The sequence below is a fragment of the Cottoperca gobio genome, chromosome 23 (genome assembly GCF_900634415.1).
Source record: "Cottoperca gobio chromosome 23, fCotGob3.1, whole genome shotgun sequence".
NCBI classification, from domain to species: domain Eukaryota; kingdom Metazoa; phylum Chordata; class Actinopteri; order Perciformes; family Bovichtidae; genus Cottoperca; species Cottoperca gobio.
This window is the reverse complement of record NC_041377.1, coordinates 7937501-8057500: the sequence shown is the minus strand read 5'-3', so window position 1 is coordinate 8057500 and position 120000 is coordinate 7937501. Positions and strand designations below refer to the sequence as shown.

The 120000-nt window shown below is 41.1% G+C and overlaps 8 protein-coding genes across 8 annotated transcripts in view; 3 read left to right on the top strand and 5 right to left on the bottom strand.

The window, feature by feature from the left end:
- Positions 1–923: 923 nt before the first annotated feature.
- On the bottom strand, positions 924–4584 carry ucmaa (upper zone of growth plate and cartilage matrix associated a). Its single transcript, XM_029462190.1, has 5 exons — positions 4483–4584; positions 3989–4033; positions 3823–3915; positions 2342–2440; positions 924–1772 (listed from the first exon to the last, which is right to left on the bottom strand). The coding sequence occupies exons 1-5, from the start codon at positions 4538–4540 to the stop codon at positions 1684–1686; spliced, it is 384 nt and encodes a 127-aa protein (XP_029318050.1). The 5' UTR covers positions 4541–4584; the 3' UTR covers positions 924–1683.
- A 2856-nt stretch (positions 4585–7440) lies between these two features.
- phyh (phytanoyl-CoA 2-hydroxylase) lies at positions 7441–12788 on the bottom strand. The gene is made up of 9 exons (XM_029461518.1): positions 12628–12788; positions 12229–12284; positions 9802–9912; positions 9391–9559; positions 9040–9121; positions 8772–8953; positions 8535–8684; positions 8188–8322; positions 7441–8035 (listed from the first exon to the last, which is right to left on the bottom strand). The coding sequence occupies exons 1-9, from the start codon at positions 12691–12693 to the stop codon at positions 7982–7984; spliced, it is 1005 nt and encodes a 334-aa protein (XP_029317378.1). The 5' UTR covers positions 12694–12788; the 3' UTR covers positions 7441–7981.
- A 3431-nt stretch (positions 12789–16219) lies between these two features.
- On the top strand, positions 16220–47138 carry cdk17 (cyclin dependent kinase 17). Its single transcript, XM_029461884.1, has 18 exons — positions 16220–16528; positions 28904–29041; positions 32253–32417; positions 33309–33442; positions 36266–36391; positions 38396–38452; positions 38534–38648; positions 38861–38955; positions 39370–39432; positions 39803–39926; positions 40137–40257; positions 40394–40491; positions 40593–40698; positions 40929–40971; positions 41436–41526; positions 41630–41707; positions 44329–44705; positions 45211–47138. Exons 2-17 carry the CDS (start codon positions 28915–28917, stop codon positions 44367–44369), a joined length of 1584 nt encoding a protein of 527 aa, XP_029317744.1. The 5' UTR covers positions 16220–16528; positions 28904–28914; the 3' UTR covers positions 44370–44705; positions 45211–47138.
- Positions 47139–56260: 9122 nt separating this feature from the next.
- Positions 56261–71089, bottom strand: LOC115028215 (RecQ helicase-like). The gene is given in 17 exon segments (XM_029461779.1): positions 56261–57641; positions 60749–60878; positions 63298–63338; positions 63340–63515; positions 63635–63726; positions 63809–63947; positions 64047–64164; positions 64593–64741; positions 64919–65000; positions 65195–65361; positions 65662–65860; positions 67288–67394; positions 67823–68002; positions 68081–68308; positions 69778–69849; positions 70296–70475; positions 70920–71089. Coding segments are annotated over 15 exon segments (2523 nt in total). The 5' UTR covers positions 69803–69849; positions 70296–70475; positions 70920–71089; the 3' UTR covers positions 56261–56951.
- A 66-nt stretch (positions 71090–71155) lies between these two features.
- On the top strand, positions 71156–78854 carry golt1ba (golgi transport 1Ba). Its single transcript, XM_029461780.1, is given in 6 exon segments — positions 71156–71309; positions 72044–72135; positions 72700–72878; positions 73732–73753; positions 73755–73814; positions 76776–78854. Coding segments are annotated over 6 exon segments (417 nt in total). The 5' UTR covers positions 71156–71284; the 3' UTR covers positions 76815–78854.
- A 5396-nt stretch (positions 78855–84250) lies between these two features.
- Positions 84251–86383, top strand: spx (spexin hormone). Its single transcript, XM_029462310.1, has 6 exons — positions 84251–84360; positions 84604–84693; positions 84873–84930; positions 85456–85518; positions 85696–85782; positions 86290–86383. The coding sequence occupies exons 1-6, from the start codon at positions 84355–84357 to the stop codon at positions 86352–86354; spliced, it is 369 nt and encodes a 122-aa protein (XP_029318170.1). The 5' UTR covers positions 84251–84354; the 3' UTR covers positions 86355–86383.
- Positions 86384–87462: 1079 nt separating this feature from the next.
- Positions 87463–113082, bottom strand: gys2 (glycogen synthase 2). Its single transcript, XM_029462520.1, has 16 exons — positions 112959–113082; positions 110690–110871; positions 109256–109447; positions 108897–109082; positions 102752–102896; positions 100564–100681; positions 100225–100345; positions 100000–100106; positions 98088–98147; positions 97886–97964; positions 92560–92673; positions 91866–91992; positions 91357–91452; positions 89778–89941; positions 89060–89140; positions 87463–87648 (listed from the first exon to the last, which is right to left on the bottom strand). Exons 1-16 carry the CDS (start codon positions 113080–113082, stop codon positions 87463–87465), a joined length of 2082 nt encoding a protein of 693 aa, XP_029318380.1.
- A 6773-nt stretch (positions 113083–119855) lies between these two features.
- ldhba (lactate dehydrogenase Ba) overlaps positions 119856–120000 on the bottom strand; it is a 7447-nt gene continuing 7302 nt past the window's right edge. The window contains exon 8 of the mRNA XM_029462225.1: positions 119856–120000. This exon is cut by the window's right edge and continues 761 nt beyond it. The gene's annotated coding sequence lies outside the window, so the exon portion shown is untranslated.

The following is a 120000-nucleotide window of genomic DNA, read 5'->3' as shown; positions in this document are numbered from 1 at the left end:
TGTGGGAGGTGCTGCGGGACTAATATCTAATAGTATGATGGCAAACACATTTTCCAACGGAGTCCAGCAACATTGAACCAATGGGGGTGGATGGATATGGACTGACACGCTCTACGGCTAAAAGAAAATAGTTCCACTTATATACTGAAAACTTGATCAAAAGAGAATCGAGAGGGGTCAAAGATGTGATCCGAGTATGAACGGCATTTCTGTCAAGGTACGTAACCGTCTGTAATACTGAAAACTTGTTTACCTTTATGCTATCTTTATTTAGCAAACTGTCTGCTGACAGAAAACCGGTCTATGCAGCTGGTGTCTGAGGGCAGAAACTCCTCCAGAAACTCCTTTTCTTTAAGAATCTCAGGACTACTTTGTGTAGTCAAACTTTTGCATCAAAATGAAGAAGTCATACAATGTATCCATGACATTATAATGTATACACCCACATAATGCAAAGCACTTTGGAGAGTGGTGGAGTTTAGGGAAAGGCATGTGGCTGTAATCACAGACGTCTGCAAACCTCTCACCTGAAAGCAGCCTTTTCAAGCCTCTCCTGCTTCGGGTGTGGAAAGGTACTCTGGGAAATGTAGGAACAATTATGACGTATTAAAAGGTTGCTTTATAACTGAAGTACTTTATCAACAGGGAGTTATTCCATTACTGTCCTGTATCAGGCCTCAACGTGCTGCATGTGTTGGAGAGATGAAGTCTGAGCCAACACATGGTGGAACCGCAGCGTAGCGATGTGAAGCTTTGGGATTAGTAAGTATGAAGGGCCGTGCCACATTATCCCGTCGCTCCTGTTTTTCCTCTTCCTCTGCCCGGTTACATATTTCTACTGTGAAATGTGGAATGTATTTCAGCCTGATGACTTCTGCAGCTCGCCTCTTCTCTTTTATTCCACACGCCTCCCTCTTTACATACTCCACATACCAGACAGTGCTCTGCTCAGCTAAACACATCAGTGCTCTCAGAATCAGGAAACTGCTTTGTCATTTTGACTCTTTGCAAAATATAGCTACAATCAAAGTCCGCTGTTAAAATACTAGTAATTTATTGCTGCTAATGCCACAGACTGAAATAAAGACGGGGTATTGTATAGTTTACATGTAAAAACAAGCATGCACAACATATAACCTCATTTAATATGATTTAACTTTGGCTTACAATACAAAAACTGCACTTGTTATACATGTTGCAGTTTGACAGGGAGATATGCAGATTGCACAATTTAGGTTTCATTCGAATAAAAAGCAAAGAAAACCTTTTATTTTGTTAATTAATGTAGGAAAAAACTGGACACAACTTTCTCAGTATGTTCTGGTCCAGGTGATGCAGTATGTTCTGGTCCAGGTGATGTAGTATGTTCTGGTACCGGTGATACAGTATGTTCTGGTACTGGTGATGCAGTATGTTCTGTTACAGGTGATGCAGTATGTTCTGGTCCAGGTGATGCAGTATGTTCTGGTACAGTTGATGCAGTATGTTCTGGTACAGTTGATGCAGTATGTTCTGGTACAGTTGATGCAGTATGTTCTGTTACAGGTGATGCAGTGTGTTCTGGTCCAGGTGATGCAGTGTGTTCTGGTCCAGGTGATGCAGTATGTTCTGGTCCAGGTGATGCAGTATGTTCTGGTACAGGTGATGCAGTATTAGGCCCTCCATGCAACAGACATGGTGCTTTCAGTGGAACCAGTAGTAGCGAGGGGAAAGGCCGTCGTAGTGATACTCTCGCATCTGCTCATTCGTCTCCCTCGTTCTCTCATTTTGCTCTGTGGATACAAAAGTTAAAACGTTAGTCAGTCTTTGAATCTTGAATCCATCGCTGGTGTCGGGTTTCACGTGGTATTGACCCGCTACAAATATGTACTGTGGCAGGTGCTCTTCCCCGTGAGACATGCCGCATAAAATACGTGTGAAAAAATAGTTTTGTGTCCTGGTGGAGATCTTTTTGTTTTCCTATAACATCTCATCGACCCAAACCACCCGAAACACTGCAACTTAAAACCCACTCTCATCTCTGTGGTTAGCAGGTCTGGGCTTCGGGCTGCACCACTAATGGACACTTTGATTTGGTGTCGCTCAGGATCCAAACTCTTTTTCCCTCAGTGTGTTTGTCAGTACATCTTGTGTTTTTCACAAGGACGTGTTTACTGATGTCTGGATGCTTCGGCTTTCCCTTTCATGCAGTGATGGGACTTTTTCAGTCCTCTGTGGAAGGGGTTATTTCTCCACTATTTCACAGAAGTTGGAATTAGTTTCTGCTTTTGTTTGGCATCATTTTGTCACTACGATGCCTGTACCCTGCCAGGAAAGCACTGAAAGCAGCTGCAGGTCTCACCATCACGCTCCTCCTCCAAATAGTTCTCGTACTCGTCCTTTTGCTCCTCATTGTACTCCCGCCTCCATTCGCTCGCAGAAATCTTCACCTTCTGCTCGGCTGTGGGGAGAAGAAGAGAGCTGAGCCAGAAGTGTTATCTGCTGGCTGTACAATTAGTTTTTGGCAGCCACTGCTCCCTCCTGAAACGACCGACGTACTCTGCTGCGAACTTTAGTTGTTCACGGCTCAAGCCAGGGATCGTCTTTTGTTCGGACTTTGGTCCAGACTGAAATATCTCAACAGCTATTTGGTGTATTGACGTGACATTTTGTAGAGAGGACGAGTCCTCATGACTTTGGTAATTCATTCAATGTACAGGAAGGAAAGATCAGGATCTTTCCTTCCTGGGGGGGGGTCAAACTCATTTAGTTCATGGGCCACATACAGCCCAGTCTGATCTTGGCTGGACCAGTAAAATCATTAACCTGTAAATAACAACTCCTTCAAATGTTCCCAAGAAGTAATTGTTCATAATAACGGAACAGCCTGAGATTACATCTGCTGTTTCCTCAAACCTCATTTATTTTCTCAGTTCTTGTATTCTTCTCCATGATGAATCTGATAGTGGTGCAGAATATTATATTCCTTGAGCAATGATCGCACACTGGCTTCACATTTACCTCCTGAGGAAAAAGTATCATCAGCAGCATTAACATGCTAAAGTGATGAGACTCTAATTAGAAGAACTGAATGTCCTTTTGTCTTTCCTAACCTGACCTCAGAACAAGGATCACAAGCTAATAATAATAATAATAATAATAATAATAATAATAATAATAATAATAATAATAATAATAATAATAATAATAATAATAATAATAATAATAATAAAGGGGAAGCCTGAAAAACACAACCCTGGCTTTAAGAGAAAGCGCACTGATGTCACATTTGGTTATGCAATCAAATAAAAAATATTTCATGAACTGATTTGTGTGTGAAATAATGGAGCGGTGCAGGAGGAAAAGTGCTGCATTAACAAGCACACACTGAACACAGTTCTCTGCTGTATCTCGGAGCCAAAGGAAGTCGCGAATTAGATTTCTTTAAACGTTATTTTGGTCAAAGAGTACGACAGTAAATTAATTTCATCAATCTGTTGTGAGAGGGAGAGCTGCTCCATCCTAACCCGGGACTCCTTCGTGTGTGTGTGTGTGTGTGTGTGTGTGTGTGTGTGTGTGTGTGTGTGTGTGTGTGTGTGTGTGTGTGTGTGTGTGTGTGTGTGTGTGTGTGTGTGTGTGTGTGTGTGTGTGTGTGTGTGTGTGTGTGACCTGCTTGAGTTTCCATTACTCTCTTTTTATTTCTCTCTTGAACATTCACAGCTGCAGTCAAAACCTCGAACCCATATCATCCACAGAGTCCAACTACCAACCAATAAAAAAAACAATATAAATAATTCAGACCAACCTTGATGTCAGAGAACACACAGTAGACAGATAACTTACCTTGGAGCTCATAGTATCGCGTTGAGCGGCGACTGCGACGTTTGAAGAAGTTGGACGCGTCAGACTCTGGCATGAACACCTGCCGCGCTGCACCTAGAGGTCAAAGGTCAGAGGTCAAACCGAGAGGAAGCGTGTGAAACAGCTAAAAGACTTGAACCTGTATCACCTTTAGGATCGTCCCGCACTGCTGCACTTTCCACGACACTGGAAACTGAGGAGAAGGAGAAATGTCTTTACACTGAAGGTTTAAACTACCTCAACGCGTTCGTCCGTACTCAGATTTAAAAATGTGTAAACTTTCAAATCTTTGTATGTGTATAGCATTTGTACATGTGTATAAGATTCTTTTTATTAATGAGTATTTGAGAATATTTATTTTCCCACCGACAACTTTCACAAAAGTTTTACAAATGAATCCCTTTTGGCCCTAAATTACAAACGCTGGCTATTATTAAGCTGACATTTGAAAATAAATTTGGATTTTACAAATGAACTTTGACAGATTCAAACTAAAGGTTTGAGGTCATGTTGGAGGCAACAAAAAACTACCAGATTTAAATTTCTTCATAGTAAAATGCACATGTCCTCAAAACTTTTCTGCTTATCTCCCTGAAGATGTTTAATCCACAAAACAAACTCTATCCCAGCCCAGGTACTTACAGGTGAGGAGGACGAGGATGGAGAGCAGAGAGAGCACCAAGACCCGATACCACGACATCTTGAGAGGGAAAAACAAGAACTGCACTGAAGTGAGAGGAGACAGTGAGGTGAGAGGGAGGAGGAGACAGTGAGGAGGGAGGGAGAGAGGGAGGGAGGAGACAGTGAGGAGAGAGGGAGGAGGAGACAGTGAGGTGAGAGGGAGGAGGAGACAGTGAGGAGGGAGGGAGAGAGGGAGGGAGGAGACAGTGAGGAGAGAGGGAGGAGGAGACAGTGAGGTGAGAGGAGGAGGGAGACAGTGAGAGGGAGGGGAGGAGGGAGAGGAGGAGGAGACATGAGGGAGAGGGAGGAGGAGACAGGAGGGAGGAGAGAGGGAGGGAGGAGACCAGTGAGGAGAGGGAGGAGACAGTGAGTGAAGGGAGGAGGAGACAGTGAGGAAGGAGGGAGAGAGGGAGGGAGGAGACAGTGAGGAGAGAGGGAGGAGGAGACAGTGAGGTGAGAGGGAGGAGGAGACAGTGAGGGGGAAGTGAGGGAGAGGGAGGAGAGGAGTGAGGAGAGGGGAGGGGAACGTGAGAAGGAGGAGGAGACGTGAGGAGAGAGAGGAGGAGACAGTGAGGATATGAGGGAGGAGGTGAGGAGAGAGGGAGGGAGACAGTGAGGAGGAGAGAGGAGGGAGACAGTGAGGAGGAGAGAGGGAGGGAGACAGTGAGGAGAGAAGGAGGAGGAGACAGTGAGAAGGAGAGAGGGAGGGAGACAGTGAGGAGGAGAGAGGGAGGGAGACAGTGAGGAGGAGAGAGGGAGGGAGACAGTGAGGAGAGAGGGAGGAGGAGACAGTGAGAAGGAGAGAGGGAGGGAGACAGTGAGGAGGAGAGGGAGGGAGACAGTGAGGAGGAGAGAGGGAGGAGACAGTGAGGAGACAGTGAGGAGAGAGGTAGGGAGACAGTGAGAAGGAGAGAGGGAGGGAGACAGTGAGGAGGAGAGAGGGAGGGAGAGAGGGAGGGAGACAGTGAGAAGGAGAGAGGGAGGGAGACAGTGAGGAGGAGAGAGGGAGGGAGACAGTGAGGAGGATAGAGGGAGGAGACAGTGAAGAGGAAGGGAGACAGTGAGGAGAGAGGAGGGAGGGAGACAGTGAGGAGGAGACAGTGAGAAGGAGAGAGGGAGGGAGACAGTGAGGAGGAGAGAGGGAGGGAGACAGTGAGGAGGAGAGAGGGAGGAGACAGTGAGGAGAGAGGGAGGGAGACAGTGAGAAGGAGAGAGGGGGGAGACAGTGAGGAGGAGAGAGGGAGGGAGACAGTGAGGAGGAGAGAGGGAGGGAGACAGTGAGGAGGAGAGAGGGAGGAGACAGTGAGGAGGAGAGAGGGAGGAAAGAGGAAGGAGACAGTGAGGAGGAGATAGGAGGGAGACAGTGAGGAGACAGTGAGGAGAGAGGGAGGGAGACAGTGAGGAGGAGAGAGGGAGGGAGACAGTGAGGAGGAGAGAGGGAGGAGACAGTGAGGAGGAGAGAGGGGAGGAAAGAGGAAGGAGACAGTGAGGAGGAGAGAGGGAGGGAGACAGTGAGGAGGAGGGAGGGAGGGTTAGGGTGCTATTCAACCCAGCTATTGACCATATTAGTAGACATATTGTGAGATGGTAACCTATATGATGGTTCTGGGTTCAGAAGATGTTTGTGTGCATGGGACTGTTTACAGTTCTAACACATGGTGTTTGGTAACCTGGTGAAACTACCTGATCTTCTATTTGCTCAATACAAGAGAAGATCAGCTGCTGCTTCTCTTGTGGCTGAGCTCTTTTCAGCTCGATCAGCTGTTTGCAGGACGGAGGAGAGCGGGCTCATGTCTGTGATCCTGCAGAATGCCGTTAGCTCCTTGCTAACTACTGGATGCTCATTGTGAAGGCTAGCTGGCTGTGGAGAGCCGCTGCATGGACTAAACTTGTTTACTTTGGAAGGGCGCTTACGCCCTCTGCCAATAAAGGACACAGTCCAGTGATCAGAGCCTCCCGATTCTGCGGGCTGCGGTGGTGCTTTCCACTGGGAACCGCGGAGGCACCTGGACGGTCCGTCGAGGGGAGAGGAAGAACATATGGCTGTGTTTTGGTTTTATCAGTTTTCACACATGCGTGCGAAAAGGGTAATGTCATGTTGCAGGAAGTAAAGGAGGGTCTAGACACAAAGGATCATGGGAAATCGAGTCCAATAGCTCAATCTTCATACTGTGAGGATCCCAACAGTTTTGATGCAACATGGATGATAGCAGTCAGTTATCCGATTCATCCTGGATGTCAATGGCCCTTTAGTGCCTGTATGATGTTATTTGCAAGAAAATAAGATATATATTATACTGCATAGGTATAATATTATAGGTATAAATAATGACACTATTTAATTACAGAGACCTGCTGTCTTTATGATATATTGTTACCTTTGTAACCTTTGGGGTGAACTACTATGGATTGCCAGATGCGTACGTCCTAGGGCCGTCAAACAATTAAAAAAAAATCTAATTAATTACATGCTTTGTGATTCATTAATCGCATATGGTGCGGGTGGGGGGGGTTGTGTTGTCGTGTTTTTTCTGTGATTAATTAATCGAAATTAACGCACTAATTCGACAGCCCTAGTACGTACACAAGCTGCTGCAGACTGTTCCTCGGTCTGCGTGTGATGCAGTGAAATGTGATTTGTGTTTCCTCCAAAGGAAACTGGGCAGAGACGACAGATGTGCAGTCTGGGAAACATTGAGCAGTAAATGAGTCTGAGCCACTTCACAGCAGTGTTTCCAGTCTGACCCGCGGCCCTTTGCTGCATGCCCTCCCCTCACTCCCCCCTCCTGTCTATCTTCTGTACTACCAATAAAGGCAAAAATAATAATATTTAAAAAATAAATGAATACAATAACTGACAGTTAAATGACATCACAGCATGTGTTTCTGTCAAAAGCTTTAAAAGGAAATCAGACAAGGTGTCATTAATAAAGCATTTTTATTATTGTTATTAAAACATTTGTCACAAACATGCATTCACTCATCATCAACTGACACCAGAACATTTATAAGGCCTCGGTTTGTGCACTGATTATTCACACATTTCTGCTTTAATAAAATATATATCAATATTCTCTCTCAACCCGCTCTACCTCTGTCACTCCTAAAGATTACTTTTCTTATTCATCATTCATCTTAACATCCCTTTTTATTCAGGTTCTGTGCTGAGCTGACATGCTGTCTCTCTCGCACACATTTCATTGTACTGTTGACCCTGTGTTAACTTGCATATGTCAAATAAAACTTGAAAAAACTACAATGAGCACAAGCCCCAAATAACAGTGAATTAAATCAAAATTATTATTACCGGTACATGATAACAAAGATTAGATAACGATGATATTTAGTATAGTATATATATGATATAACAAGATGATGCCTTTTAATTAAAGGAAGCCACAAACACTTCCTGCTTCTGATCTGCTCCCATATGATCTGTGCTGTAGCTCGCTGTGGGCCTTCACAGAGATGTCCTCTCTCCCTGCACCAGGCGGCCTCGGAAAGCCCAGGTGTCCTGGAGGACAGTTAAAGGGTCAGTGTCCACACGTCTACACAGTATATGTTGTCCCCCCCCCCACCCCCCCGTCGCTCTGTGTGTAAACATCCAGAAGTAATCTAACACGTGTCTGGAGACGTTTTAAACGTGTATGAATGTAAACATCTGACCTGGAAGCTGATTCTGTTGTCAAAAGCGTACTTCTTGGTGACGATTTCCTCCACCTCTTTCTCAATGTTTTCCTGAGTGGTTCCCTCCACATCGATGTAATAACAGCCAGCGCTGGCGTAGTGGCAGGAGATGGCCTGCAAACACACACACACAATTTCCTTCTTCACAAACTAACCAAGGATATCTCTGATATCTGGCTTCACTAACATATCTATATATAGAGCCGGTCTCTGAACACTTGCCCCCCCTGAAGCTGCCTTCAGGTGATCAGCAGTAAATCCGCTCTGCGCTCAAAGTTATTTCACCTTTGACCTCTTTTCATGCTGACCGATGAGATAAATTGTACCTTGCGGAAGCCCTGAGTCTGGTTCATGCCTGAGCCGTGGATCAGCAGCGGATGGAAGAAGACGGTGTCGCCCATCTCCATCTCCAGGTGCACCCTGGGGTGCTGCGGGTCATAGTCACGCACGCCATGGTACATCTTGTTCACGCCACCCTGAGGACACACAGGACAGTGAGACGGTGCTCCTGCAGCGTGCTTGTGTGTGTGTGTGTGTGTGTGTGTGTGTGTGTGTGTGTATACCTCCCACTGTGGGTAGTCGTGCTCCTGCAGCGTGCTGGTGTGTGTTCCTGGCAGAACGACCAGGCAGCCGTTTTGTCTGTCCACCTTCTCCATGGCCGTCCAGGAGCAGACGATCCTGTCTGCAGGACGGAACGGGAAGTAATGCAGATCCTGATGCATCGGGTGACGAGACGTCTTGTTACCTGGAACAACAGTTGATATTTGACGCTTTAATGCTGCAGTTCCCAAACAGATCTGTTAATTGTCAATGTTTTGAGTTGCTCCACACCTGCATCAGGAGGTTTGTTGATCAGCATCGTGTGCATTGCCATGATGTCGGGTCCAGTGAAACACTCCACATACTTCAGAATCTGACATGGAAAATCACAACGTTTGTGCCAAAAGTTTAAATAAATTAAGTTTAAAGCTCTCTTTCAAAAATATATTTTTTTATTGAAGTTTATTCTGTTGGCACAAGTTTTAGTTTGTGGAAGAACTTTCTGCCTCACCTGGTTCACATCTGTGATTTTAGATACTACCACTGGGGGGCGCCAAAGTCTACATAAAGTGTGTGTATCATAATCATACTATAACGACATCAGTCTGTGTGTCTGTGCGTATGTGTGTGTGTGGGTTATACCTGTGGTAAGGTGCAGTACCGGAACAGTTCAGCATCTTCCTGGAAATCCTGGAGTTTGGAGACTGCTTTCTGATCTGCAACAAACTCTGACTTAACGATGGCCACGTCCCTCATCACCACCAGACCGGGAACTTTCACTTCCTGACGACAGATCCGTTCAAACGCCTTCCTGAAGAATGCACAGCACGAGAACCTCAGTACACCTGCAGGTCTACAAACACTCTGAGTCCAAGAGGTTGAATCAAGAGGTAGTACAGAAGACAGACGGGACGGGGGAGAGGGGACGACCGGGGTCCGACTCAAACCCGGGCCGCAGGGTGCACCCTCTACCAGGTGAGCTGTGTGTGTGTGTGTGTGTGTGTGTGTGTGTGTGTGTGTGTGTGTGTGTGTGTGTGTGTGTGTACCTCCCACCTGAACTTGTCGATGTCCCCTTCAGCCACCAGATTCTTGATGAGGATGAATCCATTTTCCTCATAGAAGATTCTCTGTTCTGGGGTCAGCAGGTCAGTATCACAGCTGTATCTATCAAACAACGTGAGAACACAACATGTGATGAAAGGTGACTGTAACTGGGTGGGCTTGATAGACAGTTTTTCTGTGTGTGTTGCATTCAAGTCCTTGGATTTATTCTCTAGATCAGTGGTCTTCACAATTTTTTACGTGAGAGCCACATTGATAGGACAAAGTCAATAGGAGAGCCACTTTTACCGCAAAGTATGAAAAGCTACATCCCAGTCATAAAAAGCATGTCTGTTTATTAATCTGTCATCTCACCCAGAACATACAATATGCAATGCAGCCAACCAATACATTCAATTAAAAGCAGGATTATCTTAATACTGGGATGATGTTGTCAAACTCTGCAAACAATATTTATGCTGAAGCCAAAAAGCAGTGTTTCACAATGTTTGAGTCGGAGAAGGTTTTTTTGCCCGAGCCAAAATCCATGCGATCTCAAAAGATGCCTCAGTGAATCGTTCAGCTGTGTTAGTTGTCCTGTGTACGAGCCTTTGGTGTCCAGAAACAGAAGAAAGGTGCTCTATTTGTTTTACTAATGTCTCTTCCAGGTGCGTAAGTTTCGTTGAATTTTGCGGCATATTAAGCACGAAGGGTTCGACTCGTGGAGGACAAATACAAACTCCTCTGTCCACTTGTCTTGAATTTTCCTTTACTCGTCTTGTATGGCTCGTACCTTTCTTTTTTAACGGGAGCAGCTGTTGTCTGTCCACAAACCACATCTCCAGCATCTTCCTCTCGATTTGCGGTGGTTTGATGCTCCAAAGACAATCTTATGTTCCTCGTTTGTCACCTGGTGTGCAACCCTTTAATAAGAAACCGATCCATTTTACATCTGTAGAAACACGCGCTAACTAGCATGTAATGGTGAACCGAGTCGACCGGAGCCAAGCTAACGCAGGTATGAAGTGCCAGGTTGGTCGTAGTATCCTGCAATTTAAATGTTCAAATTTAGGGATATAAATTATTTTTTAGCAAATGTCCATATTCATAAGCATGCTTATGTTAACATATTTTTAATGAGCTTAAGTTTATTTATTTATTTATATACTAGCCCACCATGTATCTACCCGTCCAAGAGCACATTCACCATTGTAGCGCTGATAGACCGCCAAAACTGGCAACTCCGCAGTGAGTCAGTGTTCCGCTGAGCAAGTTTAAATATCGTAGTTTCTAGTCTATAATTGCATCTTTTATCAATTATGATCAATTATGTATTGATTATATGTATTATGTGTAGGCTAATATAGCAGATACTGTGTTTTAATGGGTTATATGTAATAGCCCTGCTTGTTTTTATGAAATATCTGTATTGACTCCATAATCAAATCTATCACCCCTTGATTTAGCCCACTGCCACGCGAGCCACCAATTAAAGCTTGGCGAGCCGCGCAATGAGTAACACTGACTAGCTCAGGGGTCGGGAACCTTTTTGGCTGGGAGAGCCATAAAAGCCAAATATTTTTAAATGTATTTCCTTGAGAGCCATATATTTAATACAATTGAGTTTTAAGTATATCAAGTCTCCGAGTACTAAAAGCACTATCAGTGTTTCCCCTACCATTGTCAGTCAGAGACAGAGTGGAGGAATAGAGAGGGGAGAACTAAAACAAAATCCGCTGCTAAATGTTTTACTTTAAAATTACACAGTATAATTATTTATTACTTGTTAATCATGTTAAAAAATGTCAGCTCAAAATTGTCTGCGAGCCATATTGCGTCATCGAAAGAGCCATAGGTTCCCGACCCCTGGACTAGCTGGTGATAACAAGCGGGACCTTTGGCCTGTTTCCTGACGACAGTCTTCTTTGATCACGCCACTGCTTTGTACTTTGCACCCGACTACAATAACGTCATACAGTCACATGTTGGTCGTAAGATATTATTATTACCAAGAGTAAATTACTTAAATCCAGTGTTGTGGAGTCACTAGTTACATGTGACAGTTATCTTATTAAATTATAAAATAAATGAGAAATAGTTTTTACAAAAGGGGTTACATCCCAGTATACATTTTCATTAAAAGCTTACATTCATTCTGTTGTTTCAATCCAAATTCAAGAACTTTTAATAACCGTAATCAAAACACTGAAAAGTAATCAAATATAATAAGTTGCACTATTTTGATGAAGTTATTCAAATAGTTACATTCCTTTTTACATTTCAACAAGGTAATCTGTTATCTTTCCAACACTGGTTAAATGAGCATTAACAATATGCTGTCTAATATATATATATATATATATATATATATATATATATATATATATATACATACATACATACATACATACACACACAGTATATACAGTCTGGTCCTACCTCAGTCTGTGTGGGGGGGTGCAGGTGAGGCTTTCAGCACTTGTTGGTGCAAATCTCTGAAGAAAACCAGTCAAGGACACGAGACGGCATTTTTAATTTAACTTAATAATTAAATATAGAATAAGCTAATACTCTTCCACTGGCCTAGGGTTGTTAGATAAACACATAATAAACCTGCTGTTACCGTTACCGTGCCTCTGTAATGACCCTTATACAGCATTCATAAACAATAACAGTAAGCGGGGGAGAGGCCTGCGATCCCCGGCGAAGCCCACCGACCCAGTCCGCCGCTCAAGTGAGGTTGCCGGCTAACTGAGCCTCTCGGCCCGCTGCTCTCATGTGAGGCAGCCGGCTGACGGAGCCACTGCTCGATGCTACAACACAGAGAATAAAGGATACGATGGCGGCGGGATGTCGGTGAAGATGGTTCATCAGCAGCGCGAGTCTCTCCGCAGCCCGAGACATCTTCCAGGCAGGTTGTAGCCGGTAAACAGCGATCTGCCTGGGCAAAGGGCAGAGTAACCACACACACACACACACACACACACACAACTTTATACCATAGACCAGAGGGGGTCCGCGACCCCTAGGGGTTCCGTGGAGGTACTGCAGGGGGGGGGGGGGGGGGGGGGGGGGGGGTCGCGAAATTTGGTTGATCAGACAATTCTTTAAAATCTTTTTATTTTTTCAACCAATTGTTTTTCCACAAATTTAAATGTCTTTAAACATTCACATTAAAATGAATCCAACATATTGTAGCGAGCGGATAAATGGATCAGGGTCAGACATCTCACTAATGTGGGAGTAGGTATGCCATCCACAGATGGCTTGAGGATTCACTGTCCCTTCTACATGTATGTAAAAAAAACATGAATCTGTGAATTATTTTAATAGCTCAGTGTTGTATGCAAGATGTATGTTTCAAAATGACAGTGGCACGGCCACCCTGTACCTTGCACATGTTTAAAATAAAACATGAATATATGAACCTGTGTATTAATTGAATAGTTTAGTATTGCATGCACAATAGCAGGGTAGCCATGTCTATACATGGCACCAGGCCCAGTTTAATATAAAACACATCTCTCTCTCTCTCCATCAGTTTGGGGGTCCTTGGCCTGAAAAACATTGAAGACCCCTGCCATAGACTAGATTCAAGGCCCGTGGACCATTTCTGACCAACGGTAGACATATATTCGGCCTGCGATAATATGAATATTATCCAATATGTCTATCCTGTTCAATAAACGTTGACCCTGTTTGGCCCTAGATGTAGTCCCGGTCCCGGTAGGCCCTCTCTGTGAGTTTAACACTGTCACTGCCATCACTTGTATATATAAGCTTTATTCAGAGTAAATACTTCACACACTGTGGGAGTCTACTGTTATTATATCGTATATATATGCCTATATTTTATATATATATTGTGTAATATATACAGTATATCTCAAAAGTGAGTACACCCTTTAGATTTTTGCAAATATTCTGTTATATCCTTTCAGGGGATAACATTATCCTACTGAAACTTTGATATAACTTAAAGTAGTCAGTGTGCTGCTTGAATAACAGTATAGATTTATTGTCCTTTGAAAATTACTCAGTACACAGCTGTTAATGTCTAAACAGCTGGCAACAAAAGTGAGTACACCCCATAGTGAACATGTCCTAATTGTGCCCAATGATGTTGTTTTCCCGCCCTGGTGTCATGTGACTCGTTAGTGTTACAAGGATTCAGGTGTAAATGATAAGCAGGGCTGTTAAATTTGGTGTTTTGGGCACAATTCTCTCTGAATGCTGGACAACATGGCACCTCATGGCAAGGAACTCTCTGAGCGGCTGAAAAAAAGGATTATTGCGCTTCACAAAGATGGCCTTGGCTATAAGAAGATTGCCAACACCATGAAAATGAGTTGCAGCACAGTGGCTAAGATCATACAGCGGTTTTCCAGGACAGGTTCCACTCGGAACAGGCCTCGCCAGGGTCGACCAAAGAAGTTGAGTCCACGTGCTCAGCGTCATATCCAGAGGTTGGTTTCCAAAAATAGACGTGCGAGTGCTTCCAGCATTGCTGCAGAGGTTGCAGAAGTGGGATGTCAGCCTGTCAGTGCCCAGACCATACGCCGCACACTGCATCAAATCGGTTTTTATGGCCGTCGCCCCAGACAGAAGCCCCTTCTGAAACCGATGCATAAGAAAGCCCGCAAACAGTTTGCTGAAGACAATGAATCCAAGAACATGAGTTACTGGAACCATGTCCTGTGGTCTGATGAGACCAAAATAAACCTGTTTGGGTCAGAATGGTGTCCGGCGTGTGTGGCGGCACCCTGGTGAGGAGTACCAAGACAAATGTGTTTTGCCTACAGTCAAGCATGGTGGTGGCAGCATCATGGTCTGGGGCTGCATGAGTGCTGCCGGCACTGGGGAGCTGCATTTCATTGAGGGACACATGAATTCCAATATATACTGTGACATCCTGCAGCAGAGCATGATCCCCTCTCTTCGGAAACTGGGCCGTAGGGCAGTTTTCCAACATGATAATGACCCTAAACACACCTCCAAGATGACAACGGCCTTGCTGAAGAAGCTGAAGGTTAAGGTGATGGACTGGCCAAGTATGTCTCCAGACCTAAACCCAATTGAGCACATGTGGGGCATCCTCAAGAGGAAGGTGGAGGAGTGCAAGGTGTCCAACATCCGTGCGCTCCGTGATGTCGTCGTGGAGGAGTGGAAGAAGATTCCAGAAGCAACCTGTGCAGCTCTGGTGAATTCCATGCCCAGGAGGGTTAAAGCAGTGCTAGATAACAATGGTGGTCACACAAAATATTGACACTTTGGGCACAATTTAGACATGTTCACTATGGGGTGTACTCACTTTTGTTGCCAGCTGTTTAGACATTAACAGCTGTGTACTGAGTAATTTTCAAAGGACAATAAATCTATACTGTTATTCAAGCAGCACACTGACTACTTTAAGTTATATCAAAGTTTCAGTAGGATAATGTTATCCCCTGAAAGGATATAACAGAATATTTGCAAAAATCTAAAGGGTGTACTCACTTTTGAGATATACTGTATGATATTTCCCGGTGCTTTGAGCAGCAAATGATACTCCATTGGCAGCCATTATAATTGTTTGACAGATTTAGATGGATACTAGATACTAGTATCTCAGATACTAGGAGGAGCAAATGTCAAATATGTTTTCATTGATTTCGGTGAACTGAACTTTTTAACATCAAGATTATTGTGAAATATTTGCTTGTATTTATCCAGCAGGTGGCGCCACACATTTAACTCGTTATGTTATTATTATTATTATTATTATTATTATTATTATTATTATTATTATTATTATTATTATTATTATTATCTTTTCAACTTGAAATTGATTTCCTGACAATGAACGTCATTGTTGTTTTTACAGTCTGCTTAATGTTAAACAGCAAGCAAACCACCATCTCATAATCCAAAGGATGATTTCAAAATTAATCCTTTGAACATATATTTTGGTGCAACAGAACTATGAGATGTATTACCTTTAATTTTCTGTACTACCTTGAATGTTTTTTTTTCATTCTGAAAGTTTTAATGGTTTTATTTTCTTAATTAAATATATGTGTAAAACGACATGCATGTCCAATATTTAATTGAAGGCTGACTGGGAAAGGTTTTGCAATGTTATGTGAGTTACAGCTGACAGTATAAAGGAAAGCTATTATATAAATAATAAAAAATAAAGAGCATTGTTAGTTAATGTGCGTTTCCTACAAACTACAGCTCATCAGAGTGGGTTTTCGTTATAAATTAGATATGTCATACGATTAAATATGTACAAACACAACCTTGAGAATCTATGTATGTATAACTATCTTCACATAATAGAATTAAATTCATTTTTAATGAACTTTCATTTTGAACAGCTGGTCGTTGGTGCTTTTATGTTGAAAGTTGTGATACAGTAATGGTCTTATTTTGAAAGGGTACAGGAAGTGTTGGTCCAGCCCTCCCGTCTCCGGTAGACCGCAGACCCTCCTGCAGCTTCTCGAAGCTGTTCTCTCCGACACCACATTTGGGGGTCCGGGCTCCTCGCACCACACCCTCTTGTTTCCGGGGATATTTGTTTTCTGCTGTCGACCTCCGACGGAACCGTGTGTCGCTGCTTCAGTGGGCGGATAAAGCGGAGGAGGCGTCCGGGCCTGGCTGCCGCTGCTGCTGCCGCTACCGCTGCCGCTCGCTGCTGCTGCCGCTGCCGCCGCCGCCGCCTGCTCAGAGTCCAGACGACGGAATTTCGCATTTTCAGGTAAATTCGCTCAAATGTCTTTTCTGTCCGATAATGGACTCTGTGGCGTTACATTTACATTTCGTTCGGCCGCTGAGAGGTGTGTAGAAACACGGAGGAAACGGAGCTGCAGAATAATCCAGAGAGACTGCATCTGAATATCACATTTTACATATAAATATCAGACATTTTACATATATATATATATATATATATATATATATATATATGTGTGTGTGTGTGTGTATATATATATATATATATATATATATATATATATATATATTAGTATTTTGGTTTGTTAACGTAACGTATTGGCAGCACCCCCCCCCCCCCCCCCCCCCTCCCCCCCTCACACACACACACACACACTCATATTTTAGAGGTATATATCAGAAAGTTGAGACAGACTGCTCAAATATAATTTGAGTGCCAATTCAAAATCTAATTCTAAGAGCCAGAAAATCCTTCCTGCATTATTGGTATGATTTCAGTTAACACCAATAGGCCTAATCCAGGCATGTCATTGTATCTATCACTGCAGACATGATAATATTAATATTCTTCATCATTAATCTCTATTAAACGACCAGACTACTTATTCATATGTGTATGGTAAATCCGACACAACTGGAATGCACCATCCTGGAAACAGCGAGATATTCAGTGAAACTGTTGTTTGATAAACTGTTGTCTGAACTCCTAAAAAGTTATAAAAGATTTAAGATTAATAATAAAATACAGACTTTAAATTCAGTGTGTACAGGACAGTTGTCGATCATGTTAGCCTCATTAGTAACATCTTAGCCTCATATTATCCTCATATTGGGCTCTTATTAGTTTCCTATTGGCCTCATATTAGTAACATCTTAGCCTCATATCCTCATATTAACCTCTTATTAGCTTCATATTAGCCTCATATTATCCTCATATTATTCTCATATTAGCTTCATATTGGCCTCATAAAGCCTCTTAGTAGCCTCATATTAGCCTCATATTAGTAACATATTAGCCTCATATTAGTAACATATTAGCCTCATATTGGCCTCATATAGCCTCTTATAAGCTTTACATTGGCCTCATATAGCCTCTTATTAGCCTCATATTGGCCTCTTATTAGGCTCATCTTAGCCTCATTTTATCCTCATATTGGCCTCATATAGCCTCTTATTAGCTTCATATTAGCCTCATATTAGTAACATATTAGCCTCATATTGGCCTCTTATAGCCTCTCATTAGCTTCATATTAGCCTCATATTAGTAACATATTATCCTCATATTGGCCTCATATAGCCTCTTATTAGCTTCATATTAGCCTCATATTAGCCTCATATTGGCCTCATATAGCCTCTTATTAGCTTCATATTAGCCTCATATTAGTAACATATTAGCCTCATATTGGCCTCTTATTAGCTTTATATTGGCCTCATATAGCCTCTTATTAGCTTCATATTGGCCTCATATAGCCTCTTATTAGCCTCATAGTAGCCTCATATTAGTAACATATTAGCCTCATATTAGCTTCATATCGTGTCTGTATGAATTAACTGCAGGTTATATCGACCACCTATCAGCCGTTTCTCTAGCCAGCCGCTTTTCCACTTCCTGTTTGACCTGGATTTACTTCCACTGTCCTTCCTCTGGAACAACTCGTCGTGCCTCACACTGACAGCACTGTAACATCAGCAAACGCATTTCACTTACTTCCATTCCTGTCTCTTTGTCACTATAATAATTTAGCACTGGACTTCCATGAAGTTTAAGAAATAAATAAAGGCTTTCTGCTCGAAATGTTGCCCCAACAACAAGTTTCAAACCAATCACTGACATGTCGTGTGTGTGTGTGTGTGTGTGTGTGTGTGTGTGTGTGTGTGTGTGTGTGTGTGTGTGTGTGTGTGTGTGTGTGTGTGTGTGTGTGTTGACCCACATTCAGATCTAGGCTGTTGGCTGTGAGATTTCACCCACAGAGGACAAAGTAGGCCATATAGCAGCGCTCATGTTGACCGGTCTCTGCATTATGTGGCACACAGCAGCAGTGTTCTGTGAATATGTGCTCACACACACCCACACGCTCACTCACGCACACATACTCTCACACACGTGTGTGACATGTCAGTGATTGGTTTGAAACTTGTTGTTGGGGCAACATTTCGAGCAGAAAGCCTTTATTTATTTCTTAAACTTCATGGAAGTCCAGTGCTAAATTATTATAGTGACAAAGAGACAGGAATGGAAATAAGTGAAATGCGTTTGCTGATGTTACAGTGCTGTCAGTGTGAGGCACACCGGGGAAATGCCCTGTACCGCACTGTCCTGTACTGTCTCGTACTGTACTGTCCTCTACTGTCTTGTCCCGTACTGTCCTGTACTGTCCTGTACTGTCCCGTCCCGCACTGTCTCGTGCTGTCCTGTACTGTCTCGTCCCTTACTGTCCTGTACTGTCCCGTCCCGTACTGTCTCGTGCTGTCCTGTACTATCCCGTACTGTCCTGTAATGTCCTATACTGTCCCGTACTGTCCTGTAATGTCCCGTAATGTCCTGTAATGTCCTGTACCGTACTGTGTCGTTTATATAACTGTTATTGATCAGAGAGGTGTGTGTGTGTGTGTGTGCGTGTGTGCGTGTGCGTGTGCGTGTGCGTGCACGCTATATCAGTGTGTTTTATATCATTTTGTTTGTGTACTTTGTGTATGCCTGTATGAAAGTGTGTGTGTTGGAATGTGTTTCAGTGAATGGATGGTGTGTATGAAAGCATGGCCTATGTACACACTCTCATACACTCACACTCGAATGTTTCACTTTGATGTTTTCTTTTGTTTTTAAAATGGGCTCAATAACACCATGAGAAACGACATGCTAGTGGCATTACGTGATTTCTTTCTGGTTCAGTCCTGGTCTGGTTCCATTATTCAACACTTTACCTTCACTTTTAACCTTAACTGGCTTCTTAAAGAAGTACAGCACAGAACAAAATGGCCTGATGTTGTTCAAATATTTTCACTTTAAGATGGGACTGAACAATTTAAGGAAAACATATAATTACAATTTGTCTGATTTGGATTGCATTTGCAAACAAACTCCAGGCCTGTGTTAGTGGTCTGCATAATATCTATAAAAAAGAATTCTCAATACAAGCCTGTAAAGTAGATTGAATGTGCAAACTATCCCATAAACACACAGCAAAGTGTCCCCGTGTTCTGCTTCTCCGTACATCCCGTCCTACACAACTCTCACCATCAGCCCGCTTCTCGAATAACAATGAAATTATTATGTGCAGTAGAATTTGGTTGATTTTACAGGCAAATGTAGTTTTTTCAAGGATGTTTATTTGGCTCTTATTGGGTTTGAACTTGAGCTGTGGGATTTCAAGATGGACTGTGTCGCTGTGTTCCCACTTCCTCCTCTTAGTCTCAGTATAAAAGTGAGTTTACTTTTTAATCTCTATTTTTCACTCTTTCTTCCCGCGGGTTAATAATTGCCTCACAGACAGGCGTATCTGCAATCAGTACCACCAAACACAATCGAAAGTTCAATCACTAACAAAGAGAGAAACGTCTGTCTTTGTTGCTTCTTAACTTGGCCATTTGAAATTAATTCTAACTGAAATGTTGCTGTAATGGCCGGAGGTTTCCCATATTCCTCTGAGGTTTTATATTTCTCAAGCTCTTCACCGTAGTAAGCATCTTATTCATCGTTATGTGAGAAGTCAGATCAATTCAAGGTGAGTGTCGCTTGGTAAATTTGCACACCCTAATAACTGTTTCATCAGATTAACACTCCCACATGTGCAGCGATGGCTCAATAGACTGAGGGCCAATCACACCTTCCTCGTTAGGTCCGTACCTTCGGGCTTTTCAGTTTGAGCTGAACAGGTGTGAAATCTCCCCCGACCTTGGTCCGACGCGGTGCGTATCAATCTGAACCATAGTTTGGTTTGTTTCTGGTATGGCATTTTGTTTTGGATGGATCTGACTTTCGAACCAATTACAGGAAGTTGTGGTACACTATCGTCATGTCCAAAGTGAAGCTTAGCTGGTTTGGGGAACAGCTCTGTTCATAATGCGTGTGTGGTGGATAAAGACAAGAGGGGGGGGACGGACAGTGGCTGTTACGTTGTCAGGTGGTAGATAATGGACAGTGTAGGTTTCAGCTTGTCTCTGAGTAAACACTGTATCTCCTCAAGACCCAAGTAAAGTTACGACGTCTACGTGACTATATATATATATATATATATATATATATATATATATATATACTACAAACTGGGTGATGATGACAGATATATATATATATATATATATATATATATATATATATATATGTATATGTATATGTATATGTATATGTGTGTATATATATATTAATATAAATAACTCATTGAGTGCACTCGTATAATCGCAATGTGAAACCAAAAATTAATAATCAAATGTATACAACATAACAAAAACCTCAGTGAAGTGGGTCCACAATAAAATAATACTATTTCCTTTAAGACGTATTTTTGATGAGAGGTTAAAAGCGAAATTGTGTTACATTAAGGTTAAAAGCGTGTTGCTAATACAGAAGAAGTTTTATGATAAAAAAGACCCAGTGCGAGTCAACGTGGGTGGGTGGCAGAAGCCTTAATAAATGCTTCTACTGGATAAAGTAGCTTCCATATAGATGATCCATAACTAATTGACAACAAACCAAAAGGGAAGCAATACATTGTAAACTGTTGTTACGTGTTTATTACTTTGTCTTTCTACAACAGTAATACATTAACAATTCTTTTTTAAACTGACCTGTTTGTTAATGAGTCTTTATGAAGAATCCATGATGACTACATCTTCGGCGACCAAACTCCTTTTCTTTTGATTCCACTTCTGCCTCTCTTGTAGTAACGGCAGCTATTCCCGAACCCATCGCTTCCAAAACAGATCCGAGATGTATTGAACTTGCCTCCAGCAACGTTTTGCATGTCAGATGGCTCAAACAATCCAGGTGGCGGAGATGGTTTTCCTTTCAATAGAAGATGATTTGGTGTAATGGGTTCCAAATCATTTAGATCGTCAGACAGCTTGGTGATCGGTTTGTGTTCTGTTGGGTTTTCTTCTGTGTCCAGCGTGCTGGCTTCAACGGGGAAGTCAGGATTCTCTGTGGAGGTTTGGAGGATGGTAACTCCAGCGAGATACCCGTTTCTCATTTTTGTTTCTTCATCGGGAGAACCACTTCGCCGACATCCGATTTGGCCGTCTGTGACTCGATTTCTGTCGCAGCGCATATTCCTGTCTGATCCATTATCAGAGCTTGTTCCACAGATGTTATGCCTGCGCATCAAGTTGCTTACAGAGATCCTATTTACCACCACAGAAGACAACTCCATGTCAACATTACTGCCATTTCCATTTAAGGGACCATTGATGACCCATCCCAACACTGTTCTTATAGCGTATGGGCCATCTCCACAGCTGTTGACAATTTCCCAAGGTTCCAATATCTTGGGAGCATTGTCATGTCAACGTTTGCCTTTATGCTGGGGATATGAAGTTCAAATGATTCCACCTTTTCACATCTATAGCAGTAGCAATGTTGTCTGTAGTGACTGGCATTTGCTTCTGAGTGAGGACCTCTGGGAGAGGATAAAAGTTATTTTCTTCAAGACCAGATACCTCCATCCCAAATAAGGAGTAAGCTGGAACAACTTTTTTCTGTCCCATAGTTTTCAGAAGAAAATTAGTTATTTTTCTTGTGATATTCAACTTCTGCATGAGATCTTCTGAGCAGAATGTAGCCGAACTTCCAGGATCCAAAAATGCATAGGTCAGAATAACCTCACTTCCCTTAGTGGATTTGACCTGCACTGCAATAATTGCTAGGATACAGCGACCCTTTCCGGCCCCTGTACGCCCACATGGCTGAGCGGACGTTTGTGATTGAGTTCCTTGTGGCTCGATTGTTGGTTCTGACTCCACATAAGGTTTCTTTATATGGAGCACAGTGGAATGATGTTGTTGACAAACTTCACATTTCAAGCGTTCATTACAGTCCCGACTTATGTGTCCAATACACAAGCATCCAAAACAGATTCCTTTCTCCTTTTTAGGAAGTGAATCTTGTCTCTGTGCTTATTTTCTTTGAATTGTTGGCATTTGTCCAAAAGGTGAGTGCGGGAACAGCAATGACATAATGAGCATTCCTGTGGCTTTGAACCATTTGTTGTTTTCCTTCCAACATAATTCATTGGTGTTACTGTCGTTGCAAAACTACTTCCCTTCACTCTGTTATTTGACTTTGGCTGGAACTTGTTGGAAGGCTTTGCACAAACTCTATTTTGTGATACATCTTCAATGTTTCCAAAGATCGGGTCAGAAAGGACTCGTATATGCTTCTCAAGGAATTCAACCACATCAATGAAATGAGCCATGTTATTGGAGGCTTCCATAATGTTATGAGCTATGGTTCTCCGTCGTTCCCTGAGTTTGTATGGTAATTTGGAAACTACCATTCTCATATTGGACGGTATATCCAATTCCTGCATGTAATGAAGCTCTTCCATTACATTTCCACATCCGCGCAGGAATAAAGCATAGGTTTGTAGGGCTTTAACATCTTCAGCCTTTGTTATTATTGGCCACGCTAAGCCTTCCCTATATATGCAGTGGCGATCTTATACTCATTTCCAAAATGTTCTTGTAAAATACTTTTTGCCACGTTCCGGCGCCATGTGCTGGCAGTTACGAACCAATTCCTGTGGCTGTCCTCTTGTGAATTGTTCCAAGTAGTACAAGCAGTCGGCTTTGCTTGTTTTGCTCTCCACTCCTTGTTCAAATGCTTTTATGAAAGCTTTATATTGAAATGGATCTCCATCAAATATAGGAATGTCTCTGGCTGGCAGAGACTGTAAGCATTGCTGGTGAACAAGTTCAGCTGTTATCTCATTCTGCTTGTGCATGATAGTGACAAGATCTCCAGATGGAGTTTGATCAGGTTGATGACTATTTTCATGTTTCATCATGTGTGATGTTCTCCAATGCTGTTGATCATGTGTATCAGCATCTTGCTAAAATGCACTTGAAACTTGCCTTCCAGCTTGCTTTGGTCCCACGTCCATTTCTGTCAGTTTTCTCTGTGGAGATGACCAATCCTTTTCCTGTGTTTTCACTACTTCATGATTATACTCCTTTGCCAGGGGGTTAAGAGTGTTGAATGATGGCAGTTTCCCCCTTTCCCTTTCAAAATAAGAGGTCATGCCATTTGTTGGTGCATGAGAAGAACGTTGTCCATCTGAACCCTGCAAAATTGCCAATTTAGCAGTGGATGCAGCTAGCTCAGTTTCCAACTCAAGTCGTTCTTTTTTCCTTTTTATTTGCTGCTCCTGTTCCTCCAGTGAATGCTACTCATTTAAAGCTGCCATACGAGCAACAAGTGCAGCCTTTTCTGCTGCTGCTTTAATTTGTGCAGAGGAAGTTGTACTTGATTTATTGCTGATGTAACTTCTGTTTACAGTCATCTGGATTGATATCATCAGGATTATACACAGTGCCTTCATTTTGAGACATCCACACTTTAGTATTGGCAATAAATTCATCATTGAACATCATTTTAGCCTTGAACCATGTTTCATGTCTTTCTTTTTCCTCCTGTGGCAATGAATCCATTATAGTGTCATGCATATACCTTATTTCATCACACAATTCAATGTAACAATCAAGAGCATTTTGTACATCAGAATGTTTACCATTTTGCATTAAACCTTGTATACATTTTCTTGAATTGCTAGCATTGTTTATCTTAGCTTTTCCTTAGCAGAAAGTTTGACCATGTTGCTGTGCTCCTCTCGGCGTCCTGTAGACTTTACGCCAGATGCGCTCCACAGATGCAGCTTGTGAAACGGTCCCAACCTAGCGCCCGTCTGGTCCGTAATTCTTGCGTTAATCCTTCAAACGTGAAGAACTCACTTCCAGTCTCCAAAACAAGGCAAAGTGTTTAACTTAATTGTCACTTTCACAACGAGGCAGAGTTTGTGACTTAATTGTAGAGGCTAAGCCAATGCTTTAAGCCACTGGGTTTCCGCTTTGTTGCTCTAGTTGACGCACTTGTTGTCATGCCTGCTGAATAAAGATTCCGATTCCAAACGTTTGCAATTGAACATTCAGTCCGTTTATTTCTTTTTCTATCAGCAAACATACCATGACATTTAGACACACCATAGGTTAGCCTGGGGGAGCAAACGCTACCTCCGCCAACTGGTGTATGTCTCCGTGTATGTCTGTGTGTGTGTGTGTGTGTGTGTGTGTGCGTGTGCGTGTGCGTGTGTGGTTAAAAACTGTTAACCTTCCGGCGGAACACACTGTCAACAAACATTGGTTTCTACTTATAGTAGGAGCGCTAATTGGCTCCTACACATACTGTGGACGGTTGGTGAGGTAGAATCCAGCTGATGAGCTGATGAGGTGATGATCCCGAGCACTCCAGCTTGTTCCCCAGCAGCCTGGGTTGAGTGGTGTTGGAGGCACTGGAGAAATCAAAGAACATGATTCTCACAGTGCCCCCAGCCTTCTCCAGGTGAGAGAGGGATCTCTTCATCAGGTAGATGACAGCGTCATCCACCCCGATGCCAGGTTAGTAGGCGAACTGAAGTGGGTCTATTGATGGTCTCACAAGGGGTCGAAGATAGCCAAGGACCACACAAGATGTTTTCCACAGTTGTGGTACCCTCCCTTGCTTCAGGCTCAGCCGTGTCTACTATAGTAGGCTAGAGCTGAGCCCGGTTACATGTATCTGTCAACATCACTGGGTCCTTGGTTTGGACTACACATATTTGACTTTACCAAGAGAAAGCCCAAACATGAAGAGAATACAAGTCTACATCTCCATATCTCTGGGAAGCACAAAATGCCATGAGCACATGTAGACACATGCAGTAAACAGCCATCCCTCATGAATGTTGCAGTGAGGCGAGAAATAGAAAACAGGCTCCATATGTTTCTTGGTTGTCCGCTGCAAGTAAAAAGAAACCATTGGCTGGTCCTTGGTGCGCGATATGGTCTGTAGTCAGGATGTGCATTGTGATTCTCAAAATAGCCAAACAGATTTGAGACACTATGTTTTGGAAATAAGTTAATGAGCAGGGTCCACAATAACCTCACACGCAGTGAGATACTGAAATTCAGATATGAATTCAATGAACTTTTGCTCCCGGCTGGTAACGGCCTAAAAGATTTCAAGAGACAATTTTATTAATATTTACTGTCCGTCGAAACAGTAAATATGAAGCTACCACCAGAAGATGAATGTCTTACAATAACACAAAGCCTGGAAACGAGCGCGTTATGTGCCACACTACTTCTTGGCCAGGCACAGTAACTTCCTGTCTTGTCGTCACCATGATGTTATTATTGTGTGTGATGGACAAACATAGAGACCATGCAATTACAATTTATTCTTTCAGTTTTCATGAGCTCCACCAAAGCTTTGTGCATCCCAGCACCTGAAGTAGGCACAAATGTTTTATTTTTGCAGTGTTGCAGCCCAGGCCACTGTTGGGTGGAGTTAACAAGCGCACCTCAGGGAGTGAACACCTGTTTCCAAAGGCCCCGGGGTCCCTGTGTTCAGGGGAGTGGCGGGGCGTGAGAAAGAGCAATAAAACAGACGGAGGAGGAGGAGAGGTCCTGTTGGCCCCTTGTGTTGATTGTGGGCGTCTGAGGACATTTTAAAGCTGCGGTTGGCAACTGTGGATGAACCCAAAGGCAGCAAGAGGTCATTGTTTGTTTTTTTCCCATGCTGCTTTTCAAATTAAAAGCATTGAAAGTTGCCAGTATTTGGCTGAATATCCTCCATTCATAGGCTTTTTTTTAGAGGGACAAAGAGACATTTCTGCACTGAACACTTTGACAATTCAATTAATAAAACCACAAGATGTCCAAGATCGTTTTACATGTGGCATTATTTATACAAAAATATATTTAATTGTCTTTGCATAAGCATAGTGTGTGTGTGTGTCGGCTGAGTTCCCTGTATGTTTTGTGGTCTCACTCTGTCATGTGGCATGACAGCAACAGAATAATAGTGCGCCATGTGCTCTATTTACATTTGTTTATTTGTGTGTGTGTGAGTGCGTCTATTCATCTGGAAGACACTGCAGCCTTTATAACTAAAAATATAGTTTTCCCCCAGCTCGCCCTTCCTCTCCTTAATCTTTATCTTCATTCTTTCCATCTCACCCATTAAACCCTGAGATCTGTGTTCTTCTCCTTGTTGTTGTTTATATCTGTCCTTGGACGATGATCGGTACTGTTTTGAAACGTTTGGTGATTTACCAGCTCACCAAACTGAGATATTATTTACCAGAGATATTGATTCCATGAAACTGATATATACAGATTCAACAAGTTTGTATAGGAAACTTAAAATATATTATTTTGTTTCTATATCATCTGTTTTCTGCTGTTTATATGAATTTTGGTGTGGCCTGTGGTGGCAGCTGGCCAAGCAAGGTAACCCGTTGACCTTTGCCCCAGCCTTCCATGGGGCAAATTCAATTTCAAATTCCCAAACCATCTCAACTGGAGTCTTTCAATGCGAAGAAGCAGCAGTTGTCCTCCATCACCCTCTGGATGTCCGGCTCTTCCTCCTTTCTCTCGCTTTTATCTGTGTTCTCATTTGTTTCAGGTGATGGTTGAAACAAGTGGTAAATAGAGAGCTGACGTCACACCTATCTGCCTCTCCTTCGCATACTCTCTTACTGCTTCAACCATAAGACCCTGATATACCTAAACCTTTCACTCCCAACTCAATTCATAATTTTCTGGAAACTACCATGGCCTCAGACTTGTACTTTTGTGAAAGAACCGTGAAGATAAAGCAAATAATAAAACAATTGAAGAACAACAGCATTTGAAATGCAGTTTTTACACATTGGAAAACAAGGTTGTGGTTACTGTTGCATGACTGATGTTTATTGATGTAGAGTAAACAGTTTGCAGACCGTTTAGATTTGCAGCTGCTACAGTAGACAGGATTGTTCTTCATTTCCAATGATTGTACAATCCCTCATCATGCTGAAGCATCAAAGTCAGCAACACAATCAGACATGTGGATGATTCGGGTGTCTATTGTTGACCAATAAGACTCAAACTTCCCTCACTTTAGTCTCACTTCTGTGTTTCAAATGGAAACTCATCAAACACTTTTCACTTGTTCCTCTCTCTTTATCTCTTTATCACCCAAAGGATTTTCTTTTGTAATTTCCTATTAATATTAACAGTGTAGAGTTTTGTGCTCTTACAGACACACAGGCTTATTTCAGCTCACCCCCACTGGCTCAGTCATGCTGAAGCTTTTTTAGTTTCTCTCAAGCCAAACAAAGGGTCTTTCAGTGCAACGGGCAGCAGCACTGACGCTCTCTGTGTGTGTGCTCATCGCTGCACAGACACATGCTTGTGACTGGACCCGGCAGGGTTCAACTGAAATGGGTGCTTGAAGACTGATCTTCAAGCACCCAAAGTGCTAATAGTTTGGATATGAGTCTGAAGATATTTTGTGTTGATGTTGTATTATTTGGGGTGAAAAAGCCTCTGAAAAACACTCACAGGACATGGGAAATTCAGGAAATATTTATTCACCTATTGGATTGAGGAATGTCTGTTTTGTTACATACAGTGGATATAAAAAGTCTACACACCCTTATGAAATTGCAGGTTTTTGAAACATGAAGACAGAAATAACAACAGCGTAAATTTCAGACTTGTTCCATCTTTAATGTGATCTTCCAACAAACAAAAATCTGTGTTGGGTAAAGACCTTGAGAGAGACTGATGCAGAAAGAAGGAGAGATGCTGCTGCCTAAATGCATTTCCTCCACTCACCCGGAGTGCTCATTCATCACACACACACACACACACACACACACACACACACACACACACACACACGTATGGGGCGTTAACTCAGCGACACAATGAGCAGGGACTGGCTTGAGGCAGACTGAGCAAGGTGTTTCCTGTGAGCTAAACAACTGCTGCGTCAACACAAACTACACGTGTGTGTGTGCCAACTGATTAGCCTCTCCTTCAATTGGTACATTTTTCCTTGTATAAATGTGTGAATGTGTGTGTAAGTGAAAACAGCTGTATTCAAGTCTGTGATATATTCCTGTGCAGTGAATCGATACTGGATTACAGCAGTTTAACGTTAGTCATGAGTTTAGATATGTTGGATTGTACAGAGGCTTCCTGAATCCCCCATTTCTGCAGCCTAATTGTGTGTGTGTGTGTGTGTGTGTGTGTGTGTGTGTGTGTGTGTGTGTGTGTGTGTGTGTGTGTGTGTGTGTGTGTGTGTGTGTGTGTGTGTGTGTGTGTGTGTGTGTGTGTGTGTGTGTGTGTGTGTGTGTGTGTGTGTGTGTGTGTGTCACAGGCCGTCCTGCGATGGAGAAGATGAAGAGAATTAAGAAGCGTCTTTCGTTGACGCTGCGCTCCAGTCAGACCATCGATGAGTCTATGTCTGAACTGGCAGAGCAGATGACCATCGAGGACGGCGGCACCAAGGACAATGGTACAAATTCATCATATTGAGTTTTTGTACAAGTCTGTATGGGATTTAAAAATAAATCAATAACTCATTAATTCTGGTGAAAGGGACTCTGGTGTAAAACCTGAAGCTCATTTTTATTTTTACTCTCCAAGACCTTCTGAACTGTGCTGTGCTTTGTCCAGAAGAAAACACATCAAGTTTTAAAGGTTTGGGGACGTAAAATGTGGTTAAAATTGGTTTATACTGATCTGCTCCTTTTTTTTTTAAATACCTCATAGTTAAGCTACATCCTTCATCCTTTAAAATACATAAAAAGGGGTATAAAGCATCAGTGACACACACACACACACACACACACACACACACACACACACACACATAGAATAAATGCAGCAGTAGAAGAAGCTTCAGTTCCTGGCTCCAGCAGTAATAGAGGTCAAAGGTCAGAAATAATCATGTGGCTACATAATAATCACAAGCAGAGCAGAGGATGTTGTTTCCTACAGCAGCTGCAGAAGTTCAACCTGCCAAAGTCAATGACGGTGAACTTCTACACTGGAGTCCAACCTTACCTCCTCCACCATCTGGTACTGCTACAGCCAAGGACAAGGGCAGGCGGCGCGCTTTGTTCGCTCTGCTGATAAGGTGATCCAGAGGCGGGCAGGACCCAGAGGCGGTGACCCCTCCCACCCTGGACACACTGTTTGAACGGCTCCCCTCTGGCAGCAGGCTGTGCTCCATCAGGATCAAAACCTCACACCACAAAAACAGTTTCTTCCCGTTATTTTAAATTTGTATTTCTCTTATTTCTCTGTATCAGCTCTCCATTCTGTTAATACTACTGAGTTGTAGAGTTATGAGAAGATTGATACAGCTTTCATTTGTGTTTATGAGATATGAAGCAGCGGCTGGTTAGCGTAGCTTAGCTTAGCACACAGTCCCTAAAGCTGTTGTTACCTCTGGACAGAGCCTGGCTAGCTGTTTCCTCCTGCTTCCAGCCTTTGTGCTAAGCTAGCCTCCTGCTAATGTCGAAAGACATTTCAAGAACAGACACATAGCATTTGCCGAAAAGTACCAAGCTGGAGATGGGCGAAGAGAAGCGATTTCTGAACTTCTGCTGAAAGCGGAGCAGAGCAAATATTCTTTCAAGAAATGGATGAAATCTTCAAACTCATCTACTGCTGCTAGTTTTATGGCCGCTCAGGAGATAGTACAGCGTGGAAAGCCATTCACAGATGGAGAATACATGAAAGAAGCATTCTTAAAAATATCAGAGCATCTATTTTCGGACTTCAAAAATAAAGATGAAATTGTTCAGAAAATTAGAGATATGTCTCTCTCTGCAAAGACCGTCAAGGACAGGGCCATTAAAATGGCAACACACATCACCAAACAGCAAATTGAGGACATCAATTCATCTGAAGCATATTCAATCGCTTGTGATGAGTCAAGTGATGTAAATGATGTTGAACAGACAGCGCTGTTATGCAGGTATGTGAACTCTGATGTGGTGCAGGAAGAAATCATTGAGTTGATACCACTAAAAGAGTTTGGTGTTGTCCTAATAACAATATAATCTCAACAGTTTCCTTTGTATTTCATAAATGCAACAAATATAGTCTAACTATATATAGTATATACAACTTAAACTGTGTTATGAAATATGTGTTGCGGATTTGATTTTATTTGGTGGACGAGGTGGCAAAATGGCTCTTTTGATAGTAAAGGTTGCCGACCCCTGGACTAGCTGAACACATTTGTACCCTGTTTTGTTGAAGTACAGGTTTCATATATGAACAAATAACTCTTAAATTGAAATATGAGAAACGTATCATATTTACTGTAAGTTGCTGAAAAGGTTTTGAATCAAATCAAATGTATTTATATAGCCCAATATCACAAATGACACATTTGTCTCAGTGTGCTTTACAGACTGTACAGGATATGACACCCTCTGTCCTTAGACCCTCTGTCCTTAGACCCTCGCATCGCACAAGAAAAAACGTCCTAAAAAAAACCAACAATTAAAGGGGGAAAAATGGAAGAAACCTCAGGGAGAGCAACTGAGGAGGGATCCCTCTCCCAGGACGGACAGACGTGCAATAGATGTTGTGTGTACAAGATAAAAAACATAGTAAAAATACAACATTTGACAGAAATGATGTTGTGATCAAAAAAGAGAAAGTATGGAAGAATCCAGGATAATGTCAAAAAGGCTTCCTGGTGTCCAGCAGGACCAGGGCAGCAGGCGCAGCCACGATTCATGATCCTGACGTAAACTTGATCAGTGGGATGATGCCCCGGATGCTGAGTTAGTGACATACATTTACATAAATGCATACAGATAGAGAGGGAGAAGAAGAGAGAGAGGGAGGGAGGAGAGAGGAAGAGAAGGAGGAGATCAGGGAGGTGTCTCCCGGCAGTCTAAACCTATAGCAGCATAACTAGGGGCTGATCCAAGGCAAGCCTGAGCCAGCCCGAACTATAAGCTTTATCAAAAAGGAAAGTCTTCAGCCTGATCTTAAATGTGGAGAGGGTGTCTGCCTCTCGAACACAAACTGGAAGCTGGTTCCACTGGAGAGGAGCTTGATAGCTCAGTTGGTTTACAAGATACTATGAGATCTTTAAGATATGCTGGAGCCTGACCATTAATTGCTTTGTAAGTCAGGAGAAGGATTTTGTATTTTACCAGGAGCCAGTGCAGAGCAGCTAATACAGGAGTAATATGATCCCGTTTCCTAGTTCTTGTCAATACACGTGCCGCTGCATTTTGGATCAACTGAAGAGTCTTAAGCAACTTTTTGGGACAACCTGATAACAATGAGTTGTAGTAATCCAGCCTTGAAGTAACAAATGCATGGACTAGTTTTTCTGAATCATTTTGAGACAGGATGTGTCTTATTTTTGCAATGTTACGTAGATGAAAGAAGGCAGTCCTTGAGATTTGTATTATGTGGGAGTTAAAAGACAGATCCTGATCAAAGATAACGCCAAGATTCCTTACGGTGGTGCTGGAGGCCAAATTAATGCCATCCAGAGCTTCTATGTCATTAGAAAATGTCAAATAAAGTTATATAGGTTTTAACAAAGCTTGGCCACACAGCATGTGTTTGAAATGGAGAACACACTGCAATGGGTCGAAGAAGATGTAAGAGGAGATTTGGTTGATCTCTGATGTTGGTTATTGGTTCAGCAGACCAGAAATGATGAGAGATGTTTTGTTGTGTTTCAGAGCCCTTCATGAGGAACGGCCGCCCCCTCACCTCCCACAGCATGCACTCCTTCCTGCACCAGTACACTGGCCCCTTCAAGAAGCCACCACTCCGCCGGCCACACAGCGTCATTGGTGGCACCCTGGGCTCCTTCATGTCAATGCCACGCAACGGCAGTCGTCTGGGTGAGACACACACACACACACACACACACACACACACACACACACACACACACACAAAGGAAGTGAGGAGTGGAAGCGCAGATGGCATTCAGGAACAAACAGGAAACGTGTGACACACTTGTGACGTGAAGGGGGTTAGCCCTGAAGTGAGTCTCGATCACTCTTTACATTAAATGATTTCTAAATGATCAAAATTTTATTTCTTTATTCACAAATAGATTTTAAATATAGATATAATATTAGATATAATTTCCGAGTGGCAGACAAAAAAAAGTAATGTAATGTAAGACCCTGATTCAAGGCTGTCAAACGGTCTGGATGAAGACATCTGGAAGACAGCGAGCTAAAAATCAGAGCGGTGGGATTTCCTTTGTCTTGGAATAAGATGCATTTAATATTTTTTGTTATTACAAAAGTTTTTTAAGTTATAAGGTATTATGTAAATATTGTTTTTTTCATATTATGTATTTATTAGGCTGTGTGCAAGCTGCCCACAGGCCCTATAAGTGTCCAATGAAGGAGAGGGAAATGGAAAGAAAGCCAGAAAGGGGAAGTTGGTAATGTTTCTGAAGTTGGGCAAAGAGCATGAAAGTGAAAGACAAGTGACGGGAACACTCTCATTTTGTTTTCAAAGTGGAGCGAGAATGAGTTTTTTGCTGTTTTTTAGAGAGAAAGTAACGAGAAGATATCATAGTAAAGTTTTAATATCCTGGGTCCTCATTTATCAAAGCATGCGTAATACACATTATAAGTTTGTGGCTTGGTACAAACAAAACATTTTAATCTATCAAACATTCACTCATCTCTAAGCAGCAAATAATCTTCTACATCCATCTGGAAAATCACGTGTTTATCATGCTTCCTCATAAATAACGAAGCTTTGTGTCTTAGATATTGTGCATGAGAACCTGAAGATGGGCTCCGATGGGGAGAGCGACCAGGCGTCAGGAACGTCTTCAGACGAGGTGCAGTCTCCAACCGGCGTCTGTCTGAGGAACCGCATCCACCGGCGGATCTCCATGGAGGTGAGACACACTCACGCTACACGCTAACTGCAAAACGGTCGCCGGCGTTCCACCCTCGGCCTCATGGGAGATCTGACTCCCGTATTAAACTAGAAATTATGTTTTATCTTTCCAGTGCACTTTCTGCCCTCTTTAATAATAATAATAATAATAATAATAATAATAATAATAATAATAATAATACATTAGACTTGTATAGCGCTTTTCTAATAACTCAAAGACGCTTGACACAAAAATAAATATACAAACAAACAAGGAGGCTAAGCAGAAGAGACGGTCAGTGTCTGAAGGCCGTGTTGAACAGGTGAGTCTTAAGTGATAATTTGAATCTGGAGAGTGAGGAGGAGTCTCTGAGGGTTTGAGGCAGAGAGTTCCAGAGGGTGGAGCAGCGATGGAGAAGGTCCTGTACCCCCAGGACCTGAGCTTGGTCCAGATGGGGGGGACAGGAGGTTAGCAGCAGCAGAGCGGAGGTTAGCAGCAGCAGCAGAGCGGAGGTTAGCAGCAGCAGAGAGGAGGTTAGCAGCAGCAAGAGCGGAGGTTAGCAGCAGCAAGAGCGGAGGTTAGCAGCAGCAGAGCGGAGGCTGCGGGTGGGAGTGTGTCTGTGGAGGAGGTCAGTCAGGTAGGAGGGGGCCAGGTTATGGAGGCTTTGTAGGTCATGAGGAGGATCTTGTACTGGATTCTCTGGAGGATGGGGAGCCAGTGGAGCTTGTAGAGGACGGGGGTGATGTGGTCACGGGTCCGGGAGGGGGTGAGAAGACGGGCAGCGGTACATGTGTAGTATATTTAGTGGAGTGCTACTAAACAGTTGTTACTGAAGACTCTGTCCTCTCCTCTTTGTATTTTCATGATGTTCATGTCTTCCGGCTGCAGACATTTTTTATAACCAAACCTGTGTTGTTTATTTATGTTCAACCAGAACATAAAAAGCTTTTTAAATACTCACAGGCTCAGAGATGATAAATAGGCTTCGGTGGCCCACAGGATACACGAGACACAAAAACAGTGTACATGATACATACATACTAAACAGGATAAATGAAAAGAGCTCCTTATGATTATATGGGGACTTTAATACCTGCTGCTTTTCTGATTTCAGTGTGTTTGTACGACTGTTCGGAGACATTCTTGCTGTGAGCCGACATTAATTTCTCTGGCATCTGTTGCATTATTTCACACAAGCAAGAAAATGGAAATGGTGGAAAACTTGTTAAATTAAAATTTTCACATTACAACCTGGGGGATACTTTATTCTGAAAAGACCTCAGCCTGGAGGCCTCAAGCCCCCTGCTGGCAGATACACACACACACACACATACATACATACATACATACATACATACATACATACATACATACATATACATACATATACATATATATATATATATATATATATAGACACACACACACACACATATATATATATAGACACACACACACATTTTTGAGCACAAATCAGCGAGAAATCTAAGCAAGAATAAAAACAAATCCCAGATATATGTTTATTAATATTTCTATCTGATATTCTCAGTCGGTGTTCACTATTGATGTCTCATATCTTGGGCTGACCGCTCATATCTATTCTCGGAGCAACAGAAGAGCGATGGACTGACTGATCAGGGGAGTAAAAATAGAGCTTGTCTGTTTGAGTGCGCGCTTTTACGTTTGGCCTCTCCACAAATACCATCAAGTCCTGCGCTCCCCAGCAGCGCTTTGTCCTTTGTGACAATGCTGCACAGAGAAGATGTATCATGACAACTGACAGTTTAAATAAAAGCTCCAATTATGTAGAGCATATCGGAGATATTACACAGTGGCACTCTGTGCATCACAGAAAACTCTGATGTAAACTTTTGTCACCCGGGTTTAAAAATAATTGCATAAAGTGCTAAAAGAAAGGATGAGCTTTTTTAGGCTTTAAATATATATTTTTTTTACATAGGTGCAAATCTGTTTGTCCAAAGAAACAGACATCTGACAACAATTTCCATGCGCCTGTCATTGTTTTTCAATCCGATTAGCAACTTGAGACGCGAGAGGGGAGTTGAGAGATGATTAGGGCGTTTAATTAATCTCAAAACCTGCAGGCATGTAAACCAGGTACATGCACGTGATACAAGCGCACAGAACAGTATACGCAAGCGGGTGACCTTCCTCACAAGGACAGTATCTGCTGCGCATGTAACTTCTCATCACTCGCTTGCTGTCGAGTTGAGTTTGTAAACTTTGGATGCGGAGAAATGATGTTTCTGCTCTTGTGATTGGTCACTTTCAACACCAACGGTCTCCAGCCGGTTCTCTGATACACACACAACCATTCAAAAGTTTTAAATCAGAAATATGAAATGTTTAAATGTTTTTTTTTTTTGAGGTGCCTAGTTTTTGAGAACTATTTATATAGGCCTATTTATTTGAAATGTATATCTGTGTATATATAGAATGCACTTGTGTGAATATATATGTTCATACACCTGAATAAAGATGATTATGCAGGTGTGTGAATCAGCTTCGCTTCATATTCAGTTTCAGAAGTGAGCTTAACAGCGAGCGAGTGTTGACGAGTGGCGAGCGATACTGAGGGGCTCACGCTCGTCTCAGCCCCGTGCTGGCGGGACAACATTTGTGGTGCGGAGCAGAAATTCCCCCTCGCTGGATGGTTTTTATGTGCTTCTGAATACCAAAATCTTGTTCTGTTGCCTACAGATTCTGCATTCATATGTGGATATGATCTGTTTATAGATAGTACCACGACAGGAATGTCAAATCAAAAGCTACTTGCAACTCAAAACATTGAAAACGTTTTTTTTATGTGTTTGTTTTTAGGACCTCAACAAGCGCCTGTCGCTGCCCGCGGACATCCGAATTCCTGACGGTTACCTGGAGAAACTGCAGCTCAGCAGCCCGCCCTTCGACCAGCCGCTCAGTCGACGCTCCCGCAGAGCTTCGCTGGTCAGTGTCCGTGTGTGTGCAGAGGGGAAGGGGGTGTGACACCACCATGGATTAATCTGCAGTCACAAGTGCTCCACTCAGTGCTTGAGCCCATCAAACTAGATCACAATACTCCGCTGTGGTGTGATTAGGCAGCCATAGTGCAGACTGTGAAGTGTATATATATATCAGACGTTTGCAACAGTGACACATAAACTTTAAATGTTATTCTTAGTGCAAAATGGACACTTTTTTTGATTCTCTCTAAAGATCAGGATACAAAATGCTGCATTTCTTCCCCTTAAGTGCTGTAATGTATTGTTGTTCTCCATGTGGATAATTCTGTCCTGCCAGTCCTTAAAGAAGCTTACAATAGAAGAAGATAGTAGAACATGTTTCATTGATCAACAAAATAGGTTTTCATGAAATCAAAGACATTCTTGAAAAGTGCACAAACTAATACTAAAAATATGTATATCATGCATGTCACTGATTCTTAAGAATTTGGATAAAACAGGTTTAAAAAAAAAAAAAAAAAAAAAAAGATTTATTGTTAAGAAATCCAAACATATGTGTTTATAGAACAACAGTCTCAGCAATCGAGCAATATTTCTGGGCAACTTCCTGATTTTGTCATTTTTCATAAATGATGTGTTTTTCCTGTCATTGCTATCATGCAACTTTCATCATTAGCATTACATATACAAAATAATAATTGTGGACATAAAAAAATCACATTTTTGATTTCAAATAGACATTTACTTCAATACTTCAACTGCATTGGAGGAACATATTGTAGTCATATTCATTTAAAACAAAGAAAGTTCCATCTGACGGTGGTGACACAGACGTGACGGTGGTGACACAGACGTGACGGTGGTGACACAGACCTGACGGTGGTGACTGAGACCTGACGGTGGTGACACAGACCTGACGGTGGTGACTGAGACCTGACGGTGGTGACACAGACCTGACGGTGGTGACTGAGACCTGACGGTGGTGACTGAGACCTGACGGTGGTGACACAGACCTGACGGTGGTGACTGAGACCTGACGGTGGTGACTGAGACCTTACGGTGGTGACTGAGACCTGACGGTGGTGACACAGACCTGACGGTGGTGACTGAGACCTGACGGTGGTGACAGTGGCCTAATTACAACAAACTATTTGTTATGTACATGTTATCCTTCTGTAAACATTAACAATGGCGAACGGCAAGATAAAAACTAAAGTACAACTGCAATGTTTTAAGTATAAATAAGACAGAAAACCAGACTGTGGTGACAAAAACACACTTTTTGACATGTCATGCATGAGTTGTTTACAGGAGCCATCTTGTTTTCTCTTTGTTATTAGCTGCCTCTAACCTTTACTTTAATTATTTCTATACAAAGGAGACAGTGTTGACACATCATGGTTGTGACAGTAGCATCATCAATAAATATGTAACATTTCTTGAAAAAATACACTTACAGGAGGCTGAATGCTCTTGTAGCATTGAGCAGATGTGGAGGGTGGACAGCGAGTCCTCAGGAGAACAGTTGATCATGTGGTTGCTTGATTTTATTGCTTTTTTATAAATATCTGACGGTGTTGACAAAAACCTTAGACATATTTTGAGCAACCATAAAATAAAGTGAATATATTTGAACATTCCTTAGTGGGACATGTTTTATCCAAATTCTCAAGAATCAGTGATGTGTGTTCAGATTTCTGAGTTATGACTCAGAGAAGGATTGAGATTACTTTCTTCACTGTTTGAAAACATCTAATCTCATCGACTGTATTCAGCAGGTTTGGTGTCAGAAAGCACTCATACACAGAGAAGTCCTTCATGGAAGAGGCACCTGCATTATGTGTTGAGTTTAAATGAACGGGAATCTCATTCTGTTTGAATGAGCTTTATTCTAGTGTTGTCAAACAGTTAAACCACAGATTGAGCAGATAACAGAATACAAAGTGGGACTTGTCTTTTTAGTTTCCCTTAAACTTAATTCTAAATGTGTTCTCTGTCTTTTCCTCAGTCAGAGATTGGTTTTGGCAAATTGGAGACGTACATTAAGCTGGACAAACTTGGAGAGGTGAGGAATTCCTAAAATCCTATTAATGAAGAAAATCTGTTTCACAGCTTGTGATAATTCAGTAATATGTGTTGCATTCAGGGAACGTACGCCACAGTATTTAAAGGACGCAGTAAGCTGACGGACAACCTAGTGGCACTGAAGGAGATCCGGCTGGAGCACGAGGAGGGTGCGCCATGCACAGCCATCAGAGAGGGTAATCATCAGTTCAGTACCACATGAAGCATTGTTATGGAAGTAAAAACGTTGTCATATTTTTCCTTATAATGATCACAAACTGGAGGTCATATTTTCACTCATCCCACACAATTAATTTAAGCAAATCATGCATTCCCAAAAAACATTTGTCATTAAAAAGTGTTGCGTGTCTCTCTTTGTGTAAACATCTGTCTGTCTTTTTCTCTGTAGTGTCGTTACTGAAGGACCTCAAACACGCCAACATCGTGACGCTTCACGACATCATACACACTGACAAGAGCCTCACGCTCGTCTTCGAATACCTGGTAACACTCACTGATTCTCCATGCATGACTTCTCAGGTTAATTTATTCCTATTGAGTTCATAATAAAAAATGAAATATAAAGTCGTCCTGTTGTGCTAAATTGCCTGAGAACAATATCAGGTTTTCTTCATTATTTTACATATTTAGGATCCACAAGTGGGCAAATATCTCTATACTATAAATATAAATACACTGGGGAATGTTCTACAGTGATGTCAAACAGGAAGGGAATGTATGAAATGAGCATCAACATCAACATACATCACTGCTTAATGAGGAGACATTTTCTGCATTAGCAGGGCGTGTGAAATAGCAGAAGGACGAGGTGAAATGTATGTAGAAAGGAGAAGAAAAAGAGCTCTCTAGCTGTCATTGTACCTACTTCCTGTTTGATGGTGTCATCTCTTTTTGTAGGATAAGGACCTGAAGCAGTACATGGATGACTGTGGAAACATAATGAGCATGCACAATGTGAAGGTGAGGACATATCTTAAGATTGGTGATCGTTTTATTCTGTTCTCTTTACTTATATTATATTATTTTACCCTTGCCCTCTTAGCCCTGTGGGCTTTTAGTTCCTATTTTCTATGTCTGTTTAATTGAGATGAGACTGTGTTGTGTTGTGTGGAAGACCAGATATTTAATGCATCTATCTGTATGCAGATGACACAAATGCATACAGATAGAGGACATCAATGCATTAAAATAGAGAGGTGTAAGTCCCCCGACAGTCTAAGCCTATAGCAGCATAACTAGGGGCTGGTCCAAGGTAAGCCAGAACCAGCCCTAACTATAAGCTTCATTAAAGAGGAATAAATCACATCAAGTTTTACACATATCTTTCCAGATCTTCCTGTTCCAGATTTTGCGAGGGCTGTCGTATTGTCATAAGAGGAAAGTTCTCCACAGGGACTTGAAGCCCCAGAACCTCCTTATCAATGAGAAAGGAGAACTCAAACTGGCTGATTTCGGTAAGCTGAACCAGAGCAGCAGCGGATATTTGCTTTAGGGCAGGTGAGAAAGGAGGAGCAGGAGTATTCCTGCCCTGCTGTAAATTTGGGAAGAAAAGATTCAAGTTGTATGAAAATGCATTTGACTATTTCCAGCTCTGCTCTTTGCAGATGCAATGTTACTCTCCTTTCTAAGCAATCCTAATATCTGGTCATGTCTTTGACTGGCAGGTCTGGCGAGGGCCAAGTCTGTGCCGACTAAAACCTACTCCAACGAGGTGGTGACCCTCTGGTACCGGCCTCCTGATGTTCTCCTGGGATCCTCTGAGTATTCAACACAGATCGACATGTGGTACGAGCCTCACGATATTTATGCTTAGTAAAGGCATAGCTAGCCCTTTAATCACTGTGTTGATCAACGAAAACATTATCATTAGTTGCAGCCCTAGAATGAAACTACTACTCTGTGGTTGTGTGTGTCTGTGCAGGGGTGTTGGTTGTATATTCTATGAGATGGCTGCAGGTCGGCCGCTGTTCCCCGGCTCCACTGTGGAGGACGAGCTCCACCTCATCTTCAGGTTACTGGGTGAGTGAATCCTGCCAGGCCAGATACATAGTAACCCAAATGTCTCAAAACACAAGTAATTACCCATTTAACCGAATGTGGCTGTGATTCTGTGACTCCAGGTAAACCCACAGAGGAGAACTGGCTGGGAATCTCCTCCATCGAAGAGTTTAAATCCTACAACTTCCCCAAATACAAACTACAGCCGTTAATCAACCACGCTCCCAGGTACTGCTGTCTGTGTGTGGGCATGCTCCTTCTTGTGTGTGCATTTCTATTTGTTTTTTATCTACCCATGGTTGTTTTTTCCCGGCCCCATCGCATATATATAATAATGTCGTGTATTGGTGCCACGGACAGGAAATCATCCTTTCCCAGACAGACATCTACTTCCTCCCTACCATGAGCCCCCACATTTCTGTCAGACAGTAAACCGCTCTTCCTTTTGTCTCCTCTAGGCTGGACGGCGAAGGCATCGAGCTGCTACTGGCTTTTCTCAGAGTGAGTTTTTAATTCCTACATAATACCCAGAATGCAGTTTATCTAGCTCATTTCACACCTGATGTTTTTTCCCTCGTATTGATTTTAATGAATATATTTGTAAATGTATTTCATTATTATAAGAATTATTAGTTGTAATATTCGTTAACATGCTGCACTACACTTTTGCTTTGCTTGATGGATTCTTATAGTGCATGGATGTTCATTGTTGACCTTTGGGAGCAAGAAAGGGAGCCAAAGGAAGAATAATCACAAGATAACAAATACTTTAAACAGTACAACTCATTAACATTATAATCCACTCTCTCTATCCCATCATCAGATTTTATTTTGAATGAATTCCTTCAGAACCCGTTTTCAGTGAACATACACTGGGATCCTGTTTCTACAGTAGTTTATCTGACTTTATTACTGATACTACAGCATAATCTGCTAAAATCACAGGATGGTTTCTGTCTCTACAGTACGAATCTAAGAAGAGGATTTCAGCTGAAGAGGCGATGAAACATTCCCACTTCAGACAGCTCGGGATGAGAGTACACAAACTGCCTGAGAGTGAGCACACAGTCGATCACAATCTGTCCGTCTGTCTTTCTTACTGCATTTTTTCTTCTTTCCTGCTATTTACAGTAGACTGAAGCTCTCCTCTGTGTTGTAGGTGTATCAATATTCACGTTAAAAGAAGTGCAGCTGCAGAGAGACCCTGGCTACAGGAACTCCTCGTACCCAGAGTCAGGTGGGTGGGTCCACATCCACATGCTTCAGCCTTGAACCTTGTTACATCATTAGACAAAGAAATAAGCGTTTGTTATTTAATATGATCATGTGGCAATCCGCAGAAAGGGTTAAAATGAGACTGATAAAGGCTGACGGGCTTCTCCGAGATGGTCTTATTTAATTATGTCAGTTAAAGGATATAATCTTCAAAACATACATTTCCAATAATTCAACTGGAATAGTGTCTTTCACCCTACCTGCTTCCTAAATGGCCACTTCTTGCAAACCACTCATCTCTAGTTTGTAACAGACTTTCTGAAAAAACATCATCATTTTAAATCAAAATCTGGAAATCTCCCTCCAGATGTACAGAAGACATTATACAACATACATTTGTTTGCTCTTGTCATTGTGGACATATTTGAAATTGGGTTTCATTAGCCCCGCCTACCTGGAAGTCGGCAATTTTGAGTAATGAGCATTTTTCCTGTATTTCTTGCGAACTTTTACGAACTCCTCCTAGAGAGTTAATGGGAACATTTTTGTTGGGGTAACCCTATGACCAATGTGACGCTAAATACTTAATACCTGTTATTCATTTGTTTATTCTGTTTATTTTTAGAGAGAATACAGAGGTTTATTAATGTTTGTTAATTAACATTTACCTGATTTGTTGATTATTAAAGAAAGTCAGGACCAAAAGGTCGGAATATTAAGTTCATTAGCTTTTAGTATTATTTTGGACCGTGTCAGAATGCTAAACGGTCACGAATTGCGGTGTTTTGACTTGCGCTATTCGTTAGTATTTATGCGCATTTCCGGTTCATCCGTTCAAAAGGTGGATAAGTTCGGCCACGTACTTCATTTGTTCCGTAGACTCATCGCGTGGGATCAATGTAGAGAAGGCCGCAGAGACGCCGTTGGCATGTTAAAGCTGGTTAAATGTATTTGTTTGTTTGGCGGGTACGTTTGATAACTACGGCGGAGCGCATTGACGTGTAATAATTTCATGTGACGGCGCTGCGCCTTTGTTTGTGTCCACGACGTTTAAAGACGCGGTGTTCTAATGTTTATAATGTTTATCCATTTATTATAAGGATTTGTGGTGTGATAAGGATTACTGACATTAATGATTAGTAGAGTAAAGATAAAATGTAACAGATAGAAACAATAATTATAAAAATGCTGAAGGAAATATTTCCAGCACAAACATTTGTTCAGTTAGGCAGTGTTTATCATATGTCTAATGTATCCTTTGTTTTCTGTTTGAAGGTTTTCAACCTATTGGAACTTAAATGAATCGATTGAATAAATTCAAAATATGAGTCGAGTTGTTAAGGCGTCCTCTGTATTCTTCTAATAATGATAATAATAATAATAATAATAATAATACATTTTATTTGGAGGCGCCTTTCAAGACACCCAAGGACACCTTACAAAATACAGGAGATAAAAACAGCAAAAACAATGAGAGGGAGAGCAGACAAACAAAACCAGACATATAGTGTCGACACAAAACAAAGAGCAATCCATATGAACAGTTTGATGATCCCCATGGTGGTGTTGAGGGTCAGAAGCAGTATGATCCAGCCGTTTCATAGTCCAGGTGATGTCGAGGCTACGAAACCAGCCGGGCAGAGGGGTCGAGTGTGTGAGCTGTAGCCACAGACTGCAGGCTACACCCAGGCCCAGCAGCAGGTCAGCCGGTTAGACGGTGGGCAGGGACACAGTGACGGGGCAGCCTCCGTGTTAGCGATACACCACAGGAACAACCTTGAGCCACAGAGAACAGGCAGGATAGTCAGCAAGACAGTCTCGGTCAGGCGTGTGTAGCAAGGCACGCCAGATCGGAGTAACCAGCCGCAGAGAGCACAGAGGACACCTGTCAGTCCCGCACAGGTGAGCCCCTTACCGGCGAGGTTAGCTCCAGGCTACCAGGTGTCTGCATCGAAATGACGACGACTGCCGTAATTCACTCTGATGTTTTTACAAAACAAACGAGCAGCATGTAGAGATGCTTCAGCAGCAGACAACACAAGTTACAACAAAGAAAAAACAAACAGAACACGATGGAGGCGCTAACACTAACACATGCAGTCATTTCCGTGAGACTTCTGAGCCTTTTCAAGTTTGGACAGACATTAAATAAAAATCCACAGTAACTTGACAATACCTCAAACAATGAGGTCATAGGTCAAAGGACAACACACCATTTTAGAGGATTTACATGTCAAACTTTTCGAAACTCCTCCCACAGATTTCCACGGATTTGCGAGACGTGCGATAAAAAAAATGCGAAGATTTTGAGTTCTTGTGAAACGCTTTCACAATGGCGTGGTGTTCCTCGCCATGAAACCGGAAGTGGCTGTATCTTCACTCAACATTGTCAACTCTGCACGAAACTTGGCATGCTTGATAAGAATCCAGGCCTGATGACATCAGCACACAAATATTGAGCCAAAGTCATAACGCCACTTACTGGAAGCAGGAAATATAGTGAGTAAATAATAGCGTACTCCTTCACGCAGTGTCCAGTTGTCATAACAAGGCTGGCACACACGCCGACGAGCACGTGTGGCGAGGGCCCGTTTATTTTATTTAATGGGTATTGTATTTTTAGAGTTTTTTCTTTTCTTCCAGGTAATGGCAAGATCAACAGGAGGCAGAGCATGCTCTTCTAACGTCTGATGAAGAGGAAGGTTGACTCCCCAACTTCATCATCACTTTCCACCAACCTCTTGCATGAGCCAACCTCCCCTCGGAGTGACCCCCCCCTTACCTGCACACACACGCACGCACACACATAAACATGCACACACACCCCTCTGAGCGAGCGACTCTTGGTTGAATCTATTTGGAGACTGTTTATTTATTGGGGGGTTAGGTTGAATCTTTTGCTGCTAAACTACTACTGTCTGTAATTAACACACTGTGTGTGTGTGGTGTGTGTGTGTGTGTGTGTGTGTGTGTACATGATGATAACTCGAGATGCCATGCACAGTTGAGCAGTCAGAAAGGTTACTATTGTTTTTCTTCAGACTAATATTCTCTGGCTTTGTTTGAGTTAAAATTCCACTGATGTCGATGACGACGCTGTGATCCAAGTTGTTCTTCCTGTTTTCGAGCTTGGAGACCGAAATATTTTATTATTTATAAATATGTATATTTATATATGTATATATACATATACATATATATATATATATATATATATATTATATATATATATATATATATATATATATATATATATATATATATATATATATATATATATATATATATATATATATATATATATATATATATATATATATATATATATATATATATATATATATATATATATGTATATATACATATATATATATATATATATATATATATATATATATATATATATATATATATATATATATATATATATATATATATATATATATATATATATATATATATATATATTTGAGTTTGTTTTGTTTTTCTTCAATCTTTCGTGACTGAACTCTACAACATTTCCAGGTTTAGAAAGACTGGGATGCTAGATGGACTTGTCGGGAGAAAAAAACGATCCTCTGTATTCCTCCTCGTCGTTTTTCAAAAACATTTCAGTCGACTCTTCTCGAATCCTTGCTGCCCTTCTGGGGGGTCACACTGAGGGTCAAAAAATGTGAGCGGATTGCGGTAACAGTTTTAAGCTGAGGGTTAAAGAAGCACACATAGAGTCAAACACATCAAACTGGATGAACATGAAACCAACTTTTGGTTCTTTTGTTATTTTTGACTATTCTGGCACAGAAATGGTACCTACACTGAGGAGTAGAAGGACTCTGGATGAAAGAAGAGGAATACTTGAACAGGATGTGACGTCCCACAGTAAAACCCCTCACAGAACAGCCAGGACTTTAGTGTTTAAAAAAAAAAAATGCAAGCTACACTTTGCCGCTCTGTGTGCATTTGGAGATCTCACTGCAGTAAGTCTTTGTTTTTAACTTGCACTTCAGTGTTTTTTTGGAATCAGGGACCCATGCCGGGACACGGCCGAGTTTACCCAACAGTATTAAGATGTATTCTCTGTGTCTGTAATCTTTTGACCTCTGCTTGTGAACAACAGTGTCATTGTGGCATGTTTTTTGGAGGGGGGGGGTTGGGATTGGGTGTTCGAAAGCAAAATGGTTGTTTTCCACTTGCCGTCGGACCACTGCTCTCTCCAGCATTTGTACACATTTCAAATCTACATATTAGATTTAACTGACAGTGATGCTTCCAATGAAGCCGGTTGAGAAGTCTCACTTTTAATTGCATGTTTACTGAAGCAAATGGAAGATCTCCCAAAAGTCACAAATCATTTTAAAGTGTCTTTTGATGTTCTTTGCATTCCTGGTTTATTTTAGTTGCCATTAGTATTTATCTTATTCCTGTGGACCAACGTAGGTGTTGTCACTTCTTGTCCGTATATTTCCAGCAGCTATGTGATAGCAGCAGGAATTGTGACATTTTGGGCAACACGCTTATTTGCTTTTTTGCGTGGGTTAGATCAGAAGATTGATGCCCCTCTTGTGTCTGTACAGTAAATGTGAAGCTAGCAACAGCAGCCTGTTAGCTTAGCACAAAGACCAAAATCGAGAGTAATGTAAAAACAACACGTTGTGTTTTTACAGGAGGTGACGTGCTGGACTGTTTCTTAGCATAGTGACTTATTGGATTGTTGTAGGGACCTTGAGGTTGCTACACCAGCCATGAAATAGTCCCGAGCTTAAACCCCACCTGTTGTTTTTTACTAAGCTTCAGCGGTGCTGGTCTACAGATTAGTTACTTTAAGACAGGCTAGCTCTTTCAGCCTGTCTCTAGTTTTCATGCTAAGCTAAGCTAACCAGCTGCTGGCCCCAGCTTCATATATGTACAAACAGGAGGGGTATTGATCTTCTCGTCTAACTTTCGCCAAGAAAGAAAACAGGCCTATTTTCCCAAATGTCAATCTATTCCTTTAAAATATTTGTCAGCAATTAAGAATCAAAGAGCAAGATCTCCAGAGCCGCCATTTAGCTTAAGCTTTTTTCAACAGCCACAGAGAGAGATTCACAGTAGCAACAAATAGAGTGCAGTGCACGAAATAACACCAGGAATGCATTGAACAACACAGGTTGAATATGTACAAGTGTGAGAAGGCATTTGAGGGATATTTTCCTGTCACTGCTGCTCTTTTGCCCACATGACACATTTATTGTGTGTTGAGGTTTAAAGGATTTGAGCTACACTACAGTTACTAATTGGGTAGAACGTTCTAGAAAAGTGGTGGAAGCATTACTAATGACCTAATTAATAGCCGAGAGCATTAATGTAATGAACAAAGTTTGCAGTTAATAGTGTAATAATCTTGTAAACATACTCCACTTTGCAGAATATTTCTTAGCTTTTCATCATGTATTAAATGATAAATTATAATTTGATCAATTGAAACTCAACTGTCAAAACAGAACAAATGCAGATGGAAGATACTGTTAACCATTCACATTAGGAGAATGTAACAATTATTGTGTTTACAGGAAACGAGTCATTATATTAATGTTAGACGTCCTGTATTACATTGACCATTTGCATGACTTCTTCCTAGGTAGCTTTAAAATGAGGAAATCTTTTTTTTCCATTTCACAAAAGCTGTATCAGCGTGTTTGAATGCTTCACTGACACTTTATAACACTTAATAAGTTATGTCCTTTATTTTCTACACATGTCCCTCCCTAGAAAAGGGTTCAGGATTATTTACGGTTAACTGCAAACTGTTGCTAAACGCAGTTTGTACATGATCCACAGTGACATGCATGAAAGGAGATTTCTACAACGGCTAAATATTTATCAATGTAAAACTTTTTCAAACGTATGAATGACCTGAATTTTTGTGAACATGTGTGTGATGCATGGAATACCTGCTACGTTGTGAATTCGACCTCTGAAACACTGAGCCGTCGGTGAACAATTTGTGTGTGACCCTTTTTACTGGAATTATTTATTTCTCATAACCATCAAACCAGTAAATTTAATCTGTTTCATAAACTGTGTGTAGCAGTCGTTCTTTGTGTGGTGAAAGGTTGTGTATTCCCAACTAAAATGTATATAGTAATTCTAAGAATTAATTCATTTTATTCCAAAAATAGTGTCTCTGAACAAAGCTCCATGACTTTTTTTTTACAGAGCCTCCTTTGCAACGTGTTGCCTCTGATCACGCAGCAGCCGGCCATCTCTTAACCCAATGTATTGCAATATTAGCGCAGTTTTAGTTTTCTTTGAGCCTTACTCTGCCTTGTCTCGTCACCTCTCAAACACCTTAACTTTCCAGTAAACCGATCTCCCCTCCTGAAAGAACATGCTAACACTCTGTCCTATCTGTCTATGTTCCCTTTATACATATATATATATAGTAGAGTATATATATATATAGTGGAGTATTATTCTTCACTGTTTTGCAAGAACAATAAGAGAGTTATCTTTTGAATGAGACCAAAACCATGCATATGGTGCAAATGGTTGAAGAGCAGCTTATAATTTACTTTGGGTATGTCGTTTGTAGGTATTTTCCCCCACACTGTACGAGGTTAAACAATTACAAAAAAAAACCTATGTACATATATGAACAAAAAAAGGGGGGTTGTGCAGTACAATAAATAATAATATTTACTTAGTGCAGACAGCAAGTGAGTGAGTGGGTCTGGAGGTTGAGAAGCCTGATGGCTTGGTGGTAGAAACTGTGCTTGAGTCTGGTGGTACGTGCAGCCAGGCTCCTGAATCGTCTGCCTGACAGGGAGGTGACAGGGAGAACAGTCTGCGTGCTGGGTGGCTGTGGTCCTTTATGATGCTTTGTGCCTTCCGGAGGCACCACTGTTGGAAAATGTCCTGAATGGCCGGGAAACTGTTGCCAATGGTGTGCTGTGCCGCCTCCACCAATCTCTGAAGCGGTTTTCAGAACAATTCCAGACTGTGATTCAGCCCGTCAGCAAGCTATTGATAGTTCCTCTGTAGAAGTTTGTGAGGATACTGATGTTCATGCCAAACATCCTCAGTCTTCGCAGGAAATAGAGCCGCTGACGAGCTTTCTTGGTCACTGTGTGAAGCTGTCCAGGAGAGGTCCTCAGTGATGTGCACACCGAGGAACTTAAAGCTGCTGACCCTTTCATCTCAGCATCACCGACATAGATGGAGAGGTGTCCACCCCCTTCTGTCTCCTGTAGTCCACGATGATCTCTTTAGTCTTGCTGACGTTAAGAGAGAGGTTATGTTCCTGACACCAGCTGTGCAGTATCTTCACCTCCTCTCTGTAGGCCGTCTCATCATTGTTCGTGATGAGGCCCATGATGGTCGTATCGTCAGCAAACTTGAAGATGATGTTTGAACTGTGCTTGGCAGTACAGTCGTAGGTGAACAGGGAGTACAGGAGGGGGCTGAGCACACAGCCTTGTGGTGCACCCGTGTTCAGTGTCAGCGAGGTAGGTGTGGCTGCCGACTCTCACCACCTGGGGCCTGCCCGTCAGGAAGTTGAATATCCAGCTGCAGATGGAGGCCTCCAGTCCAAGATCAGCGAGCTTAGTGATGAGTTTAGAGCAGACCTGGGCATTGTATGGCCACATCCGGCCCTCTGGCCGGCCCTGTCCGGCCCGTGTGAGGACAATAGTAAATTATAACATATATGAAAAAGTATATATATTTTTTTTAACAGCACCCTTTTCAAAATAAAAGCAACACCATTGTATTGCGTGCATGGTGTAAATAACTTTCTAACTGTGTTGCTATTATTTTGAAAAGGGTGCTGTTAGTCTTTATTTACGTACGCGCGCCGCGCGCGTGAACAGCTACAAGTGATGCTGGCCGGCTAGCCCTCAAAATGTCCGCTCACGCCAAAATAGATTGATACAGAATGCCGCGTTTTCAAGAAGACTGCTAAGTATTTATTTACAGAAGTCAAAGGTAAAGCCGTGTGCTTAGTTTGTGGTGCGCAGATGTTCAAGGATTACAATTTGAGTCGCCGTTCAAGAACTTGTCTGAAGAAGAGCGGGAAAAGGAGTCGCGTGCTTTGCTAGCTAAACTGCAAAACCAACAAGGACTTTTTACAAAACATTGCACAGAAATCGCTAGAAAAAGTAAACCGTTTATCAAGGAGTTGGTTGTCTTGGTTGACAACGGATGGTTGTCCAAATCTGACGGGGGAAAATGTCGGACTTCTGAAGAGAATGCAGTATAAAGTGACAGAAATGAACCCTGAACGAAAGAAATGGGTATTTTTGCATTGTATTATACATCAGGAAGTGTTGTGCAAGTCAGTTCTAAAAATTAACCATGTTGTTGATGTTGTAACTAAAATAGTTAACTTCATCAGGGCAAGAGCATTGAATCACAGACTGAACATCGTGATATAGGCTACCTCACAGCTGTCAGGTGGCTCAGCCTGGACAAAGAGTGTGACCTGAGAGAAGAGAGTCAAGACTTCTGTGTGAAGAAAGGAAAAGACGTCCCACAGCTTTCAGATGCAGACTGGATGGCAGACCTTGGTTTTGCTGTAGATGTGACCGCACTAATGAATTAACTAAATGTCAAACTGCAATGCAAGGGCCTTTTTGTGCATGAAATGTACAGCGCAGTGAAGGCTTTCATGAGAAAGTTGCAGCTTCTCTCAAGCCAAATGGAGGACAACATTCTCACCCACTTGCCAACACTGAAGGAAGACACACCATCAGCTGATCACCTCCACAGGAACTCATCCATGTTAGAAGCACTGCATGGTGAGTTTTGGAGGCGATTTCAAGACTTTAAAACAGTCCACTCCACAATTTCATATATTTATTGGAAGAGAAGATCCTTATTCTTTTGATTACCAGTAGCAGCTAATCAAAATATATAATGTACTGCTTTTTACAATGGGAGAACATTAATATTGAGCAGAATTAAGTTCAATTTATTGTTGATTCGCCCCTCCAACACAGCTCGGGTTTCTCATGTGGCCCCTTGTAAAAATGAATTGCCCACCCCTGCTCTAGAGGGAATAATAGTGTTAAATGCGGAGCTGTAGTCTATGAAGATATGTATTCCCTCTGTCCAGGTGGGTGAGTGCAGTGTATGTATATCGCCAAGGAGATGGCATCATCTGTGGCCCTGTTTCGTCTGTAGGCAAACTGAAGGGGGTCCAAGTTGTCAGGAAGAGAGGAGCAGATGTGGGTTTTGACTAGTCGCTCGAAGCACTTCATGATGACAGTGATGTCAGGCGATAGCAGGAGGCTGCTGATTTCTTTGGTACAGGAACAATGGTGGATGACTTGAAGGGGGTGGGAACTACGGACTGACTCAGGGAGAGGTTCTGTGGCCTCACGGCAGGTGCTGTGTTATCCGCATCAAACTGAGCGTAGAAGATGTTAAGCTTGTCCGGGAGCGATGCGGTGAGCTGAACAGTGTCCTTGTTTTTGTCTTTCTGTAGTCCTTCTTTGCTTTATTTATGGACTTCTGGAGGTCATATCTGGATACTTTGTAGGCCTCGGGGTCCCCCAAGTTGAAAGCAGTGGTCCGTTTGGTTATATGCACAGTAACACAATTGAACAGTATAATAGGTTCAGTCTGTGCAGATATCAACAGTGTAAATAACATGTGCATAGTGTACAAAAGAGATGGAGGTAAACAATCAGGCATCAGGGCACCAGTGACTGGCATCCTACTCGTCCAACCACTCCAGATCAAAGCTCTCACCCTGGAAAGAACCCTTTCTCACCCCGTGGTCCCACTTCAGTTCTTCATTGCACTTGACATTTCTGGATGCCAGGAACAGAACCGTGTCCCTGGGTCCATCTGGAAATGTCAAACAGGTATCTCATAGATTTGATGTTGAAATTGTTTCCAGAGTGGTTCATACTTCTCCCAAAAGTGTCCTTGTCTTTGTGACAGTGACAGGGGAATGTCTGTGCATCAATGCACCACTTGACCCCTGCTTTGACCTTGAAAAAAGACGAATATCCCATGCCTCCCTGCAGCGCTGCCATAATTTCCCTTCCCTCAGCCTCAGGGATGAGCTTGCCGTGGTAGTCACAAATGACATCTCCCTTGGTGAAGGGAATGGTTGCAATAACACCTTCATTGAAAATAATAGAATGATTAATGTCCTGTTCTTACCAACCGGAGCAGCATATTACAACACAAAGAGGTTTTGTGCAGTCTACATTTGGATTTGTGCATATTTCAGTATCTGGTCCCCTATTTTAAAGAAAGTAGCACACACGCACACAGTGCAGGGACCTTTTTCCCCCTCTAGGGGGCACCAGTAGACCATGGCAGGAATAAATGAGAATACAGTATTAGGTCAGTTATAACTGCCGAATGCTGAGCGGTACAGGCATGAAGGTTGCATGTCTATTATAGTCTACTTATGTGTAGCAAGTTTGGCATGTCTAGCTTTTTCTCTTGGTCTAGCTGTCATTGACCCGCGTTGTTGCCATTGCAACTGCCTCCACTTGAAATAAAAATGGCGTTCATCCCCAAATCCAGCACTGTGGATGTCTTCTCTGGAAGGAATTCTGCCTTGTGCAGTGACAGAGAACTCTTCCAGGAAGCTCTCCCAACTGGAGCTAGCCGTTTCCGTGATGCAGAAGCACTGAAAGAAAAGAGATGCGTGTTGAGGTCTTGCTTGATCCTGATGGGAGCTTAAAAAAGGCCGGCTTTCCTACAGAGCCCACTTACACCCGCGGTGTACAATTTTTCAATAAATTAAAAATAATAAGAGGAAATATGTAAGAACTTACTAAATATATAATTTAATTTAAAACCCCATAAAGAAACTATTACCATGAAATCCATCACGGTCTTTTTGCTTCTCTGGTGTGACACCATTAGAATGGCCACACAGAAATGCCTGTCATTTGTCAGGGGTTTGCCCTCAAGCTGACCTCCAGTTTGGAGCCATAAGCAGGTTTTCTGGATCCATGCTTTGGCCATTTGGAGCAACTCCAGGTTCTTAACATCAAACACAATCTCTTATAATAAATCTAATCATAAGAGAGTCCAGTTAGAGAAACCAACCTGGCTTCTGCTCCCTCCGGTTGTTCAGCTGGCTCATTGACGACGAAGACTCCTTTGCTTTTAAAGTGGGTAGCCAGAGCATTGCAGGACTCTTCATCTTCTCTTTCGTAATTAACTTCCATTTTCCAACTTCCTTTTTTGAGGATGTCCGATGGCACTGTGACGTTCTGCGAAGTTGAGATCTCACTGCAGTAACCTCCGCAGCTTTCCTTCCTGGACGAACGGTACGTGAGTTCAATAAACGGTGATATGTCATCAAATATTCTACTGTAGAAGAACTGTAAGCGAGTGTACGGTTAGTGAATAACGCAGCGATTATTGCTCCCCGTCTTCTCTGCTACTTGCTTGGCTCAGGTGTCAGAGGTTGTATCTTGCCCTTTGTTGTGTCCACCATGCTGGACTGTACACCCAACGAAGAGGTCCAGTTTCTGCTTTTATGGAGGATCAGTGTCTCCCGCAGGAGTGGGTGATATATTTACCCGTTTACAGTGTGCCAGGTGTCTTCAGGATGCTCTTTATTTGACTCGGACTGCTGTGGGTGTTGTCAATAGGACTTGAAACGGTCCATCCCACCTTGGAGAGTGCCAGTGTTTCCTTTTGATGACTTTTAGGAATACCCAATCTCCTGGCTTCACTGGACTCTACCTGTCCGAGTTTTCTGCATGTGACACAACAAACAAATGTCGTAATATCTTTTCTTCTTAACAGTTATGACATTTCTTCTTCTATGTCTAATTCTAGATGCGATTGTTTGTCCATAAGTTCTCTCATAGCTGGAATATAATACAACTCAAATGGCGATAAGCCTCTTGCAAAATGTGCATTTTTAATATTACTGGTGCTAAACACTTCATCCAGCTTATGCTGTTTTATACCATTTTTATTCTGCTATTTCATACTATTATTAATGCTCTTTCACATTCATTTACATCAACACTGATTATTGTACCGTAAATGCTCTTATTCTGTCTAATTTATACGTTTTTTTCAGTGAAGCTCTTTGGGCTGCAATTCTTAAATAAAGTTTATTATTATTATTCTTTACTAACATTACCTTATTTTACAGTTCATTAAGCTGTAAACACTTTAGCTACTGTCATAGTGTCTACTGTATGTGGTGAAACTACTTCAACCCAATTTATATATGTCTATTATCGTTAAACAATATTGTTTCCTTAATATTTATTTATTTAGTTCTATAAAATCCATGCATATGTGCTGAAATGGATATTCTTGAGTCGGCATTCGGCCTCTTTGGGGACGAAAGTTTCCCTTTTGTACATATAGTACATGCTAAACAAAAACAGTTTCATGTAGTTTGTAAAGCCAAATGCTATGAATGTACTTTGTATCAATGTAACCTTCCCTCCTGTTGAGACATGATCTATATCATGGCTCATAAATACATACACATTGATATAAACGTCTTGCTAGTACTAATTACTTCTCCAAATGTTGTCTTTGTCCTGTATGCAATTATTCTTAGTCCAAACTGCTTTTCTTTACTTTGTATCTGCATTCTGCATATCTTTATCTCTCTGTCTACATGTTCTGTTGTGTCTGTCTTCTCATTTACATATTCTACTTAACTTCACTTCTGTGTTTGTGCTGCCTTCTTGGCTTTCTCGTCTGCTTTTTTGTTACCTACTGAAACTGGATCAGTTCCTGTCATATGTGCCGTGCATTTACATACAGAAATAGAAAATGCTGTTACTGTCTGTATAAACTTTGCTTGGTCAAGTCTGGTCTTTGTAAAGTCTCCTGGTCCGTCTCACACACAGTCATGTGGTTCTCCGTCTTCAGCTGTTGGTCTAACTTTGTGTCCTTGCTGACATAAAAATGTTAACAAAGCATATCTTCCTTACAATCCTGTTCTGTTTTTGAACAAATCAAAATGTCATCTACATACAATAATATCTGACTATTTTTTTAGAGGGTCAAATTTAGCTATATTAACTGCTATCTGTCTGTGAAAATATAGTAGGTGCTCTCACAATATCCTTATGGGATTCTTGTGTAACTACTCCTTTCCCTCACATTGGAACGCAAACTAAAACTGACTTTTATTTTCCACTGGAATGGAAAAGAATGTGTTTGCTAAGTCAGTTAATTTCACTAAAAAGAATTTGCTCTCTGGAGCCATGTCTTTTTAAAAACGTGAATGTGTCTGGGACTGTGGATGCTCTTGGTACTACAGCCTGTAAATCTTGTAGCATTCTTCATCCTATAGATGGCGCTGTTTTCCGTAATGGAAATAATATTGCAAGGTAAGTCAGGACATTCAATTATTACTCCTGACTCAATTACAGCCTATTGGTCTAATTTCCTCAGACACTTCTTATTTAAATCGGATACTGTCTCTATGGTCTGACGCAAATGTCTTACAATTTTCTCTAAACTTATTCTATTGTTTTATTTTACGCTCCTTATTCTGATTATTCTATGGTATGTATCTGCTCTACTTACTGTTCTACAGGCTCCGGAATCACACAAAATGTCTACATATCTGTCACCCACACGCACAGTGAACCATGGTTTCTCCTCAAGTAGGAGACAGTTCTACAATTTTCAGTTATAATAGTTCTGTCTCCTCTTCTATGGGTTCTGTAAGTGTGTGTGTGTGGGTGAAATTATACGACCTGAATCTGGAGGAGTTGGGTCATCATGCTGGGAATCTAATGTTTTCGTAGTTCCTCCCTCGACTACAGTCTTCCTGTCCGTCGTTTCTCTGACGTCTGGATCTGCACTCTCTTGCCCAGTGTCCTGGTTTGCCACAACTGTAACACACTCCCTCTCTGCCTGATGTGCCCCTTCTACCTGTGCCCCTAAAACCTCCCCCTCTACTCTTATCTTGACTTCTTCTGGGGTTCTGGTAAGTTGTAATGCACATGTTTAAATGATAAACTGAGTCACTGAAACGATGGGAAGAATTTGAAGTTGTCGTTATTTAAAGGTTATTATGCTGTGATTTTACTGGTCCGGCCCACTTGAGAGCAAATTGTGCTGTATGTGGCCCCTGAACTAAAATGAGTTTGACACCCCTGCTTTATGAACCTTGCTTTGTGCACTGGAAAATTAAGGTTTTATTGAGTTGAAGTCATTTTGACAAAATGAAGTTTTTTGAGAGTTGAGGCTTTTTTTACAGAAATTAAGTTTCTTTTGAAAATCGAGTGTTGAGACCTGACCATAGAGCCCAGGGTATTGAAAGTAGACAGTCATATCTCCACATTGCCTTTGGCTATAAGGCCAAAGCTTTGAAGGTTTTTTCATGTAAATTAAGGTTTTGCTTAAAATTGAGGTTATTTTTGACAAAATGAAGGTTTTTTTGAGAGTTGAGGCTTTTGTTGTTTCTGATCCAACCGGACGACATCGATCTGCTGAGTCAGGCTTTCGTCAGGCCGATAGCGTAGCCGGAACCCCACATAAGTCAGTGTCAAGGTCAGTCAATAATAGAAGGTTGTTGTTACTGCTTTTGGCCACCTAATTTAAAGTGAAATGTTTAGAGCAGGAGATGCCATAAATAAATAAATAAGTTACATTTATTCCTTTTGGGTTGTGATTTTCCTCAAGATGGAATTTACAGATCTGTATGTGGTAGCAAAAGGGAAAAAAACATTTACTTTCAGAAATGTGTTGATTTCTCAATGATTACACTGGACATGACTGCATGTATGTGAATTCATACAAATTCCTTTAGATGCCCCAAATTGATCTCAATCCGCAAGCAAAATCATTTCACTTTTTGGCATTCAGTTAATTAATAGTTAGATTTTCCTATAACAAAGATGATACAAAGAGAAGTACGGCTTTAATTCAAGGTCCAGACCTTCATATTTTCTTCATGAAGATATTCATCAATTGGCAACACAGCAGCTGAGGTATGAAATATGGAGAATGTCTATAAGCCTATGAAGGGCACTTAAAAGTGTCGTCCGCTGATCTTTCAAATTATTTTATAGCATATGTTTTTGTTTGCAGAAAAATAAAACGATCCTTTTTTTTGTTGCTTTCAGTCTATTCATCTTAATGTACCATGCACCTTTGGTAACATTTTAGATTCTACACCCAGGTGGCTCCAAAGTGCCATTTTGATATCATTCACATTGGCTTTTTAACTGACAGCAAATAAAAGCTTTGTGAATACAGTAATGTTTCTTGATAATACACATGTATATTACATTTAACTGCAGCTGACTGAACTTCAAACTGTGATGTCACTGGTGAACCAGTTTCCTCCTGCCACGGACTCGTGTCCACAGGTTGCGGGCCGTTTCTGCGATGGTCCCCCTGCAGGGCAGACGGAGGCTCCTCAGAGGTTCTCTGATACACGCCAGTACTCCTGGCTCTGAGGGTTGCCCAAGGTAGTCATGTGAAATGTCGTTTATTTTCCTAAGCTGTTTGCTGTAGTAATTCCTCAGGTCACAAAGCTCTTCAGCTGCAGTCCCAGAGATGAAGGAGACATGGGATGGAGAGCTGGGCACAGTGTTAGTGGCTGTGTCACCAACTGGGGATTGAGAGGGAACATCTGCTGCTGCTATGTTAGCGCAGGGTTTCCTCCTCAGTCTCTGAGGGGTGGTGGATTTGCGTTTGGAACAAGGTTTAACTGAGTGTGATGGTGTTTTCTGATCATCACCGTTATCTATAATGTTTATTTCAACATCAACCTCAAGTTTATGTTGAGGCATGATGGACTTCATTTTACTCTCCTCTCCAGGTCCTTCTGTCAGCTGTTTGTTTGCTCTTTGTGTCCACTTGTCAATCTGGCTGATTGGCTTCAGGTCTTTTTTCCTGGACAGGTTCCCCTGTTCTTTTAATAGTTTCAGTTTGGGTTTTGTGGGAAAGCTGTTGTCCATTACAATGGGGTCGAAGTTCATATCAATATCCTCCTCATTGGCTGAACTGTCCTGTAAACAATGTGACAACATAGTGTCAGTGAAAAGTGAAGCCAGTTCAGTCACCGTAATATTCATTACCAAATGTCCTTTTAGAGTAAAATGCAATTAAAACACGTTCCATAACAGATAAGCAAAATTAATCTATGATGCATTTAGCCAACATCTATATATAGTCAGTGAGAATACATTGTTTGTTAGTAGAACTAGTGTAATAAAATATTAATGACATTTAGTGGGAGCATGCATATGTCTGGACATTAACACCCGAGATCATGAGTAAGAGGGTTGGGCTTTTCAAAATGTAAATACTGTTTGCATGTCAAAATAAATTACATATTTGATCTGTAATTATCTGTTAGAATTTTAAATCAGTGTATTACTGCACGGTGTGCCTTGTATTTCTAAAATGTAGTTTTTCCTGTGCGAAAAACACAATTGGTGTGCCATACTAAACTAAACTAAACAGACAATCATGACACCAAGCAAGCACTAGAAATAATGTCAAAAGTATTTTTGCATTTGTGGAAAAAGTCAAATGCAATTGCCTTACAAGAACATACAAGAGCCCACGAATAAAGGATACAACATTAATTCTATGTAGGTTAGTTCTTTAACGTATAGTCACAGTTTATACATAGTAACAGAATAATCTGAGATTTGGTAGCATAGCTTTCTTTATCTAGCCTTGGTTTAAAGTTTAGCAATGTATATACAGTTCTAATGTGCAGTGATTTTATATCTTCTTGCAATTAGTGTCACCAGGGGAATTGATCCAATCAAATGAACCCATAATAAACAGCAATAAGAGATTGTGGTGCCAATAATGTCATTTTATCGCCCAAGCCTGCTGGTTAGGTTTATTAATCATCAAGCACTCAAACTAGTCCGACACAAATGTGAAGCATGCAAGCAAGTAAGGCTGGACAGTGCCATGCCAACAGAAGCAGTCATGAACAGAATAAAGTGATGGACTGTACTTTGTCAGCTTGTCTTCCGGACAGGGTGGGGGGGTTAGGGGAGGTCTGTCTTGACTTTCTTGGACACAGGGGCCTCTCCACCACTTTGAACTGATCTCTTTCCCCCTTTGGCTTTGCCCTGGCCACTCACAGCTTTTACCTGCAGGTCATTAACAACAGTCTTTACCGGACAAGCTTGAAACACCTACATGGAGTGGACGAAGGAACACTAGAGGGGAGGACTCGCTTTAAAACTTGTATCGTCTAAACTTGATCATTTTTAATATGATTAAATTATGAATTAATGTCAAAATACTTAATTACTTAGTCATTTAAGCATCACTGTTTGTGTATCATGATATAAATAACAGTAAGTAAGGAGATTAAGTAATAAGGTTTTTTTTATAAAGGTTGTTTTACCTTGTGTGTGTGTGACAGCATTTTAAAATGACATGGAGGAAAGACAAGTCGGAAGAAAAGAAAACTGGTTAGAGACTTCCCAAAGAGAACAGAGGGTTGGAAGCAAAATCTCATTAATACACAAACACAGGAGATACAGAAATAAAGTGTTCAGTGTACGACTAAAGACAGGAGCCCGACATATGCCTTTTACAGATACCGTCATTTCCGGACTATAAGCCGCGACTTTTTCCCCATTTTGCGACCCTGCGGCTTATATAACAGTGCGGCTTATCTATGGATTTTTACAGCTAACGGCCACTAGGGGAATTCCTAAATCTATGGATTTTACAGGTTACAGTCCACCGGATGCAGGGAAAGAGCGCGCAAAAGTAGCGAGTGGTACGAGAGACAGACGGACATTACGAGAGCGAGGCAGTGTGTGAGACACCCTCATTATGGAAATATATATATTTATTTCGAGGAGTCTTATTTTGTTAAATATGCTTTTATGTTGATACTCCTGAAACCGGATACTCCTGAAACCGGCACTTTCTGGGGGTTCGCGCCACTTTTTCGGGAGACGGAAAGAAGGATACGCTGAAGAGAGGGGTGCATGTCCAAAAACCCCGACTGTGGAGTTACCGTATGATGATGACTTCCATGTGTTTCTTCTGTTTCAACGGTAATTTATGGACAAATTAAGGAAAAACACCAACGGTCAGAGACAATAAATGCTGATTGAACAGGCAGAAGTTCTCCATCGTTATTTCCTGGTTCTACACAACAACGCAGAGTCGATCGTGGTGTCAGCTACAGACCGGCTACATACACATCAGTCAATTTAGCGTCTGCGGCTTATAGCCCAGTGCGGCTTATATATGTACAAATTAGTCAATTTAGCGTCTGCGGCTTATAGTCAGGTGCGGTTTATAGTCCGAAAATTACGGTACATTGTTTTTACAGTATATGGTGGCCAATATAGCTAGCTGAATTGTTTACAGCCTGTCAGCTGGTATAGAAGAGCAATAACTTTATTTGTGTATTTTACGTGTGTGTGGGGGGGGTTCGGAAGCGGACACATCAAAGGCTCTCTGCTCGTGTGAAGGAGAATAGCTTCTTACAAGGACTAAATAAATGTTCACAGGGTGATACGATGTGTTATAGAGGGGATTTTGCCTGGATATGAACACAGGTGTGCCTTGAGATTTTGGCTTGGTCTTTGTTGTGCCTTGAACACAGAGAGTTTGGGAACCACTGTACTAGAGAATGTAAATAAAAAATAAATCATCATTTTCTAAAATATTTTCAAATTATTATGACATAAAAACTTTGTTTTAAATATCAAATCTGCTTGTTGAATCCAAATCCCTTATCAAATCTAATTAGATTACATTTTCCACATTTGCGAGACACTAAACTACATTTTTAAATAACTATCTCTGCTAAATGTATCTCAAAGTTTTCTACTTTTGTCTTTGCTAATAAGGTGGAGGGGGAATTAAAAGGATCAATAAGAGAGTTGGAGAGTTAAGAACACAAGCACACAAACGGGAGTACTGTAGTTTTACACAAATTAACATGGCTGGCAATCTGGAGTGATATAGCCTTTGGACTTTCATTTTGACCAAAAGTGAACTTGAGTAAAAACCACAATCCTTAATTACAGCAGATACTGGTGTATGATGCACTACAATACTATGCACAGTAGAAAGTCTGTTTGACCGTTTTGCAAAAGATCAATGGGCAGCATTTACTCACCACAGCAGATCCAGTCCCCGTTGTCCTCATGTTCATTCGGAGTGTGCACATCTTGTTTTTCAGAAGAGGAGCTTTGCGGCCCAGCTTCACGTAGACGTAGGTGGTGTACGGCGTGAAGCTAAATTCCTCTCTGAAGTCAAGAGACAGAATTACAAAGTCAGACTAAACGGTCCCAAAATGTGTTCTTATCAACATATTATTGTCTTTACTTGCAATATATCCACAAGGAGTAGCCCAAGTACCAGTTAACCAATATGTATCATATATGAGGGTCCTAGTAGGGTCCTAAATATGCAGAGTTCATCATTTGTTACACAAACTGGAGGAAAAAGAGGAATGCTGTGTTGTCAAGCACCATGCCAACCTCAAATTACCAACCTCCATGTGCTTCAAAGACTACAGAGCCAGACTGCCAACAAGGAATACATTTCCTTTTAAGTTTAAAGCTTATGGTTGTGTTTACTTCTCAACATATTTAAAGTAGCTTTGATGAAAACATCCATTTGCAATTCTTCGGCAGGGATTTTTGTATGCATGTATAACAAGCACCGACTAGTACAGATTTTGTCTTCTCATGCGGTCATTACTGTCACTGGAGGAGAGCTAGTTATCCGTTAGTAGCCGGTGGCTATAGAGATTTTCAAAATGTATTTTTAAGATGTCTTTTAAACTAACTACAAGGTACCAGCCCACACTCCGCACTTGGTCCGGAGTTATATCCCGACGAACTGAGCTGCTGCAGCCATCATAGAGTCCAAGTGAACATTTGAAGAAATGCATTCCTGAGATATCGTGTTCACGAGAATAGTACGGATGTAATGTTCGGGGTGGTGATGGTCTAGTGGTACGGCTTCCAAACAAAACACTAGATGGTTGTGAGTTCAATACCAAGGCTGCCACCATTGTACCCCTGAGCAAGGTACTTAACCCCGAGTTGCTCCAGGGAGACTGTCCCTGTACTTAGTTCACTGTAAGTCGCTCTGGATAAGAGCGTCTGCTAAATGACCTGTAATGTAATGCAGGTCACAGTAACCCTCAACGACCATAATCGAATCAGTCCGTCCTCGAGACAACGTGGACATTTGAAGAAATGTATGGTATACCTGACTTCACTAAATAATATTGGCGTTTTGGTGATATAGCATAGCTACTAATAATTCTCAATGCTGAGGTGTGCAGGTGTGGATAAACTTTCAGTAACCAAGCTATTAAAAAGGTCATTATTTCTTGGATACTGTGAAGACTAAGTAGCCATTTACTGGCCAGGGGAAGGCGTGCCTCCTGAATTCTGCCTAGCAACACAGAAGAACAAGACCAGCTCGCCAACAGCATGGAGGCTTTTGGCATTTACTAGTTTCAGCGTTCATTGAAATCCGCAAGTTGTCTTGTAGTTTGTCACCGCATTTACCAAGTAGTATAATTACATACTAAGTAGATAGAATGTAAGTGTATTCACTTTTTCTGCCGTCTCAAATAAGGCTTCTCACTTCTAACAGGAACAAGCGATTATGTACATACAGTATATATTATAGTTACACAGTTTACAGTATAAATAATACAACTGCCTGGCCAGCTCAACAGTCGAGGCTGCTGGTGTTGTCAGCCCTACGTACTTCTGTTTGGTTCTTGTATATATTGTGTATTGCTTAGTCGTAACCCTAGAGGGTGATAGTTTGTTCGTCAGCTTGCTGAACAAGCTGTTTAGGCCTTTATCAAGCACACTAGGTGCTCCTGTGCTGTGAACGCATCAAGTTTTCACCCCGAGTGTTTTGGAATTGTTGAGGTTGGGGTTTATTTTTGTTAGTTTGGCTTTGATGCCTTGTCGCTCTCATGTTAAGAGCCCTCCATTTGTTTTCTCGAACGCAATTAAAATTGCCAATTGTCCCAATTATATTAATAAATATATTTTATTTACCATAACCAACTGGTTTTATGTTACTCCTTTTCCCCTACCCAAGGAGCACTTGAATGCAAGGAGCACTTGAATGCATCATTAGCCTTGCGGGAGTGCAATTCTAGTTTCAAATGTATTGTCTATTTGCGTGGATCCAACGGTATGAGGAGGAATCACTTAAATAGAGTACCAAATTAACATTAGCCACAGTGAAGCTTGTAGCAGCTGCTGCTATTGAGGAGAGAGAGGACTGGAGAGGCAACAGTGACTAAACACCGCAGAGGAACAGGAACAGTGACCAAACACCGCCTAGCAATGTTCAGGAACTATATTTTAAAATTTTTGATTGTCAACTACTAGCTGGGAAAATGGCAAAATCAACACTGGCAGACTAAACTTTCCACCTCCTACAGCTACACATACAAGGATTAATAAATCTACATTGCAGCATGCAAGCCACTCTGCCGTTGGTGGCCAATTAGCTTACATAATAATTTAATAATCAAGTTGGTGGTTAATGCAAAACATAGATCTATATTTTTGTCAATGTCAACCCAAGGAATGATATCCAACCAAAACCTTTAAAACTGAAATTTGAAACCATCAATAATGTAAAATTCATTCAAAATACAAACAGCAGAACATAACGAGTCACCTGAGGTATCCCTGCAGCAGCAGCCGCACAATAACAGCTTCCTGCCTGCAGTCGAGACAGTGTGGTGGTCTGGATCATCTTTCTGCGCTTGGCTGGGCCTTTCCCTATCCACGCCTCCACCAACTTCAGAGGAGTCAGCTTCTCCTCCATTGATGCTGCCAGCTCCACGATTTGCACCAACTGTTTGGCATGCTGGGTAATGTCCACTGTGGTATAATCTGTAGGGATTGAGGTCAGATGATTACTACCTCAAAGAGAGAAGATGGCTTTTCACATCTCTAAAGAACACATACAACCATGAATTTTATTAAAACATAGCACATACGCGGACAAACACCTTTTGAATGACGGCAAGTATCACACATCCGGTCGCATCCATCATCGTCCCACACTTCATCAAAATGAACAGCCATGAGAGAGCGCCGACACCTTCACACAGCAAACATGAGACTCAGACATTCAAGTCATGGTGCGTAAACTATTACACTGTGTGTATGTTTGGGCGCGCTACCTGTCAACATTCTGGCAGTAGTCGACTATCTGCAGCAGCTTCTGCTGACCAACATTCTCCATCACCACCATGGTGCTGATCCTGAAGATATCAGAGAAGCCAAAGTAGATGATGCAGTCTGCCTGACTGTCATCTCGACCTGGAGATACAGAAAGAGGGATTTTAATGGGAGGTATATCTGCAAAAATACCAGAGCAGTAGAAGTATTCTGTCCAGACAGAAGTAAAACGGTGTGTACCTGCGCGTCCACTTTCTTGGTAGTAGTTCTCGATGGACTTACTGATGGTGTGGTGGATGACAAACCTGACGTCAGGCTTGTCAATGCCCATGCCAAACGCCACTGTTGCTACCACCACCTAGAGGTTAATACAACCACATAATATGTTCAAATATGACACCAGTAAGTGTGTATTTATTTCGTACAAAGGCGGCCCCACGTAAAGCCTTAATCATCCTTTGGTTTTCAAGTTCCATTTTGAAGTTATAGAATGCCTTTCAAATTAACATTTCCATGTAGAACAGAAACAATTATGCAGTTCCTCGATTAGTTGGACAGAAAAATTAATCGGTTCTTTCATTTCATAAAGCATAAATGCCTGGTTCCACCTTCTCCAATGTGAGGATTTGCATCTTTTTAAACAGAATCAATTTGGGTTATGGTCTATTGGTCAGACAAAACACAACTTGTTTTGGGCACTTTTCACTATTGTGTGGATCATAAACCAAAGAACAAAGCAAACTCTTTGCCCAATGATTCTAGAACCACCTGTCATACAAAAACTACCTGGATTTTGTTGGAGGTCCATTTGCGGTGAACGCGGGATTTATCTTCAGGGTCCATGTGACCGTGGTAGGGATAGGCAAGGATGTCGCTCTTCTGGAGTTCAGATGACACTGACTCTGCATCCTTCTGAGAGAACACATACACGATTCCTGTGGCACACACATCAAGAAATATGGAGTACGATTGCTCTGTATGTGAATGTAAATCTACATCCATTAATAATATATTCAGTCACATCTAAAAATCACTTTGTAGAGCATATTTGCCTCAATATGATGCACTATAGTCGCTTTTTTTTGTCTTATTAGTCTTGTTTGCTGCAGTACCTGACTGATCCTTGTATTTGTTCTTGATCAGAGAGGCAATGTCACTTATAGATGCACCATAGTTCGAGTCTTTAATACGAACCTGAGAAACAAGCAGAGTGTTTGTGTCACTAGCATTTTCTATTGAGTTGGACAGTTGTGAGTTAGTATCTAGACTAGAGAATTAAACATGCAAAAACAGCAGTACGGTCCTTTATGTTTTGTAAGCAGATGCAAGGCAGTACAGATGATTTTAAAGAGTCCGTCAGGTGTGTTAGCCGGTGCCAGGGTTACCACCTCATAAAAGAGATTGGTTCGGTTGAAGGATGCAGAGAGTGTGATTGGCTGTGGCACACACAGGATCTTCTCGCAGTCCTTGAGGACGCTGCTGGTTGCTGTGGCTGTGAGTCCGAGCAGAGGGACTTTGGGGAACTGCCTCTTCAGGATGCCCAGTAGTTTATAATCTGCACAGGGACACACAAACACACACACACGTTTATCAACTTTGAATAAAGGGGTATAAAAAAAACGAAAAGAAGTAACTGCTTTCGACTGTTCTACTGCTTTGATGATCTGCTTTCCAGCTCATCGTGACTTTGAACGTGGCCCACCAGAAAAATAACAGAAGTCTATTGCCTATATTTTCAGGTTTTCCTATGTTTAAAAACAGCTGCTTACACGGCTAATTTTGGTAGAAAAAGGGTATTGTTAGGTTGCCTTGGAAGAACTACACTACCTCCATCAGAGTGAAGGAGACCACTCACCTGGTCTAAAGTCATGTCCCCACTGGCTGCAACAGTGCACCTCATCCACAGCAATACGACTCAGCAGGTTTGCATTATAGGCTTTCTCCAAACGAGACATGAGCAGCTTGCTCTTGGCAATCTTCTCTGGAGTCACGTACACCAGCTTGAAAGGGGCATTCAGATCTGTCATTCCAGCCATGACAGACTTGGCGTGTGCCTAAAAAAAAATGTGTATTTAGAATTTTGCTTTTCCATTTTTACACATTATGAGCTAACATTTCACTCCAAAACATTATTAATACAAATGAAAAACACATTAGAAAATTGTTTTGACAAACTAAAACAAGACTGTTTAGTCCCAGAGGGGAAAAAACACGGTCCACATTTATTGGATAGGACAGGATAGACATATTGGAGAAAGTGCAAATAGATATGGAACATGCACATGTGTCAGAGCCAGAGGTTTGGAATCTTTTCTTAGCTGCCAGTTTAATATTTGGGGTTCTGTGGAAACCCTCAGTGAGTGAAGGTGTGCATAAGTGAGACGACTCCTGTCTGGGTTTTTGTTCTTCTTCATCACAGAGAAAAGCTGCTCACACAGGTATGTGCTTCCAAACATGCAAAGCATCTGAGCATCATGAAGGAGTGTTGAGGCATTGTTTCAGGATGAAGCTTGGAAACTGTGCAGCGCCCACAGAGTCATACTTTGCCTTGAGTGTCATTACACTGGAGGTCAATCAGCTCCATTTGGACGTTCACAGGTGCCGTTTCCACGTCAACTGCAAACGGATTGCTGAGCAGTTCAATTTTAATATCTGAGCTGCAAATTCGGCAAATGCACTCAGTTGATCAGCAGAATGCGCGGTCGGGAACACAGCGGTGGAGATGGTTTGTCAGTGTTTGGAAACACGTAGTGACCAAAGTTTCCTTCTGCATCAGAGTCTCCCACAGGCAGCTTGGCTTGGAACGCTCTCACTGCATCATACATGTCCGTGATCACACGGCCCTGAAGCTAGAGGTTTAACAGTGAGATGCTTTCTTATGTCGCACAGAAAGTCTAGCTCACACGCCCAGAGATCTGTGGTGTGTTTCCCTTTGCTTGCCAAAAGATGGCAATTTCCTCACGCAACTCGAAAAATCTATTCAGCACTTTCCCTCGACTCAGCCATCGCACCGCCATGTTCAAAATGTATCTCCTCAAGTTTCCTGTCTGTGTTACGGTGCTTATTACATGTTCCATTTCCAGAGCTTTACAACACAGCACTTCCTGGTGTATGATGCAGTGATACACCGTCAGCTGCATCTTCTCCCGCATCCAACTAATCCACTCTTTCACCGTGCATCTAAGGCACTCCATCTGTCGTCAAGGAAATACATTTAAAAATATTTGGCTTTTATGGCTCTCCCAGCCTAAAAGGTTCCTGACCGCTGGCCTAGGGGGTCTTTAGAGTTACTGCAGGGGGATCACAAAATTATTGTTTGATAATGTTTCAAAGGTTTTTTTTTTCTCCAAAAATTAAATGACTGAAAATATGTGAAAAAATCACATGCAGTTTTGACGAACACTAGCATAAGAAGAGATCAACAGACTGAAGGGTGAGATGAAGTGAAATAAATAAGAAGAATATAGCTGCCACTTGTTACCTTGCTACTGGACGCATTCAGCATGACTGCTGACACATCGATGGACTTCAGGTACATGATCTGGTCCTCCATCAGGGACAGCAGGGGAGTGACAACCAATGTAAAACCTGACACACAGATACATGTGATGTGATAACAGTAGGACAGACTGGAAATGGAAATGGGAGGATTTTGAATCCTCTTTTTATCGTCACACATGTACACAGCACTGCAAACACAGGGAAATTTAGACTCTGCATTTAACCCATCCTAGTATTAGGAGTAGTGGGCAGCTACTACACAGCGCCTTGCTCAAGGGGACCTCGGCAGTGCCCAGTAAGCAAACTGGCACCTCTCCAGGTACCAGTCATACTTTGACTTGAACTGGCTACCCTCTGGGGACTGAGCTACTGCTGCCCTAAGCATGTGGCAATAAGCATGTATTGACTCACAGGACAAACAAAATGATCTTATAAACTGCAAAATGTGGTGTGTGAGCATGAGCAGTGTAAGGTCATTAGTTTAGATCCAACACTGTGTATATGCGCTTCTGTACCCTTGGAGCAGACTGCTGGCAGCTGGTAGCAGAGGCTTTTACCCCTTCCTGTGGGCATCACCAGGAACAGATCTCTGCCTGACAGAGTCAGGTTGATGGCTCTCAGTTGCAGTGGTCTGAACGTGGAGAGATGAAAAGAGTCCTTCAGGTGCTGCTCCACTTCTTTGGACCATGGAAAATCTACCGAACATAAAAAGATAAGCAAGTCAACACTTAAAATGATTTGACTCCAACTGTATTGCCATGTGTGTAGAGTACCTGTGCCATCATAGAGCTGCATCTCTTGCTTGCTCATTACTGTATCAGCTTCAGATGACTTTGAGGAACATGAAGATGATGGCTGTGCGGCATCACAGGCTTCCTCCAGCCGCTCCAGCAGTGCATTTTTACGTGTAGTCAGCTCAGCCTGCTTCTGCAGGAGATCTGTAATCTGCAGTTCCACCAACTCCAGCTCTGCCTCCACTGAGTCCAGCTCTGCCTGCACATCTGAACAGGAACAAACACACCTAGAAACTGCTATATTGTATTTACCAATTGTTGAGTCACACACACACATAACGCTGCTTACACCAATTTAGTTTGAAAACTTCTATATCCCACCCGCTCCTCTCCTACGCAACACCTCGTCACAGGAGGCCTGTAGAACTGCCGGTCGGCAACTCACAAGACTGAGTTCATCTCTGGCTACACCTCCCAGTGATCCCTTGCCCTCACTGAGACTTGTACCTTCTCCCACTCACCCAGAGCCACTGGCCGAGGAGGTGGCACTGGTCTGCTGATCTCTCCCAAATTGAGTTTTTCCTCTTTATCCATTGCCACCCTTCACCCACTCATCTTTAGAATTTCATGCCGTCACTATAACAAAGCCGGTTACATTAAACATTGTTGTTCTCTACCGTCCTCCAGGTCCTTTGGGGGAGTTTTTGGAGGAATTAGAAGCCTGACTGGTCTTCAATCTACCTTAGTTCTCCCACACTACACTGCTTCTCCGCTCCCTTCACTGGCTACCAGTTATGGCCTGAATCTGCTTCAAGACTCTGGTGCTAGCCTACCGTGCTGTGAATGGATCAGCCCCTTCCTACATCCAGGCCATGGTCGAACCATACACCCAGCATGTTCACTTCGCTCTGCGTCGGCCAATCGGCTCGCCACTCCCTCACTACGAGTGGGACCCAGATTCCCCTCAAACAAAACCCGCCTTTTTGCTATCCTGGCTCCAAAATGGTGGAACGACCTCCCCATTGATGTCAGGTCAGCAGACAGTCTTCACACCTTCCGTCGCAGACTGAAAACTCACCTGTTTCGACTGCACCTCGGCGAATGAAACAGAACTAAAAAAAAACTGTTCTTTGCATGTTGCGCTTGCTTATATTGGTTTGCTTATTTCTGTATGTTGCACTTTCGTTTGGCTTATTTGAAGCTAATGTACTTGCAAGATTCTTGCTGTTCGCAGTTGTATCCTCATGATTGTTTGCACTATTTGTAAGTCGCTTTGGACAAAAGCGTCAGCTAAATGATAATGTAAAAACTCAAAGGGTTGTGTTTTAGTCTGGATGGGCAAACAAAGATCTTTCATTACAATTGACCTCCGCTTCTTCATTGGACCCTACAGGCGCAGGTGTCCGCCTGCCCCCCCCAAGCTAAAATGTTTGTGTGTGTGGAGATCGTTTTTTGTTTTAAAATAACAACATGTAGTGTGGATGTAGCCTCAGAGTTAACCTGATAGTGTGAACAGCGAGGAGACCCTCCACAACCAATGATCTCATTTATTCTCCTTTGTACCTGCCCCAGTGACCCTAGAGCTGAGGGGAGGGTGTTATCTTTTCCCATGAAATCAACCTCATGTCGTACAAAAACAACTGCAGGGTTATCAATGGGACAGTGTGACAAAAACAAATAAAACTGATGCAAAGTAATTCACTGCATAACACCTCAACTGTTTGTTTCTGACCTACCATTAGTTCCGTCACCAACATCCATATTTAGGAGCCAAACTTCAGACTGTCACAGTTGTTAATATTCATTCCCTGTAAGACAGAAAGACATGTTCAACGAAATTTAGTTTTGAAGTACTCTTTCCTTTCAACCTTTAATTCCCTTATCATAAAGAATACTTTATTTCATATAAAATATAAACTAAATGACAAATGATTACGTGTTTATTAAGTGTAAAAGTAACGTTAAATGCCACATTTTGTACCATAAACATTAACCTACATAGCTGACCACAAGTTAGTATTTTAGCACCTGTTTCATCAAACAGGGAGCAGCAAGTTATCGTTAGTAGCTTGTTAATAATGGATATGATAACCTTAATATTGGAGCATCATGTTTAACCGACCTCCAACTCACGCGTCACTGCCATTTTCTGCAGGTAACGTTAACTAGATTAAGTTTCGCTACTTGGAAATGTAACCCTTTGTGTTATTGGCTTAATTAGCCTACGTATGGAAAAAAAGAACAAATGACTAACCATTCAGCGACTTCGTCCAGGCGTAGAGGCCATGTGTGTTTAAAGAGCGGTCCAGGCCTATGTCTTGTTTGTGATTCCACTTCACGGTTGCTACAGCAGAGTGACCGCGCCAGGGATAGGAAGAGATATCCTTTCGCCCTGGGTTTGGCCTGCCAGGCTGCCAATTACATGATCTGTCTCCTGATTGCAGATTGACATATTGGCTAGTTTAAAAACATATATATATATATATATATTTCATAAATAAAGCTTTATGTAGTCTATGTTTAATACATAATTTGGGAGGCCTTAAAGTAAAACATGTTATCTCAAGTACACATCAGCGCTGCCTGACAGAAAAAACACAGTAAAGTTTTAACCCCTTTAACTGAGTGTGGTGCATTCAAGATACATGTTCAGTGGCAGATTAGTTTAATTGTTTCTCCTTTTTAGTTAATATTCGTGTCATATGCAATCCAGTATATGTGTGTTATACCAGTAGAGTAGATATAATATACATGCACACTACTACAGATGCTAAAATTAGACTTGCAAAGTCGTTGTTTATGGGAGCGTTTTTCCCGATTATCCAATATCCGTTCTTTAAACGATATCCTCAGCGTTACATAAAAACACGGGACCTACCGGATTTGGTTTATATTATGGTTACAGTTTCTGAAAAATCATGTTTTGTCCAAAACACTACAATACAAATAAGATCATAGATGGTCAAGACCATGATCGAGACACACTATGGTAACATCTAATGATACTTTTACTTTCGGAGCTTAGCTTCGCAACTCTATGAACAACGGTGGTGTCACGTTGCGTTGAATGCGACACGGCGCTATTCCGGAAGATGTCATCGCGAGAAGGTGTGTTTCCGGAAGACGTGGCTGTTGCTGCAGTGGCAGCTGTCATCCAAATTATTTTAGAAGAAGAGTACTTAAATGCTACTTTAATATATTCGCTATCTCTATTTTATATTCTCCCGTTTATTCGGCGTCAAGATGATTTCGCTAACAGACTCCCAAAGTAAGACTCTTTGTATTTGAGCGTCTATGTAGGTTTATCTGCAGCAGTTGGTTAACTAGCAATTAACAATCAGTGCTAGGAAAGTAAGCTTTACTGTTTCTCTCATAGCGTGCCAAAACCCATAGCCCGTATAGCCAACAGCTAACTCCTATTACTTAAAGCTAACATACGTTCATGTTGCAATTTCGTATCTCAAAAGCTTTGACTAGCTGTAAGAGAGTGAACAACGGAGATCCAGGGAAGCTCCAGTGAAATGACTGTTTTCAGTTTCATTGTGGCTTTTAATATAAATATTGACAATTATTTGTTTACCTAATTGTTTTAATGTGCATTAACAGGGTACTTATAAAAGGTACCGCACATTTTAAATCCCTAACCCAACCAGTTAACTTTGAATATATTCACAAGAAGTATGATATGCACGACTAAATGTCCTGTATTTATCAGATAGTTATCTAGATGGTAAAATTGATTGTGGCCTTGTCCACTCTATCGCGCCTTTCTGTGACGAGGAGTATTGCTTGAATTGGCCTCACACAAAGATGCAACTCTCACTTCCTTGTTGATTTCCAATGTGTGCTTCAGAGTTAAACAGTCAATGACATGCAAAAAAATGTAGGGTGGAGTTAAATGGTGGCCAATCATACTTCAGCTCAGGGTGTCCAGCTTTACACTTTAGTAACAATCTCGAATGGAATAATTTAACTTTCCTGTGGTATGTATTTGTCCTGCAGAGATTGGAATGGGATTAACAGGCTTCGGCGTGTTTTTCCTCTTCTTCGGGATGATCCTGTTTTTTGACAAAGCACTCCTGGCTATTGGAAATGTGAGTGTTTATGCTTCATTGAACTGACATTATATGTAATGTTGAGAAACATACAAGTTGTAAAAACAGGTTTCACTATGTTTGTTGTGCAATTAACCCACCAGCTGAGCCCTCCAGTAGTATCAAAATTGGCTAACTGGCATGTTCTTAAAGTTTGCCACACTGATTTCAAATCAAGCTATTTGCTGTACATCAGTTGCCTCTCACTTTTGGAAATTGGGGTCTTGCGAGACAGATTAAAAAAAAGAATGGTCAAAATTGAAGCTCCAGATATCCTAATTTTCTGAACCAAAATCACTGGATCCTACTTGTCCTATATTGCAACCCTTAGCATATCTTTGTTAGATCCTCTATTCCATCCTAAACTATTCCATCCTTTAATTTATCTGTTTCTGAGTCTTTCACTAACTAAATTTGATGGAGGTAAATAGAAAGAACTGATAAAGTTTACAGAAACAATGTTGATTAGTTTGGTTAATGTGCAGACTTTGAGCAGTTTTAAATGTGTGTATTAGAAAATAAATCTTTTTGAGTGATATGGGTGGTGGAACTTTTCTCTCATAGATCCTGTTTGTTGCTGGACTTGCTTTTGTCATCGGGTTGGAGAGGACCTTCCGCTTCTTCTTCCAGAAACACAAGATGAAGGCCACCAGTTTCTTCCTGGGAGGTGTGCTTGTGGTGCTGATTGGCTGGCCCATCATCGGAGTTGTGCTGGAGATTTATGGCTTTTTCCTCTTGTTTAGGTAAGAGGAAACAAAGGGGGCACAAACTGAGAAACGGACACAGCAGACTGACAATTCTTTGTGGGGTGTGGAACTTGGGGTAGTGAATGAAACTCCTACTGAAGCTCATCACTGGGAGGCAAAAAGAACTGTCATGGACAGTGCATGTGGTTGTATTTACTCTCCACAGGCCAACAGTGTGTTTAGGAGGGACTAGCTCTAGAAGTTAAACCAAATTGGCCACAGTGCAGTCAACTTGGTAGCCTTAATGAATTATAATTAAACATAAGCTATTTGCAGCATATTCAATAATTTTAAACCCTTATGTTATACTTAAATGACAATGGTCTCAAAGCCGACCAGTGTGCACCTACTATGGTTCAGTATCACTCACTCACACCCCTACAGTACACAAAAGAAATGGTTAAAGAAGCGCTTTTCTTATTATGAAAGCAACACCAGCGATTGTTCTACCAATTTTCATTGGTCGGACAAGAGCATATTGACCGACCAGAATGTGTCTGCCCTACAAATTTGGGTAAGGATTTAGCCAATCTTTGACACGCAAGTCATGAACATTACAGCAACTAAGGACTTCTAGCATGGCTTAAGGCTTAAGACTTGTTTGACAAACAGTTTTTCACGTACATATGTCTCATTTCATTAACTATCAATAGTAGAACAGAACACAAGATACACAGAAAGTATTTTCATGTTCTAAGCAAATCATTTATGTTTCTACATGTTTACATGTTATTTGTCCAATTTCTCAGTTTCACGCAGTTATCGGTATTAGGACTCTGACTAACTTCTCTTTCTCTGTCTTTTGTCTCTTCCCCTCCCTCTCTCTCTCTTTCACTCTCATCACATCCAGGGGTTTCTTCCCAGTTGTAGTAGGGCTTTATCAGAAGAATACCTATCCTGGGCTCCATCCTAAACCTGCCCTTCATCAGTGCAGTACGTATTACCTAGCAGTGCAGCAGTCCTGCAGCTCTGCTTTGTTTACACGCAGCATGGCTTTTTCTTGTTTATTATTTACCCTGTTTAAACACCGCAACCACATCAAATTATCCCAATCCAATGCACTCAGCTCCTGCACATTACAGCTGGCTTAATAAAACAATGCTGTGAGTTGGTCTGGATTAGTAATCCACTTGGAGACTGTCTCTAAATGTATGTTAGAGATTAACTCAAAGAATATCGTGGTATTTACAACAACACCAAGGTAGTTTTGGAAATAATATCGGGGTCATCTGGGCTTTAACTCCAGTCTTTAAGATGTATGAGGTCCCCAATGGGGACTGCCACTGTTGAATCTAAAACTCCCAAGTTATAGCACAAGTATTGCTGCTAATGGACATGCTCCTACCATGCTATTGTGTGGGAATCTTTGTCTTGAGGTAAATGTCTCTCTGTCTTTGTTTTTTATTAAAGCCTTCGTAAGGCTCTGAGGACAATCGGCAGACGTGGTCAGTCACTGCCGATTTACCCTTGCATGTTCACATATTATTTAACCGTTACAATATTCACAACAAGGTATGTCATGACAGAAGGGAAAGCTTATACTTTTGTTTAGGGAGCTGAAAATTCTAATTAATGTTTTTTAATCTTAATTTGTTCATACAACTTGAAAGACACACTCGGCAGGTAAAATGAGATTCAAATGCAGCTTTGAAGTTATTCTTTTAATGGTACTTTTAACATCTTTGTAGACTTTTCAGAACTTATTTTTGAGAATTTGTGTGGGAAGTGAATGTTGTCCAGATAAATTCATCTCTGTATGGCAAAATATGTTGTGTTGGAAGGTTGATGCCATAGTGACTGCTAACAGGGCTAGTTGTTGATCTACTAAAGCTGGCAAAAGGATTGTAATGGTATACCGGTATCATGGTTCACTATGGTATTAAAGTGGAAGGTTATTATACCATGACATTTTCTTATCTACGGTATTAAAAACAAATTGAACGTGAGCTACAGGTGCAGACAGGATCAGTATGACTGCGCTGTTGGACACCTACAGTATATGCTATCTTTTAATAATCATAAGACATTATTTTAAAAGCTCACAGCTGATGTTATTTGTCATTTAGTAGTTAATTTAATATGCCATAGTGCTGCTAACATGTAAACTAACATGCTTTAGTTATATAACGTATAGTTACATGCATGTTTATAATTCTGTTCTCAATCCTTTTTATGAATCATTGTAACTGATCATTTTAATATTCATTTCAATATTCTAATAATGGTGTAATACCCTGAAACAGTGATCTTTTCTGAGACGGTTACCGTACCATGAAAATCTCACAACGTCACAAACACTAGCTGGCAAGCTAAGTGATAACATGCTAGCTCGTTAGTAACATACTGGTGAAAACTACAAGCGCTAACTGGCAGTTAGTGAGCTAGCTAGGTACAGTAGCTAACAAGGAAAACATTTTTAAATTAGTTTATTTAATTGACAGCAAATCATGTCTCTTTGTGGAGCAGTTTATAGAGCAGAGTTTCTATTTATTAAAGTGGATAATGCAACAAAGCTAATATTTTACCGTTGGCTTGGCCAGGTCTCTCTTCCAAAAAGGGTTTTGACTTAAATTTCACTTACCTGGTTAAATAAAACAGCTGATGGTGTTAGCAGCATACCTTCCAATGCTAGCTCGTCTACTTACCGACGTACTGTAAGACGATAATTGAGAAAACTTGAAGCTCAACTGTGCTGAAAAACGAGTACTACGTGCTACAGCCAACTGTAAAAACCAGTGAAGATAAAAATCAAACTGCTTCGTTGATTATTTCACCTTTTATGCATGTATTACAGATGTTTTCTTACATATGTTTCTTAACTATGTGGGTCTGTCACACAAACAAAAGACTTAATTTCCACTAACTCTGTTCGGGATGTCTGGCTGATGAAATATCAGATAGTTAAGAGGGCACAGCTCAGTGACTGACAACAAATGTCAATTAAAAAAATATGGCAAATGTCATGATCAACAATCAATTCCTACAAAAAAATAAAGTGTATCCTTTGTAACATTTTTCTAAATAAAACCCATAGTTTTTGTGTTAAGATAAAATTGTAATAATGCTTGCACAGTCAGCAGTCGGCTCACAATTAACTTTCTAAACAGATTAGCTTGCTAGTGGTAATACTAGCTCGGCTATCCCTGCCATTCCCATGACCCTCGCCTTGTAGGTTATAACGGTCCCTGGGTGCACCGTTCCTCAAAGGTGACTGTGAAGACAGTTTTTAGTTAGTGCAAATTCAAAGTTTAAAAAGTGAAATTCTCTAATAAGGTGCATCTTTAATTTACATCTGTCAGCAAATCCATTGAACACTGCATCTTTCCATTAAAAAAACAAATTGGCTTCTCTCTTTTATAAATGCTGATGTTACAGCTTCATTATATACTATATATGTGGCTTTGTTTGTTGTTTTTTATTAGATATTAAAATGTAAACTTCTTTATCAAAAACTACTGACACAAAGTCTTGTGTTCTTTAAATGATGAACTCTTAAGTTATTCTTCAGAATTAAAACAAAAATCTGCACTAAGAAGAAATGAATGACCAAAACACATTTTTCAAATTTGCACATTTTCAATTAAATATTGTATGAATCATTTCTAAATGGTAATAACAATAGAACCAAAATTAGCAGGGATTCTTTTTTCTGTTTGTCCTGTTCACCTGTGGTGTGTCCTTTTTTTTTTTTTTTTTATAAGTCATGCATGTTTTCCATCATAAAATGTTGTAGGATTGTGGGTAAACGATACACCACCCAGGCATCAGTTGTATTCACACTAACATTTTGCAATTCATTGAAAACTCACAGGTCTGTGTCAGTTGATGCTTTCTACACGAGAGAAGCTGAAAAGCAACAAGATGACACTTAACAGTTTCTTTCTTTTCTTTCAGTATGTGGACAAAGTGGGTGAGAGCAACACCATGGTATAACAGTGACTTGTTGTACCCAGAGACGGCTATTTGAGTACTGCAGTTTTTATAAACCAATACATCGGGCAGATTTAAAGCAACTATGGTTTTACGTTGAAATTCATCCCCCTCCAGCAGGCAAAGACTTTCTGTCTGCAATTTTACTTGGCAGTGCAACCAATCAAAGGTTCATCAGAGCGTTGCACCACCAGTCTGTTACTAAAGGGTGGAGTTACTAAGGTCACTACAATAAATATTTCAAAAGCTATTGATCCCTTCACTGTTGAGTGCATCTCGCATGAAAATGGAAGATGGAAGACTTCCTCAAAACACCATTAACTCTGTCTCTGGAATAACAGTCAAAAAAACTGACCCTCCACAAGGATGAGAAGTGGACCGACAGCTTGCCATGTTGTCACATTTCTGTGCCTGTGCTTTGACTTTATTTGGACAAAAGCTTTTACATCCAGCATTTTGTCTCTTTGCAGATATTCTGTGAGTGTGGCTATTGTAATATTTTCCCTTTCTTACATGTAAGTTCTTTTTACAGTTGGCTAATGAGTTTTGAAATTATTTTTTAAATGATCAGTGCTTTACTTCCTGTATAGTGAGGTGCTATGGCATCATACTAGTATATTTTGCAATTGTATTGTTATAACTACTACTATTAAATTCTGGTCACACCAGAAAGTGACCATTCATAATTGTAACACGTGAATGGTGAAGTTCATTCAGGTGGTGCTAGAAGCTTGGTAATGTAGTGACTACTTATGAGGCTAGCTAGCAAACTACCATAGCTGGTGAGCTAACATGCTAGCCAGTCGGGAACATGTTAGCGCTAGTGTGTCACAAAAGCTCTCCAAGCTAGCTGGGTAAGGTAGCAAGGTAGCTCAGTCCTTAACAGGAAAATACTAAAGAAACACTCATTCAAGAAACACAATTGTACCAACCTCTCCTGTCTCATAACTGTCTACACACCATGGCTCTTTTGTAGAGCAGTTTACACCACAGCAGAGCAGGGTTGTATGAAACTAAGTTTATTTTATTTATTTTTGAATAAATTAAATGCTGGTGTTACTAGGCTTTTTTTAAATGGCTTTTTTTTTTAATAGCTGTTTTCCAAAGCATATAATTGGTATCCTCCAATAATCAGCCATTGGTTTCACTTAATTGTATTACACTACTAACAGAGACTTGAAATGTGAGTTGGATTATTTCATGGAAAGTACCAACCTTTCTAGTGCAAGAATACAGTTGCCACCTAAAGCGTTTGAACATAACATCAAGGAAACATTCTCAAAACGTAATGTCCTTGTGATGGGTTATATGAGCAGCATGGTTGAATTCTCTGCAAGTTGATTTTCATAGCATACTGAAATGAACTGAAACCAGTGGACTGGAAGGTAGGAAACTAATCTAAAATGGTATACTTTGGAAAATAGTCAGCTATATATAAAGTGTACACTATTTTCTTTTTGAAGTATATCTCTGGTTTATTTCAACTTGGGTCTTATTAAAGCCAAAACTACAAAAATAAGTGCCAAATTGTAATAATTGTTACTTCTCCTATAATGGACTTAAACATGTGAAATACCACTATGGTTCTGGTATCTCACTCGAAGAATTCAGGTATATTATTTCAGTAGTCTAAAGCAGTCAAAGTTTCTGTGTAAACAAATGAACTCTTTTCAAACCTGAGAACATATGCTCTGAAGCAGCTGCAGCTTGACATATTTGTGGATCTACTTTTATATCTAAATGAGCATTATCAGATCATACCACTTAGAATCCCTTTGGGGCTAGTGTCCTATCCACATCTCTGTTGAGCTTTAAATTTAAAATTATGTGAAGATTATCGATTTTCTTTCTTTTATTTTTTGAGAAGAAATGTTCTTCAGCATCACAGACATCAGCCACCTCAACACAGGAGCTGAATAAATGAACTCTTCAACTACTTTCTGTTGGGAGTATCCAGAAAATGTATGTTATTTGTGAAATGACAATGTTTTGCTGTATGGCACTTTTGTAAATATACTATGGAAGTAAGCTTTGTATCTGCCATCCACCTTGTTTCTGGTAATTTATTCCTGTCTTGTCATTGACTATTTACATACACTGTAATTCAGATTTTTCAACATCCACATACCCACTGTAAATTTTCATAATTCAAACAATGGCATTTTTAAGTAGCTATTCAAACTAAATGAATAAAAGTAAAGAATATATATAAGTGACGTCAGCCCACGATATAGATGACAAAATAAAACCTGAATAAGTAAGTGTAAAAACATACTGAATACAGTGCACAAAGGGCTAAAATTGTGGGGAAATGAACAAAACAGAAATACATTACATACACCTCCAAAGGATGGTCCAGTGTATTCTATGCTGAATGAGATAAGAAACGAAGCATTGAAGCACCTTTCCTTAGCATTTAGAAGAATTCAACCAGCTCTTATTTTTCTGCCATACATACATACAGTACTTCACTCATCTGTATCTTCCAGTGCAATTTGGTATTAATCTGGAGGTACAGCGTTGTGAAAAAGTATTTGCCCCCTTCCCTATTTCTTTTATTTTTGCTTATTTGTCACATTTAAATGTTTAAGATGATCCAACTAATTAATATAAGACAAAGACAACATAAGTAAACACAGAATGCAGCTTTTAAATGATCATTTAATTTATTGAAGGTAAAGGGTTATTCAAATCAAATTTATTTATAAAGCCCAATATCACAAATTACACACTTGTCTCAAAACCTATATCACCCATGTGAAAAAGTAATTGCCCCCCTAAACCTAATAACTGGTTGTGCCACCCTTGCCGGCAACAACTGCAATCAAACGTTTGCCATAACTGCCAATTTTGGCCCACTCTTCTTTGCAGAACTGTTTTAATTCAGCCACATTGGAGGGTTTGAGCATGAACTGCCTGTTTAAGGTCAGCATCTCAATCGGATTGAAATCAGGACTTTGACTAGGCCACTCCAAAACCATAATTTTGTTTCTTTTGAGCCATTCAGAGGTGGACTGCTCGTGTTCTTTGGATCATTGTCCCCTTACATAAGCCCAACTGCGCTTGGTCACAAACTGATGGCTGGACATTCTCCTTCAGGATTTTCTGGTAGAGAGCAGAATTCATGGTTCCATCAATTATGGCAAGTCGCCCAGGTCCTGAAGCAGCAAAGCAGCCCCAGACCATCACACTACCACCATTGTGTTTGACTGTTGTGGAATGCTGTGTTTGACAGGATCTGTTGGGAATCGAACGCGGGTCTACTGAGCTACCCAGGGGTGATAAGCTCAGATGCAGAGACAGACACAGGCTTGGAGTGGGTCAGAAAAGGAGTCTTTACTTTTAGAGCAAACAGGTGGCAGGACAAAACTCAAAATACCTCCAGACAACTAACAGGTAAAGTCTGGGCAAAAACAGGATCAACAGAGGATATCCGAAAAGCAGGCAGCAAAAGGACCTCAAGAGCTAAAGAGTAAAAAGGCAGTTAACTAAGGAACTCGAGACAAGGGCTCAAAAACGGACACTTCAAGAGACGGCTCAAAACTCACAAACTTAGCCTCCAGCAACAAATTAAGACTCAGCAATGAACAGAAGAAAACAGGCAGCTTATAAATGCTAGCAAACAAGGAACAGGTGCAAACAATGAAACAATAAAGACAAGCACATGACACACAGAAATGAACGGTGGCGACCCCACATGGTCAAAAGAGGAACTGCAGTCCAAAAACCCTGACAGTGTTAGCTTTACGCCAGATGTAGTGGGACCCATGTCTTTCAAAAAGTCCCACCTTTGACTCATCAGTCCACGGAATATTATTCCAAAAGTCTTGGGGGGGTCATCAAGATGTTTTTTTTGCAAATGTGAGACAAGCCTTTGTGTTCTTTTTGGTCAGCAATGGTTTTTGCCTTGCAACTCTCCCATGGATGCCATTTTTGCCCAGTCTCTTTCTTATTGTGGAATCATGAACACTGACCTTAACTGAGGCAAGTGAGGCCTGCAGTTCCTTGGATGTTAGTCTGGGTTCTTTTGTGACCTCCTGGATGAGTCGTCGATGCGCTCTTGGAGGAATGTTGGAAGGCCAGCCACTCCTGGAAAGGTTAACCACTGTTCCAAGTTTTCTCCATTTGTGAATAATGGCTCTCACTGTGGTTTGGTGGAGTCCCAGAGCCTTAAATGGCTTTGTAACCCTTTCCAGACTGATAGATGTCAGTCTGTTTCTCATCTGTTCTTGAATTTCTTTAGACTTCTTAGCCAACTTCACATTGACAGACAGGTTCTATTTAAGTGATGTTTAGCTTCAACGGGGCTGGCAGTAATCATGCCTGGAAATTGAACCCAATTATTAATTACATGGTCAATTGGTTGATTTAGTAACTAAGGGGGCAATTACCTTTTCACATAGGCCAGGGAGGGTTGGATAACTTTTTTCCTTCAATAAATGAAATCATCATTTAAAAACTGCATTTTGGTCTGGATGAGGTACGTGCGACGGGGGTGCGCTTTTAGTTCACCCATCTCCTTTCCTCCACTCTGTCTCTGACTGTAAGTGTGTGTGTCGGGAGCAAAGCCCCGCCCTTTGTGAAACACAGCGGAGGAGGGAATGTGAATGCGCAAAGCAAAAAGAAAATATATTTCTTTATCTACAAACAATTTTGCGACCAACCTGCAGTACCTCCGCGGACCCCCTGGGGTCCTGGACCCCCTGTTGAAGACCTATGATCTAGAGCAGGGGTGCCTAAAAGGTCGATTGCGATCGAGGGTAGTGCAGGTAGATCGTGCACCGTTAAATATACATATATATTCCCCCAACGGAACCCCGCGCATAGTGAAATTTAAGTTTTTTGTTTTTTTCTTGCCTTGCGCATTCACATTCCCTCCTCCACTCTGTTTCGCTCCCACACACACGTGCACACACACCTACAGTCAGAGACAGAGCGGAGGAAAGGAGAGGAGTGAACGACGCACAAACCTCAGACAGCAGACAGCACCCCCCACCCCTCCCCCAGTGATCTATACAGGTAGATCACTTGGACCTGGTCATTTTAAAAGTACAGTAGTTCACAAGCCAAAAAAGTGTGGGCACCCCTGATCTAGAGCATAGGTCACTAACAGGTGGACCGCGGTCCGAGTCCAGACCCAGACACCGACCTATACGGACCCGGACTTATAATCAATAAACTATTAAGGGATTTTCAATTTTGACGGGGCGCTTCTATTTTAATCGCCAACAAGCTTTTCTCGTTTTTACGGTACTGGTTTAGCAGTTCAGGAAACTCACAGACCAATTGCATGCGAGTTAAGACATGTCACGTGATGCTACTCAGCCAATCAAATCTGTGCATTCCAGGCGGCAAACATTGCGACTCTTAATACAGACAGATGAGAGGCGAGAGGCGAGTGACAGACGAAAAGCGATTAGACGAGTTAGAGATACAGGGAGAGAAGACGGAGAGACGAGTGAGCGGCAGACAGGGAGAGAAAAAGATAAAACAGAATGTAAAATTTAAAATATGGTACATTGGAATTAAATACTGTATACTCTAATAATATATAAATATGTGGATATGTGGAATAAACAGATGTGTACTATAAACATTTGTAAGTACTGACACTTCACAGAGCTTCACAAAATTAATTGAAAAGTATTGGGCAATTATGGACCGATATCTAACCTTCCCTTTCCCTCTAAGACTCTAAGAAAGCAGTCGCAAAACAGTTATTATTTGCTACATAACAATAGGATTTTTGTGAAGAATTTAGAGTGCATTATAGCTCTGGCGAAAGTTACAAATGACCTTGAAAGTACTTGTCTTGTTAGATCTTAGTGCTACAAAAATGACCATCTGAACAGCCAACTGAATAAAGGTTTTTACTGAGTGCCTTGGACCTTTTTTTGAACTTTTGTCTTCTGAACTGACCTTTTCTTTTTTTCTGAAGGTATTGTCCCAAACATCCCTTGAAAAACATTATTTTAGGATGAAGTTACTCTGGATGGCATTACCTTGACATCTAGCACCACTGTAAGCAAACTTGGAGTCAACTTCTGTCCTCTAAATCCAACATAAAACAAACTTCAAGGACTGCGTTTTAACATCTACAGTACATAACACTGCAAAAAGTGTAGGCACAACCTGTCGCAAAATGATGCAGAAAAACTAGTCCATGTATTCGTCATTTTTAATGCTTGATTATTGTTATTCCTTATTATCAGGCTGTCTCAATAATTCCCTTAAGGCTCACCAGTTGATCGACAAATACTAGGAGAAAATATCATATTTTTCCCATATTAGCTTCTCTACACTGGCTGCCTGTAAAATCCAGAATAGAATTTAAAACCCTTCTCCTCACCTACAAAGCCATTAATGGTCTGGCACCATCTTATCTTAAAGAGCTCATAGTACCCTATTACCCGACTACAACACTACTCTCCCAGAATGCAGGGTTCCTTGTGGTTCCTAGAGTCTCCAAAAGTAGAATTTAAGCAAGAGCCTTTTAGCTATCAAGCTCCTCTCCTGTGGTACCAGCTCCCAGTTTCTGTTCGGAGACACCCTCTCCACATTTAAGAGTAGACTTAAGATCTATAAGCTTTGATAAAGCTGACTGCAGGGGCTGGGGATCCGGTGGACAAACACTCTACCTCCTGAGCCATAACCGCCCGCTATTTGATATCCTCCTTGATCTTTTTCATATATGTTCACATAAATTATATTATGGTAGCTGTCTATGAAACCCAGTGTCAGACCATTAATACTATAGTATTACTGTAGTATTATGTAGCCCAATATTTATTTTACACCAATTTAACAATAACAATAAAGACCAAAATCTGTTTCAAATATGGGGATACTAAGTTACCCAACCATTTCTGTATTTTTGTTGCGTTGGGGGACTATTTATGACCTCAGTATTTCTACTAATATATAACCCTCTTCCTTCTTCAGTGTTAGGTGGGCTGCCCTGACACTTAATGTTATATTGTTGACTGTTTGACATTATTGAAAATTCAGTGATCCCAGTCTCACTCACTCAGGCTTTGGATAATTATGTTCATAATTGGATGATGCTCTCATCTCTGTGCTCCAGTGAGCAAGGTGCAAACATATCAATATTACCACAGAGGGGGGATATATTAGTCATTACTCATACTCATATTGATAGTGACAACATCACCCAGAACCAATCCACATTTGACAATAACGGCCCGCAGCTCCAACATGTGTAATTTTGAAAAACTACATCGGGGAGCTAAAAGTGTTTATGGCAGCTGTTTTAATTCAGAAGTATTTACAGAACACTACAGCTTTCAGTGAAAGGAGCTGAATCGATCGATGGCTGCGTTCATTCACTCTCCTCACCGCCCCCGTTTCAACAAATTGGCTTGACCTATTGCTGCTGGCATCATGAAGAAGCGCAGAGCAGAAAAGGGTTCCCCGCCCCAGAGGGTATAAATACAGGGAGAGGGATCCCCGCCAGCAAGTATCCGGAACCTTTTACTCTCGTATCCTCTCTGCTGGACACAAGGCTGACAGGCTCTCTGACACCATGAAAGTAAGTACAATGCACGGAAAGTTTTGGTTTATATCCATAATATACTATTCTGCACTTTTAAAGTTACTCCATGAAGTAATAATGCTTGGTTAAACTATTCCAAATGCGCGTACCCTGCACGTTTATAGTCTATTTACGCTTCAAAGCACACATGCCAGATTGAATCTTTCTCTGAGAAGGATTTTGCTGTGTTATAAATTATAAATTCAAACGTTTGTTCCTAATTGCCTTTATTTTCTACAGGGTTTGAGGACCATCGCATTAACTTATGTAGGCCTACTCACCCTTTTACTGCTGGCGTCATTTATCTCGCAGTCGTGGGGCGCACCCAAGGTAAACCTGGTTTAGTCTATTAATATTTATAAAACTATTGACGGTAAGGTTTTCACTCAATAATGGAAGAATGAGAGCTCAAAATCTGAAAACGACCGATTGTTAACTAACAGAAGGGCAGTGTTATAAAACACAAGCATAACATGTATGCAGCTTTAAGATTTGTTTCTTCATTAAAGGGCTCTTTCCAACGGAGAAACTGGTCCCCGCAGGCTATGCTGTACCTCAAGGGCACTCGTATGTATTTACCTAATGATCCCATGTCTGTATGGAGACCCAAAGTTTTCAATATTAGATAAAGAAATACGACAATATTAAATAAATAATCATATGAATAAACACAGACACACTGTAATGCAATCATGGCATTTTATTTCAAAAGGATTGGTTTACAAAATCTGTTTTATTTCATAATGCCAGTGTTTGTCTTTATCGATCAATCAAGACAAACAAGGCAGTCATAGTTTTTGTTTAGACTTTGTGATGAAAAGGGAAAAAAATAACTGCTGTTATTTCATTAATTAAAATAAACAACTCTTCTATGTAAAAAGAATTAAATGGAAAACATATTGGATTATTTCACGTCATGGGTATCATTACATATTATTATTGACTTCCTAGTGTCTTGTGTATTTATTTCACAACACTCTGGGTCTCGATATTGCTCTAGCTAAAGATAAGTCCTTTTGTATCTGTTTCTACATTACATTCCAGAAACTTAGTGTTGAATGCATTTGTTTATTTATTTTTTTAAATCACCAGAGGGACGAAGGTTTATCTCAGAGGATCGAAAAGAAGGAGATGTCTATGACACATTACACTTAGGTAGGACAAACCTTACTAAGCAAAATTGTTTGTGTAGTTTAGAACACACTTTGTTAACCTTATTTATTTTATTTATTTTGGGTAATATAAGCAAGTTTCAGACATTCTTGCAGCTGGAATCACCTTTGGCCCATGAAGCGGGCAGATAATCTGTCTGTGGTGTTTGTTCCGTGTCAGAGACCCGAAGTCAGAACACAGAGAATCTGAGAGTGGACCAGGCAGCCACCGTCCTGCTCAACTTCCTGCAGCAGGCCAGAGATGGAGGTGAGAGCATTGATTGAGCATTGAACGTTGATTCTGCCGTTTAGATTTCTTAAATTTAAATATAGAAAACACTGTTTACAGAGATTTTAATGAGTTAATCAAACTGGAACTGGAACTATAAAAAAAAACAGGATTTAAAAAAGTCAGTGAAACATATCCCCCCCCATCATGGAAATTACTCCCTTTGTCACACTTGATAACTAAAAGTACTACTACTGGATAACAACTGGATAACTCATCTGCATGTTCACAGTTTTTGTGCCGTTTTTATGGTATTAAACACAAAAGATCCCTTTTTAACAGGTGGAAGAAGCACAGGATTCGCCAAACTCAGGCATCAAATTTAAGGATTAAGGAAAAAGAGACAAATTAGTCAAAACAAAAAATATATTTTAAGGACTTTAAAGGATGGAAGATTATATGTCTGTCTGTCTTTGACAAAAAAACTATATATATTGTATATTTGCATTCAATATTTAATGTTAATTTTCTCTTTCTCTTATCTAGCTAAGGAGAACCCAGATGAGGTGTATTTCCAGGAGCTGCCGGTGTGGAAGAGAGAATACTTCTGATCGTCTTTCATACATTTCTAAAGCTGCCAGACAACACTTATTTGTTTTTGAATGTAAGGTGTTCTGTTCTGTGTGAGGGAGAAAAACAGCTGTTTTGTAAATATGAATTATCTGATTATGTTTGAAATGTGATGTTTTAATAAAAAGAGTCTGAATTCATATCATTATTGGTCTGAGTTTGTCTGTTTAAATGTTCTTGATATAATATTAATATAGCATATATTTCTACAATTATGATCACAAAGTGTCATAAACTTATAGTATTTATGATGTCAAGTATACCAATTAATCGAGGTTTTATGATATGGCCGTGTAAATGAAGGACGTTACCAAAGAGAGAGTTGTTGTTTTTCAGCATCTATTTGTCATTTTGTAGGTCAAAGTTGAATGTACAAACAACATTTTTGTGCACTTTCTCTGAAAAACATTCTTTGTTTTGAGAGATAACGGGATAGGTTGTATAGAAAATACACGTTACATGTATACATACCTCTGGCTGTATAGATACCGTACACTACATGGTCACATACACAGCAGACCTTATCACCCAACATCAATGTTCAAACTCATTTGTTGATGAACCATCAAGATTGCTGTTTAACAGGAAAAATAGATATGTATACATTTTTCAGAAGATTACTGAACCATTTTGACAGTCACAGGTTGGAACTTGAAAATGTATTTTTTATTTATTTTTTCACTGTCATTTAGACAGTAAAGTTAGGCTAGAATTATTGGTTTGCAAAAAAAAGCTGACTGAGAGATAGCATGTATATTGAAAACAACAACGGGCCAAGAATGGAGCATTGGGGAACACCAAAAATGAACTGAGCTTCAAAACGGTAGTCTGGGTTTTGTGATGGACCTGGATCAGGGCTAGTACATTCCAAACCAGCACTATCAAAAGCATCCCATTTTACAACACTTTCAGGCCTTTTATTATTTTCTTTGAAATCCACAATCTTTACTTTATTCTTTACACATCTATCAGAAACATTGGGTGACTAACTGTAAACCGGTCTATAATCTTCAGCTACTCATGGTCATTTCTACTAATGGTCAGTTTCCTGACTCTCCAGGTTGCTTCTTCTTGTCCTCTTGCACGTCATCAAAGGTCAAAAAAGGGAGCCTTGATGTTCAGTCGGTCCCTCTCGGCCTCTTCGTCTTCATCGTAGGGCTCATCATCATCATCATCATCATCGTCCTCTACATCACTGTGGTGGGGGGTGGAGTGGAGGGAGGCAGAGGGAGAGGGGGGCACTGAGTAGGGCCGGGGGTAACGGAAACCCTCTGTCTGTGGAGACAAAGGTGTAATTGCTAATTACTCTGCTTAATGCTTTCTAAGTATACCCTAAGATTGTCTGTCTCTCAAGTAACTTTCCATTCCTTTCTTAAACACCTGACAGAGACTTCAAATTTCTAGACTTCAAGCAAATAGATCATCCATCACAATCAGTTGCTTCATGGATTGTATTGAAGTCATCAGTTGGTGCGTTCATGTGCTGGTAAGAAGCTGCAATATGTATGGAGTCCCAATTTTACTTTCATTAACCCCTATATTCCCTTCTTTCGTCCTTTCTCTCCCCTCTTTCCGTCCTATTTCCCTTCTTCTTCTTTTTTCCTTAATTTCTTGTCCCTTTTTCTTTCCCTCCTTTCCATTTTCCTTCATTCTTGTCCACCTTTAGTTTCAACTGGATAGTTCTAACTCTTACATTACTGTAATATATATTAACGACAAACTAAAATGCAATCTAATTGTGACTTTGAAATTCAAATTTGTATCAAGCCTGAAAATTGTGTATCAAATATCAGTCATAGTCCTTGAATCATAGAACGAAGAGCAAAAGGAGAAAGGGGGAGTCTTGAAACTCTACAGGGATGTACGTCAGCACACTTCACAATGATGTCTTGTCATTCATCCAAATGTTAGGCTGTCAATTAAAGCATGACAAATGTGGGTAAAATTCAAAAGTATCCACTTCTGTCAGTCAGTACATGAGAGAGATTCTCATGCACATGCATGTGCAGTTAGAGGAAGACCTTGTTACAGGTTCTCAGAGAGCCACAACCCAAAGGTGTGTAAAGTTGTTACTCGCTATTTTTCCAATGAAAATAAAAAAAAGAATTAGCCTCATATAGAAGGGGGGCACATTTGAGAAATTAGTAAATGTGTAAAGACTCAAATTTAAAGACAAGTTCATGGTGATAATAATATGTAGATTATTGGTATATTCAGTGTAATAAATGAATTCCCATAAAAAAAGGTAAATATTCTATATATCAATAATATCAATATGTAGCTGCTATTTGTAACTCCAAAAAGCTTACTTCCATGGACAGATTTTAAGACAATGGGTCCTTTACACAGACATGAAAGGCTCCCCACCTCCTCCTACATAGGAAGAAGACACCCAGAAGTGCACGAGTAGTGGTTTTGCATCTCTTTGTGGTAATCTTTCCATCCCTTTTTTGGACGTTTGATTGAATTTTGACAAGAAACTTTAACAGTCACTTCATACAAAAGTAACAAGCACAGTATCTATTTGAAGCACATGAAGCAGATGCAGATGCAAAACGTAAAAAACATTTCCACTATTAAAATAACTAACTTAGATTACTCTGGAGCCTATTTGTAGGAGGTATTTGTTTTCTAGTTCAGTCACTCATTCATAAACTCCCTAATTTTCTTGAACAGTATTCCTCACCTTCAAAGGGGCCATGGGGTCCATCTGGAACTTGTCCGGGAAAGCTCTGTTAAGTGCGAGATGGCGGGCGTGTATATAGAACTGCAATTGACAAGACAGCAGAGATATACATCAACAACTGAACAACATTTGATTGAAAATCTTGATTCGTTTTTCTTCTTTAGTTTCGAAGTTTTTAAAGGAATTTTACGATTTTATTGTGAACTGCAACATGACTCCAACACTAAAGATGACTTCTTGTTTCTGTCCTATATTTACATCCAGTTGAGGAACTAATCTACTATTTAATTTACAGTAAGTTGTCTTGATTAAAGCTCAATTTCAAACAACCTAAAATGCATCTCCGTTATAATTTGAGTGAAAATCTCTTCCTAGCTGTATTCATGAATGCAAACTATTTTATTGTGTGTACAGACATGAACTAGAGACCATCTGGCGATGGTATCACACCAGCTGCGACACCAATTAGGGCAATGGGCGTAGACAGACAGACAGACAGACAGACAGACAGACAGACAGACAGACAGACAGACAGACAGACAGATAAAATATAAACACCTGGCAAAGTACTCAAACCACCTCTGTTCCCCAAGCACATTTTTCCGTGATGACACACACATAGACTCACAAGGCGGCTGGTTATAAAGTAGTGGCTGTTAGGTGTTATATTTTCGCTTCTATCAAACAGTAATTTGGTGCTGGTGCAGCAGTAACAGACCCGTCCTAGGTATCTCCAGTCCAGCAGGTCAGACAGCCTCTCAGTTCGGTTCCGCTGGATGATGCGCTGGCGCAGAGATTGCTGGCAGAAACTGAACATGAACTGGGTCAGCTGGTTACAGGACTCTTCAGGCGCACGGAACCGACGGTCCACGATGTAAACACCTGTTAGAGACAGTGAGGAACAAAAGAAAGAATGGAGGAGAGAAAAGAAAAGAAAAGACAGTAAGGAACAATGTCAGCATGTGACCAGACATTTAATTCCTCAAAATGAAAGGGCCCTAGGTGCTTTGAGATAAAGGCCCTGTCACACATATCCGTATGGCGGAAACGTATGCCGGCGTATACGAAATATACGGCAATACGCTGGTGTACGTTGATATAAATTATGGGTGAGTTGTGATCATTCGAAGGATGCAGACGATACGCCGAACACGCCATACGGCCCTGTCATACAGTTCCGTATGGCAGAAATGTATGCCGGTGTATATGAAAATTAGCTACGTCCGACTTTTCCACAGCGGTGTTGTAGCTGACGTATACATAACGTATACATAACAAATGATTATACGCATGTCAAACCTATTGATAGCGTATCACATACTTATACAAAACGTATCAGAGCGTATGGCCAACGGACCTAGAAAAGTGCCTGTTTGGTTCACGTCATGCTGATGCTGGAGAACTCTTGTCGCAGCCTCTCAGCATCCTCCATGCTCTCTGATGCTGTGTTGATGATGGGTTGATGTATTCATCAAGACGTGCTGTGAAGAAGTGAGGATGAGCTACTCACAGGGACCCTATATACTATATTCAAACCCCAATAAACTCCCAAAACGCTAGCTGAATGCTAGTTGTACTGTAGAAACACGTTTAATAAGTTACTCCGTCGTCAGGTATAAGTTTAACATAGGTTACGAATAGGTTATCCACTCGCTATCAATAAGTTGGCAGTAGGGTTCACCATCACCACCATATCTAACGTACCTCCAATGTATTCACGTACTGTATTCACGTAGATTTTCACGTACTGTATTCATATAGGTATTCACGTACTGTATTCACGTAGGTATTCACGTACGTATTCAGTATTTGCGTATGTCTAACGTACCTGAACTTATGTGTAACGTCTGCATAACTTATGAGGCACACGTTGGGTACGTCCAAAATTTTTGAACATGCTAAAAAAAAATTCACAGCCTCAGCGTTCAACAACGTACCCCAGCGTAACACAGCGTGCTCTTAACGAATACTACTTATGCCTTACCTTATATCAACGTACACCAACGTATTGCCGATATTTAGTATACGCCATATTTTTGTATATGTTATGCATTCGTTGGGCATTCGTCTGATACGTTTTGTATAAGTAAGTGATACGCTATCAATAGGTTAGACATGCGTATCTGTATACGTTCACTTTTCCGATCCGATGAAAGGTTGGACATATTTGGACTCTGACAAATTGTGAGCTATTTTTCATATACGTTTCCGCCATACGGATATGTGTGACAGGGCCTTTAGGCACCAATAGAACTGATTATAAGACAAGATGTGTGTGTGTGTTTGTGTGTCCACACCATAGGCAGCAGGATCAGACACATGCTCCTCTATGAAGCAGCCAAAACCTGACAGGTTGGTGGTCACACTGGGAATTCCCATTACAGTACATTCACCTGGGGAAATACAACACAGATCAGAAAAGGTACAGTATGTTTGTTGTCATGTGTATTGGTCTCAGGTGACAAAATACACCATCTAGAAGCCCTTTTGAAGGTCCTAAGCTCCTAGGGCCACCAAGAGCTGATGGATGGTTTCCATGTGGCTTGTCCACCTAATGTGTGCCGATTTAACAGTTTGCTAATTGTTAATACCAGCAGTGTTCATTGCATATACAGAATGTTTAAGTCTAAGTCAGTTTACATAAACTGCCTTTTTGCAAAGTATGCACTGGATCGACAGAATGCATAATTTCCTCATGTGGCTGCTGTATAGATTTGTGTAACAACTACAGTGCCTCTGTATTTCAGGAACATGAAACATATGTGTGTGTGCGCTTGTATATTACAGGTTACAATGTGAGGTTTACCAGGTGTGTATCCCCATGGTTCATAGTAGGAGGGGAAAACTCCAAGGTTGCAGCCACGAACAAAGTCCTCATAGTCCATTGGCAGCAGAGGACTGGTGGAGGACAGGAACTCAGGGTGGAAAATAATCTGAGAGAAGGACAGACAAGGGCACATCAAGCAGTAACATGAAGTTCTGGAAGTAAATTTATTTTTTGTCATCACTTGGAGGCTTGGACTTGCCATTAGCTCCAAAAAAGGAAACACTAAATATTTTATGAGCAAAACATTTGCTGTGGATATTCATGGTTCAATGTTTTGGTGCCTTTCACCTATTGCCATTCCCTCAGAACAAATGTTTGGGTGTATGGCTTTGGAATATCAATGAGTTTTCCTCTCCACCAGCAGCTCAGAGTTTTCACTTATCCTGTGAAATAGTTTCACATCTACAAGATGCAATGCACACATTTTTGTACAGATGGTTCCAAGAAGATGCATCCGGATGATCTTTCCACAAACACCACCATGACATTGACAATTGTGTTTTTCTTTTGTAAATTTGGCTCAATGCATTGCTGTCTACAGCCTCATAGAGCTACTAGCAAGGCTGAAAACTCGTAGCCATGTGTTTCTTTCAGCAAAATGCTCTTAACTTGTTCACATAAAGCCCTTCTTGGTCTGACCAAAATAGGAAACCATATCAAATTTGTCATCTACCTTGACGCGATCATTCCTGGAGTTGAACAGGCCGATGCGTCTGACGTTGGAAAGGATGGGATCTGTTGAGTCATCCAGCATGTTGTGAGTCGTCACCGGAGGGAGGCTGTGTCTCTGAATACAGTTTTTGTTGAAAAGAGGGGACAGGTTTCTTTGGTCTCTTCATTGTGTGTTAGTGTGATGGAATTTTCAATCACCACGATCCTGAATGATATCTGGAATTTATATAAATCAATGTCCCCTAGGGATATCAAATCAAATCAAATGTATTTATATAGCCCAATATCACAAATTAGACATTTGTCTCAGTGAGCTTTACAGACTGTACAGTATACGACACACTCTGTCCTTAGACCCTCGCACCGCACAAGAAAACTTCCTAAAAGAAACCCCACAATTAAAGGGGGAATATTGGAAGAATTTCAGGGAGAGCAACTGAGGAGGGATCCCTCTCCCAGGACGGACAGACGTGCAATAGATGACGTGTGTACAGGTTATAAACAACATAGTAAAAATACAACATCCATGTGACAGAAATTATGTTGTGATCGAAAAAGAAAAAGACAGGATGAATCCAAGATAATGTCAAAAAGGCTTCCCGGTGTCAGGCAGGACCAGGGCAGCAGGCGCAGCCACGATTCATGATCCAGATGTTAACTTTAACAGTGGCAACCTGTCACATGAGAGACACAGAAACTGATGCCCCGGATGCTGAGTTAGTAACCTACATTTACATAAATGCATACAGATAGAGAGGGATAGGATGGGAAAGGAAGGGGAGGAGAGAGGAAGAGAAGGAGGAGAGCAGAGAGGTGTCCCACAGCAGTCTAAGCCTATAGCAGCATAACTAGGGGCTGGTCCCAGGCAAGCCTGAGCCAGCCCTAACTATAAGCTTTATCAAAAAGGAAAGTTTTTAGCCTGCTCTTAAATGTGGAGATGGTGTCTGCCTCCCGAACACAAACTCGAAGCTGGTTCCAGGACAGGAGAGGACCTTGATAGCTGAAGGATCTGGCTCCCATAGACTCTAAGAACTATAAGTAACCCTGCATTCTAGGAGTGCAATGCTCTAGTTGGTTTATAAGGTACTATGAGATCTTTAAGATAAGCTGGAGCCTGACCATTAATTGCTTTGTAAGTCAGGAGAAGGATTTTGAATTCTATTCTATATTTTACCAGGAGCCAGTGAAGAGCAGCTAATACAGGAGTAATATGATTCTGTTTCCTTGTTCTTGTCAATACACGTGCCGCTGCATTTTGGATCAACTAAAGAGTCTTAAGCAAGTTTTTGGGACAAACTGATAATAATGAGTTGCAGCAATCCAGCCTTGAAGTAACAAATGCATGGACTAGTTTTTCTGCATCATTTTGGATGTGTCTTATTTTTACAATGTTATGTACATGAAAGAAGGAAGTCCTTGAAATTTGTTTTATGTGGGAGTTAAAAGACAGATCCTGCTCAAAGATGACGCCAAGATTCCTTACGGTGGGGCTGAAGGCCAAATTAATGCCATCCAGAGTTACCATGGCATTAGAAAATGCATTTTGGAGGCGTTTAGGGCCAAGTATAATAACTTCAGTTTTGTCTGTGTTTAACATCAAAAACTTGCTAGACATCCACGTTTTTATGTCCTTAAGGCATGCTTGAAGTTTAGCTAATTGATTGGTTTCATCTGGTTTAATTGATAGATATAATTGGGTATCATCCGCATAACAATGAAAGTTTATAGAGTGGTTCCTTATAACATTGCCCAAAGGAAGCATATATAAGGTGAATAGAATAGGTCTAAGTACAGAACCTTGCGGGACTCCAAGACTGACTTTGGCTGTCATGGAGGATTTATCGTTAACACGTACAAACTGAGATCGCTCAGGTAAATAGGACTTGAACCAGCTTAGTGCGGTTCCCTTTATGCCAATATAATGTTCCAGTCTCTGTAATAGAGTGTCATGATCAACAGTGTCGAAAGCAGCACTGAGGTCTAACAAGACAAGAACAGAGACAAGTCCTTTGTCTGATGCCAATAGAAGGTCATTGGTAACTTTCACCAGTGCCGTCTCTGTGCTATGATGAACTCTAAATCCAGATTGAAAATCCTCAAATAAACTATTATTATGTAAAATCACACAACTGTTTTGCGACTGCTTTCTCAAGGATTTTAGCGAGACAGGGAAGGTTAGATATCGGTCTATAGTTGGCTAAAGCCTCTGGATTTTATTACTATTATTAATAGTTTTATTACAGCTACTTTAAAGGATTGTGGTACGTAGCCAGATAATAGAGACAGGTTGATCATATTTAATAACGAGGCATTAATTAAGGGTAAAACTTCTTTAAACAGTTTAGTTGGAATTGGATCTAAAAGACAGGATGATGGCTTAGACGACGAGATTGTTGAAGTAAGTTGGTTATGGTCGATTGGAGTAAAACAGTCTAGGTATATATCAGGAGTTACAGCTGTTTTTGAGGTTCCGGAGGTTGAAGTTTTTTTACACCGAGTGTGTCGCCGGCAACACGTTGCGGAAGTGAAACTTTGGATTACCGTAATTACGTCATGGTTTGCGCTATCAAAAAAATGTCAACGGTTTCTGAAAGCTGAGACTCTGCGCTTTACAGCCAACATTAATCATGGTAATTTCACTTACGCCTCTCCCGGAAGCCCCCGAAACAGCCCCTTTGTTCCAAGCAAATACACACACAGTGCTGGAGACAACAGAGCGGAGAAATAGAGAGAGGAGAGGGAGAAGCTGTGGGGATGCTGGAGCATCTGGTGATGCTGTCTGAGACCACCACATCATCAAAGATGTCAGACTGAGGCTTGGAAGTCCTGCAACTTTTTGATGTTAAACACAGACAAATGTTATTGTTCTTGGCCCCAAACGCCTACAAAATACATTTTCTAATGACACAGTAACTCTGGATGAAATTAATTTGGCCTCCAGCACCACCGTAAAAAGCAATTAATGGTCAGGCTCCAGCTTATTTTAAAGATCTCATAGTACCTTATAACCCAACTAGAGCATTGCGCTCACAGAATACAGGGTTACTTGTGGTTAAAAGTAGAATAGGCTTCAGCTATCAAGCTCCTCTACTGTGGAACCAGCTCACAGTTTGTGTTTGGGAGGCAGACACCCTCTCCACATTCAAGAGCAGGCTAAAGACTTCCTTCTTTGAGAAAGCTTATAGTTAGGGCTGGCTCAGGCTTGCCTTGGACCAGCCCCTAGTTATGCTGCTTTAGGCTTAGAGTGCCGTTGGACTTTACACCTCTCTCCTCCTCCTTTAACTATCTCTCTCTCCTCCTCTCTCTGGACGGGGAGATATCTATATGCATTCATGTCCCTTAAATGCATGTTACTAACTCAGCATCCGGGGCATCATCCTCTGAGTTTCTGTGTCTCTCATGTGGCAGGTTGCCACTATTAACATGTACGTCTGGATCATGAATCGTGGCTGCGCCTGTTGTCCTGGTCCAGCCTGATGCACACATTAATATTTTTTTTGGAGGCATCGGGAAGCTTTTTTGACATCCTCCTGAATCCATCTTTTTTATATTTGATCACATAATGTTGTAATTTTACTATGTTGTTTATTCTCAACACATGACATCTATTTCACGTCTCTCTGTCCTGGGAGAGGGATCCCTACTTAGTTCCTCTCCCTAAGGTTTCTTCCATTTTTCTCCCTTTTATTGTGGGGTTTCTTCTAGGGAGTTTTTCCTTGTACGGTGGGAGGTCGAAGGACAGGAGTATTGCACTACATCCATAAGCCAAATAAATCATTTAACAACCCTCTTGGATCAGCTTGAAAATGTATTGGCACAAAGCTGAAACATACACAACTCATGATGATGATCTTATAGAATATAATGCAATGCTGTAGATTAAATTTAAAAATGACCACAATCGGTTTTTAATAGTAGCAAGGCGCAACTGAACATAACAACAATAACACAGTCTCCCCTTTTTACGTTCAGATTTTCATTTTGTTTTTATCTGTGTGATCTTCTTTTTATTTATTTATTTTACACATATTTATGTTAGAGGAAGCCTGAGATTTAAAATTAAAATTATTTTAGTAACATTAGTAATGTATTCAGCAAAGGTATGATGGTTTCAATTGAATGTCTGTGACACCATTAGTTAGTTACAAGCGGCCGGCCTGGCCACCAAATAAAAGAACAGAGAAACTCAGATTACAACACACAGAGGGAGTGGGACTTCATTCTCTGCTCAGGAAGGCATTACTCACTATATCTTTTGATAGCAAATAGCTGCTTTCAGCTATATTAATGTTCAAAATATCATACTGTATATAGAACCTTTAGCAACTTTCAAACCTTATTATAACCCTGGTTTGGATGTATTATTAGAACAATACTACTGGATCAATGTTTCACATTTCAATTATTCAGTGAGTTGTGTCAACACTAGGGCTGTCAAGCGATTAAAATAATTAATCTAATTAATTACAAGCTTTGTGATTAATTAATCGTGATTAATCGCATATAACAATATTTACTGTGAGTTTCATTTATTTTTAGATTAAATGAACCAAGCAGGTGGATTGTATAGGATTGCCCTACATTACAATGAAATGTCCAAGAACAACGCTCCCATTCACCAACTAACCACAAAAATAACATGCCGAAATGGCTGCATGGAACAGATAGTTACACACGCACGCACACACGCACGCACGCACGCACGCACGCACCCATGCACGCAATGGAAATATCATATTATATATAGCATGTAGCAGAATTTTGTCTCAAATGTAAACTGTTCACAGTTAGGTCTATGGATTATCCAGAACACCTAGGATATTGTTTAAGTAAGGAAAACTTTACAGATAATTGTTTACACAACTGCAATGCCATTAACACACAAATTAATTAAAATAATAATTTGGACCCTTTAACAGCAAAAATATATATACCGATTGCCACCTGAACCAATCTCATCAATTATTTAAGGTATTAACAAGGTTGACATGTGTTGTACCTTATAGAGAAGAGTAAGAGAGACAACTTTACAGGTCATGAAACTATAAGTTAAAAAGGCTGTAATTGAAAAGTGGTATAATACATACCTACAATACATAGGGTTTTATTTATTTATTGTTGGTCGTTGTAATCTTTGTATGTACTTTCTGTTGTGAAAACTCTATCTAATTACCCCCTCTATTATGTTCTGTCTTGTTCACTTAGGTTTTGTCATGATGCACCAATAAATAAATACTAAATAAATCAGATGAAAAAAAACAACAGACAACTCAAAATGATGCCAGTATTTGTTTACTGTTAACAAAAGAAGAGAAAAGCTCCAGTACCTGAGTGGCGTAGATTGCTCTCTTCATAATGGTGAAGTCGTCTCGATCCAGAATGGAGTTCATATCAGGGATCTGTCCTCTGAGGACAGAGCAAACAGGAAAACACAGACATAGAACATCATCATCACAGAGAACCAGTGTTGATGTACACAGTGTAAAATCAATAAAGCTATGGGTTCACTTACAGTGTCATTTTACTTACTTTAACAGAGCATCATACAGCTTTTTACCAAACTTCTCCTTCACAGTGTGAGCTGTATCCCTGTGAAAGTCAAATGTAAATGAAGAGTTTACGGTATTTACTAGCTATTATTAGTGCATTTCCCTAGTGCATGGTTGGTGCTATATACTGTATACAGTATGTATATATATATATATATATATATATATATATATACACACACATATATATATATATATATACTCACATATATATATATATATATATATATATATATATATATTAATGTGTCCCTGTGCTTGTCTCATTTGATTTTGAGAGACCATTCTGTAAGTGCAGGTGTTATTTTAAAATATCTAGAGGTTTGAACAACTGGCTTGGGACTGGAAGGTTGCGAGTAGAAAACTCCAAATCAATAGTGGTTTATATAACACACACAAAAACTACTGGGTCAAGGTTGGGAAATTATCACGGACATGGTAAAACCGTGAAATCCCTGTACGCCCAAAGCGAGACTTGTGTCCGGATACTCTGCAGTAAGTCGGACTCGTTCCCAGTGAATGTTGGCCTCCGCCTGGACTGCGCTTTGTCACCAATCCTGTTTGTGATTTTCATGGACAGGATATCGAGGCGTAGTCGTGGAGGAGAGGGGTTGCAGTTCGGTGGCCTGAGGATCTCATCGCTGCTCTTTGCAGATGATGTGGTCCTTATGGCATCATCGGTCTGTGACCTTCAGCAGTCACTGGATCGGTTCGCAGCCGAGTGTGAAGCGGTTGGGATGAGGATAAGCACTCAGCAGGAAACCGGTGGATTGCCTACTCCGGGTAGGGAATGAGCCCTTACCCCATGTGAAGGAGTTCAAGTACCTAGGGGTCTTGTTCGCGAGTGAGGGGACGATGGAGCGAGATTGGCCGGAGAATCAGAGCAGCGGGGGCGGTACTGCAGTCGCTTTCCCGCACCGTTGTGACGAAAAGAGAGCTGAGCCAGAAGGCAAAGCTCTCAATCTACCGGTCGATCTTCGTTCCTACCCTCACCTATGGTCATGAAGGCTGGGTCATGACCGATAGAACGAGATCACGGGTACAAGCGGCCGAAATGGGTTTTTTCAGACGGGTGGTTGGCGTCTCCCTTAGAGATAGGGTGAGAAGCTCAGCCATCTGTGAGAGACTCGGAGTAGAGCCGCTGCTCCTTTACGTTGAAAGGAGCCAGTTGAGGTGGTTCGAGCATCTAGTAAGGATGCCACCCTGGGCGCCTCCCTATGGAGGTGTTCCAGGCACGTCCAGCTGGGAGGAGACCCCGGGGAATACCCAGGACTCGGTGGAGAGATTATATCGCCTCACTGGCCTGCGAACGCCTCGGGATCCCCCAGTCGGAGCATGTGGCCCGGAGAAGGGAAGATTGGGGTTCCTTACTGGAGCTGCTGCCCCCCGCGACCCGACCCTGGATAAGCGGTAGACGATGGATGGATGGATGGATGGATGGATGGATGGATGGTAAAACCAACGTTAACTATTGGTACCATAATAGAAAGTGAATTTTTCTGTGCTACAACAACGTCACACCACACTCATTATTTGCATCACCACAAGAGGTTGATCAATGTTATTAGTTTTCAGCTGAGGACAGTCTCCCAGTGGAGCTGTTCCGAGGCCAGCAGATCAGATTGTGGTTGTACTTGGCAGCGTCTGAATTTGTATAACTGTATAGGCCACAGCAAAAGAGGGCTTTGCTGTAACTGAAACTACCCTGGTCAGAGGTTCATAAAAGGAGGATGCCTGCTGCCTTTTTTGTGTGCTCAATAATAAATTAATCTAGGTTAGACTGCTAGTCAAATGCTTTGTATGAATACAGTAAAATGTGTATATACTTCCATGTATAGTATAATTTCTTTATTTTTGTATTGGACTGTAATGTAAACCATATCAGGGCATACCAGAGCTGTTTGCGCACTGCCTGTCCCTTTAGTGACTCCACATTGAAGTTGTTGGTTTTAGCTGGCATGATGAAGAAAACTACCACTGTCATATCATTTCTGTGGAGCTGTGGATAGAGTGAGGAAAGAGAATGGGGGAACAACATGAATTAGTGTTTTGGACAGGACTGTGCCCTGAAGAATATACAGCTACAGCAGAGCACTACTGGATGCAAAGGACCTAACCTGCAGTAGATAGTTGAGTCTGGACAGTGATTCAAGGAAAATATCAGCTCCCTTGTTGGAAAACTCATAGCGTCCAGCGATGAAGAAGAAGAGGGTTTTCTCTAGGTTGAAGTCCAGATGACTGCCAGAAGGGGAGGAAATAAGAATTACAACCAGGTTTAAAGGGAAATTCTCTAGTTAAGAATAAATCATTTTCAAAAGTATATTGTTTCAAACCATATGTGAATGGCTTCCTCCAGTAATGAGAAAATCTAATTTTGAAATTTCCTAAATAGAACAAGAACACTGGGTTACCTCTACATGAGCTGGATCAGAACTACCTTAATAAAATCAACTCACCCATAGAAGTGCCCTCTGACAAACTCCTGGATGCGGGCCTTGCTGGTGGAGTGCAGGTTTTGAAACTCATGCATGGCCGAGAACTTCTTCACATTCAGCCCGTTCGGGGTCACCACATCTGTACCATCAATATAGCAATAGGAGTGCTTTAGTTTCAGTTTTTTTTGTCATGTACACAACCGTTACAGAAAAGCAGTTGTTGGCATCGAAAATTGCAGTCTTAGGCAGTGACCTTATTTAAGATCCTAGTGGCCTGAGGGTATAAGCTCTTCCTGAGCCTCCCAGTGTTAGCCTGGTCTATGTAGTACCTTCTTCCTGCCCTCAACAGGGAGAAAAGGCTGTTTTCTGGGTGGTTGGGATCCTTAATGATAGCCCTATTCTTGCGGCACCTGGTGTAAATATTCTTTAGGCAGGGAAAAACCCCATCTATTGTATGTTCAGCCGAGCTTACCACTCTTTGCAGGACCTTGCGGACCTGTTTGGAGCTGTTTCCATACAAGGCAGTATGCCTAAATTAGTATGCAGCGCCCAGGTCAGGCCCTGTGGACACCAAGGTACTTGAAGCTGTCCACCCTCTCCACAAAGGGCCGGATGATATTAAGGGGAGCGTAGTTCCTATTATGCTTCTTCCCAAAGTTGACTATCAGCTCCTTAGTCTTGCTCATGTTTAGGAGTAGGTTGTTGTTCTGATACCAGGGGGTCAGTTACTCTACTTCCTTCAGGTAGGCCATGTCATTGTTAACTGTGATCAGGCCCACCACAGCTGTGTCTGTAGAAGCAGAGTCTGGGTTTCTGGTACAACATTACTTACTGGCCAGCACAGCTGCCAAACTTGATGGTGTTGGAGTTGAAAGTGGTACCCATTTTTTTTTGTGTAAAGGGAGTACAGCAAGGGGGCTCAAAACGCAGCCCTGGGGTGCTCTGGTGTTAAGTATTAGGGTGAAAGAGGTGTGCTGCTTCTGTCATGATTTGTATGTTGTTGTTTTTGTGTTGTTGTTGTTATAAATATTACATCAGTAGAACTATAAACAAAGTGATTATGTGTTCTGAAATATAACAGTAACTTATTTACCATTAGGGCGAAAATCAGCTATCGGTCTGACGACAATAAGCCTCTGGGGGCAAGGGGCTATATTTTTGGGTTTCGGATGTAGCCAGCTAAGACTCTGTGCGCTGCCCATTTTGTACTGTGGCTGGTCTCTGCCTCTTTGAGGGAGCTCAACCCTCAGCTTAGTTTGGCAGCAGCTATTGCCTTCACTGCATCAGTTGAGACAGCAGATGTGGAGAGGATGTTCTCTGCCCTCAAGCTGATAAGCAAAAAAGTATGCCTTCATTGAGCACATTTGGGACAACATGACAAAATGTTACAAATGAGACAAACAGATGTTTATAGGTGAAGACGCCACTGAGGAACAGACTCAAAGATCTACCTAGATGTGGGCCGCAGGCTGGCTGTGGACGGACCACCCCAAGACACACTTGACTGGAAGGATCTTGTTGGGCATTTTTATTTCACTGTAAGATTTGTGCCAAAATATGTCATTTGGTCATTTGGACTGTCATTTGGTTTTTCTTCTTCTTGTTCCATCTTGATATGAAATTTAAGTCCCTATGGGCACTTTTGTCTGTGAAATCTTGATTTTTACAATTAAGCTTACAACACTCTACAGGTGCATGCACATACTGCCATGCACGTTCTCCAGCCTTTGCCACCAAAAAACAGGAGAGACCCTACTGGAGCTGTAAGAGGTCGTAAATGTCTGTGAAGACATCTGCCAGTTGATCTGGCCACACCTTGAGAGCTCGGCCAGGGATGCCATCAGGTACAGGTGCCTTGCATGAATTTATCATTTTGAAGGATCTGCACACATCTGCCAAGATATTATTAGTGGGCAGGGGTCCCAGACCTTTTGTGCTTCCTCAGCTGGAAAGTTGTTCTCAAAGTGTGCATAGAAGTTAGGAAGACCCCAGACCACATGTTTCTGGTGTTGTAACCAGGATTTTAAAAAAGTAAGTCTGAAGAACTATAGAAATAAGAGTCAAGGATGAGCTCAAGATGAGTTCAATGTGGAATGTGCCTAAAAGATGTTTGGGTATGGACAAAGTGTTAGTTGGACAAATAAACATCACCACATAAACACATAAACTCTGTCGAGCATCAAGGTGCAACAGTGAAATTCTTCCCTACCTGGCTTTCTGTGCAGCATGTGGCTGGCTTCTACAGCGGTGATCTGGGATACTGTGGTGAAGACGTGAGCACAGTGGACCGCTGCTTTCTCCAGGCAGTAACGATGGTAAATCTGCCTCTCACCGGCCTCCTTGTCAACGTTGAACTACAACACAAACACATACACCCACACACACATTTTTTTGACCTCTTTTTGACTCTTATACTCATCAGCCTGAACCCATGTTGGATTCTTCAGATCGGGGTTGTTCCCTTTGTTTTTATTGTTGTTTATGTGTCCCTGTACCTGTCTTCACTTGATTTTGAGAGACCATCCTGTAAGTACAGGTGCTATTTTTAGGTCTACAGGTTCGAACAACTGGTTTGGGACTGGAAGGTTGCCAGTAGAAAAACCCAAATCAATAGTGGTTTATATAACACACACAACAACTACTGGGTCAAGGTTGGGAAATGATCATGGACATGGTTAAACCAATGTTAACTATCGGTACCATAATAGAAAGTGAACACCGATCACCAGTCAGTCACACACTTTTTCAACCTCAACCTCCTCCCTAAAGAGGTTTTTCTGTGCTACTACAACGTCACACCACTTTTTCAGTCATTATTTGCATCAGCACAAGAGGTTGATCAATGCTATTGGTTTTCAACTGAGGACAGTCTCCCAGTGGAGCTGCTCTGAGGCCAGCAGATCAGATTGTGGTTGTACATGGCAGCGTCTGAATTTGTATAACTGTATAGACCACAGCAAAAGACAGCTTTGCTGTATCTGAATCTAGAGGTTTGAACAATTCGCTTGGGATTGGAAGGTTGCCAGTAGGATACCCCAAACCAATAGCAGTTTTTTATAACAAACACAAAACCTATTTGGTCAATGTTAGGGAATGATCATGGACATGGTACGCAGAATATTCAAGCACAGAATTTAAGAACATTTCAATTTAATTAAAATATTTACAGACTGTGCTGGATGAGTTAGGAGAGGGTGGCATTTAACACACTGTTATGGGTGAGGACCCAGATGAGAGTGTTTAAAAAAAAGAGAGCTTTATTTAACTAAGCTTAATGGAAACGACGGCACGAGGGAACACGAGGGAACACAGGAGCCGCAAGGTAACGCCCAGGTAACATAGAAGACGAACCGACAAGGAACAAATGAGACAGACACTAATCACAAGAACACTAATCACTAATCACAAGAACGGGACACAGCTGGAGGAGGCAGGCAAAGACACAAGGGCAGTGTGATTGGACACAGTAGGATCCAATCAGGGGAGGGCAAACAATCACAGAAGGGGGGAAAACACAAAGACAGGAAGTAAAACTAGACATGACACAAGGGGAGTGAATTTATCCAAATAAAACAGGAAGCAGGAAAACCAGGATCATGACACACACTCATTCCAATATAAAAGTTGATGGTTTTGAGCATCATCATTGTAAAGGATCAGTATCATTACTGTAATATTTTACAACATAAGTGATATAGTTCATTATTTTTAAGTAGATTAGTGTTATCCAGTCACATGTTAAGACCAGCCTTTAAATGCTATTAATGTTTTTTAATGTAGTAATGCAGAAAAGCTGTTTCTGGAAAACTGTATCTCACATAAGCTGCATCTCAACACCATTCTACATACTAGTGGCTGAAATATTGCAGATTCCCCCCTCTCAAAGTTATGCAAGGTGCTTAATTAACCCTGTAAATCCTCTGTAAAACATAGTTGGTCCAAAGAAGCTTATATAGATCGGCTTCTGTGCTTGCCTTTGTTTTTTTGCTATGGAGTAAAGTCATGTACAAAAATTAAGGACAAATAATATTTTCACAGTGTTGTTTTTGTTTTGTCAGTAATTTCTATTTGGTCATCTGGCCCTGAGAAATCATTCTAATGTTCTTATTATCATTAGCCTACACTAATTATTTTAACCAACCCAATAGTTTTGACATCGTTGTCTGTGCCTAACACATAGCAACACAGTTGTTCTGAGCTGCTAGAAACTAAAAATGATTTTGGTTAAAAGTTGTTTTTCCATTTATTATATTTGCCCAGAGCGACATACAAATTAGGCCCAATCCAAGCCAGAGGAAATCAATGGGAAGTATTCGAGAATGAGTTCCCCAGCACTCAGTTCAGAAGAGGTAGGTCTTCAGAAAAAAATAATTAGAATTGAATTTACTACATTTAAACATTGTGATTGTCAGATTTGAGCCTGATATAATAGCTGTTGAGGCATGCAACACACCTGACAAACATCATCCTTAAAACAAACAATATCATAATACTTGTGTTTTAGAACTTCATAGTTTTTAGTTTTTATTATTGTACTGTATTGTATTTACTGGTATTCAAAACGACTTCATGAAAAAAAGGGAAAGGAAAGGAGAGACCCTGCCCGGAGGAAGCCCGGGGCCCCCATCTGGAGCCAGGCCCAGAGGGAGGGCCTGACAGCGAGTGCCTGGTGGCCAGGTTTGCCACGGAGCCCGGTCGGGCACAGCCCGAAGAAGCTACATGGTGCCTCCCATCCATCCATCCTGTGGGCCCACCACTTATGGGAAAAACCGCTGGGGTCGGGTGCGCTGTCACACGGGTGGCAGTGACGGTCAGGGACCTCGACGGACCAGACCCGGGCAGCAGAGGCTGGCTCTGGGGACGTAGAACGTCACCTCTCTGTGGGGGAAGGAGCCGGAACTAGTGCGGGAGGTGGAGCGCTACGCACAGTCATGGCTCTGGAACCGTACTCCTGGATAGGGGTTGGACTCTATTCTTCTCCGGAGTTGCCCAAGGTGTGAGGCGTCAGGCGGGTGTGGGGATACTCACAAGTCCCCGGCTGAGCGCCGCTACGTTGGAGTTCACCCCGGTGGACGAGAGGGTCGCCTCCCTACGCCTTTGGGTTATGGGGGGGGGAAACTCTGACTGTTGTTTGTGCCTATGCCCCAAACCGCAGTTCGGAGTATTCGGCCTTCTTGGAGACCCTGAATGAAGCCCTGCAGGAGGCTCCAGTAGGGGACTCTGTATTCTTGCTGGGAGACTTCAACGCACACGTGAGAAATGATGGAGACACCTGGAGAGGCGTGATTGGGAGGAACGGCCTCCCTGATCTAAACCCGAACGGTTGTTTGTTGTTGGACTTCTGTGCTAGTCATGGAATGGCCATAACAAACACTATGTTCGAACATAAGGATGCTCATAAGTGTACATGGTTCCAGAGCACCCTAGGCCAAAGGTCAATGATCGATTTTGTAATCGTATCATCTGATCTGAGGCCGCATGTTTTGGACACTCGGGTGAAGAGAGGGGCGGAGCTGTCAACTGATCACCATCTGGTGGTGAGTTGGATCAAGGGGTGGGGGAAGACTCTGGATAGACCTGGTAAGCCCAAACGGGTAGTGCGGGTGAACTGGGAACGTCTGGAGGAAACCCCTGTCCTGGAGATCTTCAACTCACACCTCTGGCGTAGCTTTTCAGACATCCCTGTGGACGTTGGGGGCATTGAACCTGAGTGGGCGATGTTCAAAACCTCTATTGCTGAAGCTGCGGTGATGAGCTGTGGTCTCAAGGTCTTAGGTGCCTCAAGGGGCGGTAACCCTTGAACACCGTGGTGGACCCCGGTGGTCAGGGAAGCCGTCCGACTGAAGAAGGAGTCCTTCCGGGTTATGTTATCCGGGAGGACTCCGGAAACAGTTGCAGCGTACCGAAGGACTAGAAGGGCGGCAGCCTCTGTCGTGTCAGAGGCAAAGCAGCGGGTGTGGGAGAAGTTCGGAGAAGCTATGGAGAAGGACTTTTGGTCGGCACCAAGGTGCTTCTGGAAAACCATCCGGCACCTCAGGAGGGGGAAGCGGGGAACCATCCAAGTTGTGTACAGCAAGGGTGGGACCCTGCTGACTTTGACTGAGAAGGTTATTGGGCGGTGGAAGGAGCACTTTGTGGAACTCCTGAATCCGACTAACACACCCTCTATGGTAGAGGCAGAGCTGGAAGCTGATGGGGGATCATCGTCAATTTCCCTGACGGAAGTCACTGAAGTAGTCAAACAACTCCACAGTGGCAAAGCCGCAGGGGTTGATGAGATCCATCCAAAAATACTGAAGGCTTTGGGTGTTGAGGGATTGTCTTGGTTGACGCGCCTCGTCAACATTGCGTGGAAGTCTGGGACAGTGCCTAGGAGTTCGGTGTCCTGAGGATCTCATCGCTGCTCTTTGCAGATGATGTGGTCCTAATGGCATCATCGGTCTGTGACCTTCAACAGTCACTGGATCGGTTCACAGCCAAGTGTGAAGCAGTGAGGATGAGGATCAGCACCTCAAAATCTGAGGCCATGGCCCTCAGCAGGAAACTGGTGGATTACTTACTTACTAGGGAATGAGCCCTTACCCCAAGTGAAGGAGTTCAAGTACCTCAGGGTCTTGTTCGCGAGTGAGGGGACGATGGAGCGAGAGATTAGCCGGAGAATCGGAGCAGCGGGGGCGGTACTGCAGTCGCTTTACCGCACCGTTGTGACGAAAAGAGAGCTGAGCTAGAAGGCAAAGCTCTCAATCTACCGGTCGATCTTCGTTCCTACCCTCACCTATGGCTGGCGTCTCCCTTAGAGATAGGGTGAGAAGCTCAGCCATCTGTGAGAGACTCGGAATAGAGCCACTGCTCCTTTACGTTGAAAGGAGCCAGTTGAGGTGGTTCGGGCATCTAGTAAGGATGCCACCTGGGCGCCTCCCTAGGGAGGTGTTCCAGGCACGTCCAGCTGGGAGGAGACCCTGGGGAAGACCCAGGACTCGGTGGAGAGATTATATCTCCTCACTGGCCTGTGAACGCCTCGGGATCCCCCAGTCGGAGCTGGAGGATGTGGCCCGGAGAAGGGAAGATTGGGGTTCCTTACTGGAGCTGCTGCCTCCGCGACCCGACCCTGGATAAGCGGTAGATGATGGATGGATGGATGTATTACAGCAGTTTATTTCCTTCCATAATAAATGTGTGTGTGTGAAACCCTGACCTATAAAATCCAAATGTTCCAAAAGTTTGTGCTCACACACTTCTGTATTTCAAGGGTTTATGTTCTGCTTTGTTTCCTCTATCCTGGCTGCAAAGTTTGTCACAGTCAACAAAAGTGAAAATGCATATTGATATGATTCCATCGATAGAATGGTTGTTAGGTTCTTTTGGACTTCCTATTCAGGCTGAGGGTTACAAACACCTTGTCAATTATCCATTCAGCCCATGAGTGGCCTTTAGCTACATGCTGACCTTTATGATGTGAGCAGAGCAGAACCAATTACAAACATCACACTGACCCCTCCACACAGAACTCAATATCACTAATGATGCTCTAAGTGGCTGTAAAAGGCTGCAATTTTTTTGGCCTGAACCTTTTATTGTGAAAATGAATCTGATGGAACAGAACTATGTGTGCATGTATGCGTGCAACTCACTTTTCACATTGAACAGGTGCTCTTTTATTAAATAAACTAAACGCTTATATTATTTATCTAATTTATGTGCACGTTTCCGTGTCTACTGATATGGCTATGATAGCATAGCCTATAAAACAGGGGTTGGGAACCTATAACTTTATCCAAACGTACTCGTCCTTTCAGCTCGTGCAGTTTGGCATGTTTCGTGCTGTAATGACGCTCAAGATTAGCCTTTTTCACCGCAAGCGCGTCCGCACAAACTGGGCACACTGGCCTTTTACTTCCACAAAGAAATAATCGTTTGTCCATTTCTCCTGGAAAGTGCGACATTCCGCATCCACCTTTTTCTTTTTTACACTCGCCATGCTGCGTTCGCTGGTGCCAATGACAGTTTTGTTTAATATTGAAGTTTTTTGACATGACGTGACCACGTGATGACAAGTTCCTCTCGTGTTGTGTTCAAGAACCCTGACCTTAGCCAGGAAAAACAGTCAGTCGCCCGAATTACCTCGCGGGCCAGGATCAAATGGTCTCGTGAGCCGTACACGACCCGGAGGCCGGAGATTCCCCACCCCTGCTATAAAACAAACGCCCCCCAAAAACACAAACGCCCCCCTTTTAAAAATATTGCTTCCAGCGCCCCCCTGCATGCTCTCTGAACGCCCCCTCGGGTGCACTACCGCCCCCGTTGAGTACCCCTAATCTATATTAACTGTATGGCCAACCCTCCTAACAGCTCACCTTGTCCAGGTTGTTGTAAAAGTCTGCATTACCAGCACAGAGATATCGTCCCAGCAGGGTGGCGTGTGTAGTGAAGATCGTTGCCATGGGAATCTTGCGGGAGCGAGAGAGAATAACCCCTGGACCTGCCTGCCACTCATGGAAATGACCAATGACATTGGGCTGGTCTCCCAGCTGGTCTGTTAACTGGAAAACAAAAGATGCATCTGAGTTTTTATCTAAGTTTATATTGTTGCTAACTTAAAGCTGCATTAGGCAATTCACACCTTTGTAGCCACAAAAGGCAGCAGGAGGTAAAAAGTTTAAATTGAATTCACTTATAAGCAGTGTGCTCAACAGCAGGCTGCCCACCAGCTGACCTCTTTGAAGAACCAGGCGACCAGGGAGCCCAGGATGAGCGAGTCGTTGGCCTCCCGGTCATGGTAGGGCAAGCCTATCTTGCAGGTCTCCCACAGGTCCCCCTTCCAGCGGTCCAGGTTCCAGGCTGCAGAGCCAATGTCAAATAGGATCACAAATGGGCTGCCCTCAATCAGCCACCGGCCAAAATGGACCTGCAGCATCAAGAGAAAGAGAGGTACCATTTGAGAAAAACATTTTCAAAATCTAATTCCAAAGTTCTTACACTGAAAACATGCTGTGATGAGAGCATCTATTAGCAATTTCTTGCTCATACATGGCATGTTTCTGGCAACAGTGGTAGAAAAAGTGTCTTTACTTAAGCAGAAGAAGAATCCCTACATGTACTCTTGTAGTTCCTTGGTAAAAGTCAACATTCTACATTTAGGATTCTACTTCAGGAAAAGAATATTTTTCTCTTCAGTAATTATATACTGTAACACGTATAAAGTGTTTTTAAACCCAAGAAGCCATTTTTGTGGTTGCTGTTTTGCATCAAATGAAATCATTTATTGTGTACCATTTTATGTGCATTTCTCTGCAACTAAGTCTGACATATATATATATATTTTTTACCTTTGAGAACTTTGTGATCTTGATTAGTGTCCTTAGACCTTCAGCTTATCTCTATCTGGCCAGGCACTGTTGGATATTCTCTTGAAGTTGTCAGGCTTGTAACATGAAATGTGTTATTTCTAACAAATCATGGACTCATAAATGTAGTGAAAAAAAATCCTCAAAAGAAAAAATTGTTCCGATATAGTTGTTGCATGTTTTAATTTTAGGAGACCAATCACCTGCACATAGAAATGTGTAGAACATGTTGGCCATATGGTTCTGTATAATGTGTCTATTCTTCTGGATCATCATGGTCTCTGGTATATGACCGCCATCTTGTGGCCAGTTATTGGTGAACAGCTAGACTGCATCAGTCCCCTCCTTGACAGTTTGGTAAACAGTAATGCGCAGTACACAGTGACACTGTTAGGATGGTAGAATGAAAGTTATTCTTAAAGCTGTAGTTTAGCTGCTAACTTTGTAAATTGCATATATGCAAATATATGGAAAGATTAATGTGTGTATAATATATGTAATTACGATTGTGCAAATCTATGTAAAACATCAATTTAAGATATGTTACCCCTACAATTACTGGGAGAAGACATTGGTTACCTTAGTACTACTAATAAAGAAGCTTTACACTTGTTTTACTTACTAAATTTACTTTGAAGTTTGATTATTCATTTTTCAGAAGCTTTTGTCCAAAGTGACTTAAAATGTTGCCCCTTGAGAGCAATTTAAGGTTCGATGTCTTGCTCAAGGACAGTTGTACAAATCCTATGAGTAATGGACGCCCACTTATGTCTACAACACTCATAACACACACACTCACTCACCTGGCAGCCGTTGTGAATGAGAGCATCCATAGCCTTCCTGATGGCGGGGTTTGGCGGCTCACAGCCCTCCACCTGGGTCTTATAGTTATGTTCGAAGTAGGGCCCCATCATATAGTAGTTATCCCCCCATTCATCCACTGTGATCTTGGCTTTGGTCTGGATCACTGTGTAGATTCCTCCAACTGTAGGTTCATGTATAGTAAATGGAAAGAAATGCTCTGCAGTCGTGTTTTTTGTTTACTTTTTCTCTACATTTAAATATTAACAGATGAAGGTCATGCCGGTTTACATTTGGGACCCTGTTCTTACCTCAACATACTAATAAAGGTCAAAGGTCCGATGGTCAAAAGGGCTGACATTTTGTCAGCTATCATGCTTGGTTGCAACCCCAACTGGTTTCTTTTATGGCAGTTCTAGTGACATGTAATTTGATTTGATTTGATGTGCACTTTAAAGTATGCTTGTGTCCTATTCTCCTTAATAGTAGAAGTGGTTTCAAACAGTTGGCTGTTATTTATTGGCTATGATGATTTAGTAAACTTTTCATATTACAGGTGTGAATGTTTAAACCCTATGAAGTCAGAAAGTTCAGTGACATAGTTTGACTGGAGTAAAATATTTTTGTGTTATCTGTACATCCACGGTTGACCTTTTTTTTTGTGTTACTGTTCTGGTATAAACTGTCATATCTGATAAGGTCACATTTATTATAAAACGCATTTTGTAACTTTTTTTCAAATGGGCAAACCTGAATTCTACATCATTCATAAATGTTAAACTGTAAATGTTTCTTCATTTTCATAAAGCCATGGTAATTCTGAAAAGGAAATGTGCAATACATCTATATTTGGAGCTATTAAGAGACTTGGAAAGGCACATGTGCCCCTAGAAAAAAGTTAATTTCAGAGCTTTTATGTAGACTTAGAACTAGCTGGAATTTGAATTTATCTGTTAGTTTTGGATCTTTAAAGTCAGGAAAAATCTGCACTTAATCTATGTTGAAATACTCTTTTATTAAACATAAATGCTCAAATGGGTGTTCAGTAATCCTGAGGTTGATACAAGGCAATTCTGTGTAGTTTGTCAAACACAAAAATAATTTTCCATTTTTTAACAGGCCAAAACATGTGGAAATGCTTTTCCCAGTTTTTCACGTGGCAACAAAAAGACAAATATTAATATGAACAACCTTAAACAATCAGTGTAGAGCTGAGGACATAGAAAAGAGCAGAATGGTCAATAACCTCTGAACTGTTTGACAACATGACCATGTACTGCATAGAAGCAGAGGAACTTATAGACTTACATTCAAAAGTGTTAATGATTGCACATATATTAAATTTGCAGATTTCACAGATGCAAGTGTTAGTTGCTGTAAAGCTAAAATGACTAAGATATATATATGGAAGCAAATCATTTTATATTACATGGTTAAATGAAACCAAAAGTTAATCAGTAGTTACTGACAGACCTTTTACACACCTGATTTCCACCTAAGTTGAATGTTACACAGGTTGCAAAACCTCCACATTAACCAAAGTACAGAGATCGTGACCTTACCATCAGTAGTATGGCTATAGCTCTCATTCAAGGCTAACGTCAAGTCAAGGTATATGTAATCATTATAAATGGTGACACCTCATGTCCAGGAATTTATTCATCCAGTTTATTCAATGTCCATTTATTTTCATGTTTGTGCCTTTGATTTCATTATTGACACATATTAGTATAAAGGAGGCTAAAACAGCCAACATAATTGCCTAGCTGTTCCCCTTTCACCACTTATCTGCAGTTTAATGTTTAACTTTTCAGAGGGAACAGACTCTGTCCATGCTCACTGGATTTCAATATTTGCTCTTTAGTGGTAAAGAGGTACAGTTTTACACAAAGTATAGTCCTATAGTATACTGCCAGACTCCAAAAGTGCTAAGTAATTAGTGTACATATTTCATTTATTTCTTTTTATAAAATGTTCTGTAAACAATTTTGTTATTGTTGTTATTATACAATCAGAGAATTGTTCTGAGCAATCGGGCAGTTTCATGGCAAAGTCACATAATGTTTTCAGTTCATTATGTCTGCTTTTGATTCAATATACTTGAAATTAACAGGCTGTGTGTTTTAAGTATTGTTTTAAAAAAATGCAATATTTGAACTGTATAATTTTGCTATACTAAAAAAGCCTTCTGCAGCTGTACTCTTCTGTACTGCATCATTTCAAACACGTAATTTCTTTTGGTAATTAAAGCACCATTACACTTGATCTGACCTTTGTTTGTGACCTCCCAAGCCACCTCAAAGAGCAGCAGGTCCTCCACAGGCAGCTCTGCTTCCTCCCAGTCCGGTAGCACCCCGCTCAGAGATGTCATGGACAGGGAACGTGACAGTGGCATCTTAAAACGTCAGAGGGAGGTCAGACAGACACCACCAGGAATTTAGAACTGTGACAGTCTGTAAAGAAATCCTTCAAATAGGCCTACAGGTTGAGGTCCTGGGCTCAGCTTGAAAAATCCTCCAGGACAAGATAAATAGGACTGATGGGGGCTTCCACTCCGCCTCCTAAGGCTGATATTTACACTTGCACACACACACACACACACACACACAGACACACACACACACACACACACACACACACACACACAGACACACACACACACAGACACACACACACACACACACACACACACACACACACACACACACACACACACACACACACACACACACTCACACACTGTTGTTACTAAGCTGAACTGAATATGATTGTGAAATGTAGATAAATGAAAGCAGGTCAGACAGAGGGATAGTGAGAGATATTGCCAGAATATTTTCAATAATGTCACTATATGTCAGTTTATCCAATCATGAATTGAATCATTATTACTAACATACTTTAAAAAAATATATTTTAGAATTAATTTAGTTTTTTTTCTTCTTTTTTTCTTTTTTTCTTTGACAGAGACAGTGCTTGTTGAACAACAGTAAAACACTGTACATGAGACACTGATAACCTAAAAATCATCGGTTATCCTTGGCCAGATGTTAAAAAGGCATCCGCAAAAAAAAGAAGTAAATGACGTAGCTTATAAAATTCATATACACAACCTAATATATGATAATAAATATTTGATTCTTCAACAAAAAGATAGACAATGCATTTGAGGAGAGAGCAAGAAGGATGTTGCAGTTGCATGGTTTGCATCAGACCAGACCACTAGGCCAGGAAGAGTACTTGCTGTTGCAGTCCTATGGAGCCCTCTGGCTTGTGATACGTGTGGTGCAACAATATTTAACCTTCTTTTTTTCACATCAGAGCATTCCAAAAGTCCACCACAAGAGACACTTTTGTTTTGCCAAACTGTGGCATCTAGACTCCACCCTCGCTCCCCACATCCGTGGTGATTACAAGAGATATTGGGAAGTGACGGTTCAACATCATCATTACAGTCATCATCACCGTTGTCATCATCTGCATTTCTAACAATCCTGGTTCATCATCATCATTATAATAGTCACCATCATTTACTTTGCCATCATCATCATTTCTAATGTCACCATCATTGTCGTCATCATCTGCATCTCGAACTAACCTGGTTCATCATCATCAGTTACCATAATTTTCTTTATCATCATAATCATTTCCAAATGACACATTTATTTTACAAACTGTACAGCATACAACACCCTCTGTCCTTAGACCCAGACATAATGCGCCACACATTTTCAATGAGAGACAGGTCTGGACTGCAGGCAGGCCAGTCTAGTACCCGCACTCTTTTGCTACAAAGCTACGCTGTTGTAACACATGCAGCATATGGCAGCATATATTGCTCCAAAACCTGTATGTACCTTTCAGCATTAATGGTGCCTTCACAGATGTGCAAGTTACCCATGCCATGGGCACTAACACACCCTCATACATCACATCACAGATGCTGGCTTTTGAACTTTTCGCTGATAACAATCTGGATGGTCCGTTTCCTCTTTAGCCCGAAGGACATGATGTCCATGATTTCCAAAAACAATTTGAAATGTGGACCGAGAGAACCGACGGCGGCGTTTCTGGGTGTTGTTGCTTTATGGCTTTCGCTTTGCATGGTAGAGTTTTAACTTGCACTTGTAGATGTAGATCTGTGTTAACTGACAATGGTTTTCCGAAGTGTTCCTGAGCCCACGTGGTAATATCCTTTACAGAATGATGTTGGTTTTTAATGCAGTGCCACCTGAGGGATCGAAGGTCACGGGCATTCAATGTTTGTTTTTGGTCTTGCCGCTTACATGCAGAGATTTCTCCGGAGTCTCCGAATCTTTTGATGATATTATGGGCTGTAGATGATGAAATCCCTAAATTACTATTGTACATTGAGAAACGTTGTTCTTAAACTGTTGGACTATTTGCTCACGCAGTTGTTCACAAAGTGGTGAACCTCGCCCCATCCTTGCTTGTGACCGACTGAGCCTTTCGGGGGTGCTCCTTCTATACCCAATCATGACACTCACCTGTTTCCAACTCACCTGCTCACCTGTGGAATGTTCCAAACAGGTATTTTTTAACATTCTTCAACTTTCCCAGTCTTTTGTTGGCCCTGTCCCAGCTTGTTTGGAACGTGTTGCAGGCATCAAATTCAAAATGAGTGAAAATTTGCAAAAAAGAAACATCACGTTTATCAGTTTGAACATTAAATATCTTGTCTTTGTAGTGTATTCAATTGAATATAGGTCTTAAAGGATTTGAAAATCATTGTATTCTGTTTTTATTTACGTTTTACACAACGTCTCAACTTCATTGGAATTGGGGAATGTACAATAACATGGGCGTCAGTCAGGACCAGAGCAACAGGCGCAGCCACGATTTATGATCCAGACGTAACCTTAAACATGGCAACCTGCCAGATGAAAGACTCAAAGATTCTGGGGATGATGCCCCTTATGCTGAGTTACTAACATGCATTTATGGGACATGAGTGCATACATCACCATCATTGTCGTCATCATCATAGCAATGATCTTCATTTCTGACTATCTATTTACTTTTACCTACTGGAAATATGTCCAGTGATTCCTTATTGATGCCGAAGAATGGGCATAATAGCATTGATAGTATGCTCATCAATATTGTGCATATTCTGAAACAGATTTCATCAATAGTTAATAAATGATCACAAACATAAAGCAAACTTTAAGTTGTCTAATACAATTTTCTTGCAATAACTGCAATCCTTTGTTAAACTGCTAAAGATGAAAGTCCAAACATAACTTGTGGAAAATTCTCCAAATGCATTCACATTATTCAATTATCTCATTTTGATCTATTTTTCAAATCTAACCAAAGCAGAAAAGCCCAAACATGTGTATACAAGAACAATCTTGGTAATGCTTGTTTCTATCTATGAATGCACCTAGCTACCATTTACACTTGGTACACTTTGGCCTCCCTCCCTGCAGGGCAACACATTTGTGTATTACACGCATGGAAGTCCAGAATTACGTAAAATAGAATAGAAACAGTTTTTTAGTCACCACTCAGTACACCCTTCTTCTGCTTCTCTATGCATCACTTTAGCCAAACTGGAACCTGGATTGCGAAATTACGTGTCCGACGTTTCAGCCCTTATTTAATTATAAATTGTTCACGACTTTGCCATACTTTGCCATACAGGAAAATATTATGTTGTACTGGATAAAGGATCCCAGTAGCAAACTGAGCTGGCAACATTTCCCAGAAGAGCTGATGAGTAATACATATCAGCACCACCAGCAGCGGACAGCTCCGCAATTTACAGCCCAGGGACGCAGGCGGCTGTGATTGGCTGTGAGCTGCAAGCGCACAAGGTCACCTAGTGAAAATATAAAACAGGTCTGATAAGAGTGAACGTGTTAGTACCTGCTGAGTAGGTGAACATTGACACTTTAATCTGCACTGCTTGGACACAGAGAGAGAGGATTTCTATCTTCTGTCCAAACATGAGACTTGTGGTTCTGGCTGTGGTGTGCGGGCTCATTGTTGTTCAGGATGGAAAGAGTGTGGGAACATCTCTGACGGGACTTGACTCTGCACAGAGGACACGTGCAACAGGTGGGCAAACTAATTAGATGAATTTTAAGTAAAATCTAATTAAATATTTTAACTTATTTTATTCTATATGGAAAGATTACATTTTACTTGACTGGTGTAAGGTAACTGGGTACTATACATTCACCCAAGTACTTGAATAGCCTACAATTGTGAGGTACTTAACATTTCCTTTTAAGTTATTTTCAAATGTTATTACTCCACTACACTTAGTTGACATCTTTGCTGATTAAGACTTTACAAAGTAAACCTATTATCAACTTCAGAAATCTAATTACACCAACCCAACATGGAGGAGGGCCTCGTTAAACTCAGTTCCACCTCGCCCAGCTACATTAGAATTATGCAGTAATAATCCAATAAAAGGATACATGTAATAATAATAATAATAATAATAATAATAATAATAATAATAATAATAATAAATATATATAAACATTAGGGAAATACATATCAAAAATAATGTATTTAAGAACAAAAGGTTTTCTAAAACTCTAAAATGAAGATAAATTACCAGTCCTACTGGGGAAGGACACTAAATGGTGAGCTGGCAGCAGTGTTACTAAGTAATTACTATTAACTTTACAACATGTAAATACGTTTTTGGCAATAATAATAATAATAATAATAAATATATATAAACATTAGGGAAATACATATCAAAAATAATGTATTTAAGAACAAAAGGTGTTCTAAAACTCTAAAATGAAGATAAATTACCAGTCCTACTGGGGAAGGACACTAAACGGTGAGCTGGCAGCAGTGTTACTAAGTAATTACTATTAACTTTACAACATGTAAATACGTTTTTGGCAATATGTACAATGTTACGTCATGCCAATAAAGCTATTTCAATTGAATAATAATACTGATAAATAATAATTATCTCAGTCTATAAGTCATTTTGCATATAGGCACTTCTTCTTGTATGCATGACTTTTGCTTTTAATCTTGGCTCTATTGACTTTAGTTGGGGGGGGCTTACAGTCTAAATTTGTTCCGAAAAAGGTAAGAAATCTCTGGTTCTGAAACAGCATTTAGACACTATGTTGAGAAGCAAGATTTACAGAATAGTTTAACAGTTAACTGAATACATAGAAATATCAGCGTTTAATTGCTACTAAGAAATATGTGTGCGTGCGTTATGTATAGTCAAGTTAAATAGGCCTACATAAGTTACATTTTTTATTAAGAAATAATAATATTAATGATTTGTTTTATTCGCCTGATTCCAGCAGCAGGCTGTAAGTGCATGTATTCAGCCAAGAGCTAATGTTTGCTGTTATTGTCCTCAGGATCAGTCCTCTCCGCACTCAGGAGAACTGCAGGAGAGTTCTTGACGGAGGATGCCAACCCGTGTTTATCCCTGAGAGAGAATGAAGACCAGCAGGCAGCTCCTATGCAACGATCGCAGGAGTAAATTCAACTTCAACCCGTTCGGCCTCCGCTTCGGGAAACGCTACGACAGCTACATTTACAGAAGAGCCAATAAAAGAGCAAGGACAAATACATTTTCACCCCTTTCTCTCTTCTCGCGAGAAGTGGAGGTGCCTACCTGAAACAAATGTGTGTCTTCCTTCTGAGGACTTGTGTCCCTTTGGTGAAAAGTCAACATGTGACAAGTGTCTTTCCATTTGTGTTTGAAAAATGCCTTTTACTTCAGATAAAAAAACATGTTTCTCTGAATAGAACTTTTGTACCTACCTTTACTGTGAAATCATTTTTAGAATGTAAGAAATCCAATTAAAACTTTTATGATGAAGTGGGAAGACGTCCTTAATTTTACATTAAAGCTTCTGTACGTGACAAATGCTGAATTGTATTTTTAAATGACACTACAGACAGTTCACAGTCTAGATGTTGTTCAGCAGCTAGATATGTGATTTATTATTGTGCAAATAAGCATAATTCCTGTTTATATAAAGTACATACAAAACTAATATTGAATTACAATTGAATATTAGTGAAATAAATAACACAACACAACATGTAAAAACGTGTTTAAGGGACTCACCAAACAACCTTTATAATAATAAATGTATAAGCTTTTAGTTTGTGGGTGCTCTTAAGGAATAGGAATTTCTTTTCAAAAAGAAAATATATTAGGTTAAGATGTAGAACAAATGTAAACATAACATAATATAACATAAAGATGTTACATTTAAATCCAGTTATCAGTTTTTTACCCAAAAGTTACTTCATTAGAAAATATCACAAAATAAATGCGTAACTGCTTCTGGCTCCTTATCACAGAATGCCGTTTATCAGCAATATCAGTACATTTTGAAATGATAAAAATCTTAACTAACTAAATAGATTCTCGCATGTCATTTGAAATACAAAATGTAAAAGTAGATATTTCATCAATATTACCTAAATGGTTGAGATCAGTTCTATTTATTCCACTAACGTAACAAAGAAGAAAAAAATAGAGAGTAAAGCTGCAGATCGTCAGCTCAGGGTGAGAAAGAGGTGGCAACATAGAGGAAAGGGCCAAACCCAGACTCAGCCTTAGTACAGGAAGGCCCCGATTCCACTCACTTTTAAACAGGGCTTTGTTATAGTAACGTGATAGCCTCAACATTTAATTAATTATGTTGTACTTGTATGAATGGCCTTGGTTACAGAAATGAATTCTTCAGCTTGGAAGAAAGTCTTCATATTTAAAGAGATTCTCATCAAATGTCTCAGTAACATAAATGATACCCCTATATGCCTCTTATATGATAGTAAATCATATTGTTCCAAGCATAACACCATTTCCAATATAATAAAATTGCCTGTTGGACTTTGTAAAAATGTTATTGGCTGTTTAGAAATATGGATCACCTAATCTTTCAAATCAATTGTTTACCACAATTGATGACAAATGTTTTTTATCCATTTGATTACATAGGTGCAATTCAAATGAATAAATCTAAACCGTACTATCTTCTTTCTTTAAACTGAGAGCTTCTTTGTACAGTGGTGTCTGTTTTTCCAACAAAAAATAAATGAGCAAATGATTCATCTCCTCACAGGGTGCATCATTAACAAAATGGGACAATATTTTCATGATTTTAGAAAAATAAAACACACACACACACACACTACACTTTTTCAGGTTCAAATGTATTAAGTTACACAAAACACAAGGTCAGACAGTAACAATTGATGTTTTAGAAAACAACTTCAGCAGGACATTTTCACTCCTCCCCTGCTGCTCCTTCTCCCTTTGCTAACAGTGATGAAACAG

What these genes read in the sequence shown, in the direction of transcription:
- ucmaa (XM_029462190.1), bottom strand. Translation starts at nt 4,540, where the DNA reads ATGTCGTGGTATCGGGTCTTGGTGCTCTCTCTGCTCTCCATCCTCGTC. An exon ending in GCGATACTATGAGCTCCAAG is followed by an intron (nt 2,441 to 3,822) that starts GTAAGTTATCTG and finishes TTCTCCCCACAG; the next exon opens with CCGAGCAGAAGGTGAAGATT. An exon ending in TTTGGAGGAGGAGCGTGATG is followed by an intron (nt 1,773 to 2,341) that starts GTGAGACCTGCA and finishes TTGTATCCACAG; the next exon opens with AGCAAAATGAGAGAACGAGG.
- phyh (XM_029461518.1), bottom strand. Translation starts at nt 12,693, where the DNA reads ATGTCTCGGGCTGCGGAGAGACTCGCGCTGCTGATGAACCATCTTCAC. An exon ending in GGTACTGCACCTTACCACAG is followed by an intron (nt 9,122 to 9,390) that starts GTATAACCCACA and finishes TTTCCATGTCAG; the next exon opens with ATTCTGAAGTATGTGGAGTG. An exon ending in CAACAAACCTCCTGATGCAG is followed by an intron (nt 8,954 to 9,039) that starts GTGTGGAGCAAC and finishes CTGTTGTTCCAG; the next exon opens with GTAACAAGACGTCTCGTCAC.
- cdk17 (XM_029461884.1), top strand. Translation starts at nt 28,915, where the DNA reads ATGGAGAAGATGAAGAGAATTAAGAAGCGTCTTTCGTTGACGCTGCGC. An exon ending in CGGCGGCACCAAGGACAATG is followed by an intron (nt 29,042 to 32,252) that starts GTACAAATTCAT and finishes GTTGTGTTTCAG; the next exon opens with AGCCCTTCATGAGGAACGGC. An exon ending in AGCTGGACAAACTTGGAGAG is followed by an intron (nt 38,453 to 38,533) that starts GTGAGGAATTCC and finishes TGTTGCATTCAG; the next exon opens with GGAACGTACGCCACAGTATT.
- spx (XM_029462310.1), top strand. An exon ending in GCTGTACCTCAAGGGCACTC is followed by an intron (nt 84,931 to 85,455) that starts GTATGTATTTAC and finishes TTAAATCACCAG; the next exon opens with AGGGACGAAGGTTTATCTCA. An exon ending in GCAGCAGGCCAGAGATGGAG is followed by an intron (nt 85,783 to 86,289) that starts GTGAGAGCATTG and finishes TCTCTTATCTAG; the next exon opens with CTAAGGAGAACCCAGATGAG.
- gys2 (XM_029462520.1), bottom strand. Translation starts at nt 113,082, where the DNA reads ATGCCACTGTCACGTTCCCTGTCCATGACATCTCTGAGCGGGGTGCTA. An exon ending in GTCTGATCCTGCTGCCTATG is followed by an intron (nt 89,942 to 91,356) that starts GTGTGGACACAC and finishes TGTCTCTAACAG; the next exon opens with GTGTTTACATCGTGGACCGT. An exon ending in ACTGGAGATACCTAGGACGG is followed by an intron (nt 89,141 to 89,777) that starts GTCTGTTACTGC and finishes TGTCAATTGCAG; the next exon opens with TTCTATATACACGCCCGCCA.